Here is a 144,179-nt window from a genome sequence, read left to right as displayed (position 1 = left end):
ACTCCCAGGGCAACACAGTTATCCTTATGATGGTTGACTGGTTCTCAAAAATGTCCCATTGTATTCCATTTAAGAAGTTGCCCACTTCTAAGGAACTGGCTTCCATTTTTGCTCGGGAGATCTTTCACTTACATGGGCTACCCAAGATGATTGTCTTGGACAGGGATAGTCAGTTCGTGTCCCGGTTCTGGTGAGCTTGGTGCCAAGTCCTCACCCACGTCCTCCCATAGGTTCTGTGGGCGCATACAGTACCTGGTATATTGGAAAGGGTACGGTCCAGAGGAACACTCTTGGGTCTCATCCTCGGATGTACATGCCCCTGTCCTCCTCCGTGATTTCCATAGACGTTTTTCCCTCAAGCCTGGTGGTCCTCCGAGGGGGAGGGGTCATTGAGGAGGGGGTACTGTCAGGGCTGGGCTCAGCCCTTCCTTCCTCTGAGCCGCTCAGCTGTCGGCTAATTTCCAGCTCCTATCTCTCCACAGTGACTCACCTGTTGATGATATCCTGCTTGTCAGTCCTGCCTACTTAAGCCCAGATGATCTCTGCCTTCACCTTGGTCAACATCACAGAGACTGCGTTCCTGTTAAAGCCTTGCTTGACTGACATTCCTTCTGGCTCCAGATCCTGCTTGCTGTGCCACTATGCTGATCTCTGGCCTCCTGACTTTCTGGCTTGTCTGACTATGCGTTCCGGTTACCGAACTTTGGCTATGTTTTGACTACAATTTTTCTATTTACTTTTATTATTTTTTTTTTCTTTGCCACTTCAGCGAAATTTATTCTAAGAGACGTTGTTTCAACTTTGGAACTCAAAATCTATCCCATCTCTTTTTATTCACATCATTGTGGCCAATATTTAACTTATCTTTATTCATTCCAAAAAACTTCTGAGTTGAGAGAAAATAAAAGCAACAATTCCTCCAACCAAGCAAATACTATAAACAATGATGATACAGTTTACAGTGGCATCTATAAACATCCCTTTCTCTTCCCCCACCCCCCTCAACCCTCCCCTCCCCCCCAACACCCCCTCCACCTCCACCCTCCCCTCCTCCCAAATACACACCACCTATTCAACCTAATACTCTTATACCTATCTATCCCATTCATGCTCCAGCCATAACTTCCATACACTCTTATATTCCTTTAAACTACCTCTCCTTCTATAGCAGAATTCCTCCTTGATGATCGTATCCTTGACCTCCCTTCTCCATTCTCCTATCGTTGGGGGATCTTTTGCCTGCCACTTCCGTGCTATAATTTTCCTGCCCTGGAACAAGCATCTTATAATTGCAGTCTGAGTATCTTTCAACATATCGTTCTTCTCAAATAGACTCAGAAGGCAGGTTCGAGCCTCCATTGCCAATGAAGATCCAAATATTGTGTTAATTTCCTCCACTAGATTTTCCCAGTACCTATATAGCTTGGGGCATCGCCAAAACATATGTATCAAATCACCTCTCCCATCCCCGCAACGCTGACATTTCGCATCCTGCCTCTTTCCAAACCTAAATAATTTTACTGGTGTATAATAAAGTCTGTAAATCAAATACAAATGAGAGACCCCTTGCGATGGTGACAGAGATACCCTTGGTCCCAATGCTAGATTAAACTTCCATTGTTCCTCCGTTATTATACCAATCTCTTCCCCCCATTTAATTCTCCTCCTGGATTCCACCTCCCCTTCCTGCCTCGCCTTGGTTATACTCCTGTATATTTCTGAGATCAACCCTCTAGATTCCATGCTATTCACCAATTTCCTTAACACAGGCATCTCACACCACTCTATCTCCTTGCCCTTAAATTGTACCTCCAGGGCGTGCTTCACCTGCAGATAGCCAAAAAACATGATTTCAACCTCCCTGCCCTATACATTTGCATCAGGCAGGGGATACCCTTCCTATCCCATTCTTCTATTTTCCCCATCACGCTAAGCTCCTTCAGGTTTTTATTGTTCCATAGCGGAGAGAACTCAGAGAACCCCGAGTATCTCAATACCGTTTTTACCATCTTCCAACATCTGATCATTAACTAGGTTGTGGGGAAGCTATGTCCAAAGGATTCGGCCTCCACTGCCTCCACCTCTGAATCATAGCTAATATTGCTAATCCATATTCTATTTCTTCCTACCCTTTCTTCAGACACATTGCTGCCTCTCATAAACTGCATTTGGGCTGCTAAAAAATAGCTCCAGGGGTCTGGTAGTGCCAGGCCTCCCACCTCTCTCGGCCTCCGCAGCGCCCTCAGGCCTATCCTTGCCACTCCATTTTTCCAAATCAATTCCCTGAACAGGCTATCCAACTTCCTGAACCAGTGCCTTGGAATCCAGACAGGAGAATTATGTAAAATAAATAGGATTTGTGGCATCCATATCATTTTAATAAGATTGCATCTGCCGGCGACCGAGAGAGGAAGACCACCCCACACCCGGCACTTCTGTTTTAATTTTACCATTAATGGTACCACGTTACCTGTTTTATACTGCCCTGGATCTTTAGTTACATTTACCCCCAAGTATTTCATTTGATTTACGATTTTTATAGAGTTCACCTGTCTTGGGAGAGGATTTACCAGGGGGTCTATCGGTAATAGAGCTGATTTTTCCCAATTAATCTTTAAACCCGAGAAATGCCCAAATTATTTAATTAGTTTCATGGCTGCTAGCAAGGATGCTTGTGTATCTTCCAAAAATAACAGGATATCATCCGCATACATTGTGATTTTCTCCTCTGCACCCCTACTTTTGAAACCTTGGATTTCTTGTGACTTTCTCAGAGCGGTTGCCAAAGGTTCCAGTGCGAGGGCGAAGAGCAGGGGCGACACCATTGACCCTGACTCTGGCTTTCGGTCTGTCATATAGATGCCTCAGCCAGTTCACAAAATTAGGGCCGAATTTAAACTCTGCCAGTACCTTCCACAGATAGTGCCACTCAAGGCTATCAAATGCCATAACTGAGTCTACGCTGCTGTAAGCTCCCTGTGCTATTTTATCCTTGGGACCTCGCAAATTATGCGCCCCAGCTCCTTCCTGTGCTGTGGCCTCCTCTGACCCTTTCTTCCTGGTCATCTTGTCCCCCCTCAACTCTTGGGGTTTCAGGGAAAAAGGGTTATACCAATTTTTCAGTCTCTACCAGATTCTTTTCTTCCCAAATAATATATAGTGGTATATTAATTTACTGCCTCAGGAAAACCGCCTCCAAAGATCACAATAACCCCTGGAATGAAAGTGCTGGGGGCAGTATGCTCCCCTTCCCTCTCACAGCGTCCTCTTCAAACTTTAAATATGCCCCCTCCTGTACATCAAGGCCGGAACTCACCACGAGATGTCACTACGGGGGGTTCCCCAGATTCTCCTTTTACAGGGGTGACACGGATGGGTTACCTTAAGGTACACAATGCGCGGTGTACCTGGATGATCTTTCTTCTTTCCCCCTGTCATCCGATCCACTGCTCTGACCAGCAGCGTTCACCTGTTTGCAGACCTGCTACACAGATAGCCAGTACGAGCACTCTGCTAGAGCATCCGGTGCGGTGTAAACTCCCGTCTCCGGGATAGCCACGGCGGCGGCGCCAGCCCGATCTTTGAGCCGGCTGCTCGCTACTTGTCTCCCCCACCTTCCGGCCGTCACAGGCTTAGGGCAAGCCACTACGGCATCTAAGCTTCCAGCATGGGCGGCAGACGGCGGGCGTCAGGAGGAGCAGCTGGGTCTGAGTTCTCAACGCCCTCCCCTTCCCCTCAGCCTCCAGTCACGCCCATCCCCACTTTTATTATTAAACAAGTGTGATTTAACTGTACTTCTGTCTCGGTCTGATTCATGGTTTCTGATACTTTCCTATTTCTATTTCTGGACGAACCTTTCCCCAGCCTGCACCCTTACTAGTCAGCAGCATCCAACTCCTCTGACCTTGTCAATGTGGGGGCCGCTAAGCATAAATCTTTTTCAAGACCACTGTTCTGCTTGGTGCAAGTGCACTAGAAAAGGTTTATAGTTTAGGTCCTTTAATAGGGACGTATTGGTCAGGAGATATATTTCTAAAAAGGAAAAAGCATTTGAGACCCAATGTGTAAGCCTAATAATTGGGAACTATCAACTTTTAGTATATAAAATGAAGCTGCACTAAATTGAGAAAATTGTAAGCTATATTTCCCACATGGAACGGAAAGGGTTAGAGACCATATGAATGACATCATCTGTGAATAGGATAATTTTATGGTTAATACCATGTGCTACAATATTAGTTATATGTGGATTAGGCCTTATTTGTTCTGCTCTCATGCACTTATATGTAAATACAAACTATTTTGTTTTAATATTAGCACATATTGATAAAATGATTTACGTTATGCTGATCTATTTCACAAGTGCCTCTAATTATTACTGATAAAACTTTACATTTCCTTTGAGTCCAGTGATGGGATTGTACAAGCCAATAATCACAACATTTCAACAGGATAGTTGTAAATTCAATAGCCCTCTCACTGAGAAATTGAGTAGGATTCTGTAAAATGATTGCTTTATTGGACCAATGACATCAATTAACAGTTTTTTATGTCCTTTGTATATTCTCTCTGCCGTACTGTATTGACTATATCCAGCAGTGAAGGACTTTCTATCACCTTCTCAGAGGCAGTCTTCAATTGTAAATTCAAAAGTTGCCCTCTGGCTGCTTCTTGCACCTACTGTTTGTACAAATGTTTGCCAATACAATATAAATTGTGTACAGTGAACTTTACATCCTTACCATTATTAGTGGCTAATATAAGACAAAATCAAAAGTTTTTGTATGGGTAAAGAACATCATGTATTTATTAACTGGCTTTTTTAAATATCTAAAATGTTTATTTAAACTTGGCCAAGTTTCTATTATTAATACTATGTGCTATAATTTTTAGCTTTACTTTTGCAAACTATTCTAACAATACTAAAAGTGTATTACATTTTTTTTAACTTCAATCTCTCTAGAAGTGCTATTTAAGTTACTTTTGTAGGTTCCTCAGTTTAATATTTATTCACAAAGGGTATCAGTAGTAAACGACAATGTGCTCAATTTTCAGGGTTATAACCACTCTTCATATTTCTGGCTTTAAGTTTTAGCATTTAAGGTTCCAATGAAATGCTCCCAAATGACCCAAAAGGATCAGCATAATCCCACTACATCACATGATCTGAAGGTTTACAGGGGAACGGAGTGTTTAGAGAGTGTGAAAAGGCTTTTCACATCCAACCACTGCATTCATCTATAATCCTTTCCTCACTTGTGCTGCGGTCTGCGTAACCAAATTCTTGAGCTGCTGAGGCTTTTACTTTTATTTTTTGCACTGAACCTTCTATGCTAAGATCAGAAGTTGAGGGTGGTTAGTAGTATGTTTTCAATAGTTAATAACTTCCCCCCCAACGACATCTTATGACGTTGTCGATTTTAGGTGGGGATAATTGAATGATGCCTGCAGTTACAGGCATCATTCAGAAATCTTCTTTTAGAGCTGGCGAATCCCTGCACTGTAAGAACAATCATAGCAGCTCTTCAGCTGCTTGATCGTTCTTACAGGCAGCAGGAGGGAACGTCCCCCCCCTCCTGCCGCCCTCCGGTGCTTCCCCCGGCTTGCATGTACAATCAGCGAGAGGGAGAAGGAATTGGTCCATGCCGGAAGTTTACCATAGAAAATCCGGTGGGCCAGATGGCCCCCTGACATCTCTATGATCTTTTGGAGGCCGGGCGCAATGTTATGACGTCACACCCAGCCTCTGTATTTGAAAAAATGCTGCTGCCTCAGCTGGGAAGCCAGGATCGAGGCGAGATGTGGGGACTTATTGACCCCAGATCTCGCTGAAAAGAGGACCTGTCACACATTATTCCTATTACAAGTGAAGTTTACATTCCTTGTAATAGGAATAAAAGGGTTAAAAAAAAAAGTAAAAAGAAAGTGTCGAAATAGAAAAATAAAAGTAAAATAAATAACAATAAAACATTTTTAAGCACCCCTGTCCCCACGTGCTCGAGCGTAGAAGCAAGCGTATATGTAGGTCGCGCCCACCTATGTAAACAACATTTAAACCACACGTGTGCGGTATTGCCGGGAATGTTAAAGCAAGATCGATAGTTCTAGCACTAGACCTCCTCTGTAACTCTAAACAGGTAACCTGTAAAAATTTTTAAAGCGTCACCTATGGGGATTTTTAAGTACCAAAGTTTGGCGCCATTCCACGAGTGTGCGCAATTTCAAAGCGTGACATGTTAGGTATCTATTTACTCAGTGTAACATCATCTTTCACATTATGCAAAAAAATTGGGCTAACTTTACTTTTGTTTTGTTTTTTACTTTTGTTTTCATGAAACCGTTTTTTTCCCCAAAAAAATTGCGTTTGAAAGATTACTGCGCAAATACCGTGTCAGATAAAAAGGTATAATGACCATCATTTTATTCATTAGGGTCTCGGCTAAAAAACATATATTATAATTGGGGGTTCTGAGTAATTTTCTAGCACAAAAATTATGATTTACACATGTAGGAGCGAAGTGGTAGTAGCCATCATCTACTGAATATCCAATGAGAAGACTATTATGTGATGTCTGTCCTGGAAGCTGTGAAAGAGCGGATAATACCCACCAAGGATACCCGAGGGGCCGGTAGTAATGGAGGACCACCCCCCCACACAAGAAAGAGAAGGGCCAATAGGCAGGGAATCCACATAAAAAGTGTGCAAAGAAAAAAAGGTGCTAGAAAAAATTTAAAAACATACCCATAAATATAAGGTAAAGATAAACAAAAAAAAAAGGGGGAAGAAAGGGGGAGGGGGTTACTTGTGATTAAAAATGGTGTTAATGAATCTATATCTCATATAAATGTGCAAAAGGGGATAAAAACCCTATATACATAAAGTGAAATAAAGTAAAACAAAATAGGATAAAATAAAAGTGTAATTCTAATGACAGCTCCATAATCAAGGCCAAAAATCCAATAAAGGAGGAGCCCATGCTGGGTCAGCAGAAAAATAGGTGAAGGAAACTTTGGAACAAAATAACAAAAAAAACCTGAACACTTATGCCCCGTACACACGATCGGACATTGATCAGACATTCCGACAACAAAATCCATGGATTTTTTCCGACGGATGTTGGCTCAAACTTGTTTTGCGTACACACGGTCGCACAAAGTTGTCGGAATTTCAGATTGTCAAGAACGCAGTGACGTACACCACGTACGACGAGACTAGAAAAGGCCAGTTCAGAACCAAGCGCGGCACCCTTTGGGCTCCTTTTGCTAATCTCGTGTTAGTAAAAGTTTGGTGAGAGACGATTTGCGCTTTTTCAGACTCGTGGTTTTCAGATCGCTTTCTGCTGTTTAGTTTGTGCTTGTGGGTTTGTATCTGCTCTTCAGTGTGTGCAGCGAGTACCATTGACTTGTCATTGTGTTCTTGTTCGTTTGTTACTGTTTTTCAGGTCGCTCTTCACAGGCCTTGCAGTTCTTCAGTGTGTTCTGTTACTTTGTTCTGAGCAGCCGACCGTTTTCTAGCCATGTTGCGTATACGTACTCCTCGTAGAGTTTGTGCTGTGCGGGGGCTTGGTGTTGGGGTCCTGACCTTGACACAAGTCCAGTCCATGAACAGGGTGGGGAGGAGTTCATGGACCAAGAATTGGTTGCTTCAGCGTGACCAGTTCTGTCATATGCCTTTGTTCCATGAGATCCGTGAGAATAATCTTGATGATTTCAGGAACTTTCTCCGGATGAGGGACCCCGTATTTCACCGTTTGTTGGCTTTGCTGACCCCTTATATTAGTAGGCAGGATACCTGCATGAGGCAAGCCATCACTCCGGAGCAGAGGCTCGTTGCCACCCTGCGGTACTTAGCAATGGGGAGAAGTCTGCAGGACTTGAAGTTCTTGACAGGCATCTCCCCCCAGGCTCTGGGGATCATTATTCCAGAGGCCTGTTCTGCCATCATACAGGTCCTGCAGAAGGAGTATATTAAGGTAAGATTTTTATCCTTTAATATCACATTTTATTGTATATAATGTTTGATAATATATTGTATTTCTTTCCTCATTCCCTAATTACCATGATTGTAATATCCTGTGAATGTCCCCTTTGTCCTCATGCATGCTGGATTTTTATGTAATTATTATTTTGCTCCTTCATACATATTTGCCTTCACTTACCTCCCCAGCATGCTCTCCTGGCCCTATATTCACCTCATGTAGTCACTTAACAATGTATTTTGTCAGCTCCATAGTAGTGCTTTACCCCAAACACCCCCTAAAATTTAAGGAAATGTGATTGGTGCTTAAAATTCATGCCGAGTTCCAGAGGCTTTTTTTTGTGATCCCCAAATCATTTGGAACCCTCCCCCCCCAACTGCTAAGTCAGCTGATACCAATTCTCTATCTATCCTCAATCATCTATCTGCTGACTTTGCCAAACCCATACACACTATACCCATCTCTTTTGTGGTCAGATGTATGGATGAATTCCCCAAAGCATGTAGTGCAAGGGCCTGCCTGTATGCTTTCAAATGGTTAAAGTTTTTGTATACTATTATTATATTGCTAGCTAATAGCAGAATGTCCAAATGTGCTAAAATGTGTACAGTGTGTATTTATATCTTTGTATTATGACACTTCTTACCTGTCCAGTGGGCTGCCAATAGTGTAACTAAGGAGGGGCTGGCCAAAGTAATACCCATTATTTAGGAATTTATCTCTCAATGAAGTGGAGAGGGTTACCTGTCCCAGAGTCCCCCCCCCCTACAATGTTAGAAATGGCCCAGGAGAGGGGGAGGGGGAATTTGATAGTTGGACCTTATACTTTGGTTTTTAAAAATTTCCTCTAATAAATGTTATCTTGATGTTGGCCAACAATGTTTGTGTCTAATCTGCTTTCCCTGTTTATGTGCACAAAGACTAATTTTTTTTTTTGGTTTTGACTCCACAGTTTCCTTCCACGCCACAGGAATGGCAGACTGTGGCCTCCCACTTTGCCCAGCGGTGGGACTTTCCTAACTGCGGAGGGGCAATTGATGGGAAACACATCCACATCATCCCACCACCCAACTTGGGGTCGTACTATTATAATTATAAGGGGTTCAATAGTATTGTGATGTTGGCGGTGGTGTCGGCTACTTATGAATTTGAGTATGTGGACGTGGGGAAGAATGGCCGGATGTCCGATGGTGGAGTCATCACCCAGACGGAGTTCTACAGGCGTCTCCAGAATGGCAGCTTGGACTTGCCACCTCCAGAAGACAATGTGGAAGGACTCCCATTCGTCTTCATTGCGGATGAAGCTTTTGCGCTGGGGGACCATCTTATGCGGCCATTCCCTATGAGGACCCTCACCCCGGACCAGAGGGTTTTTAATTACCGGCTGGCCAGAGCCAGAAGAGTGGTGGAGAACACATTTGGAATCATGGCCAGCCGGTTCTGCCTATTTCTTACACCCATACATATGGCGGAGTACAAACTGAATCACATCATCCTGACGTGCTGTTTTCTACACAACTTTTTACGGCAACATTCTGCCAACTATGCTGGCTCAGTTGGGCCTGAGGCCGGAATTCAACATGAATCAACCCTGACGGCGCTTGAAAGTGGCCATCCTGGCTTGCCCCCCCTGAGTGCCCGTGATGTCCGGCTAAGATACCTTGAATTCTTTGCGGGTAGGGGGGCTATCAATATGCCAGAAAATGTGTAAAACCTTTTTAAAATAAAAAAACAAAAAATGAACTCAAATCTTTGGTGACATTTACTGCTTGTGTTTGTTTTAGCTGATCCTGACAGAAATGTGGTGAGCCCTGAAAATGGCGTGATTGTGTAACCTTACAAAGCACTGTTGGGTGTTATTTACTAAAGGCAAAGACACTTTGCACTACAAGTGCACTTGAAACTGCACTTGTAGTGCAAAGTGGATTTGCCCTTAGGAAATAACACCCTTAGAGCACCCCAAACGTGTTGTAGTGTTGAGACAATAATCCACACATTCTTGCTTAACAATCTTTTTAATACCAGCACAATCACATGTGCATTTAGAAAAGGTTTTTAAAACAGACCAACATATTTGTTGTATAACAATTTTTGGGGGTCACATTAGAAAAAATAGAAATATCCATTTAAGATAAAACAGGCATGTTTAAAACCAACAAGAAAGACACAAATCTTGAACTTACAAAGTTCACATTTGGTAGAACTTGAAGGCAATATCAGACATGAGTATTTAGAAACTGTGTTTGATATTGCATTCAGATGGGGTGAAGTCACCCCAGGAAAAGCCAAATTTTGAAGATGCACACAAATAGCTGAATGTCAACATGTGCTAGCTGCCATCATGGGGGATCAAGGGACGTGTTTTGGGGGAGCAACCCCTTCCTCTCAGCTACTTTATTATTGAGGAAGGGGTTGCACCCCCCAAACGCGTCCATTGATCTCCCGTGATGGCAGATAGCACATGTTGACACACTGTGTGCCTCTTCAAAATTTGGCTTTTCTCCAATTTGACAAAGATAGAAACCAAAAAAAACATCTATTATAAATATGCCGGCATCCATCTCTTACCTGAGCCTGTGGTCGCAGACACTCACCTGTTGTGGTGCCAATTTCCACCACGTCTTCCTCCTCCTGCTCTGTTTGTCTTGGGTGGATTTCCCCTTCTTCCAGAGGTGGGGGGTCTCTGGTCTCCTCAGATGAGGGGTGTACTCCGAGTCTTTTCTCCCCTATGTAAAAAAAAAATGGTATACTTAGCACACAGATATTTGATGGCAGAACTATAAATATGAAACATTGTTTGGAAATGGGGTACAATTTTTTGGGGGGGCAAGATGTAGCATTTTTCTTGTCCTTTGTCAAGCTTGAATACTTTACCTGTCTTGTACAAGCTTCACAGATGGAGACACCCCTATAGTATACACTGGAGCACCTGTGTGGGCCCCCTAATAAAAAGTGTGTTCTTGTGTCCCACACTAGTGCTCCAGCGTCCAGATGTCTAAACAGCTGCTGAGTGTCCTCTCCTTACACAGAATCTAGTTTGCATTTCATTCTAGTAACAACTACACAACTAAATTATTTTCAGACAAGTAGGCCCTAAAAAATGTGGGCAAATGCATATGGCCAAAACAATGGTGTTTTATAGGCCGAAAGAAAAATGTTTGATACGAACGAATAATGTGCCCATGAACATGAATGTTGACATTTTAAACTGGATAACAGTTAAGAAAAGCACATGGAGCAGCACGAACGTAATAAACACAAAAAGACTAGGAACACAGCACAACTACTTACTTTTTTGCAGAACTCTCCGGATCTTTCTGTACTGCTCGTGCTCTCTTAATTTCAGTTCCGACCACCCCTTCCTGAGCTGATCTTTCGATCGACGTACCCTGAAATTTCGGTGCAGACTTTTGACCACTTTCGCCAAGATCTTGGCCTTTCGGACATTGGGGTTGGGGTAAGGTCCATACTTTCCATCATAGTCGGCCTTCTTCAGGATGTCCACCATCTCCCCAAAGGACATATTTGATGCCTTAAATCGTCTCCTTCTTGATCGGGACGTTTCTGCCTCCGGGCTTTCCTCCTCTTCCTCCTCGTTGGTGTAAATATCAGACACCTGCTCTGACTCCGCCATGTGCTCTTCCCCACTGCGCCGAACGAGCAGGGGTGGGGAATAGACTAGAAAGAACGTCAGGGGCGGGCGGAGTTTCACGCATGCGCAGTGTCTATAAAGCGTAACACGCGTGCGTAGTACGTACGATCTATGAGTGGAGGAAGGAGTACCGGAGGCGCCAATCGTGATAACGAAGGTAAGATTTAACATTGGGCCTATACTGCTTCTAGATTGAGGCCTGTATTTGCACAAGTTTAGAAGACTTTAGGCTGACATTAGGGTTTGTCTTGTGTTGTGTCTTGCAGTGAAAATGGATATCTTGAAAGATAAGGACTTTATGGCAATCTTCATTGATATGTTCAGGGAGCTGCCCTGTCTATAGGAGATAAACCAACCTGATTATAAGAACCAAACAAAGAGGAAGGCAGCGCTGGATAATTTGTTGGAATTTGTGAAGATGGTGATCCCCACGGCAGACATCACCTATTTGAAGCTCCTAATTGGTGGCCTGAGCACTTATCCAAGGGACCACAAGAAGGTCCAGGATTCCCAGAGATCAGGAGCTGCAGATGACATTTATCTCCCCAGGCTGTGCTACTATGACAGGCTGCATTTTCTGGCAGGTAAGACTGAACCCAGGCTAGCACTCTCCAGTCTTCCTTCCAGGCTTCCTTCCCCCCCAGCTGAAGCCCAACCTGGGCCTTCCAGGCAGCAACATGTGTAGGAGCCCAGCTTGAGCCAGGTATAGCATTCCTCTAAATTTTTCTGGTTGTCCCATCAATGATGTTAACTAGGTGTTAGTTTGGAGTACTAATTTATGATTATGATTGATGATGCAAAAACTACAACCATGTCCCTTTTTCATACACAGGGAAGTCTCAGCCAGGAGGTGGCCAGGCCAAGCAGGCTGCCTGATATCCAGGTCCCTCCCCTACACCTTCAAAGACAAAGTGGCAGGAAGATGAGTAACCTGGAGGAGACTGCCATAGGCCTCTTTTGGAAGGCTACAGAGGCCCTGAGAAGCCCCCACAGTGTGGAGGAGGACTTTGCTGGCCTAACTGCATGCAAAATGCTGCAGATGGAGGAGGGCCAACGACTCCTGTGTGAGTCCTTAATTTTGGAAGCTCTCAATAAGGGGTTGAGGGGACAAAAACTCCTCCGCCTCCTTCAGGTCCTACTCCTCCTCCTGCCACATCTCCAACACCAGAGCCACAGCTGGGAAGGAAGCGTGGAAAGAAGACCAGAGAGTGATGACCCTGGGTCCAGTCTGGTCTGGCAAAAGATGCAGTCTCTTGTATGACCACAGTCTGGGGACACAGATGTCATCTGCTGCTTTCCGGATCTCTGGGACTACTGGACCAGACTGCACTCCCTTAGATATGGACTCCTCAGGCCACCAATTTTGCAGGAAAAGATTTGATGTCTGCCCTGGGGGTCCAAGGCTTCGCCAATTTCTGATGTTTCTCCAGCGTTGCCTCCCTCTTTGGTTCTGAGCCCTTAATAAAGGATTTTTTGTTTCAATTATACTCGCCTATGTGTGTTTTCTTTAAAAAAGGACAGTTTGTTTGTGAGGAGGCAGGTACATTTCAAAAATACAATGTGAAATTAAAAAGGGACACCAGCACCAAGCAACCTTCTTGAGATTAAATAATACAAGATAATAATGGTGTTGTGGTGACTTCACACACAAAACACACACAAAAATATTATGGAGTAAAACTAAAAATAAAATCAAACAAAGATCAGCCTTGAAAAAAATACAAACCCAAAAAAACAAAAAAAACAGCATTGAAAAAAAATAAATAAATAAAACAACAAAAAAGAAATTTTGTCAGATGTGACAAATCAAAATATATTGAGGGAATCACAATAAATAATATAGAAAGAAGTTTGTGAGAAGTCTGTGTGAATATGAGCAGCAAAACTACTTCATTCTTCTCACATTATAAAGAAGAAGAGAGTGCGCTGTATTAAACTATCTCAAACATTGCAGCCTGACGAAAGTGCTGTATCCATTCCGAACGCTAAGTTTACCAGACCGAGCTGTTCCGTCTCGGAATTTCTTCTGAGCATGCGTGGCACTTTGTGCGTCGGAACTGGCCACACACGGTCGGAATTGACGCGATCGGATTTTGTTGTCGGAAAATGTTATAGCCTGCTCTCAAACTTTGTGTGTCGGAAAATCCGATGGAAAAAGTCCGATAGAGCCCACACACGGTCGGAATTTCCAACAACACGCTCCGATCGCACATTTTCCGGGGCATTATAATAACTGTGGCAGCCAAATAATAACTTACTTGGATGGTACACTGAGAACCCCACAACTCAGGAGGAAAATGTTGTAGTGTAGCCTGCCACGCTCCAAGAAGAGAGAGAGGAACAACTTCCCCACCAGCCACCCTAAAGAGTCCCGGTGGGGCCAAAGTGCCGCCCCCACTGTCATGTAACTCTAGGCATATCCTTCTTACCCTCCAGATCTCCTCTCAACCAGCCCACACTACACATGCTAACGTGCTGTCTTTTGTCTTGGGAAATCCACCAATAACAGAGATAGTGGGCCAAACAAGGAACTCCTTAGGAAACTTATACTTTAAAGCAAAACTTTTTTTTTTACTCTTTTAGACAGAGTGATGAGTGGAAAGAACCACTGTTAGATTTTTATTGTGGTCTGTGTCTTGATTAGTAGTAGTAATAGTATTAGCAGAGCCTGATGTAGACCCTGGGGGGCCTGGGGAACTTCAGGTTCAGGGGGGCGGTTATGTACAGAATTGCTTTACATTCTCAATGACACTCACATTTTCTTAAAATGCATGTCACAATGTCATTCTAAGGTCACACATGCCCACACACACAGTCATAGTGCTCTATGTGTGGTTTGCTTAAGCTGCCAAAACAATAAAACATACCAGTCCAGAGTTTTACATATAATTTTACAAAATACATTTAATACATTTTTTAAATATTATTTTATTATTATTATTTCAGTTACTTATATAGCGCCGTCAATTTACGCAGCGCTTTACATATACATTGTGTAACAAGCCCCTGCTCGCTCGATTCCACTCTCCTGACACTGCTCTGCTGCTATTGAATCAGATTGCATATCGCAACGTCTGATGGTTCGGTCATCTGATGCTCCGGGATTCGAACTACAGCTATGTGCTGTTCTAATCCAGTTGTGATAGCTCAGAACAAACACCAGGCAGGCTGTATGTAAGTTCAAACAGGAATCTCACCTTTATTGGATGCACACAACACAATTTTATACACAGCAGTTTGAACACCCCGCCCCCAAAAACCACTTTCCTATTGGTCAATACTAAAGTACACTTTAGTCTTCAATTAGGTCCTCTTGGCAATGCAAATGAGGACTTGAAACAGGGTCAGCAGGGATTGGTCCGATAGCTTGAATAGGAGGACTGATATGTGTAATGACACAGAGAAGCCCCAGGGGGTAATTAAAGTACATAAACAAATGGTCAAACACAGAACAATACCTTCCTTCCAGACCATGGAGCCGTCTGGAGGGGGTTAGCCTTAAGACAGGGCAGAAGACCCCCCACTGTGTAATAGAATCAAAGGAGAAATACTTCAGTATTCCAAGCTTCATGACAATTCAGTATTCCAAGGTTCATGACAATACTCCCCCCTGGGAAACAGTCCAACAGCCACAGTGGGACCACGAACGGGTCAACTCGAGGATGTTGGAAAAGTAGTCTTAAGGTTCCAGGTCCGTCTGCCGGGATAACCCATCCGCATTCCCGTTTTGAGGCCCTGGCCGATATTGTATGGTGAAATTGTACGGTTGCAAAGCCAGACTCCACCTTAGTAATCGTTCGTTCTCTCCCGCCCGGTTAAGCCATATCAGGGATTGTGGTCCGTCATGACGGTAAAAGAGCATCCATACACGTAGGGCTGCAATTTTTTTAAAGCCCAGACTAAGGCCAAACACTCTTTTTCCACGGCAGCATATCCAACTTCACGGGGTAACAACTTGCGGCTGAGATACGCCACGGGTGCTCTTTCCATCATTGCCAACTTGACTTAGTATGGCTCCCGGTCTGAACATGAAGGCATCTGTATGAATGACAAAGCATTTGTTAGGATCGGGTGCCGCCAGTATGGGAGCTTGCGTTAGGGTGGTTTTTAACTGATGAAATGCTGTCTCGCACTCCGGGGGACCACAGGACCTGTCTAGGGAGAGTCTTTTTGGTCAGGTCCGTCAGGGGTTTGGCTATGTCACTATAGTGGGGTACAAACTTCCTGTAGTACCCTGCTGTCCCTAAAAATGCAAGTACCTGGGTCTTGGTTCTGGGAACTGGCCAGTTTAGGACAGCCTCAATTTTTGCAGGTTCTGGCCTCTGCTTCCCACATCCCACTCTATGTCCCAGATATTGCACCTCAGACATCCCAATATTACATTTGTCTGGCTTCAGGGTCAGGTTAGCGGCTCGGATCCTATCTAGCACTATTCCCAGGTGTCTAAGATGTTCCTCCCATGTCTGGTTATAGATTGCGATGTCATCAAGATATGCGCATGCAAAATCTTGCAGACCATCGAGGAGTTCATCTATCATCATCAGATAATGTCCCTGAGCTATTTTGTCCAGCAATTCGTCCACTCAGGGCATAGGGTAGGCATCTGTCACAATACAGTCATTCAGTCGCCTATCGTCCACACAAAATCGGGTCGTGCCATCCCGTTTTGGGACTAATACTACAGGGGAAGCACAGAGGCTTGCTGATGGTTCGATCACCCCTAACTCGAGCATCTCCCTAATCTCCGCTCTCATCCCTTCTTGCACTGCTCCGGGAATCTTATAGGCTGGTTGTCTCAGGGGCTTCTGCCCGGGGGTCTCTACCTTGTGCACAACTATGTGAGTGTACCCAGGGAGTAAAGAGAACATCTCCTGCCGGTCCTGGAGTAATTCTCTGACCAGTTATCGTTCTTGGGATCCTAATCTATCTCCTAGCCGTATATCTTCCACACCCCTGGAACAGTTACTGATTTTGGGAAGCTCCAGCATCGGTAGATATTCAGAGTCCCCGGTGGCAGGAGAGCATATGGCGGCTACAGCTTCAGGCCTCTCATGATAGGCCTTCATCATATTAATGTGGAACGTCCTTTTAATTTTTGTGTCTGCACAGCTGGCAACCACGTAGGTGGTATCGCACAGCTGTTTTACCACCTGATAGGGGCCCTGCCAGGAGGCCTGTAATTTATTTTGCTTCAGGGGTTTTAGTACCAGGACTTTCTGTCCGATATAAAAGGTGCGATTCCACGCAGACCGATCATACCAAACCTTCTGCTGACTCTGGGCCGATTGCATATTCTCATGGACTAGATCGGTAAGCCATAGGCGCTCCCTGAGTTCCAAGACATAACTAAGGATGGGGGGGCCTTCTGGATCCTCTACCCCCTCCCACTGAGCCCTCATTAAGTCTAAGGACCCCTAACCCTTTGGCCATACAACAGCGCAAATGGGGAAAACCCCGTGGACTCTTGGGGTACCTCTCTATAGGCGAACAGTAGATGGGGAAGATATTTCTCCCAATCCTTCCTACTCTCCACAAAGGCCCGAAGCAACTGCTTCAGGGTCCTGTTAAATCTCTCACACAGCCCTTTAGTCTGAGGGTTTTGTAGGGGGCGCTCTGGAGGGGTTTAATCCTACAGAGACGCCAGAGCTGCTGCGTCAGCTCGGCTGTGAACTGGGTACCCTGATCGGACAATATCTCCTGGGGAAACCCTACCCTAGTGAATACCCGCAGTAAGGCATCTGCTACTGTATCAGCCTGGATATTGGATAAGGGAAGGGCCTCCGGGTAGCGGGTGGCGTAATCCACCACCGTAAGAATATACTTCTTCCCAGTGGCACTGGGGCGGGCCAGTGGGCCTATAATATCTACCGCTATGCGGCTAATGGGTTCTCTAATGATCGGCAGGGGTTGCAGCGAGGCTTTTGGGTGATCCCCTGTCTTCCCTACTTTCTGACAAGTCTCACAGGTCTGGCAGTATTCTCGCACCTCAGCATGTAACCTGGGCCAGAAGAACGCATGAGACAACCGACTCCGGGTCTTGGCTATCCCTTCCTTAAATGGTTTGAACGCCCGAAAGGGCAACTTACGGAAAGGCACTGTATCTTTAGGTGTTGTCTCCGATTGCCGTATTTCCGCCATTCTCCGCTCATGTTGCCGCTCTAGTTCTCTCTCTTGTCGCTCATCCTGCAGCTGGATGTCTCTAATGGCATTCTGTATGGCGGTCTCTGATGGGTTAGCACCATATAATGCCAAGCGCTCTCGAACTCGTTGCTGAAACAAGTCTTTTTTTTTTTTTCTTTAATAATTAGAATAGATACTACACTTGTGTAGTATCTGAAACAAGTCTTCAACTGACCGGGGTCCCGCATCACCATCCCTCTGATCCATCTTGGCTAGCTCACTGATCAGGGTGGCCTTGTTTTTTGTCCCACCGGTCCCTCCACAGCTCTCAAGTAAGTCTTTCAGCATGGCTCTCCTGCAGGCTGCATAGCTGGTCATTCACTGTGGTGGTTTGGAGTGTCCCAGTAACTGGAGAGCAAATCCCACTGCTGTCAACCAATGTAACGAGCCCCTGCTCACTCGATTCCACTCTCCCGACACTCCTCTGCGGCTATTGAATTAGATTGCAGATCGCAACGTCGATGGTTCGGTCATCCGATGCTCCGGGATTTGAACTACAGCTATGTGCTGTTCTAATCCAGTTGTAATAGCTCAGAACAAACACCAGGCAGGCTGTATGTAAGTTCAAACAGGAATCTCACCTTTATTGGATGCACACAACACAATTTTATACACAGCAGTTTGAACACCCCGCCCCCAACAACCACTTTCCTATTGGTCAATACTAAAGTACACTTTAGTCTTCAGGGTCAGCAGGGATTGGTCTGATAGCTTGAATAGGAGGACTGATATGTGTAATGACACAGAGAAGCCCCAGGGGGTAATTAAAGTACATAAACAAATGGTCAAACACAGAACAATGCCTTCCTTCCAGACCACGGAGCCGTCTGGAGGGGGTTAGCCTTAAGACAGGGCAGAAGACCCCCCACTGTGTAATAGAATCAAAGGAGAAATACTTCAGTATTCCAAGCTTCATGACAATCCAGTATTCCAAGGTTCATGACACATTGTACATTCACATCAGTCCCTACCCTCAAGAAGCTTACAATCTAAGGTCCCTAACTCGCATTCATACATACTAGGGACAATTTAGACAGGATCCAATTAACCTATCAGCATGTCTTTGGAGTGTGGGCACAGGGAGAACATGTAAACTCCAGGCAGGTAGTGTCGTGGTTGGGATTCGAACAAGCAACCCTTCTTACTGCTAGGTGAAAGTGCTATCCACTACACCACTGTGCGGCCCCATTTTATTATTATTTATTAAAAAAAAAAAAATATATATATATATATATATATATATATATATATATATATATATATATATATATATATTAAAAAAAAAATATATATATATATATATATATATATATTTATATATATATATTGCATTCTTTTATATCATTTTTGTATAGAGGGGGCTCAAGCCAAGGCTCAAACTAAGCTTTTCTTTCAGTCTAGTCCACAGAACTATAGAGCAGCTTTTTCTCTCTTACATGGCGGTTTTCTGAGTAGTATTGAACTGCATCAGGTTAGTATTGTTCAGAAGTATGCTGTCACCTAGTGGAGGTTTTGGGCCACTACAGTTTGTGATTTTGGTTTATCCCTGTGTCCTTCCTCCTATTTTTTGCTAGTTAGTTCAGTTTTAGCTAGCCCCCCCCATTTCTTCTATGCTCACTCTGTCTTTATTAGTACTTTGCAGAGACAGGGCTAAGGAAAGTCATTGTCTTCTTACACCTTAAAAGAATGGTAAAATATCCTCTGTACTGTGATTAGCTGACAGTTTGGACCTCCGATAGTACTAAAACAGTACCTTCAGAGTGCCCCCTTACATCCTCCTGCGTGCTCCCTTGGGATCAGTGACAGTTGTGGTGGTGGGAGGGGGGGTGGAATCAGTGGCGGTGATGGGGGGATGGGATCAGTGGCGGTGGTGAGATCAATGGAGGTGGTGGGGGGGGAGGGGTGGGATCATTTGCGGTGGTTGTGGATGGAATCAGTGGCAGAGGGATGGTGGTGGGGGGGTGGGATCAGTGGCAGAAGAATGGAATCAGTGGTAGAGGGATAATGGTGGGGGGATGGGATCAGTGGCATAGGGATGGTGGAATAGATGGGATCAGTGGTAGAGGGATGGTGGGATGCATGGGATAAGGAGCAGAGGGATGGTGGAATGGATGGGATCAGGAAAAGAGAGGTGTTGGGATGGATGGGATCGGTGGCAGAGGGATGGTGGGATGGATGGGATCAGTGGCAGAGGGATGGTGGGATGGATGGGATCAGGTGCAGAGAGATGGTGGTATAGATGGGATCAGGGGCAGAGGGATGTGGGATGGATGAGATCAGGAGCAGAGGAATGGTGGGGGGTGGGATCAGGAGCAGAGGGATGGTGGAATGGATGGGATCAGGGGCAGAGGAATGGTGGGATGAATGGGATCAGGGGCAGAGGGATGGTGGGATGGATGGGATTGGGGCAGAGGGATGAATGGGATCAGGGGCAGTGGGATGATGAAATGGATGGGATCAGGGACAGAGGGATGGTGGGATGGATGGGATCAGGAGCAGAGGGATGGTGGGATGGATGGGATCAGGAGCAGATGGATGCTGGGGGATGGGATCAGGGACAGAGGGATGGTGGGAAGGATGGGATCAGGAGCAGAGGGATGGTGGGGGGATGGGATCAGGGGCAGAGGGATGGTGGGGGGTGGGATGGTGACGCTGGCACTCACCTTCGCTCAGTGTCAGTCGATCCCCCTCCTTGCTCAGTGCTCTCAGTCTGGACTCACAGTGCCTCCAGTCAGGCCCGTCGCGACACGACAAGCAAAACAAGCAATTGCTTTGGGCCCTGAGCTGGCCTGGGGCCCCAGCCACCCCGCTGGCCACCGCTTCCTATAAGCTGCAGCCTGCAGCATGGCCGAGCTCCTCTTCCTTCCTCCTGCAGTTTGCGCGGTACAGGACTCAGGAGATTCGGTTACCTGTTCCTGGCCGGACTGACAGGAAGTGCACACACTGAGTGCTCACTTCCTTGCAGTCCAGCCGGCTGGGAACAGAAAACTGAATCTCCTGCTGCGCGGTACGCGGTAGCTAGGGAGGGGGGTTAAAAAGAACATGGGGGGGAGTAGTAAGGGGGGAGGTAGTCATCAAGACCCATTTAGTAATAAAAATATGGTAGCTTGCTGACCATAATAAAAACAATTTTAAGTATGTTGGATTTAGTTATTGTGCACTTTTTAAATGTATATTTGATTTTATGGTACAGTTGTATTTTTTTGCAAATGTTCAATTGTTGAAAATGTTCAAATTTTATGCATAGTATATGCAACAGCAGTATTTGCACTGTAATTATTTATTTATACAAAGTGTTAGTGAACTTAAACTGTATCGTTATGCTGTGATTCCTGTAGGCTTTGCGTGCGTGCGTGCGTGCGGTGGGGGTGGGGTTGGGGGGGCCTCCATTTCCATTTTGCTTGGGGCCCCCAAATTCCTTCAAACAGCCCTTCCTCCAGTAACGCCTCTCCCAGCATGGGGCCACTGCCTGCACATCTCCTCACACAGGGGAGAGCTCCTCCCCCTTCACTCCACTGGCCAGTCAGCTGATCAGCTGACTTTCTCCTCCACTCCCCTCCTTCCCAACATGGATCTGCTTGGAGTAATGGGTGGAGCACTGTGCCAGTAACATAACAGTGAGTGCCGGCACTCCCCTCCCTCCATACAGTGAACCACTATGTCCAGGACTTAATGTCCTGATCATTGCCTAGAAGTGGTGGCAGGCGAGCGGGTCCCCCCACAATGGCAGAACACCAGGGCCAAGTCACAAGTGTGACTGCTGCGACCCTGGTAAATCCGCCACTTGTAAGTCATGAAGCAGCGCTATATCAGTGTTGTTAATCTTACGACCAATTGACTTAATTTTACACATTAACATCCATGGACTGTTAGACACTTTAGGTAGGGAAGTGGGCTGACGTGACTGCTACTACTATTCATTTTTTAAAAGTAATTTATTTTAGGGACAGTTTATGAAATTTCGCTATGTGCAAACTATCTGATACATCTTTCTATCTGATACATAGTATACCCCCTAATTTTTTTTAAACAACACTTTGACTGTACCCCATTTGTATGCTGTGTAAACCCACATTGCGTCTTCCCCATCACATGCAGTTTACATAGGTATTTAATCCCCCTTGCGTTACATCAAGTGCCTTCTTACGCACTGTTTTTTAGTCAGTGGTTTCTGAGATTTTTTTTCAAACAATGCATTTTTATTACAAGCATATTTTTGTTCCAACCAATACTTTTTGACAGCTCAGATATAAATGTCCGACTCACTGCTATAAATATGCACCAAAGCAGAGCCTGCTTCTCTGAAGGGAAAATGATTTCTTTTGAAGAAGCACATTTTTATTTGAATCAACCGATTCCTGAACTAATATAAATATACATCCGTACTTTCTGTATAAATGATGGATATTTTATTCCACGAATCTCCCTGATTTGGATTTATTCCCCGTGACGTGTGGAATGTCAGTTGAACTCAATTTGGTGACAATAAACTTTTTTTTGTTTGATTAACTCAGTTCATTTGAGTATCGTTAAAGGAGAATGAGAATTCCTCTGATCCACAAACATTAATTACAAAATTAAAAGACAAATACAAATCTACGTACTTCCATCTATATATTTTGTGTGTGTGTGTGTGTGTATTTTATTCTCCTATACACAATTGCTTGAATACTATACAGCACATGTTTATCCGGTAAAAATTGGTCACAGTTTCCTAAATATCCGATACTAAAAAACAAATGACAAAAGTGAAAACATATATAGATATATATAGCTATATCTATAGATATATATATATATCATGTGTGTATATATATATATATATATATATATATATATATATATATATATATATATATATATATATATATATATATATATATATATATATACTGTATTATTTAAATATGTCAATTTAGATAAAAGCATCAAATCTACTTATAAAGATGGCAGTCTAATAAAAATGGGGAGAAAAAAAAGGTTTCTGAGGTTGCCATATAACATAACTGGCCATTTACAAATAACGTATACATTTATATATCAGAATACTGCAGGGAAGCCCACATAAGCATATTGCAATACCTCACTGAATAGCTGGATGCTTTGAAAACAATAATTACACTGAAAATATGTCCACAGCTCTGTTAGTGAGTAATTGTGTGCTAAATTGAAACTGTTAATACAATCTCTTCTGCACCATTGCTCCTAATGTACTGGGGATGTTTATCTCCTTTTCGACAACAGGCTCTGTACCAGCTCTGTGGATGCCGTTGGGTCCTGAGCAATTTTGGTGGATTGAATCAATATGCATGTAGACACCCCAAGCTTTAAACTCCACTGGGAGAGAAATGTACTTAGGCACATGGTAGGCTCCAGAGAGTGCTGATATACTAACTGTACATATTGATGCTTGCTTTCAGGTGACAAAATATCTCATGCATGTATGAAAGATTTGTGTATGTTTCCTGTACAAGATTGGACAAAATAGCTTATAGGAATACAAACAAATAATTATGGACTGTGCTTACCAATTTATTCCTGGTGGTGTTGTGAAGGTATGGTATGAAGGAATTTATTTGTACAGTAAAGCAGTGCTATTAGTGAATGTACAAGTCTGCATAATACATTTTTTATATGATATAATATACAGCAATATATTTTTTTTTCAAAAAAGTAAACTTTTATTATGAAAAAGTTGAGTCCCTGGTAAGTGACTGTTCTCAGGCTAAGAGGTGTGGGAAAATGATGTCAGTGGTTTGCTGCAGGCAAAAGCAACCATTTCCTATTTGGTACCCAGATCACTTTTTCATTTTTTAGCAAGTCACAAGGAGAGACACAGCAGAAAGGGGCTGTGTGAAATAAGATGTGTATAAGCAGTAAAGAACTCTGGTCTGGTCCCACCCCCCTCTGGCGCCTTATTTTTTGTGCATGTGCAGATGCACTCACGGGGCTCGCCCGGCCTTCAAGTCCAGGAATGGCCTGTTGACTTGTTCACATGTGAGTTTTTTTTTGCGTATGCGCATAGACAGGAAAGGTTTCGGACTTTCCTGTTGCCAGTTTTTGTGCGTGCATGGGAAACCCTGCACATGCACAGAGGACCCGGATACCTGGTGCATGCACAGATGTGCCACAGGTCTTTCTCATTACCTGAGCTCTGCGGCACATCTGCAGACGTGCAGGCGTCTTGGAGAACGTCTCGCCTAGGCAGCAAAAGCAGAAGTGCTTTGCAGCACAAATAAAATGTATCAAAAAATATATATATATCCACTGCTAAAATAGGGAGAGGGGAGGAACGCAGGGCAGCCCAAGATGTAAATTATGGTGAAGGTTCGCATAGAGGAGCACTTGAAATTACTTTTGTGCTTTAGAGAACCCCTGGCAATGATTACTATAGCTACATCTCAGGGTATATTAGAGTTGGGTCCGAGTGAATATGGCAGTCTGGGTAAACCGTGGTGTAGCCTGACAGTATAGCCTCCGCCATGTTATCAGGCCCCATAGTTGTCAGATGTTCTGCTATACTTTTGGTATAAATATAACACTTAAACACAATTTTACCACTTCACAAATGTTACAGTTGTATGTACAGAATTGCCAGGCCAAAATATTTAAAATGTATTAGCGAAAAATAAATGGGAACCTGTAAAACGATGGTAGCTTTTCATTATGCTGCTGAGTTGCAACAATCAGTTTTATCTTAGTTTTGAAGTAAACGCATCTTAAAAATGGCAGTGACAGGAGGGTTAGGCTGAAAAAAGATAAAAAAAATAATAAAATAAAAACAGGGCTCCTAGGCAGCAAAAGATATCAGGATACTAAAATAAGCAGCAGCTGCTTGCAATAGATTGCTTGCAGAATGCATTAAATGGGAATCTTTGGCTGCCCAGTCAGACTGTCTGCAGAACAGTTATTAATCACCCATGTCACAATCCCTAATCCTATTCAATGGAAAAGAAAGGTGAGAGCCCACAGCCCCCGTCCAATGCAATTAGCATTGATTGTGCAGAGTGCAGAGCTCCGCTTTGACAGAGACGAGTTAACAGAGTCTCTAGGAGAAATAACCCCTTTCTCAGACACTGTTGCAAGAACATATGCCCCATGGTGTACAAGGCAAGAGGGCATTACCATACTAAAAGCCAGTTCTGCCAACACAGACTGCTCTTGTCTTCAGCTGAACTAAGATGGGTCACATATGCTAGCTGTTGGCAAAGAGCAACATTCTTACTGAGCTAACATAACTTTTTATGGTTCTTAAGAGCCGTTTCAAAGAAAAGCAAGCTCCCTATATAATCCCCATGTTCCAAAGTTCCAAAGCCCCTTGTGGCAGCTCGCTATTGTTTGCAATGCTTGGGGAACTGCAATCCAAATATCAAAATTTAATGATACCCATAGAGAACTATTATATTTTATGGACATGCCATGATAGCTCATGTCTCTAGCAGGTAGAGTCGCAGGTGAAATCTGAAACTAGAGCTCCTGGTTCTGGTAAGAACAAGTGAAAAAGTGAAATGCATTCTCATTGAGTGTATGTTTTTAGTTATTTAGCAGCGTTTAAAGTGGTTATAAACCTTTGTTTTTTTTTTAAAGTATATAACAAACATGCCTTTACTATACTTACCTGCTCTTTGCAATAGTTTTTACACAAAGCAGCCCCAAACCTCTTCTTCTGGGGTCCCCTGCCAGTGCTCCAGGCCCCTTGTCTTTTTCAGGTGCCCCCAGGGAAAGCCGCTTTCCCTGGGGGCACCTGTGCAGGGTCACTCCCAAGTCCTGCTGCGTCAATTGACACAGACAATGGGACTCGACCCCGCCTCCCGCTCCAGTGTCACAAGATTTAATTGACAGCAGTGGGAGCCAATGATACCTGCTGCTTTCAATCTGTCTAATGAGGAGAGAGACAGCAGCTGGAGCCGCTGAGCTTGTGCACATCGCTGAATCAGATTGGGCTCAGGAAAGAAAAAGGGGGGTCTGGGGGGGAGTTGCAGTACACAAGGTTTTTCACCTTAATGCATAGAATGGTGAAAAACCTTAAGACTTTAGAACCACTTTAAAGCAGAGTTCCGCCGAAAAAAAAATTTCAAGTCATCAGCTACAAATACTGCAGCTGCTGACTTTTAGAATATGTAGACTTACCTGTCCAGGGCGCCCGCAAGTCGCCTGATAAGGGAATCAGGCGGCTTGCGGCTTCACAGCCTGGTTCCATACTGGGCATGCGCAAGTCACGCTGCATGTCCTGACTAGTCCCTGCTTTCTTCTGGGACCCGTGTGTCTCCCAGAAGACAGCGGGGGGGACAGAGGAGGGGCCGGACATGGCGTAGATCACCAAAGATTCTGCGGCGATCTATCGCCGGAAGTGGGAGCAAATACTTGTATTAGAACCGGATAAGCGTAAGTTCAATTTTTGGGTGGAACTACGTTTTAAGAATAACAATCTAATTTTTACATTTGTGTGATTACATTATATAATAGATAGTTGAAGATTAGCCACTAGAGGGTGCACTCAGTGGCTCAATGTAATTACTTTCTCTCTCTCTGACTCAACAACTGTTAAAGCGTAACTCCACTTTTGTTGAAAAAAAAACATTCCCTTCTGGGTGACATATGTACATTGCAAGGATTATAACAACCTTTGTTGTAGATTCCTACCTTTTGTTATTCAGAAGAAATCCATGTGTGTTTGTCTGTGCCTCTGTGCTAAATGGGTCTAATGGGAGTGGTTTCATAATTATTTGTCAGCTGTGCAGCTGCAGAGCACTAATGAGGAAATCTGCTGGGCCTGCATCCCTTTAGACGTGTTACTATTAAAGATGTCTCTCCAAAAATGACATTTTTGTTGCAGGGGATGCCTGAAATCTGACTTGTATATTAGGCAGACTTCTGGGAAAATTGGTGAGCCAATCACACAAGCAGTAAATTATGTTTCTGGGAAGTGGTCAGTACATATTCTGTGTACAGAACAACTCCATGTAGCCATATTGCATTGCATTTTCAGAAAATTACAGCGGCTGCAGATTGAAAAGGAAAGGTAATTTTTAATAACATTCAATTACTATATGACTTGTGGCACAATTATATGTGCTATATTATTTATTCTTTTCTTATTGTTTTTTTCCCCCACGAAAGTGGAGTTACCCTTTAAGAGAAGGTATCAGTTACACATGTAGTGCCCTATTTTGAATAAGTTGGCTGACTCATTGAACTGCATTGTGAAAGGTGGCAGTACTCTACCTACCCTGGACCTGGTTACTCTTAGCTACTTATAGAATACTTGGATCTGAGCACCAGAGGGGATACCCTACCCCTTTCTTCCCCACCCTCCTCTCCTGTCAGCCCTCATCTTTTGTCTTTCCCCCCTCCCTGCTCCTTCTCTTTATTTATAGCCTAGAATCTAGACTAACCTCAGTACAGGATATCCTGACTAGGATAGTTGTCTGGGCAGGGTATATGTCAAGGTTTCCCAGTCTGGTTCCATGGTGACAACTGATGTATGCTTATGTAGGGTAACATTCTTGTTCTTTAAAAAAATAAAAAGCTTGCAATAGAAAAGTATCAGTACATGAAAAACCACTGTATAAAGCAGGAACCAGGATCTGCATAGGTAATCAGCAAATATAGTTACCCCTATCCACATAAATAAAATATGATATACATGCAAACTAACACATATACTAACTTCCTTCTTGTTTATCTAAAAAATACTAATAATGCTACAGATTCCCTTCCATGCAGATTATTATTATTATTATTATACAGGATTTATATAGCACCAACAGTTTGCGCAGCGTTTTACAACCTGAGGGAAGACAGTACAAATACAATACAATTCAATACAGGAAGAATAAGAGGGCCCTACACGTTAGAGCTTACAATCTAAAAGGGAGGGTCAAATGATACAAAAGGTAATAACTGTGGGCGATGGGCTGATGAAGAAAATCAAAGTACAGTTGTTAGGTAAAGACAGAATAGGCTTCTCTGAAGAGGAGGGTTTTCAGGGATCGTCTAAAAGCAAACAGAGTAGATGATAATCGGACAGATTTAGGTAAGGACTTCCATAGGATTGGAGAGGCTCTGGAGAAGTCCTGAAGGCGCGCATGGGAGGAGGTGACAAGGGAGCTAGAAAGCAGGAGGTCTTGGGAGGAATGAAGAGAACAATTAGGTTGGTATTTAGAGACTAGGTTATGGATGGCTTTGTAAGCTGTTGTTAGAATTTTGAATTTAATTTGTTGGGTGAGCGGAAACCAATGGAGGGATTGACAGAGAGGAGTAGCAGATACAGAGCGATTGGTAAGGTTAATAAGCCTGGCAGCAGCGTTCATGATGGATTGAAGGGGGGATAGACTATGTAGAGCAGGGATCCTCAAATTACGGCCCTCCAGCTGTTGCGGAACTACACATCCCATGAGGCATTGTAAAACTCTGACATTCACAGACATGGCTAGGCATGATGGGAATTGTAGTTCTTGAACAACTGGAGGGCCATAGTTTGAAGACCCTTGATGTAGAGGTACAGTAAGCCAATAAGGAGGGAGTTGCAGTAGTCAAGGCGAGAGACAACCAGGGAGTGAATTAGGAGCTTTGTGGTGTCATTGATTAGAAAGGGGCTTATTTTGGAGATGTTGCGGAGGTTGAAGCGGCAAGATTTGGACAGTGATTGGATGTGTTGCCTAAAAGGATAGATCAGAGTCCAGGATTACACCTAGAACCTTGGCATGCGGGGATGGGCTGATAGTTGTGCCATCGATCTTGACAGAGAGATCGGGGCAGAGGCACATGGGGGAGGAATAATGATGAGCTCGGTTTTGGATAGATTGAGTTTGAGGAAGTGGTGTGACATCCAGACTGATATGTCTGTTAATAAATTGATACGCAGTGGTGGCTGGTGCTCAAAATTTTTTGGGGGATGCAAACGAACTGAAAAATTCAGAAAAATACTGAAACAAAAACATCCAATGCAGGCCTCACTGTGCCATCATATGCAGCCACTGTGCCCATCATATATAACCACTGTGCCCATCAAATGCAGCCACTGTGCCCATCAAATGCAGCCACTGTGCCCATCAAATGCAGCCACTGTGCCCATCATATGCAGCCACTGTGCCCATCAAATGCAGCCACTGTGCCCATCATATGCAGCCACTGTGCCCATCATATGCAGTCAACTGTGCCTATCATATGCAGCCACTGTGCCTATCATATGCAGCCAACTGTGCCCATCAAATGCAGCCACTGTACCCCATCATATTCAGCCTGTGCCAATCATATGCAGCCAACTGTGCCCAGCAAATGCAGCCACTGTGCCCATCATTTACAGCCACTGTGCCCATCATATACAGCCACTGTGCTCATCATATGCAGCTAACTGTGCCCATCATATACAGCCAACTGTGCCCATCATATACAGCCACTCTGCTCATCATATGCAGCCAACTGTGCCCAGCAAATGCAGCCACTGTGCCCATCATATACAGCCACTGTGCCCATCATATACAGCCAACTGTTCCTCATCATAAGCAGCCACTGTGACACCCGCCCGTTGTCTGCCCAGCACTTACCCTATAGTGGTGGCGGGTCAGGCAGCGGCGGCCATGTACCCATTATACATAGAGGGGGTGGAGAGAGGGGGCGGCGCCCGTGCGCCCTTAATGGACGAACCGCCACTGGTGATATGTAAAATCACATAAATATCCATTGTTAAAGGATAAGTTCACATTTTATTAAAAAAATAATAAATGCACCAATTTTTACAGGTAAAAAAATTTACACTTATTATATTTTTACACTGCAGCCTGTAAGGTATTGCACCCATGATCAGCAGATTGTGGGTGCAATGCCAAGCTCCTTCAGACTCTCAGTCAGCTGTCTGCTTGTACCTCCTGTATGGGCAGTCAGTTACCGAATTACAGGAAGATTCAATAAACTCTGAGAACGCTCACCATTGTCCTCGTAGTTCATTGTGAACTAAAAGCTGTGTGCCATGGTGGATGAGGGTAGTTGTCAGTGGCGGCTCCGGCTATCCGTCCGCCGCCCCCCCATCCCCGGTAGCTCGATCATTCCCCCATCAAGGTCACAGGCTTCCTCCAGGTGGCATGCGGCGGGCCTCTGTGTCTTCTCCTTCCTCGGCTTCATGGTGGCGTGGCTTTCCCTGCTTCTACTCCCTCCTCCTCTTCCTGAGACGGGATTGGCTGGGAGGAGAAGGAAGACAACAGTGAATATTAATTTTCTATTGTCATACAAATGGGTGGGCTCGGGGCGCAGTTCTCTGCACCCTGAGCCCACCCTTTTTTGAAGCCAATTAGAGCCTCTGGCTCTAATCATGTGCTTCTATAAACAAAAAAAAACCCCAACTGGAATCCAATGCGTTCCAGCTCAACCAGGTTTTCCAAAACTCAGTTGCGATTTATAACATTAAGTTTTCTCTGTTTGATGAAATCATTTAGATTCATGTAAGATTTAGAATGGTTGTAAACATCTGGCATGAAAAATGAACAAAGCATATCCTTCTACGTTGCCTCAATCCAATGCATAGAGTGTGATTTCTGTCTGTAGTCTGGTTCCTCTGCTATCTGCTATTTCTGACAGGCTGTGCCAACTCCAATTGATCAGGCCAGCAAGGCAGGGGAGCTCCAGCACACATCCTGTGATTTACAGCCTTAACTGTGCATGTTTTCGTACAGGATTGTATAGAGGGGGTGTGTCCTTCCCTCTGCTCAGGTCTCAGATTACAATCAGCTCTCTTCTCTGATGTCAGATCCCCGCCCCCTGCCTTCGTTAAAGAGGGAATTCAGTAATTTTTTTCATCTTTCCATCTATTAAATCTTCTGCCCTTGTTGTTTTAACTTTGGATAGTAAAACCTTTTTTTATTCTGCCAGTAAATACCTTATACAGCCCACTTCCTGTTTCTTGTCTGGTAAAAAGCCTAGGCTTGTGACATCATGCACATCTCTCTCTCGTGAGAGTTTGCCAGGAAGGGAGGGGGATGCGTCATAAGAGGGCCAATGAGAGCTGCAGAGCTGGAGGTGTGCCTCTGTGTGTCTGTGTGAATCCAGGAAGTGAACAGGCAGCAGCTTCAGCTGCCTACGGTTAAAATGGATGCAGCCAGACTCAGTGGAGGGAGATTTTAGCAGCATATTTGGCAAGTACAGAATCACAGTATGTATAAAATAATATGCAAAGTGGTTGGGGGGAAGCTTCAGAATGGCAAAGATGTTTTTAATACAAAATATGTGAGCAGACTGCAGTTCCTCTTTAAGCTCAGACAAGCTGTGTAAATTCTACAATTTAAATGGATGTAGGAAGATTTGTTTCATCCCTGTGTATGACCTGGGTATATGTAAGTGTTAAACTGCTTTAACGCTTGGTATGAGCTTTTTACAAAATTGTAGCAATACCTTTAAGGACACTTGCACATAGAGAAATATGGAGGCTGTTATTGCTGACCTTCATTTAAAAAACCTAGTTGTCTGGCAGTCATTGGCTTTAATACATTCTCAGTCACTGATCAAGTGCAAGTATGCAGCCAATAAAGTCAAGAATACTGCTGTGTATTCCAGTTTTGGGTCAATGATTCAGAAAATGTAAATATAAAAAAATTAGTGTGACAGCCAGGCAACTAGCATTTTCACAGGAAGGTTAGCAAATGAAAGACTGCAATTTCTGCAGTACAGGTATCCTATGATCCCTACTTATGTTAATTGTGTACATGTGGGTTTTTTGCTCTCCACTATTTACAGATATATTATTAACATGTCACACATGCTGGATTTTCTGCACTCCATCATTTTCATGTATAATGTTCGTATTAAAGTCTGGATGCTGGATGATACTTTCTGTCACAAAAATAATACATGTGTGATGTCGGCACATCCAAATATTTAACAACATACAGTACATTGTTTTATTTTGACATTAAAACTATGTAATACAAAAATCACACACATAAATGTACAAATAACAACAGTTTCTTCCCTAAATGTGGCTGCTGTACAATGTACTTGAAAAAGTATCCTGCTCTCTTTGTATTGCTTTCTTTGTGTGATCCTGCCAGTCCCTCTGCTTTCCTATTTTAAAAAAACTGACCACACTAGGCATGAGAGCACAGCTTGGTCAGTTTTTCTTAACTGTGTTGGGATCTCAACCTGCTCTCCTCCAATGATCAGACTTGTGCTTACATACCCCCACCCTCCTCGCACAGTCGTTTATGGGGAAGCTAAGTGCACTGCTGTTTCTCCTTCCTCATCTCTCTTAGCTCCTTATGCAGCTGAGAACAGAATATACATCATCACTTACAAAAAAGAGAAAAAAGGTATTTTTTTATGGCTTTTTTTTGTATGCACAAATGTTTAGCCTTTTATTTCTGTTTTAAACTGAATGGGTTGTTTTACAAGGTGAGGGTTCACATTCTCATAACTATACAACCTACAACTAAGCTCCCCTGGTTATGAATTTTTACACAAATAACAGCCTTGATGTTATCTATTATCACTTACCATGTTTAGGGGTTGATCTCAATTTTTCAGATTTTTTTTCTGAGGGGCACACAACTTTTTAATCAGCCTTTCTCAACCTCTTTAATATGAAGGAACCCTTGAAATAACATTCCAGGCTCAGGGGACCCCTCCTAATAACTACTATGTCTACAGCTCACAGTACATTAACATGGTGGTTGCTGGGAAGAATTTTGTGGGCATTCAGAATAATCCAACATTGCAGATAATTAAAAAGATAATTGATGTTAGTGGTTACTTATCTGAGAGGCAGGAACTTCCATTGCTCAAGGAACCCTTGGCAACCTCTGGAGAAACCCTGGTTGGGAAAGACTGGTTTAACCATTTTACTACCAGGCCATAGCCGAAAGACAGGGCTCTCTTGTTCTGGGAGGGCGCCATGGACGTACTCCCAGAACACGCCTCCCGTGTGCCCCTGTGGTGCCCATCAGTGCCACCTCATCAGTGCAGGCTCATCAGTGTCCAGCAGTGCCCATCAGTGCAGCCCCATCAGTGCACATCAGTACAGCCTCACCAGTGCCCATCAGTGCAGCCTCATCAGTGCCCATGAGTGCAGCCCAGTTTTGCCAACCATCAGTATTTTTACTGGCAGCCAGTAAAAAACAGGCAATTTTCTCCTGCCAGTAAATGCCAGGAAAAGTAAAAGGTTGCCAGTAAAATATATGGCTGTGACGATTGGCTTGATCCGGAGCTGGCTGAGACCATCCAAGTGCCTGTTACAGTGTGATTGGGCGGCTCTGGTGGAGACGGTGCCTGAGCATGTCGTGTGATGTCATAGTGCAATGGAGCCAAGCAGAGCGGCCAGAGCCTCGTGTGCGGGTCTGCGGTATGGGAGCAAGGCATACTGGGACAGGGACCTTCAGTGCTGTTTAGACTGGAGGGACCACTTGGCTTGGAGAGAGACTGTGACTCAGGAGGGGACATGTCAGTGAGGTCTCATCATCATCTGTGCTGCTGCACACTGGTGTCAGTGTCATTGTGAGAGTCAATTTCAAATGTGTGTGCCACCCATTCTAATTTCTTGCCCTCCTGAGGATTGTTCCTGAGCTACTTACTTACTATATCGAAAATAAAATAAGAATTATATTTTTTGCCTTATTATCCACCTTAAATCATATTACTAATTGCATATTATACTTGTTTGTAGCCTAAACACTGTAATTTGCAATTAAAACTGTAATTTTATAACTTTTGGAAATGCCAGTAAAAACTTGGCTGTGCCAGTAAATTTTGGGTGTTGTGTCAGTAAATTTCAATCTGGTAGGTTGACAACACTGGTGCAGACTCATCAGCGCACATCAGTGAAGAATAAAAATTACTTATTTGCTAAATTTTAAAACGGAAACTATGAAAACTTTTTTTTTTCAATATTTTCAGTCTTTTTTCATTTGTTTAGAAAAAAATACAAAACCCATTGGTGATTAAATACCACCAAAAGAAAGCCCTATCTGTCTCAAAAAAATGATAAAAATGTCATATGGGTACAGTGTTACATGACCGCGCAAATGTCATTCAAAGTGTGACAGCTCTGAAAGCTGTAATTTGGCCTGGGCAGGAAAGTGCCCTGTATTGAAGTGGTTAAGGCTCCGTTTACATCTAGGCGTCCCAGGTCACGGGCATGTATTGTGTACATTATATATTTTTAATGCAATTTTTGGGTTGAATGTTCTAAATAAAAATAAGCTACCTATAGGGCCACATGATATTATTATAAAGCATTTTCTATGTGCCATGGCTATAGAAGAGGAGATACTTGTCAATTGTCAACCAATCAATGGCTCCATCTGAGCACATCTGTTGATCACAGCCATTTGATCTTCCTGCTGCGACTCTGTTCTGAGACCCGGAGCAGGAGTGACCCTAGAGCGGTGGTGCATGAGTGTAAATTTAGGTCTGGAGTAGGATTAGATCTTTAATTTTTTAATGATTAATGTAAACTTTATTCATACACTCCCTGGTTTCGCAGTTGCTCTAAAAATGTTTTCATCAACTATCATTGTGAGCAATCAAAACATAGAGTTAATTATCCTTATGAAGATCATAACAGTTTTTTTTTACGTGCACACTCGTTGTTAAAGAGGTCTAAGAGATCGAATGATCTCTAAACAACATACTAAACAACTCAGTAAATGGGAAATTTGTAACACACTGTGGAAATGGAGCCATATAAATCTTTAATAGTAATAATTGGTTTTAAAAAAAACAGCAACATTGGGCTCTGTTCAACATTCACCTTGTCCTAATTACTCCCTCAGCCACTGAGTAAGTAGGTTTTGTAATTGACTAAGAGATCAATATATCTTTAAATTGTGTTTAAATCTTTCTTTTAAGCTTATGTTTTGTCAGTAACAGAAAGAAAACAAAGCAAAAAAATATATATATTCTTGAAAAAAAAATGTATGCACCGCATGAAACATAAAATTATTTAATCCATAAAACATAGCATACTGCTGTGAGAGAAAACAAGTGAACTGCAAAATCCCCACCAATATATTTTTAAAATTTAAATAATAAAGATTATTGAAAAAAACACCCTCTTTTTTGACTGTATATTGTAATGTGCTTTTTTCACGCATTTATTTGTGCACAGAAAAAGCTAGCTGAAATGCCCTTTGCCTTGGTGCGTAACTGTGTACATACTGAAGAGCTCATAGTGAAAAAATGACCACCAACCATATTAGCTACAAACTATATTAGTTTAAGCTTTTCTAATTTCTTCAAAAATACTTTTAGGTAATAGTGGTAATGGGACCATCATTTATGAAACTGGATCAGATCCAGGTTTTATTAATTTCCCAGATGTTCTTCACGCTAAAACAATTTTCACAATTCTCTCTTTCTGGTTAAAATTGGGGATGAGTGAATGTGAGTTTGGTTCACGTTGCATTCTTTATAGTAAAGTTTTAAATATCAACTCTGACCCTCATTAAAGTCTATAAGGGGGAGGGGGGACAATAGAGGGGTTGTTGGAAGGGCATTGGGACAATACCAAAGGAAGCTACCACTCAAAGCCTACAATATGCCTATCTCTAAGGCTGTAGGTGCTAGCTGATGGAGTTTGTCAATGCTCCCCTTGTGAAATAAACAAACAAGCCAGCAACACTCCAATGACTTTAGCCAACTTTATTTGCCCAGGACAGAACCACAAGGAAGTCCACTCAGATCATTCATCGCTATGCTATGTTTCACCCAAGAAGGGCTTAATCATAGGGATTACACCCTTCTTGGGTAAAACATGTTAAAATTAAGCTTAGTCTGGGCAGACTTCCTTGTGATTTTGTCCTGGAACAATAAAGTTGTGTGAAAACTTATGCCAGAGGAGTGCAAAAGACATGTGGAGCTGGGAGCTGCCACAGGGAGCATGTACCAATGCAAAAATACATTTTACAAATAGCATTCAGTGGGTAAGGAGTCCTCCTTTTTAGGCGACTTTGAGGCTGACAAGGGAAAAACTTCATTGCTTTCAATCAAATACCTGGGAGATGTGTTGTTAGAACAGGATAGAACAGGAAGATTCTCACAAACAGCATCAATGACACTATATTTTGGCATACTGTATATTGGAACCCCACATTCCAGAGATGAAGCAATTTTTATCCTGAAATAGAAATTAGAATGCAATATCTCAGAGACAATAACCACACATAGAGTATGAGGCATTTTTTTATCATAAAATCTAAATTAAATGCACAGTATTTAAGCAGTTTTACTAGGCTAGAGAAAGCAACAAAGCAAGTTTTGCCATGAAATAAGAATTAGACAGTAGGGTGACGAATGCAAAGTAAACGCTCGCTATATTACCATGAATACCTGGCAATAACACATTGAGCCTCACACTGCACAAAGATTTTCCAGCTTGCGAGACTACAATCTAGGTGTTTAACAGACTAATGCCCTGTACACACGGTCGGACATTGATCGGACATTCGGACAACAAAATCCATGAATTTTTTCCGACGGATGTTGGCTCAAACTTGTCTTGCATACACATGGTCACACAAAGTTGTCGGAAAATCCGATCGTTCTAAACGCGGTGACGTAAAACACGTACGTCGGGACTATAAACGGGGCAGTAGCCAATAGCTTTCGTCTCTTAATTTATTCTGAGCATGTGTGGCACTTTGTCCGTCGGATTTGTGCACACACGATCAGAATTTCCGACAACGGATTTTGTTGTCGGAAAATTTTATAGCCTGCTCTCAAACTTTGTGTGTCAGAAATTCCTATGGAAAATGTGTGATGGAGCCCACACATGGTTGGAATTTCAGACAACAAGGTCCTATCACACATTTTCCGTCGGAAAATCCGACCGTGTGTACGGGGCATAAGAGTGACCAACACTAGGCTTAGTTTTAATTTTGCAGTTAACCTGTTACACACCAAACAGCTTCCACTACGTTTTTTGTTGGTACACCAATCATTAACAATATCTGTAGCACCAGACATGTCAATAATACACAATATCATGCAAAACAGAGATATCAGAGATTACAATGTAATAGTGTGTAGTAGAGATTATTTCGTTTCTGCTTAGGACATTTGAGATAATTTTAATGATTTTAAAATATCAATATCAAAATATTTACATAAAGAGGTATTGCCAAGGAAAATGTTTGAAGAGTTGGTAATGGTGGCAGGCCAGATGAGGTGACAGGAGCAGGTAATACGGGCAGGCCAGATGAGGTTACAGGAGCTGGTAATGATGGCAGGCCAGATGAGGTGACAGGAGCTGGCAATGGTGGCAGGCCAGATGAAGTTACAGGAGCTGGTTATGGTGGAAGGCCAGCAGCAGTAACCTGATGTGGCCTCACATTCTTCTGGCCTACCATAGGACATCCTGGAAGTCAGAAAACCCTAACTAGGGACTGTTACACCATCTGGTTCATGCAGGACACGTGTGTGAGTTTTCCCTGTCACACATGACCTTGCCTGACACAAGATGACATGGGGTCAACCAACATTTGCCTGCCCCTGAAGAGATCCCAGAATCTTTGGCTCAGTGTAGCTTATATTCCCTTGTCATACCAGCTGCAAAAGTTTACCTGGGCTTTTGCATAGGCACTGGGTTGCTTGGAGGTACTGGTGCAGCATTGCAGCTTCAGAAGTTTGTCCAATCCTGCATCCTTCTCAGCCACCAGCAAATTAACCCAGTGGATCATAAAGTAGATTAACATTCCTACCATTGCTCCTGGATCATGTACCTGTAGTCATAGAGACCCAGCTGCTGTGTGGTCTAGTGACACAGAGATGTTACTTTCCACGTGCTGGGCAGGTGGAAGGATGGTTTTCTGGGTAGAAAAATGGTGCCTGGGTACCTAACACTGTGTCATAGAACAGGCCATTATCTCTTGGAATGGGGCTGCTTTCTTATCAGGCCTAAAAACATAGGAATTTAGGAAATTAGATTAGTATTATTAACTTGTATAATGTGTACTCTTACTACAGTGTGGGGCCACCACCATACCTGACATAAAGGTGCCGGATGCTGTTATGCTACATTTGAAATGTGATTTTAATTCTTTTTTGATTGTGCATCAATAAGAATTGTATAAACCTTCTAAATATTCAGTGTTGTGCCTATAACATTGCGGTCCAACGTTTGTTTCTTCAATTGATTCGGTTGGAATTTCAATGAACTCCAAAATTTCTAAATTTCTCTGTAAGCTAACAGTGCTACGGGTATGGAATATACAATATATGTGAAATACGTGAGAGTTAAAGAAAGAGAGGTGGCATAAGTTCTAGTTCATAGTTAATCTTGGAAGAATCTGGCTTGCAATTTCACTTTCATCCCATAAGAAAGTCCATTTGAGAATGACATTTCTGTTCCTGAAGCCAGGGGCACACAGCAATACTCCATATGTACACTGGGCTACTTTCCAGATCATTTTTCATATACAGCTCAGTACTGTTTATCCATCGCGTGGACAGGCTCTGGACTTTTTTTGTCCTTAATACGTCCTATCTTAACAATGGATAGAAAGAGCTGAACTCTATTTTTCAGCCCCTTTTCATTCATTTGCTTCTGAAACAGGATAATAGAATCTGAGCTTTAGTTCACTACAGTCCATTGTTAGGACAGAGGTAATGCCAGTAATGGCCTCGTTTTGATCCAAGTCCCTAAGAATTCTTTACACAAAAGCTTACCTAAAGCAGAAACTTTTGGCTCAGTCCTGAAACCCTTTCATTCATGGTTCAAATGTTGTGTGTTCTTGAACAACAGAAGTTTAACGTAAAACAGCTGTCTTGCTCATTGTGCTATGACACACTGAGATAACAAATGAGTCTCAGGATACATGCAAAAAAGGCAAACAATGTGATAGTTCTTTCATTAAAAACACAAACCAAATCCAGATCATCGGAATATGTCATCTTCAAACGTCTTGTCTGCTAAAAATCCTACACAAATTCCGCTGCAAGCTCCGCATTTGTCAGCTATATACCTTTTCTATTTTGGCCCTCTGGGGACATGAGGGTTAAATGGCGGAAAGGCCTCTTAGTGCAGCACAGTTGCTGTAAGGAGAAGCTCTACAGGGCAATGCGTGTTGGAGGAATGTGCAGTGACTTGATTGCTGTGATTTAGACGTGTTCTGCATGCCTCAGTTCATCATGATTACATTAACCTTTTCCAGGAGTTTCACATTAGGCAGTCTGAAGACCTTAAAAAATGAGGATGTATTTTTGAACTTCCTTTGTTTGGCTAAAAAGAGAAGGAACTTAAAAACTCAATTACACAGCTCAGCTTTCACTGCCCCGGGGTAGGTTTTAACTCTTCTATTGCATGAACGTCTAAAACCGTTTAACCCATCAAGCAGGACCTAGGTGGTATCACTTTTTATAACTGAGAACAACTAAATGTTATTCTATAAATTTAAATGATAAATATAATACATTTGAGGAGTCATTTTAAGTGCACACAAGCCTAAATTACAATTATAGACAAATGCTGGGATTTAAGTGCACACAAGCCTAAATTACAATTATAGACAAATGCTGGGATTTAAGTGCACACAAGCCTAAATTACAATTATAGACAAATGTGGGATTTCTGCATTTTGTTCCCAGCTTTGCCCAATAATAGTGGTTATGACGGGTTCTTAGTGCTACTACTAGGTTTACTTCACATTCACATTATTGACAAGCAGCTGGTTTTGCTAAACTCTCTTGCTGCATTTGACATATGGAAGTGATGGGTACTTCCGTTGTTTTATGTTAGTCCTATTGATATACAGCAAGGAGTCAGTCCACTGACACTGATTCAAATTTGAAATAGCAGATCGGGATGGTTATAGCCATTAATTCATAAATGTCCTATTGGGTGACATAATACACGTTGTAGTGGACAGGAACAATAGGACGCTTTGGACAGCAGAAATGCTGGTACACTGTAACGGCAGTACAGTCTCTGGACAGAAACACAGTCTGTAGAACAGTAGAACTGCTGTCAGCCCACAGCAGCAGAATTCATTGCAGATTTTGCAAACAAGCAGACAGTCTTTGAAAAGGTAGCCTGCAGCAGCAGCACATCCAGAAATCAGTATTGAAGTTTAGGGGTCTCAGCAGGCTTACTACACAGTCATGTAGTCTTGGTAAAGCACACCTCCAGGTCTCTGACTCTTTCTATCATAGCAGCTCTCTCCTCCTCATGCAAGACATTTGCAACTTTGCCAACCACAGGACACAGCACAGCAGCAACAGCACTGAGCTCCAGATACTTTCATCCCAGGCACATAGCAATGATTACGGCAGAAGCAGCTCCCACTTATGTGCCCCAGTTTCTAATCACATTTCCTTGGACACACACAACTGCCTCTGCAGCAAAGTGGGTCACTTCTGCACACTTCCCCAGCTCCCTGTCAGGGGATAAACTGGAGAATATTAGCTCATAGACCTGGCAGATTTGCCAATATCCAGCATGCCCGCTTGTGCAGAAATGTGCACGCTTGCGCATGCTGCGTGCGATAGATTCTGGTGCCCCCTGGCCTTTATTAGGATGACAGATACCCTAAGACCTTGCTGACTCATCTTCAGCTCCCTGTTCCCCATGTTCCTGTGCACTTATGCTTCTGGATTTCCTGTTACCAACCCAGCTCACTTCTGGACCTACCCTTGTTTCTCTCCCGGCTCTGACGTCAGTCAGCTTACTCCATGGATCTATTCCTGTCTGCCACTTGTGTATGACCTCAGCTAGCCCCTGACTACACTCCTGATCTCTCCTCTGCTGACTACGGTGTTCTGAACCTGGCACTCAGTCCTGGTCTCATCTCTTGTCTTGCCCTGCCTGATGTGACCTGCTTGTTGTGATCTGCCTACTGCTACTCTCCTGCTGTGTTGTGCCTGCATGATCCAGTATCCTCCCCAGGACCAGCTGCCCTCTTTATCTGGTTCCCATCTGCAAAGGTCTCACTGCTACAGCACTGCTTATCTTCAGTACAGCTGATAACCCCTGCTTCTTTGGGCTCAGCATCCCCTGTCACCATTCTCAGAGGTGTTGTGCACTCAGCCGCAAGGAGAGCCCTCTCATCATTTCTGCCTCAAGACCAGGTATGTGACACTGCCAGCATTTCCCCTGGTCCCCAGAGACTCTTCCTGAAACCCATGAGGGTCCCCTATCCTTCTCCCTTTGGTCAATGGGGCTTAGCACAACCAGCAGCTAATCAGAAGCCAACCTGGCCTAGGTAGCCAATCAGAAGTTCTCTTACCCCAGGACTGCTATCGGCAGGTCTTCTTTAGCTGTAGCAACAGCCAGTCATGGTACAGTCCAACCTCCTCTCTCCCTGGAGCTGTGCATCATAAGAAAGGGGAAAAAAATAATGCCCTTGATGCTATTTATTTTCAGCATTGCTGGGCAGGATTTAAAGTGCCCAGCCCAGTGCTACATACATATTCTTCTGAATAATGTCAACATGTCCTTCTCGTAGCCACCATTATGAATGTTACAATGCCACATTTTTAGTTTTTTGGCACAACACTTATTGCTATAGGTGTACTCACTGGCTCTCTAACAGAGTTTGACATGTAGGTTTATGTTTTCTGGTAGGGGGGAGGGTGGAAGGTCACTGACACAATGCAACGCAGACTGGTAAACCAGGCAAATATCACTTTCAGGACTAGGGATTGTTGTGGATCTTTACCAGAAGATTAACTGACCACTTATTGGTCTCCAAACATTTACTGACCCCCTTTTGGCCCCAACATTTTATTGATGCATTGGAAAGTCCAATAAACTCTTGGGGTCAATACTGACCACTTTGGGTAGCCTTGGTTTAGATCAAGGGGCAATCCAAATTTTACTTTGGGGCTCACACAAAACCGTTGTTGATAGCAGATAGAGCTGCACTTGTCTTGAAAAAGGAGCCTAAAACAATCAGGATGTGCCAATGCCAGTTGAAAATAGGGCATTTTAATTACTAAAAATGTTTCAAATACAGTAAGTTTATCCAAAATGAGAAATGCAGTCTAGATAAAAGCTATTTTATATGGCATATCTTCTAGATTGTAAGCTCTAATGAGCTGGGCCCTCTGATTCCTCCTGTATTAAATTATATTGTAACTGTACTGTCTGCCCTAACGTTGTAAAGCGCTGAACAATCTGTTGGCGCTATATAAATCCTGTATAATAATACCTACTTTACTATTTGTTTAAAGCAACACACGACTTTCAATGAATAACTACATCTACTGATGCATATTGCCTACTGGACCTCATTTGGTTTAACAAAGCTGCCTGCCTCTATACGAGCAGCTTTCCACACACTGCTCATGCAAGATCCTTCAATGCTGCCATCCTTGATTTTATAGGGTGAGTGGTTTCCTGAGTATCAAGATTGTTCTTCCTAATCACCACACCTGTGTAAACTACATACATATAGTATACTATACTACAGCCCTGAAAATTTCCACTCGCCTACTCACATTTTGCGAGTGAAAAATTATTGCTGGCAAATGTGGGGCTGCCTTGGAGGGGGGGGGGAGCACTGTCGGCAGGCAGGGTTGAATAGGAGTCCTTCTCCCAGCGATCGCCCAGGGAAAGTGAGAGTCGGCCGGATCATCAGAGAGCATGGAACATCACTGTAACAGCTTTAATTTTAGTTGCTGAGTGTTCCTCGCACTCGCCATCACATACAGCCCTGCCTCCTGGTCCGTTTACTTTAATAAAAAGAACACCGGTCCAATGCCGGGACGTGTGATGTATATCAAAGTACCCGGGCCAGGAGGTGGGGCTGTATGTGACGGCAAGCGCGGGGAACACTCAGCAATTCAAATGAAAGCTGTTACAACGATGTTCCCCGCTCTGTGATGATCTGGCCGGCAATCCTCTTCCTCTCCTCTCTCTTCCCCTGCACAGATCAAGTGGCATTGATGGGCACAGGTGAGGTTGCATTGTTGGGCACAGGTGAGGCTGCATTGTTGGGCACAGGTGAGGCTGCATGGACGGACACAGGTGAGGCTGCATTGATGGAAAGAGGTGAGCTTGCATTGTTGGGCACAGGAGAGGCTGCATTGATGGACAATGGGAGGCTGCATTGTTGGGGACAGGAGAGGCTGCATTGTTGGGCACAGGAGAGGCTACATTGTTGGGCACAGGTGAGGCTGCATTGATGGGCACAGGTGTGGCTGCATTATTGTGCACAGGTGAGGCTGCATTGTTCAGCACAGGTGATGCTGCATTGATGGGAACAGGTGAAGCTGCATTGATGAGCAGTGAGGCTGTATTGATGGACACAGGTGAAGCTGCATTGATGAGCACAGGTGAGGCTGCATTGTTGGGCACAGGTGAGGCTGAATTGTTGAGTACAGGTGAGGCTGCACTGATGAGCACTGATAAAGTTGCTGTTAATATTTATTTTAGTAACTTAATTCTGCATAAAACATTTAAGTGTCATTTCATGAGATAATTTATGAGGGCGTGTTTAAGGGCAGAATTAGGGGCGGGGCAGGGTAGGGGTTGGGTGGGGCAACTGGTGTTGAGTAACCCTTAAGGCCTGGCTAGTATCTCAGGACTTGAAATTTTGAGCCCTGCTATACTACCATACTACAGATTGAAGACTTTAAAGTGGAGCTCCACCCAAAAGGGGAAGCTTTGCTTGTTCGCACCCTCCCCACCACCCACTGCCACATTTGACATTTTTGGGGGCGAGGGGGAAGCGGGTACCTGGTTCTGACAGATACCCCTCTGCCTAGTGGGACACACACAGGTCCCAGAAAATGGTGGAACCATTCACAAAGCGCAGGGAGACTCACGGTTTCCCTTAGTGAAGATGCTGGCGCGTGTCTCCGAAGCCAATTGAAGAATCGCTGGATCCCAGGACAGTTGTATTAAAAGTCAACAGCTACAGTATTTGTAGCTGTTTGATCCCTTTTTTTGGGGGGGGGGCTCCAGCTTCCTTTTAATACATGAAGTGCCATAATTGTGGCTTCACTTGAGTACTAAGTACAAGCAGAAAGGCATTAACACTTCCTCAGAAATGTATGTAAATAAGCATCCCATAAGGAGAAAGGACATCATAGGAATGCTTTTTTTTCTGAGCAGTCCTGCAAAGTAATGTCATTCAGTGCTCATAGTAAAAGTTTTGTGATAGGGAAACTCAGTAATGTTAAAGCACAAGAAAATATAGAAGGGGAACCTTTGCCATCTTCTTTATCCTTTTCTTTGCAGTGGGCTCCCAACTGTCCCTGATTTTGAGGGACTGTCCCTGATTTGAAAAAAAGTCCCTCTGTCCCTCTTTCCTCCTCTTTTGTCACTCATTTTGGTCTGATCGATATAGTTCTAAATAACATGCACTTTTTCTCTTTCAAAAAGTGTTCCCCAGTGCTAAACCTTTCATCCAATTTCTAAATTGCTGCATTTGTAAATTTCAAAAGCCAGTATAAAAGAATAGTAGTGGTAAAAAAAAGCACTTGGGGGTCTGACTAATCTTTTTTTTTTTTTTTGTATAATTTCCCTGTAAGGGGGCGGCGTGTCGGGGGGTCCTATGCCTACAGTACATATTTTTACTAATAGGTGTCTCTCGTTCCAATCTCAAAAAGTTGGGAGGAATGAGATTGTGCTGCCTGTTAGAGGGTCAGAGGTGCCTTTGTCATCTAGACCGAACCATTTGAAAGATTTAGGAAGGATATTTATGGGTTGAATTAGGATGTTTAAACCTATTATGCAAAAAATCACCTTATATAAAGTGAGAAGCAATTTCTTTGCTTAACATCTATCCATTTGAATGTTTCATGTGGAATGTAAACTCAAATCCCATCATTATTGTCATCCATATGCATTGAATAATATTTGTTTTGTTCAATGCACAAGAAGTAAATCAATTGCGGAAGGTTTGATCATGCATGTGAGTTGGCCTAGACAGCCCATTTGCTATAGATAGCCAGTTCATGAAGACCTCTCATATGAAAGAATGCCCATCTTTTAGCGTAACAGAAGAGAGCTAGCCTATAGTCTGAGTGAAACTTTTATTAGCATACAACAATAAAGATTATTATTACTCTGGTTCTCCCCTTTTGTCCTCTGTAATGTAAAAGGAAACTAAGGGCCTCTTGTCAAGTCCATCCAAGCCAGGATTTTCCAAGGGATCTGATTAATTATATAAGCCAGTCAAAACAAATAGTTTGCACTCTGCAGACACACAGGTCAGTCCCAGGAATAATGCAACCAAGGAGGGTGTGGGTGCTTTTCTTCATTTTGATGGAAAGGTTAAAGTTCATCTGACTGCTCCAGAGAGACCTTAGAAATGGAGACAGTTAAAAGGATATTCTTGAAATAGCTGGAATTGCTCATTTTTTCCATTATCAGTGTCCAGGATAAATATCAGGAGACATTGTAAAAACCATGTGGTAATACAAAGGTTTCACTCTAAAAATAGCAGGACTGTTTTTTTACTTATGTAGCGCCACCCCCGAAGGAGCCGCTTGGTAATTTTGGGTTCTCTGTTCTGCGCCTCAACTCCAAGAACAGCCTCAGCCCCTTAGGCACACCTGGCTGAACAATACCACTGCAAGCACAAATGACAACACAGGTGAGCTATAACTTTCGTCATGGCTGCGGGGTATTGCCAATTGCCAATAAACAAGCACACACCTGTCTTGTGGTAAATATTCTTACTCTATTAATACAGATTAACATAATAAATCAATTTAATCAAAATTTCACACAACAGACACATTTAAACATAGGCTGCTAAACAGGGCAAAAAAAAAAACTATACCCAAATAGAAATGAAAGAAATATGGTTTTATATCATTAGCCAGAACACAGCAAGGATGAATATAATCCTATACTGTGTTTTAAGTGCACGCAAATGCATAAACAAGGGTATAGCACCCCTTTAACTAGCAAATGGCCAAGATATTGGGATAACTATGGTTAGGGGTAATCTTCACTAGCTAAACCGTTGGAGCTCGTTGGCGTGCGTCACGGCCAGCAGTAAGGCCTGCAGGCAGTATTAGGGTAGAAGGTTAGGCAGTTACTAATGGCTCAGTCTATAGCAGCGATAACACATAATGAGCACAAGGCCCTCTCACCAGACCCAGCAATAATGATCCCTCTGGCGAGATGTGCGCTTACTCTTTGTTGCCTGGGCAAATCCAGTCTAGTGCAGCACATTGGTACCCCGACATTGGTTCAGTCTCTCTCCCTCTGGTGGTGTGGGTCTCTCTCCACTTTTGGGTGCAAACTGTGGTACAGCAAAGGGGTTTCTCCCCTGCTTCAGGAGCCCAGGCTGGCACAACTCCAGGGGCTTTTGTGGCTTGAGCTCTCTTGTCTGGAATGGTGCTGGGCTGCCTGGTTGTCCCTCATGGATGCACAGTTCTCCTTTCACACTCCTTCACAGCCCTGGGTATCACGTCCTGAAAAAAAACTTTTCACTTCCCTGTGTCATCTGTGTCTCTTCATGTTCAGGAAGGAAAGGTCAGCATTTCCCTATCTCCATCTTGTAGCCAAAAGGAGAAACTGCATAACAAATAGTCTTACATTATAATCTATTCTTGACAGAATGCCTGTTAAACTTATCATAGTAATAGCTGTAATAATATTATATCAGGAAGGAGAATCACGGATGGCTGAGGCATTCTTGGACATCGCTGGACAGAGAGGGACCTCAGGTAAGTATAAGGGGGTGCTGGGGCAGCTGCTGCACACAGAATGCTATTTATCTTAATTAGGGATGAGCCGAACACCCCCCAGTTTGGTTCGCAGCAGAACAGGCGAGCAGGCAAACAATTTGTTCAAACACACGAACACCGTTAAAGTCTATGGGACACGAACATGAAAAATCAAAAGTGCTAATTTTAAAGGCTTACATGCAAGTTATTGTCATAAAAAAGTGTTTGGGGACCCGGGTCCTGTCCCAGGGGACATGTATCAATGCAAAAAAAAGTTTTAAAAACGGCCGTTTTTTCAGGAGCAGTTATTTTAATAATGCTTAACGTGAAACAATAAAAGTGAAATATTACTTTAAATTTCGTACCTGGGGGGTGTCTATAGTATGCCTGTAAAGTGGCACATGTTTCCCGTGTTTAGAACAGTCCAAGAGCAAAATGTCATTTCTAAAGGAAAAAAAGTCATTTAAAAGTACTCGCGGCTATAATGAATTGTCGGTCCGGCAATACACATAAAAGTCATTGAAAAAAACGGCATGGGATTCCCCCACAGACCATTACCAGGCCCTTTGGGTCTGGTATGAATATTAAGGGGAACCCCAAACCTAAATTTAAAAAAAAATTGCGTGGGGGTCCCCCCAAATTCCATACCAGGCCCTTCAGGTCTGGTATGGATTTTAAGGGGAACCCCGCGCCAAAATTACGAAAAAAATGGCTTGGGGGTCCCCCCAAAAATCCATACCAGACCCTTATCCGAGCACGCAACATGGCCGCAGGAAAAGAGGGGGGACAAGAGATGGTTGTGGGGGTCTGCGGGTGGGGGGGGCTTATCAGAATCTGGAAGCCCCCTTTAACAAGGGGACCTCCAGATCCTGGCCTCCTCCCCATGTGAAATGGTAACAGGGTACAAATGTACCCCTAGCATTTCACAAAAAAAGTGTGAAAATGGTAAAAATTACATGACACGGCTTGGGGACAAGTCCTTTACTTAAAAATAAAAAAATAAACATGTCCCATGAAGTCTTCTTCTCTTGCTCCGCCGATGGACCGAAAAAGAAAAAAAAAAGGCGACTAACCTGCCTCCATGAGGGGCACCCGCCGTAATGACCGTCCTCTCAGGCGACAGCTCTTTTATAACTGAGGGCGGGGCCAGTCTGTGACATTGCCAGGTGACCCCGCCCCCCTCTGACGCACAGGGACATTCCTGCACGTTTTTTTTTCTTTTTTGGTCTATCGGCAGAGCAAGAGAAGATGAAGAAGACTTTGTGGGACAGTTTTATTTTTTTATTTTTTAATAAAGGACTTGTCCCCAAGCCGTGTCATGTAATTTTTACCATTTTCACACTTATTTTGTGAAATGCTAGGGGTGCATTTGTATCCCCTTACAATTTCATACAGGGGGGAGGCCAGGATCTGGGCATCCCCTTGTTAAAGGGGGCTTCCAGATACCGATAAGCCCCCCGCCCCCAGACCCCCATAACCACCAGGCAAGGGTTGTGGGGATGAGGCCCCTGTCCCCATCAACATGGGGACACGGTGCTTTGGCTACCCCAAAGCACCCACCCCATGTTGAGGGCATGTGGCCTGGTATGATTCAGGAGGGGGGGCGCTCTCTCGTCCCCCCTCTTTTCCTGCGGCCTGCCAGGTTGCGTGCTCGGATAAGGGTCTGGTATGGATTTTTGAAGGGACCCCCATGCCACTTTCTTTTTAATTTTGGCGTAGGGTTCCCCTTAAAATCCATACCACACCTAAAAGGTTTAGTATGGATTTTGAGGGGGACCCCCACACCACTTTTTTTTTAAATTTTGACGCAGGGGTTCCCCTTAATATCCATACCAGACCTGAAGGGCCTGGTATGGAATTTGGGGGGAGCCCCATGCAATTTTTTTTTTTAATTTTGGTTTCAGGGTTCCCCTTAATATTCATACCAGACCCAAAGGGCCTGGTAATGTTCTGTGGGGGAATCCCATGCCGTTTTTTTTCAATGACTTTTATGTGTATTGCCGAGACCGACAATTCATTATAGCCGTACTTTTAAATGACTTTTTTTTCCTTTAGAAATGTAATTTTGTGCAGGGACTGTTGTAAACACGGGAAACATGCGCCACTTTACAGGCATACTATAGACACCCTCCAGGTACGAAATTTAAAGGAATATTTCACTTTTATTGTTTCACTTTAAGCATTATTAAAATCACTGCTCCCGAAAAAACTTCCATTTTTAAAACTTTTTTTTGCATTGATACATGTCCCCTGGGGCAGGACCCAGGTCCCCAAACATTTTTTATGACAATACCATGCATATAAGCCTTTAAAATTAGCACTTTTGATTTCTCCCATAGACTTTTAAAGGGTGTTCCGCGGCTTTCGAATTTGCCGCGAACACCCCAAATTGTTCGCTATTCGGCAAACAGGCGAACTTACGTTCAACTCAAACATCGGACTCATTCCTAATCTTAATGCATAGAATGCATTAGGATAAAAAACCTTCTGCCTTTACAACTCCTTTAAAACCCTTAACATAGCCAAGCTAAGGTAGATGTAAACTTCAATTGGATAAAATTGCTTACTACAGCACAGTGCATCATATATTTTTTCATAAAATGCTATTTTTATGCATTTTTGCATTTCAGGGCTGCTGATTTCCTTCTTCCTCTTTCAATGATTTTCTGTCTACAGCTACTCGCTCCAACCTCAGCTGCACATCATGCTGTGGACCAACTTCCTAATAATGGCAATAATTGGCCAATGTGTGTTGGCACGGCTGCTTGTACTCTCCTTCTGGGGTGAATGTGACAGGGTGACAATGTCAGAAAACAATAGGGTGACTGAAACTTGGCATTGTCACCTTATAAAAGCAAATGCCTGCATAAGGACTTTCATGGCAAGATCACCAGGTAGGTGGTTTAAAATAAAAAAAAATATGTTGAGTATGTATTCTTAAAGTATAACTAAAGGCAAAACATGTTTCAAAATGTTGGATAGAGGGGAGCTGGATTAGAACACTTGTCAGTTTTTATTGCTGTCTGTACTTCTGTTAGAGAGTTTCACTCTCTCTATGTGTCCTGTTTACCATTATCATTGAAAGTGAAAGTAAAAAGAGAAAATCCCAAATTTTGGGTTGCCCCCAGAAAAGTGATAGAGGGGAAACCTTCCAGTGGGGACAATAGTTCTGGTTTATCTGGAGGTCCCCAAGAGACTCCCTTCATGTCAGGGCTGGGCTGAGCCCTTCCTTCTCTGAGCTGGCCGCTCAGCTGTCAGCTAATTGCTAGCTCCTATCTCTCCACAGGTACTCAGCTGTTGATGATATCCTGCTCGTCAGTCCTGCCTACTTATGCCGTCCAGCCCAGAGGATCTCTGCCTTCACCTTAGTCAACATCGCAGAGACGCTCTCCTGCATTCCTGGTAAAAGACTTGCTTGGCTGACATTCCTTCTGGCTCCAGATCCTGCTTGCTGTTTTACTATGCTCATCTCCAGCTCTCTGATGTTTGGCTTGTCTGACTATCCGTTCCAGTTCCTGAACTCTGGCTATGTTCTGACTACGTTTGTTCTATTTACTTTTATTATTAAACAAGTGTGATTTAACTGTACTTTTCGGTCTGATTTCATGGTTTCTGACACTTCATTTGCAGGGATTTCCTCTCACTTCCTGTTTTGGTTATGGAAAAGGAAGTGAAGGTAAGTATCCCAAATGGGAAAAAGAGAGCAAATGTAGACATTACATGGCTTATAACCCTCCCTTACTCTATCCAAAATGAAAAAAAAAAGTTTTGCTTATGGTTCTACTTTAACTCAAAAAGTACCTTCTATTGCTCTCAGCTTCCTCCAAATCTCGAAATTCCTTTATTTTTACTACTGTGATCCTGCTTCCTCTAAGAGGGTGGCTACATTCCTTCTCCATAGTCTTACTGTATGTAGGAAGGTAGCCAACCGTCCTTTTTCACCCACGAGATGAACTAGTACGTACAATAGGATTTATCGTGTGCAACAAGTTTGCAAGCTCACAGAAGACATTGCAAGGAGGTGGAAAAGAACAGCAAGAAACAATTTCATAAAAAATAAATTACAGGGCAATTAAGTAGTGGTGTACATGGTTAGGTAGTAATATGTATGGATTCTTTTTGTTGAGTAAGGATATCTTTTAATGTCACCTTAAAAAGAGGAAAAGAGATTTAATCTCCAAATACGTAAGGGTTTCTTCACATTGTGAGCTGTGAAAATGTGGAATAGACTCCCTCAAGAGCTGGTTCTGTCCAGCTCAGTAGATTGCTTTGAAAAGGGTCTGGATTCTTACTTAAATGTATATAATATAACTGGATACTAACATTTATAGGTAAAGTGGATCCATGGAATATCCGATTGCCTCTCAGGGGGTCAGGAAGGAAATTTTTTCCCCCGCTGGAGCAATTTGGATCATGCTTTGCTGGATTTTTTGTCCTCTGGATCAACTATCGGTATGGGATTGTGTATATAGGATTGTAAATTTTATTTTTTCTTTCCCTTTTATGGTTGAACTGGATGGACTTGTGCCTTTTTTCATTTAGACTAACTATGTAAAAAAATTTGCAGATAGAAAAAGGACATAAAAAACTTTTCCAAGAACATGTTAAACTTTTCTGAGATTTTAGAGATTGGGTTTGCATAATAGAGATTGAGTGTTAGTATTATAATCATACACGGTAATATCATACTGCTTCACATGATGACAGAGCAGTGTGTGGTGATAATCAGCTCACCTCTCATTTCAAGGTCTTTGGATTTATGAACATCTGTATTAATAAAGCAGGAGGTTGTTCGGAGGAATTAGAGTACAGTGAGAAAATGAGGAAGGCCATAGAGTGCAGAGCCAGTATAGGAATGAACAGGGTATAGGAGAACTGTGTTTGTTATAAGTGTTGTTGTGAGTCACAGCCTTCTAGATTAACTCCTCCGGTGACCTTGCAGAACAGTGCCTGGGGCACAGCAATGTCTCACCAGTCTCCGAGTGCCGCTGTAACATACTGTCTCTGCGGCGGAAATGTTTTTTAATAGGTTTTGTGGGAAAGGCCTGGCCTGCCTTCCCATCTGTACCTTCTGCTGGTTGCAGCCTGAAACAGCCCTTGATGCCACACAACATTACGTTGAATTATTTAGACTGGTAAATCTTTCTGCTCTGCACATCTTTAGTCCATCTGTTAAGCCAGAGCCTGATTTTTTTTTTCCTTTATATTCATGGAGTCATCTGCTTAGAGGCACTATTTTGCCTTCTTTATTCATGATTTCTGGTGACTGCATGACTTAAAGGTGCCCCCTCAATTATTCATAATTCCTCTCTGACTAGGACAAGGACACTGACCGGTGAGGCTCTCGTTTAGGTATCCTGTCTTAATGTTTTACAGTGTGTCAGCTGTTTCTCGGTTTGACACAAGTTACTTTGGCAGACAAGATTAACACCGGCTCAGACCTGGCAGTTAAATTGACACTTAAGAGTGAGCAAAATAGCACATGGACAGAGATTAATAAATACTAACATATTGTGTTTGACAAGTCATTTCTAACTTCTGCTATACTCCACATAACATTTTCTATCCGTAGATGAATCCCGCTCACCTAACCAGACTTATTTCTCTGCAAACCATTTTTTTGTAGTGCCACTCATTGCTTTTTACAAGTCTCTCCTAAAACCCTACTCATTGTTAATTGGCTCATGTGACCTGTCTTGCAGCTCATTAAAACTCAGACTTTCACTATAGATATCTGCTGCCCATACCACTGTATAAGTGGAAAATTTCAGAGCCACAGAGAAAAGCTATTACCTTTTTTTCTACCTAAATCCAGTTACATGGAGGTAAATTAAGGATCATTAGTGACAACTATTTTTTGCATATAAGGAGTCAGGTGAGGAATACACAGATGCCCATGTGTCTTCTATGTGGTTTGGTTGTGTAAAGTCCCAGGTGATTATCCAATGTAACCTCTACATACACCCTGGGTTACATTAGGTCATCTGGGGTGACTGGTTGGACTATATGAAGGTAAACCTCACTTTAGAGATACACTAACATTATTAGAAAAGGAGTGATAATGTGTAATTTACTTTATTTATACTATATTTTATAGTTCCTGTTGGAATGGCATGGTGCATCTAGCCTTCCTATGTCCCCTGCAGTTCCCCCAAGGTGGTTCGGGATACCTGCAAAGTGTACCACACATGTACACACAATGATGTAAATAATGTAGCTACATTCTGTAAATGCAAATTAAGTTTGGGTATTGGTTTATGGAGTAATATCATTAAAGGAGAAGCACAGCCAAAGCTCGTTTGGCTGAACTTCTCCTGTGGATCACAGGAGTGCAGCTCGTTCTGCACTCCTGTGACCCGTTTTCAGCTAAAGCCAGCTGTCGGCTGACATCGCGGAGCTGGTCCAGCCTTGGGAAAGATTGCCACCATATAGTCTGGATCTGCCCACATACCTGGACCGGCGGCCCAGCTCAGCCTCTCAGCGAGCCGCTGGAAGCCTGCGCTGGCCACTCCTGCCCCCTCCACAGCCCAGCTCTCCAGTGAGCGCTGGAGGGGCAGAGCAGACAACTGAGACTCGCTACACTTGAGTTGTTTTCTTGGAGAGTGGCATTCTTTCTCCTGTATTGTCATGTGTGTGCTTCAAGCCAGGATGGGCTCTTCCTACGCCGGCACCCGGCACCAGTGTGAGTCACCAGAGAATCGTGGGGATGAGAACTTGGAGTGGCACCTGAAGCTTGTCTGGTTTATGGTCCCAATTTGCTGTTTGTCATAATTGTGTATGTAAATCCAAAATCTATTTTGTCAGTATGTTTGCATAGCACCCAACTGTCCCTAATTTCAAGGGACTGTCCCTGATTTGGAACAAAGTCCCTCTGTCCCTCTTTCCTCCTCATTTGTCCCTCATTTTGGTCTGATCTATATCATTGTATATAAAATGCACTATTTATCTTTGAAAAAGTGTTTCCCAGTGCTAAACCTTTCATTCAATTTCTATATTGCTGCATTTGTAAATTTCAAAAGCCAATATAAAAGAAATAGTAGTGGTAAAAAAAAAAAACACTTGTGGGTTTAACTATTTTTTTTTAAATATAATTCTCCTTTGGGGGGCATGGCAGGGTGTGTATCCTATGCCTGCATACTTTTGCTAATAGGTGTCCCTCGTTCCTATCTCCAAAACTTGGGAGGTATGTGTTTGGCCTCATGCTTCGCTATGCAGTAACAAGCACTTACTGTTGCTGAAAATGCTAAAGCTGACCTTATACTGATAGATTTTTATATTCCAAAAATCTCATCGGTAAGTTCAATAATGCCTAGAGAGACTTGACGAATGTTGTCCAAAAGTAGCTGCTTCTTTGTAATTTTATTTTCTTTTATTCTTTTTATATCTTCTTTTATTTTTTTTTCTGTTTGCTTATATTATATATATTTTGAAATGAAAATGAAAACTGCATACACTGTTTTAAATTTGTTCATTTAAGAAACATTTTCCATCCTAATCCCATAAATTTTACTGTCACTATGATTTTTTAAAAAGTGTCAATTTAACGGAACTAACAATTGGAAAAAAAAAAATTGTTCAAAATAAGAAAATTCTTAAATTAAATTCTATTGTATGGACAGATTTTACCACTGCCTCACAATTAAAGTGTAACTAAAGGCAATACTTTTTTTTTAGTTTTGAATAGAGTGGAGAGGGATTACAATACCCAGGGGCGGGCTGGGTCAGGGGGCAGGGATGCAATTGCCCCCCCGCGCTGTGCTGATTCCCTGTAAAAAGGCCGATGGGCTGCCAGCTGGGAACTGCGCATGTGCAGTTCCACAGTTGACCGAGTGTTACTGCTTGGACGACCCTGGAGGGAGGCTGGCAGGGCTGGATAACAGCCCAGAAGCGTGCAGGAATGTTCATGCTATGAACGGACATCTGTCTTCTCACAGTGCTGTCCCATGCTTCTGAGCTGACAGTCTATGTCCATTCCATTCAGAGCACAGCCGAATGAAAGAGGGTGGATCCGCTCTGCCTCCTCCAGCCCCCTCTCTCACTGTGCCTGCCCACACTCTGGGTAGCCCCTGTGCTGCGTCTGTGAATAGGACATGTGGGCGGGAACGTTTAAACTGAGAGCAGACGGTTTTCTGTATGGGACGCTCTGGAAGCTGATGACTGAGCCTCCTGCTGGGTCCTTCTTCCAAGTGAGTGAGCTGTGACCGGCCTCTCCCCCCTCTCTCCCTTCCTGCTCTCTCCCAAATTCCCCCCCCCCTCTCTGCAGCTAAGGAGGTTTCTTTCAGCATCCTGTACAGTACCTGGTCCTATGCATTGCTCCCAATTGTCCCTGATTTCGAGGGACTGTCCCTGATTTTGAACAAAGTCCCTCTGTCCCTCGTTCCTCCTCATTTGTCCCTCATTTTTGGTCTGATCTATATATTTGTATATAAAATGCACTTTTTTTCTTCCAAAAGGTGTTTCCGAGTGCTAAAACTTTCATCCAATTTCTAAATTGCTGCATTTGTAAATGTCAAAGGCCAGTATAAAGGAATAGTAGTTAATAGTAGTTAAATTCTTTTGTTTAATTCTGCTTTAGGGGGGCGTGGCAGGGGGTGTGTCCCAGTAGTGTATTTAGGTTTTGTGCTGCCCTAGGCCTGACTAAACTCGTGACCCCCTAATTTAAATATGACCCACCCCTTCCTGTCAAGGCCACACCCCTTGCTATTTAAGACCCGCCCTGAAATTTTTGTGCGGGGACACTAGTTCTGAGGGCCTGGGGGGGCATGGATTCCCTTAATTTGCATAGATTTGCATAGATTTCCTCTCACTTCCTGTTTGGCTATGGGGCAGCAAGTGAAGGGAAATGTCTGCAATGGGACAGGGATGGTAAAAAATAAATTGAAAAAAAAAATTGAAAAAGAAAATTGAAAAAATATATATAAATTGACAGGGGTTATAACCCTCTCTTACCCTATCCAAAATGGAAAAAAAAAATCTTGCCTATAGTTCTACTTTAAGCACAAATTTCTGATAATTTTATGGAGAGGACTAAGAAGATATAAACATGCCAATGGTGCAGCAGAAAACATATAGCCCAGTGAGGAAGGTTTGTGGTCCAGGATGAGAGGAAAGTCAAAATTAGAAGCAGCGACTTTTATTAGTTTGCACATTTTTGCTGCATTTTCTGAAAGTGCACAAAAACGGCTGAATGCTGCATCTTTGGTTCACCATAAAAAAAAAACTGCAGCAAAAACGCACAACCTAAAAGAAGCTTATGGGACTGTGGATAAGGAAAACTGTGTACATAAGAACACCAGTGTGTGCCCAAAGGCTTGTACACACTTGCAGCAGGCACTGCCACTCCGCTGAAAAGTAATCCATGCTCAGGTCACTTTTGCTCATGCTCAGCGGCTCCAACCGGAGCTGTCCATTTTTTTTTTTGTTCAACTCGCTGGGTTGAGTGAAAAAAACAAAACAACGGTGTGTACAAGGCTTTACTATGTTGATACAGGAATCAAGCAATTTTCTTGAGGAGTGGTTTCTCTGTGCGGACAATTCGGAGCGGTGCCTCTCTCTGTCAGTGGCGGCTGGTGCTCAAACAAACTGAAAAATACTGAAAAAAAAACCATCAATTGCAGCCACTGTGCCCATCAATTGCAACCACTGTGCCCTCAAATGCAGCCACTGTGCCACCAATTGCAGCCACTGTGCCCATCAAATGCAGCCACTGTGCCCATCAAATGCAGTCATTGTGCCATCAATTGCAGCCTAACTGTGCCCATTAATTGCAGCCTCACTGTGCCATCAATTGCAGCCTCACTGTGCAATCAATTTCAGCCTCACTGTGCCATCAATTGCAGCCTCACTGTGGCCATCAAATGTAGCCACTGTGACCACCAGGTGGCATTTAACCAGCACCCCCCCACCCGCTCGCTGTCTGACTGGCACTTACCCCATCTTGCTGGCGGGTCAGGCAGTGGGTGACGGCAGTGAGCAGTGGGACAGGCAGTGGCTCCTATGTCCTCCATGCTTCCTCTATGCTTTTCCTCCTGCTAGACGTCCAATAGGAGCACCTGTCCTTTTAGCCAATCAGTTGACGGGTATCAGACCCGCGCTTCCTGATTGGTGAAAAGGCGTTTTAATTTGCCTTTCTAACACACCTGGGTGGGCACCAAGCACAAAGTCCACCCTATTTTGAAGGCTATTAGAGCCTCTGGCTTTAGTCAGGTGCTTAAAAAAAAAAAAAAAAAAAGAAAAAAAGCACCCCCGCTGCTGTACTACTGTAATTCAGGCCCCTGGCATACTAAAAGGGGCCGGACGGTTATCCGTTAAGCATATAGGGGGTGGACTGGAGAGAGGGGATGGCGCCCGGGCACCCCCTAATGGACGGGCCGCCCCTGCTGTCTGTGCAGGGAAATGTGGAGCGGTATCTCTCGCTGTGCAGGGAAATGTGGAGCGGTGTCTCTCTCTGTGTGGGGAAATGTGGAGCGGTCTCTCTCTTTGTGTAGGGAAATGTGGAGTGATGTCTCTCTCTGCATAGGGAAATGTGGAGCGGTGTCTCTCTCTCTGTGCAGAGAAATGTGGAGAAGTGTCTCTCTCTGTGCAGGGAAATGTGGAGCGATGTCTCTCTCTGTGTAGGGAAATGTGGAGCGGTGTCTCTCTCTGTGCAGGGAAATGTGGAGCGTGGTATCTCTCTGTGCAGGGAAATGTGGAGCGGTGTCTCTCTCTGTGCAGGGAAATGTGGAGCGGGTTCTCTCTCTGTGCAAGGAAATGTGGAGCGGTGTCTCTCACTGTGCAGGGAAATGTGGAGCGGTGTCTCTTGCTGTGCAGGGAAATGTATAGCGTTGTCTCTCGCTGTGCAGGGAAATGTGGAGCGAGGTCTCTCTCTGTGCAGGGAAATGTGCAGCAGTGTCTCTCGCTGTGCAGGGAAATGTGGAGTGGTGTCTCTCGCTGTGCAGGGAAATGTGGAGCGGTGTCTCTCGCTGTGCATGGAAATGTGAAGTGATGTCTCTCTCTGTGCAGGGAAATGTGGAGCGAGGTCTCTCTCTGTGCAGAGAAATGTGGAGCGGTGTCTGTCTCTGTGCAGGAAAATGTGGAGCGGTGTCTCTCGCTGTGCAGAGAAATGTGGAGCAGTGTCTCTCGCTGTGCCGGGTAATGTGGAGTGGTGTCTCTATCTGTGTGGCATAGCTTTACTTACAGAATGACCCGGCCTTCCAAGATGTGTTTGTTCCACTGCTGGCCTCTATCGTCTGCAGTGGTTGCTAGGATTGCCTGGCATCTAGCAACCAGTGATGTCCCGGTCCAGAGGAGGAAAGGAAGCTTGAAGCCCCAGCATTCAGAGCGGAGGAAGATCTCCCGCCTCCTCCACGCCCATTACTGTTTGGCTCCACTCATCTCCTCCCTCCATCTTCTCCTGTGCTGCGGCATGCTCCTCGAAGCCTGCCTGAGGGAAGGGAATTGTCACTGACTGACTGTGCCAGAAGCACCTCTCCAGAGTCAAGCTGCCTGAGGTGAGGTCCGGAGCAGTGAATGAATTAGAACGTATGTGTAATGTGAAGAATGTGTGTCATGGGAGCATAAGCTGGCAGCAGAGGAGGAGATCACATCCTTAAATCTCAGCCAGGGTTCATGCTGGGACTTGCAGTCCTTTACTTTTGAGGATGTGACACACCAAAATTGAAGGGCTACAGGTCCCAGCATTAACCCCCCAGAGCTCAGGATGTGTCACACACCCCTGCCCCCTCCCCCCCGCCAACTAGTGAAGGACTACAAGTCCCACTGTCCCAGCTTAAACCCCTCAGAGTTGAGGATGTTTCCTCCAAGCCCTTCAACTAGTGAAGGACTACAGGTCCCAGCATGAACCCCTCAGAGCCGAGTAGGGATGAGCCGAACACCCCCCGGTTTGGTTCGCACCAAAACCTGCGAACGGACCGAAAATTTGCACGAACGTTAGAGCCACATTGAAGTCTATGGGACTCGAACGTTCGAAATCAAAAGTGCTAATTTTAAAGGCTAATTTGCATGGTATTGTCCTAAAAAGGGTTTGGGGACCCGGGTCCTACCCCAGGGGACATGTATCAATGCAAAAAAAGTTTTAAAAACGGACGTTTTTTTTGGGAGCAGTGATTTTAATGATGCTTAAAGTGAAAAAAAAAAAAAAGTGAAATATTCCTTTAAATATCGTACCTGGGGGATGTCTATAGTATGCCTGTAAAGTGGCGCGTGTTTCCCGTGCTTAGAACAGTCCCTGCACAAAATGTCATTTTTAAAGTAATAAAAGTCATTTAAAACTGCTTACGGCTTTAATGTAATGTCCGGTCCCGGTAATATGGATGAAAATCAGTGAGACAAAAGGCATGGGTACCCCCCCAGTCCATTACCAGGCCCTTTGGGTCTTGTATGGATATTAAGGGGAACCCAGCACCCAAATTTAAAAAAGGAAAGGCGTGGGGCCCCAGACCCTCTGAACAGCAGTATACAGGCAGTGTAAACAAGACAGGGACTGTAGGTTTGCTGTTAAGTAGAATCTTTGTTTGTAATTTTGAACTGGTACATTTTTAAAGTGTAGCTCCAGCCAAAAAATCTATTTTTAAGCTTTTTGGAAAGCATAGGGAAGGGTTATCACCCCTGTGACATTTGTTTTGCTGTCTGTGCTCCTCTTCAGAAGATTTCACCTCACTTTCTGTCCCAATGACAAATGTTTTTTGACAATTTGGGGTTTTTAGTGAAACAAGGATTGGTGTTCAAGCAGCAGTGGAAAGGAGACACGTTTTTCCCATATTAACTCTTACAGGAGAGAATTTCCCTTCCTAGGGGTTGATTTCATCTTACTTCCTGTTGTCTCCTTCGTTTGCAAGTAGGAGTCGTTTGTAAGTTGGATGTTTGAAAGTAGGGGCCTGCCTTATATACTCTGCAGAAATTGGGGCCTTAGGTGTTGGTGTTGCCACTACATTGTAAGCCCTCACAGTTACTCTTGGTAGGCGCAGGAACGGGCTCTGCTGTGAAATATTCAGGGCTTTTTTTCTCAGAGATTAGGTGCAGGAACTCCCCCTTTTGGGAGTTACCCATTGTCTTAGCTCCTACCTACCTCTAAGCACCAGTCCTTGGTTCCACCCCCTACCCACCTCCCAGCACTGCCCCTTTTAGAGAATACAGAACCAAGTAACATTTGTGGTACTAAGTAATTTGTATGGAATTTGTTATTGATAACAAGAAAAGCAGTAAAATAGACCCCCCACAGCCAACAACAATAGACCCACCAGCAACAATAGACCCCCCCACAACAATGGACCACCTACAACAAAATACCACCCAGCAACAATAGACCCTCTAGCAGTCAGCTATAGACTGCTCCCTCAAAGTAGATCCCTCCCAGCGACAACTAACCCCCCAGCAACATAAGACCCACCCCAGCAACAATAGATACCCCACCAGCAACAATAGACTTCCCCAGCAGCAATCAACCCTTCTGCAGGAATAGATCCCCTCCAGCAACAATAGATCCACCAGCAGCCAGCATCAATAGACACTGTAGCACAACCCAGCACTCCTTACCATTACATCAGTGGTGGAGGTGCCGGAACTGCCCTGCCCTGGAAATATTAGATCAAGAATTGTAACTACATGCCCCTGTTGAACAGGATCAGAAAAATTGGGCCTTTGCTGGTGGTGGTGCTGGTGCCACAACACTGTAAGTCCTCACAGTTCCTCTTGGTGGGCGCAGAAACGGGCCCTGCTGTGAAATATTAGATCAAGAATTGTAATTACATGCACCTGTTGAACAGGGGCAGAAAAATTGGGCCTTTGGTGGTGGTGGTGCTGGTGCCACAACAAATCCTCACAGTTATGCCCTGTACACAATAGGATTTTACGACAACAAAATCCATCCGATGAATGTTGGCTCAAACTTGTCTTGCATACACACGGTCACACAAAGTTGTCAGAAAATCTGATCGTCATGAATGCGGTGACGTAAAACACGTACGTCGGGACTATAAACGGGGCAGTAGCCAATAGCTTTCCTCTCCTTATTTATTCTGAGCATGCATGGCACTTTGTGCATCGGATTTGTGTACACACGATCGGAATTTCCGACAACAGATTTTGTCGTCGGAAAATTTTATAGCAAGCTCTCAAACGTTGTGTGTCGGATAATTCCTATGGAAAATGTGTGATGGAGCCTACACACGGTCGGAATTTCCGACAACAAGGTCCTATCACACATTTTCCATTGGAAAATCCTATCATGTGTATAGGGCATTAGTCTTGGTGGGCGCAGAAACGGGCCCTGCTGTGAAATATTAGATAAAGAATTGTAATTACATGTCCCTGTTGAACACGGGCAGAAAAATTGGGCCTTAGGCACTGGTGCCACAACACTGCAACCCCTCACAGATACTCTAGTTGGAGCGCAGGAACGAGCCCTGCTGCAAAGTATTGCATCAAAAATTGTAATTACACGCCCCTGTTTAACAGGGGCTGAAAAATTGGGCCTTAGCCACTGGTGACGGCACCTAGAACCAAAAATATTCTTACAAGCTATCAGCATAATCATTGAGGAGGAAGAGGATAGTCACTCAGCATAACAGGATAGTCACTCAGCATCAGCATAGGCAGTCTTCAAGAGATCTGACATTTAAAAAAAAAATATTCGGTTACATCAGCATCAGGTGCTTGGTAGCTGGTGGTGATCCAAGACTGATTCATTTTTATGAAGGTCAGTCGATTGACCGAGTCGGTGGACAGGCGCACCCTGTGATCGGTTACAAAACCTCCAGCAGCACTGAATGTGCGTTCCGAAAGAACGCTGGATGCAGGACAGGCCAGTAGCTCAATTGCATACTGTGCAAGCTCTGGCCAGTGATCCATCCTCAAGACCCAGTAACCCCGAGGATTTTCAGTGGGAAAGGTGTCCAAGTCAGATATTGCCCCTAGGTATTCCTGCACCATGTAAAACAGACGCTGGCGATGGTTGCTGGAATCGATCATACCTTGGGGCTGCGGACTAAAAAATTGTCTGAATGCATCGGTCAGACGGCCACCTTCTCCACCGCTGCTTCTATGACTGACCGAAGCCTCAGCAACACGTTGTCCAGGAACAGGAGTTTGTAATCTCCCAGTCTCTGGGAATGCGTTGCACAGACCTTTCTGCAAGGCCTCCCGAAGATGTTTCATCCTCTGCTCCCTCTGCTGCAAGATAAGGTCCACAACCTTACCCTTGTAACGTGGATCAAGGAGAGTTGCCAGCCAGTATTGATCCCTCTCCTTGATACCACGAATACGAGGATCCTTCTGCAGGCTTTGCAGGATCAGGGAGACCATGCAGCGTAGGTTTGCTGAGGCATTCCGTCCGGAGTCCTCTGGGTCACTAAGGACGACATGATCCGCAGCCACCTCCTCCCAGCCACGTACAAGTCCATGGGTTTCTTGGGACTGTAAATGATCCCTTAAAGACTGATGCTGATGCTGAGTGCCGGGCTCCACCTTCATGCTGACACAATCCTCCTCTTCCTCCTCCTCCTCCTCGTCCTCTTCCTGTGTAATCGGCGGGCATGCAGGAACACTGTCTGGATAAAAGGGGCCTTGAGAGCTAAGGAAGTCCTCCTCTTCCTGCCTCTGTTCTGCCTCAAGTGCCCTGTCCATTATTCTACGCAGCGTGTGCTCCAACAGGTGGACAAGGGGGACAGTGTCACTGATGCATGCACTGTCACTGCTTACCATCCGCGTGGCCTCCTCAAATGGTGACAGGACAGTGCATGCATCCCTGATCATGGCCCACTGGCGTGGGGAAAAAAAACAAGCTCCCCTGACCCTGTCCTGGTGCCATAGTCGCACAGGTACTCATTGACGGCCCTCTGCTGCATGTGCAGTCGCTGCAGCTTGGCCAACGTTGAGTTCCACCTGGTGGGCATGTCACAGATTAGGCGGTTCTTGGGCAGGTTAAATTCCTTTTGGAGGTCAGCCAGCCGAGCACTGGCATTATATGACCTGCGGAAATGCACACAGACTTTCCTGGCCTGCCTCAGGACATCCTGTAAGCCCGGGTACCTGCCCAAGAACTGCTGCACCACCAAGTTAAGGACATGAGCCAAACAGGGCACATGGGTCATTTGTCCCTGTCGGAGGGCGGAGAGGAGGTTGGTGCCATTGTTGCAAACCACCAAACCTTAAGCTGGCGTGGCGTCAACCACCTCTGAACCTGCCCCTACAGAGCCTATGGTACTGTACTAATAGGATCAGAAGAACACCACTATTTTTCTTCAGGTAGCTTTAGGTGCACACTGTGCAGAGAACGAACTACACTAACTTGTAAATACTACAGTTGCCTGTGGTACTTTACTAATAGGATCAGAAGAACACCACTAATTTTCTTCAGGTAGCTTTAGGTGCACACTGTGCAGAGGACACAGTACACTAACTGTAAATACTGTAGCTGCCTGCCTGTGGTATTAATAGGAGCAGAACAACAGCAATTGTCTCCAGGTAGCTTTAGGTGCACACTGTGCAGAGGATGCACTACACTAACTTTAAATGCTGTAGCTGCCTGCCTGTGGTATTAATAGGATCAGAAGAACACCACTAATTTTCTTCAGGTAACTTTAGGTGCACACTGTGCAGAGGACGCACTACACTAACTTGTAAATACTACAGCTGCCTGCGGTACTGTACTAATAGGATCAGAAGAACACCACTAATTTTCTTAAGGTAACTTTAGGTGCACACTGTGCAGAGGACGCACTACACTAACTTGTAAATACTACAGCTGCCTGCGGTACTGTACTAATAGGATCAGAAGAACACCACTAATTTTCTTCAGGTAGCTTTAGGTGCACACTGTGCAGAGGACACACTACACTAACTTGTAAATACTGCAACTGCCTGCGGTGCTGTATTAATAGGATCAGAAGAACACCACTAATTTTGTTTAGGTAGCTTTAGGTGCACACTGTGCAGAGGACGCACTAAACTAACTTGTAAATACTGCAGCTGCCTGCGGTAATGTACTAATAGGATCAGAAGAAGACCACTAATTTTCTTCAGGTAGCTTTATGTGCACACTGTGCAGAGGACGCACTACACTAACTTTAAATACTACAGCTGCCTGTGGTACTGTACTAATAGGATTAGAAGAACACCACTAATTTTCTTCAGGTAGCTTTAGGTGCACACTGTGCAGAGGACGCACAACACTAACTTGTAAATACTGCAGCTGCCTGCGGTACTGTACTAATAGGATCAGAAGAACACTAATTTTCTTCAGGTAGCTTTAGGTGCACACTGTGCAGAGGACACACTACACTAACTGTAAATACTATAGCTAATAGGACTAATAGGATCAGAAGAACACCAGCAATTTTCTTCAGGTAACTGTAAATACTGTAAAAACACCTGCCTGCCTGTCAATAGTAGGAAGAGAATAACAGGAATGGATCTAGCTAAACTGAATACAGTGTATATATATATATATATATATATATATATATATATATACCGTATTTATCGGCGTATAACACGCGCCGGCGTATAACACGCACCCCAAGTTTAGGAGGGAATTTTAAGGAAAAAAACTTTTAGGAGGGAAGTTTAAGGAAAAAAAACTTACATTTAAATGCCCATCAATGCAGCCTCATCAGTGTTCATCTGCAGCCTTTCCCCAGTGTCCAGTGCAGCCTTGTCAGTGCAGCTTTGCCCCAGTGCAGCCTTGTCAGTGCAGCTTTGCCCCAGTGCAGCCTTGTCAGTGCAGCCTTGTCCCCAGTGCAGCCTTGGCCCCAGTGCAGCCTTGCCCCAGTGCAGCCTTGTCCCCAGTGCAGCTTTGCCCCAGTGCAGCCTTGTCAGTGCAGCTTTGCCCCAGTGCAGCCTTGTCCCCAGTGCAGCTTTTCCCCAGTGCAGCCTTGTCCCCAGTGCAGCTTTGCCCCAGTGCAGCCTTGTCCCCAGTGCAGCTTTGCCCCAGTGCAGCTTTGCCGCAGTGCAGCTTTGCCCCAGTGCAGCCTTGTCCCCAGTGCAGCCTTGTCCCCAGTGCAGCTTTGCCCCAGTTCAGCTTTGCCCCAGTGCAGCCTTGTCCCCAGTGGTCCGTGCAGCCTTGTCGCCGCCGACATACAAACGTTTAGTTTGTATTTTTAAACATGGCGCCGCGGAGTTCGGAGGGACTCGGGGGCGCTCGTTCAGCTGACTGGGACATAGTGACTGGGCGGAGCCGAGATACACATATCCGAGGGTTCTCGGCTATTCTCGGCGCCGTTCACAGTCATGCCCAGTCCCTATGATTGACATAACACAGGTCCAATGGCGGGACTGGGCGTGACTGTGAACGGCGCCGAGAAAAGCCGAGATCCCTCGGCTATGTGTATCTCGGCTCCGCCCAGTCACTGTGTCCTCGGCAGCGCTCGTTCAGCTGAACGAGCGCCCCCGAGTCCCTCCGAACTCCGCGGCGCCATCTTTAAAAATACAAGCTATGTGAATGTCGGCGGCGATCGCGGCGATCGCTCCGACACATCACAAAATAGCGGGGATCGGCGTATAACACGCACCCACGATTTCCCCCTTATTTTAAGGGGAAAAAAGTGCGTGTTATACGCCGATAAATACGGTATATATATATACACACAATACACTGTAAGTGCAGCTAACTGACTCGCCTGCCTACTCTATCTAACTTAAATCAAATGACACTGTCTCTCTGTCTATCTATCTCTCTCTCAACGCCGGAACACACTACACAGGGCCGCCATGCAGGCAGCCTTATATAGTGTGGGGCATGTATTAAACCCCCTGAGCCATAATTGGCCAAAGCCACCCTGGCTTTGGCCAATTACGGCTCTCTGTACAGACGGCGCTGTGATTGGCCGAGCATGCGGGTCATAGCGCATGCTTTGGCCAATCATCAGCCAGCAATGCACTGCGATTCCGCAGCAAATTGTGGGCCGTGATGCGCCACTCTAATTTGGCAAGAATGGCCCATATCCTTCGCAGTCGGCGAACGACCGAACAGGCAATGTATTCGATTCGAACACGAAGCTCATCCCTAGAGCTGAGGATGCGTCACCCCCTCCAACTAGTGAAGGACTACAGGGCACAGCATGAACTTGTGGGATCTAAGGGGACACATCCTTAGATCTCAGGGGTTCATGCTGGGCTTGTAGCCTGTCACTAGTTGGGGGGGGTCACATCCTTAGATCCCACGGGGTCCTCAGCTCTGGAGTCACATTGTCCTCCCTGCCCCCCCCCACCTTTGTGATCATGGAAAACCTTAGACTGTTTTCCCGATCCATAACTTTGCCACCACCGGTTCTATGGCCCACTTGACTGGACTTGCCCCCCCAGGCCTAAGGCTGCCAGCCCTCCCCTGACAACACCTGTCAGTTTTTATTGCTGTCTGTGCCCCCCGTTAGGGAGAATCACCCTCTTTTTTTATCATTATTATGAAAAGTGAAAGTAAAAGAAAATCCCAAATGTAGGATTGACATCAGAACACTAATAGAGGGTAAATCTTCCCATGGGGACACTAGTTCTGGTGACCCTGGTGACACAGCAGGATTCCATCTCTTTCCACTTCCTGTTTTTTTTATGGAACAGAAAGTGAAGGGAAATCTCCCCAATAGGACACAGATGGCAAAAAAATAAAAAAAAAAGACAGGGGTTATATACCCTCCCTTACTCCCTATCCAAATGAAAAAAATAAAGTTTTGCCTTTAGTTAATGTGTTTTAATCTATTGCACTTTTGTCTTGAATAAAAAACAATGGGAAAAAAAGAATTGTCACATTTTTTCCAGTATGGCTACTCCTGCTTTTATCCAGCAGTGATGTCTAATTTGATCTTCTTGAACCTGTTTATGTTTGCTTTGAGATGATGGACCTCTTATGAGTATGGCTTGTGATATGTACAGTGCCTTGAAAAAGTATTCACACCCCTTGAAACTTTCCACATTTTCTCATGTTATAACCAAACACGTAAATGTATTTTATTGGAATTTGATAGACCAACACAAAGTGGCACATAATTGTGAAGTGGAAGGAAAATGATAAATGGTTTTCAAAATGTTTTACAAATAAATATCTGAAAAGCATGGCGTGCATTTGTATTCAGCCCCCTTTACTCTGATACCCCTAACTAAAATCAAATGGAACCAATTGCTTTCAGAAGTCACCTAATTAGTAAATAGAGTGCACTTGTGTATAATTTAATCTCAGTATAAATACAGCTGTTCTGTGAAGCCCTCAGAGGCTTGTTAGAAAACCTTAGTGAACAATCAGCATCATGAAGGCCAAGGAATACACCAGACAGGCCAGGGATACATTTGTGGAGAAGTTTAAAGCTGGGTTACATAGATACATATAGTTCCTGTTCATTTTCAAGCCCTCAAAGTGAACAATTTAATATTGTTCTATTATAACCCATGTGTCTACTTTATAGCTGCAATAAGAGATTACACTAGATATTGAGTAGATATACAAGATTCTACTCAACTATTGGATGCAATTTTTGCTATTTTTGACACTTTATCCATTGTTATGTTAAACAAATTGTTGGTACTTTTTATTGTTATATGTGGCTTTTCGTTTCTCCCTTCCCTTGTTGGCCATGTCCAGGCACTCTCCCTCAGCGATCCTGGCTTCTTTCCAATACTATGCAGCTGCCCAGCGCAAAACCCTAGTGTGCAGCATGTTGGAGCGCTAGGGACCAGCTAGGGGGTGCTGTCCTCCTTCCTAGTCCTGGTACGTCACTGCTGGCCTGTTACTTGCGCTCTGCGTGATGCTTTCTCACCATCTGGCCATTGCGCAGGCGCGTGTCGGGCTCATGCGCAGTGGCGTTCTGCAGCCGGTCTGGATTATGTCATCCACGGCGCCTGCCTGATTGGTTGATTACGGGCGGGATATACACACTTGTACACTGGCAGGATTACGGGCCGGACATACACACTTATATATGGCTACATTCACCGTTGTGTCATTGCAGTGGCGGTTGGTGTTTCTGAGGAGCTCCCATCTAAGGTATTTTACACTGCAGCCGTTCAATGACCATTTTCACCTCTTGGTTGAACATTATCTCCATAACAGGCTTCTTCTTTTCCTGTTCTCAGATCATCCAGCACTCTGCTCGTTTTGGGGGGCCATCTGCTTCCTGGCTATAGATGGTATCTTAACTGCTGGCATTAACTATTACAAAGCGAATACTTTGTTAGTGTTCCTTGTCATTATATATCTTATTTTACCTTTGATTCTGTCAACCAATATCCATCCCTCCATCTGTAGCTGCTGGCTTTCTTTGAAACCTGTGAGTTTTGAGGTGCTACATATCTGCTTTGGATATGTTCCCTTAGTGTCACCCTATAAGTATCATATACACTTATTATCCCCTGATTTGTTTATGCTATTGTCTGTTATAGATTTTGTATACCTAAGTACACTTCTTGATGGGATTACTCGATTCCTCAGCAGCTGCCTTGCATTTTGTTTGTTTTTAGCTGCAAGTTTATATTATCTACTACATAGTATATTGTTTACTTTATTGACTGAATACTCATGATATCTTCATGCATATATGTCCCTTCTATAGCTATTACATTTGACATGACCAGGTTATGTATATATAGGGGGTCATGGAAGGGAATTCCACAACCTTGCCTCAGTGCTCACAACCTTTCTTAATAACTAATATCCTCCAGTCCCTTTATTAGCTTTGTTGCCCTTCTCTGTACTCGCTCCATTTGAAGTACATCCTTCCTGAGGACTGGTGCCCAGAACTGGACAGCATACTCCAGGTGAGGCCGGACCAGAGTCTTGTAGAGTTGGGGAATTATCACTTTATCACTTGAGTTAATCCCCTTTTTAATACATGCCAATATTCCATTTGCTTGTTAGCAGCAGCTTGGCATTGAATGCCATCGCTGAGCTTATCATCTACTAGGACCCCCAGGTCCTTTTCCATCCTTGATTCCCCCAGAGGTTCTCCCCCTCCCAGTGTGTAGATTGCATTCATATTTTTGCCACCCAATTGCATTTTATTTACATTTTTCCACATTAAACCTCATTTGCCATGTAGTTGCCCACCCCATTAATTTGTTCAGATCTTCTTGCAAGGTTTCCACATCCTGCAGAGAAGTTATTGCCCTGCTTAGCTTACTATCGTCCGCGAATACAGAGATTGAACTGTTTACCCCATCCTCCAGGTCGTTGATGAACAAATTAAATTGGATTGGTCCCAGCACAGAACCCTGGGGGACCCCACTTTCCATCCCTGACCATTCTGAGTACTCCCCATTTATCACCACCCTCTGAACTCGCCCTTGTAGCCAGTTTTCAATCCATGTACTCACCCTATGGTCCATGGCAATGGACCTTACTTTGTACAGTAAACGTTTAAGGGGAACTGTGTCAAATGCTTTTGCAAAATCCAGATATACCACGTCTACAGGCCTTCCTTTATCTAGATGGGAGATCACCTCCTCATAAAAGGTTAATAGATTAGTTTGGCAAGAACGTTTCTTCATGATTACTACTACTAAGGATACCGTTTCCATTACTAAAATCTTGTATATAGTCCTTTATAATCCCCTCCAAGAGCTTGCATACTATTCATGTTAGGCTAACTGGTCTGTAATTCCCAGGGATGTATTTTGGCCTTTTTCTAAATATTGGTACTACATTGTTTTTTTTCCAATCAGCTGGTACCATTCCAGTCAGTAGACTGTCAGTAAAAATTAGGAATAATGGTCTGGCAATTACTTGACTGAGTTCCCTAAGGACCCTTGGATGCAAGCCATCTTAGACTTATTAATGTTAAGCTTTCCAAGTCTATTTCTAATTCTGTCCTCTATTAGCTATGAGAGTGCTTCCTGTGGTGTGTCATGAGGATAAACACTGCAGTTTTTGTTACTGAAGCCCCCTGATTCCCTCGTGAAGACTGAGGAGAAGAATAAATTCAATACCTTCGCCATCTCCCCATCCTTTGTAACCAGATTTCCTTCCTCATTCTTTATGGGGCCAATATGGTCTGTCCTCTCTCTTTTACTGTTTATATACTTAAAGAATTTCTTGATTTTTTTTTTTTTGCTCTGCTCCGCTGTGTCTTTCGTGTTTTATCTTAGCCGCCCGAATTGCAGCCTTACATTTCTTGTTGCATTCTTTGTAAAGTCTGAATGCTGATGATGATCCCTCAGCCTTGTATTTTTTGAAGGCCTTCTCCTTTGCTTTTGTATGCATTCCTACATTGGAGTTAAGCCATCCAGGACTTTTGTTCGCTCTTTTAAATTTATTTCCCAATGGGATGCACTGGCTAATGCCCTTATTTAATATGCTCCTAAAGCAAACCCATCCCATCTCTCCTCCGTGTTCTTTGTTTCTAAGATTTTATCCCATTTTATATCTTCTAGCAAAGTTCGTAGTTTATGGAAGTTGGCTCTTTTGAAATTCAGTGTCTTTGTATTCCCCTTATGTTTCCAATTTGTGTGATTTATACTGAAGCTAATTGACCTGTGATCGCTGTTTCTTAAATTGCCCTTATCCGTGATCAGATCTGTATTATTGGTAATCAGTAGGTCTAGTAACGCTTTGTTTCTAGTTGGTGCATCTACCATCTAACCCATGAAATTGTCCTGCAAGACATTTAGGAACTGGCGAGCCTTATGCCCCGTACACACGGTCGGACTTTGTTCGGACATTCCGACAACAAAATCCTAGGATTTTTTACGACGGATGTTGGCTCAAACTTGTCTTGCATACACACGGTCACACAAAGTTGTCGGAAAATCCGATCGTTCTAAACACGGTGACGTAAAACACGTATGTCGGGACTATAAACGGGGCAGTGGCCAATAGCTTTCATCTCTTTATTTATTCTGAGCATGCGTGGCACTTTGTCCGTCGGATTTGTGTACACACGATCGGAATTTTGTTGTCGGAAAATTTTATAGCCTGCTCTCAAACTTTGTGTGTCGGAAAATCCGATGGAAAATGTGTGATGGAGCCTACACACGGTCGGAATTTCCGACAACAAGGTCCTATCACACATTTTCCGTCGGAAAATCCGACCGTGTGTATGGGGCATTAGACGAATGCATGGTTCCTTCCGCCCAGTCTATGTCTGGATAATTAAAATCCCCCATTATGACGACACTTCCCATCCTTGCTGCTAATCCAAATTGTGATAGGAGGTCCATCTCCCCCTCCTCCCTCAGGTTAGGGGGCCTATAGCATACTCCCAGTATTATTTTCCCCTTATTTTATCCCTTTGGAGCTCTTCCCATAAGGATTCCACCTCTTCCCTAGCTTCCTTAGTGATCTCAGCTCTCACATTCACTTGTACATTATTCTTGATATACAGGCATACCCCTCCCCCTTTTTTACCTTCCCTATACCTGCGATAAAGGGAATACCCATAAATCCTCCTCGTACAACAGTATCTCCAGCTCTTCCATCTTGTCTGCCAGGCTCCTGGCATTGGTGAACATACCGCATAGTTTAGAGCGGTCGCATCCTCTTATTGAGTGTTTTGAGATTGCAAATAGGTCTTGTAACTATACTTAATTTGGGTTTATGTGTTTTAGTCAACCTACCACTAATGCCCCCCAATACTACCCTATTTTTTTTTTAGGTTATAAAAAAATATCCCACGCTTTGAACATATCACAGAGCACTGTTCAATCCATCATCTGAAAATATAAAGAGTATGGCACAACTGCAAACCTACCAAGACATGTTCACCCACCTAAACTGACAGGCCGGGCAAGGAGAGCATTAATCAGAGAATCAGTCAAGAGGCTTATGGTAACTCTGGAAGAGCTGCAGAGATCCACAGCTCAGGTGGAAGAATCTGTCCACAGGACAACTATTAGTCTTGCACTCCACAAATCTGGCCTTTATGGAACAGTGGCAAGAAGATAGCCCTTGTTGAAAGAAAGTCATAAGAAAACCCATTTGCAGTTTGCGAGAAGCCATGTGGGGGACACAGCAAACATGTGGAACAAGGTGCTCTGGTCATATGAGACCAAAATTGAACTTTTTGGCCTAAAAGAAAACGCTGTGTGTGGCGGAAAACTAACATTGCACATCACCCTGAACACACCATCCCCACCGTGAAAGATGGCGGTGGCAGCACCATGTTGTGGGGATGCTTTTCTTCAGCAGGGACAGGGAAGCTGGTCAGAGTTGATGGGAAGATGGATGAAGCCAAATACAGGGCAATCTTAGAAGAAAACCTGTTAGAGTCTGCAAAAGACTTGAGACTGGGGCGGAGGTTCACCTTCCAGCAGAAAAAAGACCCTAAACATACAGCCAAAGCTACAATGGAATGGTTTAGAACAAAGCATTTTCATGTGTTAGAATGGCCCAGTCAAAGTCCAGACCTAAATCCAATTGAGAATCTGTGGCAAGACTTGAAAATTACTGTTCACAGACGCTCTCCATCCAATCTGACAGAGCTTGAGCTATTTTGCAAAGAAGAATGGGCAAACATTTCACTCTCTATATGTGCAAAGCTGGTGGAGGACATACCCAAAAAGACTTGCAGCTGTAATTGCAGCGAAAGGTGGTTCTACAAAGTATTGACTCAGGGGGGCTCAATACAAATGCACGCCACACTTTTCACATATTTATTTGTAAAAAAATTGGAAAACCATTCAGCAATTTCCTTTCACTTTATTTTATGTGCCACTTTGTGTTGGTCTGTTACATAAAATCCCAATAAAATACATTTACGTTTTTGGTTGTACATAATAAAAGAAAAAGAATTGCGCTCAGTGCATAAAAAAAGGAAAAGATTTTAAAAATAAAAAATTGTGAAGAAGGTCCTGCTGCTGTGCACTATAACCCTGATATGAGGGCACATAGAACAAATGTAAATTGATAGAAAGTGCAGCGCTGGATTTATGACAAAAACATATGTGAATAGATCAATTATTCAATCAATTAATTAAATTAACAAATCACAGTAAATGATTTCCAATCAATGATAAGAAATTAACAGTAATTAAGTGCTCAAAAAATATTAAGTGTTAAGAAAAGCAATAAATCAATGAAGTCCAAAAATGTGATGTGTAAAAATTCAATACAGGATCCGGGATCAGTTTTCCACGTACAGTGCTGCCCACCACCTAATGGTAAAAATGGAGGCTTACCAAAAAGCCTGTGACCGCCCTTACTCAGGGGGGTCAAAACATGCTTAGTAGAAGTGGATCATCACGGGAATACTCCAGGACACACTGCTGGGAAAAGACATCAGCCTCCTGCTTGGATGACCAGCTGGCGAAGTGTTTTACAAGGTGCTGTTCCAGGATAGTTTTTCATAGAGCAGTCAGGTAGTGCTTCCACACCCTAATGCAGAATCAGTGGGAGCCCCGAGTTTGTCACCCGCCACACCGCCCGCCACCAGATGCAGATTGTCACTTGACACGTCACCTGCCACCAGACGCAGACCGTCACTTGCTACGTCACATAAAAGTATCTTGCAAGCTGCACACAGAGTGGATGTGGATCACCAATCAAGCAGTCAGCCTACACAAGGGATGAGAAGACCACTGTGGGGATAAGCTCTGACCTGCCATATGGTGGTGTATAACCAGCAGTGTCTTCAGCTCTCACACCTGCCAATTTACATACGTTTTTGGTTGTAACATGACAATATGTGGAAAATTGCAAGGGGTATGAATACTATTTCAAGGCACTGTATCTTGTTTGTGGTAATAAAGAGCAACATTTATAGGAATATGGGGATACTATTCCAAAAGTGTATAAAGCTACAAAGATATCAGTGGGAAAATGAAGTGGGACAAAGCAACTTACATAAAATAATGTCACAGAAAGAAGGCTTCTTAGCAAGTCAGATTAACTGTGTCCTCTTCCACTTTTCTCAACTTTAAGACGCATATCAAGTTTCAGGATCCTCTTGTTTCAGATTTGATCAAGGCAGACATAGAGGTTTTAACTCATGCCAACTTTTACCAAACCTAGAAAAATACATTTTGGTCAGACTTTCACTTTAACCACTTAAGCCACGGACCATTTGGCTGGCCAAAGACCAGAGCTTTTTTTGCGATTCGGCACTGCGTCGCTTTAACTGACAATTGCGCAGTCATGCAATGTGGCACCCATACAAAATTGATGTCCTTTTTTCCCCACAAATAGAGCTTTCTTTTGGTGGTATTTGATCACCTCTGCAGTTTTTATTTTTTGCGCTATAAACAAAAAAGAGCGACAATTTCGAAAAAAAAAACGCAATTTTTTAACTTTTTGCTATAATAAATGTCCCCAAAAAATATATAAAAAAACATTTTTTTTCCTTAGTTTAGGCCGATACGTATTCCTCTACATATTTTTGATAAAAAAAAAAATCGCAATAAGCATTTATTGATTGGTTTGCGCAAAAGTTATAACGTCTACAAAATATGGGATAGTTTTATGGCATTTTTATTAATAATTTTTTATTTTACTAATAATGGCAGCGATCAGCGATTTTTATCATGACTGCGACATTATGGTGGACAGGTCGGACACTTTTGGCGCTATTTTGGGACCATTCACATTTATACATCGATCAGTGCGATTAAAAATGAATTGATTACTGTGTAAATGTGACTGGCAGTGAAGGAGTTAATCACTAGGGGGCGCTGCAGGGGTAACTGTGGGGGGGAGGGGCTACATGTGACACGACACTGATCACTGCTCCCGATCACAGGGAGCTGTGATCAGTGTCAGTGTCACAAGGCAGAACGGGGAAATGCTTGTTTACATCAGCATTTCCCCGTTCTTCCTCTCCGTGAGACAATCATGGGTATCCCCACAGACACCGAGTCCGCGGGACCCGCGATCACACTCACGGAGTTCGCAGCAGGTGGCAAATTTAAAGGGACATACCTGTACGGCCATTTGCCTGTCCGTGCCATTCTGCTGACGTAAATGTTCGTGCGGCGCTCGGCAAGCGGTTAAAGAATACATTAATACACAGCTGGAACAAAATGTGTTTTAATACCTGACTGGAGTTCAGGTTCAAAACTACAGTTTTTAATTCTAGCATTTTAAATGAGAGCATATTTTCTATGTAGTTGTCATTTTTACATATACCTAGTGAAGTTACTTACCTCAGGTGATACACAGAGATGAAACACATCCTCCTACATAAGTTGTATTTGTTTATCTATAGTCTTCTCTCCTCTACATCCAAAGTGCAGAAATTATACAGCTTGTCTGAGTTTCCAGAAAGCAGGATGCAGGGAGCTGACGTCACATCTGCAGAGTGCAGTGAGGCAGGCTGGGAGCCTCTTATTTACAGGCTGTGTGCTGGGGCTCCTTCTCCTGTCACCTTTTTTTGTGTGTGTCAGGAAAGCTTGTCAGAAGTGAATCAGTGCTCTGGATTGAGACAAGAACAAACTAAAGATGGATATGTTTTGTTCATATTTTATGTCTGAGGATTACAACCACTTTAAGTTATTTGTAATCTATAGGAAGAGAGGCTCTCACAAATTATCTTTAGGTGACTGCAGATAGAAGGGTGAGGAGGACCATTTTAGTAAAGTTCCACTAACTGCAGCAAAGTCTAGCATTAATAAGCAAATCCAGTACTTTCAAGGGTGTCTGGAAGGCTGCTTGCCACTCCTATGTCTAATAAATGTCTTCCAGATACAGTCCATCCTATAATGGCTGCCCTTGCAGTATTGTGGTGGAAGAGATGCGGGCCACTCTGGCCGAGCTGGATAATGGTTGTTGAGGGGTATGCCACACTTTCTCCTTCCCCTGTGTCAAACTCCATCCACAGTCAGGTCCCTACACTCCTGGTGGTCTGTGTGTGTCTCCATCACCCTAATGTGGCAGACTCTCTGTCTCATGCAGTCTCTCTCTTTCTTGGCTTGTGTCTCAGCAGGCTCCCCCTCTCTCTCTCGACTCATGTCTCCATTGGGATTTACATATCTTCCATGCACAATACTCCCCTTCTCCTTGTCTTTAAGGCCACTCTCCTCTAGCTCTGGTGCTTGGGGATAAAGTCATCGTCACCTATGCAGCCCACCAGAATGCTTCTTTCCTTCTGCTGCCTCCAAGTTGCAGCATGGTTGTGAAGATTATGCCTGGGCCACATAGCTTAAAGGGGCTACAGGCCAGAGCTACACACTCCCCTACTAAAAAACTTTGGTCCTCAAAAAGCAGTTTTGTAGTTAAAAAAATTATTTAACTCAACAATTGCATCAAGCCAGGAAAATGTTATTAACATAAAGTGTAGGCAATGGAACATTCCACAAATGGGTGTCAGGTTTACTTGGGGTTAAAGCGGTGTTCCAGCCGGGGAGAAAAAAAAAATAAAAGTCAGCAAATACTATAGCTGCTGACTTTTAATATAAGGACACTTACCCATCCAGGAAGCCCGCAACATCAGCACCCCAGCCGATTTTTGGATCGGCTCTCAGGTGCTGCCGCCACCATTTGTGGTAAGGGAAACCGGCAAGGAAGCCTTTCAGCTTCACAGTAGGTTCCCTACTGTGCATGCGCAAAGTGCGCTGTGCTTTCTAACTAGCCCAGTCGCAGAGGAAGGAGGAGGGGGCCGAACTTCTGAGGAACAGCACCACGGCACAGTCTCCTGGAAGTTGGGATGGGTACCTGTCAAAAACAGGTACCCCCCCGAAAGGAAGAAAGGGGGAGGAAGCAGATCAGCGTAGCTTCCACTTTTGGGTAGAACTCAGCTTTAAATGACTGCCTGTATTATAACTTGTGGGCAAAGTGGCCTCCCATCATAATGTGTTGGATAAAGTGTAGGGGATGGAATGATGGCTTGTTGCACTTGTGCATCAGTGATCCTGAATACAGTGGTGATGTCTTCATCAGAACTATTTCCTCTTAAGTCATATGTCAATCTCATGGGAGGCTGAATCTGTCGCTTGACTCTTTGCAACAATAGGATCAGACTATCACCGCCACCCTATCCTTGGATATTTGTACCAGTCATCTTCATCTTCTTCAGGAAGGGGTTGTTGCTACCAAGTCACTGGAGTTCACCTAGAAAGGGGTGAACAAGTCAGGGACTCCCGAATTGGAGTAGGTACACATATTTTGCTGTTTTCAAATGTCAGAGGCAGTTTGAGCTTTCTGGTAGGCAGGTCTGTTGAAATAGTCTTTGTAGGATGTACCTGTTGTTCCCATGACAGAAATACCAAAGGCAAAATCTGCTTGCAGTTGAGCTTTTCTTCCGAATATAAGCATGTAAAGTGAATACACTGTCACATCATGCTTCTTCTGTTGTATACATAGACCACTGCTGATATGTGTTTACTCACATACTGTTTCATTTTAGATGTAAGCATCGCTGGAACGATCTTGTCCAGGTGGCAATGGCTTTCAACTTATTGGGATCAGTGGTCATTCCTACATGTCCCAGGAAAGTGATTAACAACCATAGAGCTGATACTTCTCAGTTTCACCTCATTTTCAGGAACTCACGTCAACTCTTTCTCAAAGTATTGTGTATGTTCTCCTAAAGACAATAAGGTTGCTGGATACACCAATGCTATTTTTCAAGTTCGTATCACCCACTGTATGGTCCACCACCTGCTGAAAAGTTGCAGGAGCTCTGATCATGCCTTGGCGCATTCTTTCACATTCATAGAACACTACTTGGTATATGAAGACAGTCTTCTCTTTATCTTTGGGGTGCATATGGATCTGGTATTATCCACATCCAAGTTCCAGGATGCTAAATCACTAATCAAACCAATAATCTGGAGTACTTCATCTGTTAAAAGTACAGTAGTCAATACAAATTATAATAGAGCCATTTTATTAATGGAAAATGTGGGTCTGAAACTCTCGAATTACTCCAGTTCTCTTGAGTTCTAAAATGTGCTCTCTTAAATATTCTAGCAGAATTCAAGGGAACTCTCTCTAAAGGCTTTGTGTTCTTGTAGGTGTATTGAATTCTGAGCATTTTTTGCACCCTCCATCTCAAAAGCTGGGCTTTCCACCTCAAAAGCAGATGGAAGGATATCCTGGGGATATTGGTGCTAATGCGCCAGAGACGGAGGAGACTTTGCTTGTTCTTGCTCTCAATGCCCCACCTGCAGAATTGCTGCCCACCCACCCCCACCCAATTTTACTAACATCTTTTCACACCACCCTGCTTCTCATCACCACTCTTTCACTACCACATTCTGTATGCATATGTCCCTCGCTCTCCATATCAAGCATGCACATCCTGGTCATCCCCTCCACCACCTCACCAGACCCAATTCTTCTTCTACTGTTCTCATCACTGTACCTGACTCCCACTCTCCCCTTATACTGCTTTCACCACTGCTCCTGCACATCACCACCTGCTTTTGCCATTGCACCTGCACATCACCCACTTGCTCTCACCACCACACCTGCATGTCACTCGCCTGCTCTCATCACCATGCATACAAGTCACCCACCTGCTCTCACCACAATGCTTGCATGTCAACAACCTGCTTTCACTACCCCACGTAACTAACATTCTTTTTTACTGTCGCACCCCAACACTCATGTATTCCTCCCCGGCTGGATATTTCTACCTGACACTGACCTCCATCCCTAATGGGACACTTCACCCCCTGCTCTCCTGCACTTCTCCCTGTTCAGATGCTTCATCCCACACTGACATTGAAATTTTCCATGTAACTGTTTCACCTACACCATTACATTTGACATTATTTTCTAATATCGTTTTACCCTGCCTGTTCTGGAACAGGCACACTTTTGCTAGTCATTACTATTACAAATATATCAGAGAATATTTCTACTAAATAGACAACTTTTAAGTTGAAAGTGTAGTTATCTGAGTGCTCTCCTGACACTGCGAAGAGTATCTCTGCATGTTGTTCATAAAGCAGAACTGCTTTTGCATGTGACATTAGTCTGGGTGCCAAGCTAGGCTTATACTTGGCAGCATAAGAATCTCCTGTGGATCAGTCTAGTTGCTTAGGATAATATTTCATATGTAAATTCTACTCCTTTCCAATGAAGTCAATGGGTCTCTGCTATTCTCTTATAGCCCCTGGCTCCTAAAATGAGCAGATGTGTTTGTCCCTTATGCTAAAATGTGAAGCTGAAAACTTAAAGTGAGAGCCAAGGCTATCAGTCATTCTTGTGATGTACTGTATGGCGTGAGCTTGCTGCATCTCAGTTGCCTGCATATGACAATTACTCAACCACACAGGCCTCCAAACATCTATGACATGCTATCTACAATTTCATTATTAGTCCCATGCTAATAGTTTATGATTAGTCTCAATGGTTTATTAACCCAACTACTATTTAACAAACCTGTTTAATACGCAGTAAATAACCTTATTGTGCTTTACACAACTGAAACATTCTTAAACAGTATATAAAGAGCAAATCCTTTCAACAAAAATCTTTCAATGGACCTCTCATGTTTTCCTGGAGACATTGGCACTTTTCAGAAACTCAGTTTAGAATCCAGGAGGCTGCAGCTGAATCAAGAATATGCATTCATTATTTTATCATGAGATATGTGCTGTAAATAGTTGAATGGTTTTGCCAAAATATATCCTATTATGCATACTAGCACATGACACTGCTTTGCAGGTTTAAAAAAGTTTTTCCCATACCGCGGGTGAACGCGCTGCCCTTGTGATCTGCTTGTGGGTGCAAATGAATTGTTAATGGTACCATGAGCGCTTGCACTACTTTTTCCACATTTCAGTGCGATTTGCAGCCCATGCTGTAAAATGGACCGCACAGGAATGTGAACTGCTTGTTACATTTGTTTACAAATAAAGACCATCATCAACAATTATAAAAACTGTACTGCAATAATTTGTATCTGTATAAAAAGTTCAGTGCTAAACATAAGCATATCATTTACACATAACTTCAAAACCATCCACATGTACAAAAAACATAACCGAAAAGTGCAAACAAAAGAATAAAGTCCCAAGTGTCCATGCAAAAAAGTTATATATATATCATAAATCCCCAAAAAATGTGTCCATCAATAATATTCCTCCAACGTGTCCAGAACACAAAGAACCTTCACACTATATGTGAACACCTTATATGTACATAAAATACCTTACAAGATGGCTTGTGACCATATATAGGGAAATGGTCATATAGCACTGAGCACATACAGCCACCTTATTTCCAAGAGTCTTCCAATCAGACATTCCAACTCAGATGGCACATAAAGGGAGAAGGCTCTCATAGTGTAGTAAAAAACTATTTTGCAAATGTATTAAAATCAATTGTGCACTCACATCACTAAATGACAAGGAGATAGTACAGCACTATATCAATACTATCCGATCAGCCTCTTGGAAATAAGACGGCTGTATGCTCTAAGCACTATATGACTATTTCCCTATATATGGCCACATGACTTCTGGTTAGGGTTTTTCATGTACACATAAAGGTGTTCACATGGTGTGTGAAGGTACTTTGCATTCTGGACACGTTGGAAGAATATCATTGATGGAAACAATCTTTTGGGATTTATGTCCCATGCACACTTGGGAGTTTATTCTTTTGTTTGCACTTTTCAGTTATGGTTTTTGTACATATGGATTTTCTTGAGGTTATGTGTTAATTTTTGTAAATGTTTAGCGTTGCACTTTTTATAAACATATGTAGCACACTCTAGCTAGTGTTCTAGTGTAAATAAGTTAGTTGTTAGAGTAGACAAATTGGCTTGGCTGAATCTGGGTCAGGGTTTAGTGACTCAGGGAGGATGGATGACTTATCTGGCAGCTCTCTCTGGCACTTCCCCTTGGTCTAGAAATTGGTAGAATTTTTCAGAACTGGAGGATGGGAGTAAGGAGGTGCTGCTGTGCATATTTTTAAGGACCCTGGCCAATCCCCATGAAATGGGCTGGTAGGGGGCAGACTCACCTCATAAATAGACATGAGTCATGCCAGAAGGGGCAATTGGGTGAAAGATGAAGATGGAGTGCTGAGGAGGCTGTTGGAGGCCCTCGCAAGGATCCCCCTAGTCTGGGGGGTGACCTCGGGTTTGGGGCTCGAGTGCTTGAAGGATCCCCCACAGCACATGAAGGAAACCCTTCCTGGAGGCACGGGAGCAAGTGAGAGGACAGCAGGAGCAGGTCAGCATGTCCAGAAGATCTCCTGAGAAGTCAGCCAGGTGGGCTTTTGAGTGTTCAGTCTGGGAGGACTGTGGAGAGAGTGTCAATCTGGGAGGCCTGTGGAGAAGTTAGCCAGGAGGGCTAGTGAAAGAGGCAGCTGCAGCCAGGCGGGTTGGCAGTGCTGGGATCAGTGACCATAGAGATGAAGTTCTGGGAAAGTGTGAGCTGTTTCCCCCCTGAGGCTGCGAGTCACTGCCTGAAATTAACCTTTGCTACCCACATGCAACAAGGTGACAAAGTTGTGTTTTTGCAAGCAAGTGTATGCTGGAGGAAGATGAGGAGCTATACAGTATTCCTCAATAAAACAAACAAAACAAAGTCACAGACTGTTCTCTGACTCTGAGTGCTGTGGAAATTTGGTGTGCCTGGCTGTGCAGGGTGGGGGAACCCATTCTACTTGCAGCTCCTTAGGGGGTGCGCTACACATATTTCTTGGATTTGGTATCACGGATCTTAGTGCTGGCCTGCTTTTATGGATATTTCTAAGCACAGAGTTTCCCATTGAATGTAATATAATTTGTATACCAAAATATAAATTTGACTACATTGCCAGATAAGAATGGAAATAGGTTACTGAAGGTAGAAATAGAACTACAAAGAGAAACCCAATATACAAATGCCAGTCCGATGTGTTTTAAAAGTCTATTTTTTAATGACAAAGGCACGCTAGATTATCCTAGGTGTTCAGGAGAAATGATAAATGAACATTAGTTTGGTATTGTTCAAGCCTCACAGGCTCTAAGGCCATGGTAAATGTTAACCAAATGTCAAAAGCCTCATATGGCACACATGCATAGGGCACAGTAGGCTTAGTGGTCCCAGGCAGAAGACAGGCTTACAAAAAAATCAGACATAAAATCAATAACATATTAAAAGAAAAATGACAGTATGCTAATAATCTTTTAGCATGATGATAAAGGGTTCTTGTAGAAAGTGTACTGGAATTTTAACACCAAAAGGCTCATCAAAGCTGGAAAAACAAAATTAAAATTAGACTTTTTTTATGATGATATTAATTTATAGACTTTAAAATTTGCCTGGAAACTATATTAGATCTTGAAGTTGTTCTAAAGGCTGAAGGTTTTTTACCTCATGCATTCTAAAACCTTCTGTGTGCAGCCCGCCCCCCCAATCCTTACCCGAGCTCTCTCTGATCCAGTGATGTTCAAGATAGCCTCAGCTGTCCTGAGACTCTACGTCCTCATTGACTCCCACTGCTGTCAATCACAGCCAGTGAGCCAAAGAGAGAGTGAGGGCAGGGTCGAGACGTGGCTCTATGTGTCTTATGGATGCATAGAGCAGTGGCTCGGGGCGAGCAGGCAGTGGTGCCCCCAGGACAAGCAGCTTTCTCTGGGGGCACTGCTCAAGAGGGAGGAGCCAGGGGTGCCGGTGGGGGACTGAAAAGAAAAGGATCGGAGCTGCTGTGTGTAAAACCACTGCACAGAGCAGGTAAGTATACCATGTTTGTTATTTAAAAAAAGCAAAAACAAAGCTTTAACACACTTTACCACAGCACCAAAAACTGGTTCTTGATTTCAGGCTGTGACACAAGAGAATGGACATAGGACTGACAGGAAAACTCTTCCCCCGAGATCAGTCACAACTCTGAGTATTATGAAAGCAAGATGATTTATTTTAGATGCACCGGTGCAAATGGATGACGCTTTACATGCTGAGAAGAAAAGCAGATGTCATACAGACACAGGATGTGTGACCTTTTTTATAAGTTGAACAGACAGAATCTTATTGGCTAAAAGTTCACTGGTGGCTCATGACGCATAACAGCTTTATTGCCAATCGCAACGTCTTTTTACAATCTATTCCCTTATATAGCAAAGCTTGTGGTTTTCTGGCATTAGGCAGTTAGTTGAAATAATAGACAAAAACAAGTTAAAGCAACGTGTCCTTAGAAGCCATTTTAAAAATCAGTCTCCATTTTAGATAAAATAGTCACACAATAAACATTAAAACTTTTCCAACAGGACCTCCTCAGTCTTCGGTGTAAAGGCCAATTTTTTATTAAGTAAAAAAGTATTAAATCTATATCGCTATCCAATTTTAACCTCCCAGAACACTTACTGCCTTGATAGGCTTTCTAATTATGCCATGACCACCGCTTCATGCCAGGCATCATTACATTCAAAAGCAGTTCAAACTAGACTCAGTGTGTAACTATCTATATCCCTTTTTATGGTCAAGATAGAAAAATTATAGATAATAGAATATCAGGCTAGCTTGAAAGGAAAGTCTGAAATAATACAGTGTACATACATACCTCATTCAATAATTTAATCAATGATGAGTCGCTTGTTTGTAGTCGCTCCTGCCTAAATTGTTCACCAAACAGCTTTGTGTGAGGCAACCTTTAGTTAACAAGCCTATTCACAACCACAACAATTTTGCAAACCCACAAATCTTTCTCTTTTTTTCCTATCCACCAATTTCATATAAAGGCAAAATGCATAGTACTATTAGAATCATAGCTCCCAACTGTTCCATATTTGGAGGGACTGACTGCCTTTATTTTGGAATAACTCTCTGCCCCACCTTCCTCCTTAGTTGTCACTTTTTCAGTATGATTTGCAGATCTTTATGAAGATTATATTATTTATGAACCAAAAATATTTGCCTTAAACCTTTCATTCAACATCTAAAGCAGCCATTCTCAACCAGGGTTCCATGGAACCCCAAAGTTTCTCCAGAGGTTGTTAAAGGTTTCTTGTGCGCATGGCTGAATGACCTCCCATATGATGGTGCCTGCATACAGTAATTCTGGTGCCAATGTAACTTCACAAAGCCAGCTGCATGACACAATGATCTTTTTTTGCAGTCTGTATAAGGATGACATTCTGATGGCCACTGAAAAAAGGGCATTTTTCTCATGGTCCCCAATGGGGTTTCCCAGGACATGGAAACTATTTTAAGGGTTTCTCTAAAGTAAAAATGTTGGGAAAAGCTGAATTTAATTATTGCATTTAAAATGGAGAGCCTTCGCGCTACTTTGATGTGTTCCAAAATTGTCTAAAATGCTAAATGATATGACTTAGAAAAATAGTAAAAAAGAACCACCACAAAAATGTGGTAAAATAATCAAAGTGCGTTATGTGCAATTAAGGTGCAATCCAATACAATAGGGGACTGTCTGCAGCAGGGTCTAATAGCGTTCACATCACGCGGGATCATTATTGATTTATGTAATTATTGCATTTGCCATTTAGAAATAGCAGTGTTAAGTATACATAGTGGCTCTTGTATGTTAAATTAATAATGTTTGGTGTAATAATTTTTTGGTCTTTGTAACTGAGGACATGGAGGGGTGTGTCCTCTGCTCAAATACTTTGTGCTAAAATGTGTCCCTCCTTCTCATCTTAGAAAGTTGTGAAGTATGAAGAATGCTTAATGAGACTAAAGCTGTGTACACTCGAGCGGAACGTGCGACAGAAAAAGTCAGACGGAATCTTTTCATCGTCTATTCCAATCGTGTGTGTGCCTCATCGGACTTTTTTTTCAAAAATTCTGATGGACCTAGGAATGGAAAATGTTCTAAATATTTCTGACTGAACCAATTCCTATCGGGAAAACCGCTTGTCTGTATGCTGTTCCGACGGACCAAATACAACGCTTGCTCTGAAGCAAGTACGAGACGGAAGCTATTGGCTACTGGCTACTGAACTTCCTTTTTCTATTCCCATCGAGCGTGCTGTACGTCACCGCGTTCTGGAAGGTCGGACTTTGGTCGGACTTTGGTTTGACCGCGTGTAGGCAAGACCGCTTGAATGGAATTCCGTCGGCGTTCTGTCAGAAAAACCTTCGGAGTTTATTACGATGGCAAAACCGGTCGTGTGTACGCGGCATAACGTGAATGGTAGTAGTTTTCAAATGACTCAATAACTCCAGAAAATCTAGAGAGAACCTTGGAGTATTTTAGATAAATAACGTTACTGCTTAGGTCTCCTTTTCCCTTGGAGTCCTCGTTGAAGTTGCATTCTCAGCAAACTTTGTTTCTCTAAAATTTTGTAACTCGACAATATCTTAATCCATAGGAAAGAGTTACCATGTGTTTTTTTCACCATACACATGGTTAGGGATCCTGATTCACAGGATGCCTACGTGTATAGTCAAATTCCACCCCTTTATTTTTTAGCGGACTGAGAGGCCAATTTAGAGACAACGTTTCTATCACATTCTGTTTAATTTAAGATCAGCAATAAGAAGCTACAGCAGGGAGGTTACCATGGGATCTTATGCCAGTAGATTTTGGCACCGGATACCCATTAGATGAATTACAAGCTCTGAGTCTATGTAAAATCACCAGATTTCACCTAAATCTGAAATCTCCTGGCAGTAATCTATTCAGTACATTTAAAACAAAAGAGCCCTTTATATTTTTTTTGTGCCACGCTCACTTTATTTCCAAAATTCTTCAACAACCCGAGTATAAAAAAATCTGTGCTGAAGTAAGAAGGAGATTTATGTGCGGACTTTCTTCCACATTGGCATGGGTTTTACATGATTAATGGAGGAAACATATGAGCTAAATGTAACGCATCATGTCCACAGTTATTATTTCTGTCCTGGCCACACCTCTCCTGTGTAGCACTCTGTGCAAAGTACTACAGATGGGGATTATTATGGAAGGTGATTGACAGCACCCTCTGTGCTTACAGAACACTGGACAGAGGCCAAATCAATTCAAGAGTTATGCATCAAATTATCTACTGCTACCCAAAATTTTGCATTTTAAAGGTTTCTAGAACTAACTCCCTTTAAGCCAGCAATGTCAATATAATATTCTTCTTGAGTATTATTCAATTGTAAGGTAACGTGCTTCATACATTCCTACCACGGGCACCATATTTTTGCATACATTGAATTTATTATGGAAAAACTAAAGTAAATGAAGCTGCTGGACATTGCTTTTTGAAGCAGAACTGTGACCACTGGGTGCAGCAAAGCATAAAAGTATATATTCCATGACAGTTTTTTTTAGTGTTTGGTACGTGTTTAGGAGTTCAGTTAAATTATTGTTAGAATCAAAGTTTCAAGTGTTTTAGTTTAGGCTTCTCTGTTTAGGGGGGTAAGGTTTTAGGTCTTGCGTAAAAAAGATGGGCTTATTTTAGCAGTTTGGTAGTCAAAAAATATTAGGACACGAGTTAAAGTGATTGTAAAGGATCACCTTGTAAAACAACCCAGTTTAAAATAGAAATGAAAGGCAAAACATTTTTGTATAGATAAAAAAAAACATTATAAATACAGTTTTGCCCTTGTTTTATAAATGATCACATTCCCTCTGTCCTCAGCTGCATAAGAGCTGGGGGGAGGAGAAGCAGCACACTGAACTTCCTAGTGAATGGCTGTGTCAGGACAAGTATGAACATTGGAGTAGCGTACACTTGTGTTCCCAGCATAGATAAGAGAACTGACCACGGTGTGCTCTTCTGCTTAGTGTGATGAGTTTTTAATAGGAAAGTAGAGGAACTGGGAGGATAACTTGGGATTTCACATAAAAGAAGCAATACAAAGAGAACAGGATACTTTCTCATACAAGTACATTGTACAGCAGGCACATATCAGGAATGTGAAATGTTGGTGTAACAAACACTTTTGGTTTAGTGCTGGGAGGAGGTTTAAGATTTAAAGTGTCGTTTTTTTCCAATAAAAATAATAAACATGTTATACTTACCTGCTCTGTTGCAGTGGATTTGCACAGAGCAGCCCGGATCCTCCCTTTTATTGGGTCTCTCTTTTATGATCCTGGCCCTTTCCCCCCTGTTCAGCGCTGCTTGCTCTGGGGGCAACTGAGCCGAGTCACAGCCCCCTGTGTCCAGTCAGACCCGGAGCCCCAACCCAGCCCTGCCCCTCTCACCCCTGATTGGCTAGGGGGAAATATGATGTGTGGTTGTTTTTCAGGGGTTGGGCTTGGCCCTTAGTTCCAGTGAAGGGAACTCTTAAAGTGTCAGCATACCAAGACATTTTGAACAATTTCATACTCCCAGCTTTGGGGGAACAGTTGCACAGAGTTTGCACAGAGTCCTGACCTTAACCCGATGGAACACCTTTGGGATGAATTAGAGTGGAGACTGCGAGCCAGGCCTTTTCGTCCAACATCAGTACCTGACCTCACAAATGCACTTCTGGAAGAATGGTCAAACATTCCCATAGACACACTCCTAAAACTTGTGGATAGCCTTCCCAGAAGAGTTGAAGCTGTTATAGCCGCAAAGGGTGAGCCAACTCAATATTGAACCCTACGGACTAAGACTGGGATGCCATTAAAGCTTATGTGCGTGTAAAGGCAGGCGTCCCAATACTTTTGAAAATATAGTGTATATATGTCAAGGGGTGCTGGGATGTGCTGTAGGGTCTATTGATGCTGGTTGCTGGGGGCTCTATTGTCACTGGGGGGATCTATTGTTGCTGGGGAGCTTTATTTCTGCTGATAGGGGGTCTATTGTTTCTGGGGGGTCAATTGTTGATGGGAGAAATTTCCTGTTGATGGAGAAGTCTATTGTTTCTGGCTACTGGAGAGTCTATTGATGCTGGATACTGGGAGATCTATTGTTGCTGGGGGTATTTTCTTGTGATGGGAACTATTGTTGCTGGGGGATATATTGTTTCTGGGAGGGATCTATTGTTGCTGGGGAGATTTATTGTTGCTGATGGGATCTATTGTTGATGTGAGAGAGTTACTGTTCAGGGAGGGGTCTATTGTTGATGGCTGTTGGAAAGTCTATTGATGCAGGATACTGGGAGATCTAATATTGCTGGGGTGGATCTATTGTTGCAGGGATGAATCTATTGTTGCCAGGGAGATCTGTTGTTGCTGAGGGGATCTATTGTTGCTAAGGAATTTATAGTTGCTGGGAGGGATCTATTGTTGCTGGGGAGATTTATTGTTGCCAAGGGGATCTATTGTTGCTGAGTGATCTATAGTTACTGGGGGATCGATAATTGCTAGGGAAATCTTTAGTTGCTGAGGGGATCTATTTTGCTGTGTGGATCTATTGTTGCTGGCTGCAGGGGACCTATTTTACTGCCTTTCATTAGCAAAATCCATAATACTTAGCACCAAAAAAATTATACTTTTCTGTGGGTGGATGGAACCAAGGTAAGGTGCTCAGAGGTGAGTAGGGGACAGAGACATGGGGTGACTCAGAAAGGGGGAGTACGTGAACCTACTCTCTCCAAAAAAAACAAACAAAAAAAAAAAAAAACGCCCTGATCATGGCACAAGTGAAAGTAGTTCTATTCAAAGGAAGGAAACTCTTTAGTTGCGACTGGAATCATTGTCCCCACTGAAATATTCACCCTTGATTCCTATTCCTGTGACAACTCGAGTATAAAAAATGTTTAATCCCACTGACAACTGTCATAAAGAAAAATGGAGAGGGTAAATCTCCAAAGCGGAAACACAGATAGCAATAAAAACCTGACAGAAATTCCAATCCTTCCCTATTTTATTTAAAATGGAAAGAACAATTGGGGTTTTAGATATACTTAGATATCTAAGAAATTATAAGGGTTGTTGCATGTTTTTCTTTGCAATGAGATGCACAGATCTTTAACTGCTCACAGTTAAAGCGTATGTTAACCCCAAAAAAATGGATCCTGCTCCTTTAAAGTATGTTATACAGTACAGTGCTTGTGCTGTGTCATTTGGACCCCTATAACACCTAAAAAACCTGGCTAATCCTGCCAGTTTCTCCCCTCTCCTATGTAAACTGACCACGATAATCATGGCTGCCGAGCCCTGACACCGTGATCAGTTTGCGTGTCTCCGTCATCCGCAGCTCTCCTGTCTCTCCTCTCTTGTGTCCTCCTCTCCCCTCCCCTCCCTGCCTGTCATCTCCTGTGCCAGGTCCGCACCCACCCCTCTGCCCCCCCTGCTGCTGCTTTAATAACAGGTTTTACTTTATATAATCTACTCTGTATCCCAATGATATGTCCCCCTGTGTGTGTGTTGTATATAAAAAAAGCTTTATACCTTACCTGGGAGCGCTAATTAACGGTCACGTGACGTGCCAGATCTCTCCAGCTCTCTCCTCTTCTCCTTCTCCTTCCCTCTAGACCAGGGGTCCTCAAACTACGGCCCGCGGGCCACATGTGGCCCGCCGAGGACATTTATCCGGCCCACCCCACCCAGGGCCGGATTCCTGACAGGCCAGGCTCGGGCCGGGGCCAGGTCGGCTCGGCTTCGGCAGGGAGCATATCCGCTCCGCTCAAGCTGCCTCCCCCACCCCAGTAATGGAGGGCTCCGTGTGCCGCGCTGCATGCTGGGAAGTGTAGTTTCCAGCACAGTCCCGCGCGGCGACAGGAGGCGCGAAGAGTGACAGCGAGAGCGGAGGCTTCAGGCAACAGCCTACTAACAAGTGAGGACCCCTGTCCATCCCACTGTCCCCCTGTCCACCCCGCTGTCCTCCTGTCCACCCCACTGTCCCCCTGTCCACCCACACTGTCCCCCTGTCCACCCCTCTGTCCCCCTGTCCATCCCTCTGTCCCACTGTCCCCCTGTCCACCCCACTGTCCCCCTGTCCACCCCACTGTCCCCCTGTCCACCCCTCTGTCCCCCTGTCCACCCCACTGTCCCCCTGTCCCCCCCTCTGTCCCCCTGTCCACCCCACTGTCCCCCTGTCCACCCCTCTGTCCCCCTGTCCACCCCACTGTCTCCCTGTCCCCCCCTCTGTCCACCCCTCTGTCCCCCTGTCCACCCCTCTGCCCCCCCCTCTGTCCACCCCCCTGTCCCCCTGTCCACCCCACTGTTCCCCCCTCTGTCCCCCCCTCTGTCCACCCCTCTGTCCACCCCTCTGTCCCCCTGTCCATCCCTCTGTCCCCCTGTCCATCCCTCTGTCCCCCTGTCCATCCCTCTGTCCCCCTGTCCATCCCTCTGTCCCCCTGTCCATCCCACTGTCCCCCTGACCACCCCTCTGTCCTCCTGTCCACCCCTCTGTCCATCCCACTGTCCCCCTGTCCACCCCCCTGTCCACCCCACTGTCCCCCTGTCCACCCCACTGTCCCCCCCTCTGTCCCCCTGTCCACCCCTCTGTCCCCCTGTCCACCCCTCTGTCTATCCCACTGTCCCCCTGTCCACCCCACTGTCCCCCCCTCTGTCCCTCTGTCCATCCCACTGTCCCCCTGTCCACCCCACTGTCCCCCTGTCCACCCCACTGTCCCCCTGTCCACCCCTCTGTCCCCCTGTCCCCCCCCTCTGTCCCCCTGTCCATCCCTCTGTCCCCCTGTCCATCCCTCTGTCCCCCTGTCCACCCCTCTGTCCCCCTGTCCACCCCACTGTCCCCCTGTCCACCCCACTGTCCCCCTGTCCACCCCTCTGTCCATCCCTCTGTCCCCCTGTCCATCCCTCTGTCCCCCTGTCCATCCCTCTGTCCCCCTGTCCACCCCACTGTCCCCCTGTCCACCCCACTGTCCCCCTGTCCACCCCACTGTCCCCCTGTCCACCCCTCTGTCCCCCTGTCCACCCCACTGTCTCCCTGTCCCCCCCCTGTCCACCCCTCTGTCCCCCTGTCCACCCCTCTGTCCCCCTGTCCACCCCCACTGTCCCCCCCCTCTGTCCCCCCCTCTGTCCACCCCTCTGTCCACCCCACTGTTCCCCCCTCTGTACCCCCCTCTGTCCCCCCCTCTGTCCACCCCTCTGTCCCCCTGTCCACCCCACTGTTCCCCCCTCTGTACCCCCCTCTGTCCACCCCTCTGTCCCCCTGTCCACCCCACTGTCCCCCTGTCCATCCCTCTGTCCCCCTGTCCATCCCTCTGTCCCCCTGTCCCCCTGTCCATCCCTCTGTCCCCCTGTCCATCCCACTGTCCCCCTGTCCACCCCTCTGTCCCCCTGTCCACCCCTCTGTCCATCCCACTGTCCCCCTGTCCACCCCACTGTCCCCCCATCTGTCCCCCTGTCCACCCCTCTGTCCCCCTATCCACCCCTCTGTCTATCCCACTGTCCCCCTGTCCACCCCACTGTCCCCCTGTCCACCCCACTGTCCCCCCCTTTGTCCCCCTGTCCATCCCACTGTCCCCCTGTCCACCCCACTGTCCCCCTGTCCACCCCACTGTCCCCCTGTCCACCCCACTGTCCCCCTGTCCCCCCCTCTGTCCCCCTGTCCCCCCCTCTGTCCCCCTGTCCATCCCTCTGTCCCCCTGTCCATCCCTCTGTCCCCCTGTCCACCCCACTGTCCCCCTGTCCACCCCTCTGTCCATCCCACTGTCCCCCTGTCCATCCCTCTGTCCCCCTGTCCATCCCTCTGTCCCCCTGTCCACCCCACTGTCCCCCTGTCCACCCCACTGTTCCCCTGTCCACCCCACTGTCCCCCTGTCCATCCCTCTGTCCCCCTGTCCATCCCTCTGTCCCCCTGTCCACCCCACTGTCCCCCTGTCCACCCCACTGTCCCCCTGTCCACCCCTCTGTCCATCCCACTGTCCCCCTGTCCATCCCTCTGTCCCCCTGTCCACCCCACTGTCCCCCTGTCCACCCCTCTGTCCCCCTGTCCATCCCACTGTCCCCCTGTCCATCCCCTCTGTCCCCCTGTCCACCCCTCTGTCCATCCCACTGTCCCCCTGTCCACCCCACTGTCCCCCTGTCCACCCCTCTGTCCATCCCACTGTCCCCCTGTCCATCCCTCTGTCCCCCTGTCCATCCCTCTGTCCCCCTGTTCACCCCTCTGTCCACCCCTCTGTCCCCCTGTCCACCCCTCTGTCCATCCCACTGTCCCCCTGTCCACCCCACTGCCCCCCCCTCTGTCCCCCTGGCCACCCCTCTGTCCATCCCACTGTCCCCCTGTCCATCCCTCTGTCCCCCTGTCCATCCCCTATATATATTATTATTTATTATTCATTCTTTTATTCTTTTGCACTACAAAAAAGATGTGTGCATAGGAATTTAGGAATTAGTTCATATTTTTTTTAAACTATAGTGCGGCCCCCCAACAGTCTGAGGGACCGTGAACTGGCCCCCTGTCTAAAACGTTTGAGGACCCCTGCTCTAGACTGACATCAGCAGGGGAATCTCAGTCCCTCCCGCTGCATCTGTCTGACGGGGAGAGATGTGGCGTGTCACACACACAGACACAGACACACACACACGGGGACATATCATTAGGAGACCGAGTGGATTATATAAAGTAAATAATGTGGGTTAGCAAACCCTTTAACTAAAACAAAGTTGTACCTTTTGAAATCTGGCCCTGAGCTTTACAGAGTTCAAGTTCTTCAGGAGAAAACAACAAAAGTGCAGTTACATAGAGTAAACAAGCCATTAGAGATTTCAGCACTGTAAAATCATGGCCTGGTTCAGTGATACAGGTTCCTGCTATTTTATTTGCCCAAAATCTATTGCTGTTCCTAATTGCCACACAGTACATTTACTCAGCACCCCATTTGATGTTAATGAAATACACACAATGCAGATAGGGTTCTGTTTTGGAATAGCCTGCACTCTGTGGGAAGCTATGATGTACACTGAAGGAAGAAAACAGGGCAAGGTCCATTTAGTTTCTTTTAGTTTCTGTGGAAACTTCATAAGCTACACCTAAATTAATATTTCACAATGTTCAATAGAATCCTGTCCAATTTCTGTATAGATTTGCATTCCTTGACCAAAAAAGCAATATGGAACTGTACATAAAAAAATGTGGGTACAAAGCTTTACATTTCCAGTTTAAACATGAGATTCCATTCTCAACATGCAGCTACCTTCCACTTGAGTCATGCACCTCCACTAGATGCAAGCTGAAATGTCGCTGTGTTTGCTCCAAGCATACAGCAAAAGAAGGTAAAGCAGCCACACACCGATGACATACAAAATGGTGAAGGTTTATTCCAGCAATAGAAACAAAGAAGAATGGTGGCAAATCAAGAGAATTTACTGAAAGTCCATAAAATCAAGCGAACATGACAAACATCAATCCAAAAATGGTGCTCAGTGGACGCGTTTCACACAGACGTGCTTACCCATGAGTAAGCACATCTGTGTGAAACGCCGTCCACAGATGTGTTTACTCATGGGTAAGCACGTCTGTGTGAAACGCGTCCACTGAGCACCTTTTTTGGATTGAGGTTTGTCATGTTCGCTTGATTTTATGGACTTTCAATAAATTCTCTTGATTTTACTTCCGTTCTTCATTGTTTCCATTGGATTTCCCTGGCTGCGGACCAGGAAGGCACCCGGATCTCTTCGGCAGCTCATCAGATCTTCACAGGTGGCTTTGAGCGGTGTGTTCCCAGCTCTTTCTCTCATTTATTCCAGCAATAGCCAAAGCCTTAGTCCTGCCCTGAGACCACCCACACTAACAAGATTCACAGCACTGGGCTTAGTCCTAGAGGTGTAGGACTAAGTCCAATGTGGTGAAATGCATCAGTGTGTGCAGTATTTGGCAGGGACTACGACTGTAGCTATTGCTATTGCTGTGTGTGGCTGATTTACCTTCTTTCGTGGCAAGATTCCATTCATTTTAAGACAGAAAGTTTTTTTTTTTTCAAGCTTGGAGTGTATCTGTATTCTGGTTATTCCATTATTTGTGGAACAATACTTCAAATGTTATTGGTACTTACTTAATCAAAGTGTCCTGCTGGGTTGCCCATTTCAAATAATTGGTAATTGATTAATAAAATGTGAACCTTCTTAGGGAACATAAAAATAATCAAATATTTCATATTCCAATTAACTTCATGATGGATGCCCAATGAAAATGAAAATGGAACATCAAAGACATCTATGATTTTCCTTATTTTATGGTCTTAACTCTCATCCAAAATTACATTTTTTTTGTGAAGATCTTCTTAAACAAAAGGCATGGATGAGCTCAGAAAAGGTTGATGAACTTGATTCCTGCCATCATGCACTGTACATGTGACAATACAGAGCTTAGTTCATGTCTCTACAACTAATGGAAGGCAAAGTTCGAGTCAGCAGCAGTCAGCCAAAAAAAGGCAGCTCGGCAGACGTGCAGATAGATCATCTGTTGTGAAGGCTGGTGTCAAAGATCATAAAAATCAAATAGAATATGGGAGCAGACAGGTGCTGATTGGAGCAGTCCCTTCACACTGTGTCCTGGAGCCTTGAGCTGGCCTGAGACACTGGAATTCTCCTACAACAGATGTTTTCATGATTATAAATGCTGTATAATTTATAATCTGCAATCTTCCTGTCGAGCAAACTTAGAGAAATCTGTTTATGGGAACTGGCTGATAGATCCCCTTTAGAGCGTACAAAATGAGGCGCATAACAGCACAGTCTGCAAGGCAAGAACTACTGAACTAATATACATGATATTTGTTCTGGCCAAAACGGTTATCCCAGATCAAATTTCACCTTTTATCTTTACAGCGCAGTGGCATTAAAACCAGAGTGGCATCTGGAGGGTTGGAGGGGCAGGAGATGTATGGTACTACCACACGAAGTGTATCTACACCTAAGAACACAAAAGTAATATATAGAGACATGCACAATGGAAACATTTGTTTTGTTTCGTTTGTTTGTTAAGTTTATCATATTCGTTATGTTAGAATGATTCGTTTTAGGAATGCGTTTCATATATTCAGATTCCTTTCATATATTCATTATTTTCAAAATGAATTTGAATTCAAAATGGAAACATATTGCAATAAATACAATAAGGTATAAAAGTGAAATAAGATGATGATTCCTAGGCTGCTGTATAGAATAGAAATGAATATAAAATAATAGAATAAAATAGAAATCAAGAGAAAAGAATAGAATATAATAAAAATGAATAGAATAGAAAAGAACAGAATATAACAGAATCTATTCTATTCCTTTATATTGTATTCCATTCTGTTTTATTATTTTCTATTCTATCTATACTATTCTTTTAGGTTCTATTCTATTTTTGTTTTTATCTATTCTATTCTTTTTAAGGCCTCATGCACACTGGACGTTTTTACAGCTGCTGGTTTTGGCTTCAGGCGTTTTTTTCTGCTGCCAATAATCTCCCCAGCATGTTATCCTATGTGTCCATGCACACATAGGCTGTTATCAGCAGTGTTTGGCAGGGGCGTTTTCTGTTTCTGGCTGGAAAACCCCCCAGAACTAGTGGATTTTGAGAGAAGTTTGTTAGCTATAAAAATGCTTTCACTCTGAAAAAAGCTGAAAAAAGCTGAAAAACACCAAAAAAAATGCTGAAAGACGCAGCTATTCTACATTTATCAGCGTTTTTGAGCCATAAACTAGGGTGGGAGTATAATTTTGCTAAAAAAAAAGCTAAAAAACAGCTAAATGCTGAAAAATGTTCCTGCAAAAACGCTGAAAAACTCATTCTACAGCTACAGCTTTCTACAGCTAACGCTACTGGCGTTTTTGTAACCTCCAGTGTGCATGAGGCCTTATTCTTTTCTGTTCTGTTCCATTCTATTTCTTTATTTTCTATTCTATTCTGTTCTATTCTATTCAATTTTTAGTAGGAATCATGATCTTATTTCACTTTTATACCTTACTGTATTTATTGTTTGTTTTCCATTTCAAATTCAAATCTGGATCATTTGTTTCATTATAAATTATTTCGGATTCATTGAAATTCAATACTATTGTGAGTCAGAAACTCTTAAACATTCAAATCTCAGAAAAAAAAAAAACATTTCTGACGAATTATGATTCGTAATGAATTTACAGGGTGGATAAAAATCAATGATTTAAAAAAAAAATTAGACTTTTTTGATTTAAATCAGATTTTTTAGTTTGTTATCAAATTTATTTTAATAAAATACTTTTGGAGTAAAAATCTATCTAAAGATAGTTTTCTATTCAAGATACATTAAAGCGAGGTTCCACTCAAATTTTAAACTTAATCTTACCCCCTTCAGTTAATTGCATAGATGTTCAAATGGCGCACAAAATTTTTTTTTATCGCTGTAATTACCTTTATATTGTACTTTATTGTGGCACTTCCTGTTTCTCCTCCCATGGGGAATAGGCATGTTTATTGCCTTTCCCCAGCGTCGCACTGTCTCCTGGGAGCTTAGTGTCAGGCTTCCCAAGATTCAGTGCGGAAACAATGATCATGCTTGTGAACAAGCTGTGAATGAACAGCATTCACCGCATCCCGGAAATCAATGCTTGTGGGCTTCACATGCCCACAAGCAAGATGGAAACAGCCAGCATCACATTTTTTAAGTTATTCTTCGGTACGAAAACAGACAGAGGTGGAAATATTACACCCAAACTGTGAGTATTATTTTGGGGTTAGCAAAGTGTCTCAATGACCTAAAAAAAAAAAAAAAAAAAAAAAAAAAAAAAGATTGGTCGCCGTACTCCCGCTTTAATAATTTAGTTTATTCATGAAATGGAGCTTAGTTATGTAGCATGAGGCTGTATATTCTGCAATATTGACATTTTTGGTAAACTCATTCAATGAATCCAAGCTCTGCAAGTTGAGATAACATGCACTGCATTGATGCATTCATACAATTTCACAGTAACCATGAGATAAAACAAAGTTCGGGAATATTCCTTTATCCCATTGTTTTGTAAATCTATGTACACTACAAACTGTATGATTGAATCTGTTCTGATATCGCTGTTTTACTAACCTGTCAGCTTATTATTATAAATTGGAAACCTTCATTTTGTTTGCAAATATTAAAGATTCTAACTACCAGCAAGAATAAGTCCTTACATTTAAAGAGCACCTGTCATTTCAGATCCATCATGGCAGTGCCTGTTAGCGGGCATCCAATCACCTGCTGCCGCCACGTCCCTCACCTTGTTGTGTCACTGCCGCATCACCAGCCGTCCCATTAAAGTGAATGGGACTGTTGGTGAGTCAACAGCGGGTAAGAGGAGGAGCCGCTGCGGGACAGAGATGACAGTTGCTCTTTAAAAATTGTGATTTAAGTATCTTAAAGTAACTCAAATCCACACTGTAACGAAACCAATGGCACATGTCTAGTAATACATTGCAGCCTACAGGTCCTTTGATGTGCTGGTTGCATTCATTGTCTTTTTGCAGGATTTAAGGCCTTTATTTTGGTCTCATGATCCTGCCAGTAACATACTTTCTGTCTTACAATGTGTACTGTATCTACAGTGACTTGAAATATTAGTCATACCCCTTCAATAATCCACATTTTGTCATGTTACAACCAAAAACGTAAATGTATTTTATTGGGATTTTATGTGATAGACCAACACAAAGTGGCACATAATTGTGAAGTGGAAGGAAAATGATAAATTATTTTCAACACTTTTTTGCAAATAAATATGTGAAAAGTGTGGTGTGCATTTGTATGCAGCCCCCTTTACTCTGATACCCCTAACTAATATCTAATGGAACCAATTGCCTTCAGAAGTCACCTAATTCATAAATAGAGTCCACCTGTGTGTAATTTAATCTCAGTATAAATAAAGCTGTTCTGTGAAGCCCTCAGAGTTTTGTCAGAGAACCTTAGTGAACAAACAGCATTATGAAGGCCAAGGAACACACCAGACAGATCAGGGATGAAGTTGTGGAGAAGTTTAAAACAGGGTTAGGTTCTGGTGAGGGAGGAGCCGGATGTGGGCGAGGTTAGGCTGCTAGGGATGTGAGACGGGAGCTCGGCGTCCCTCCAGCCGTGATGCGAACTAAGAGCTCACGGAGTGAATGCTAGCCTCCCACCCCCTCATCATGGAGCGCCGTGCGGTGCATGCGGCAATCGCCCCCTCCCTTCCCCCCTGCGTCCCTTCCAGCTCCTGAGCCCGGAGGTAAGGTGGAGGAGCGGTGTCCACAAGCAGCGGCCCCCTGAATAACAGCAGAATCAGCGCCGGCGTCAGCTGCAGCAACAAGTGATCACAGCGACTACAGCGGGGAGTATGGTCGGGTCCACCGCGCCATCCCCCTCCTGGAGATAAAGCAGCTAGTACACAGGAAGCAAGACTCACAAGCTGACGGGTGTCAGTGTGTCAGTGGAGGGGCTGCTGAATTTCATGCTGCAGGAACAGAAGATACCAACAGGCTGACAGCAAGTAAATGGGAATCTAAGCGCGGAAGGAAGCACCCAGGAGTCACAGGGAGGTAAAAGGAAAAAAAAAAAAAAAAAGGGGTGAAAAATTGTATAATTGGAGCCTGGAATAGGTAAGACTCTGTGAAGCACTTAATCAACAAGGAGGGTGAGTAAATCCCTTTTTATGACACATAAATGTATGGATATTCCTGTCTTTTCATTTCTTGCAGTCCGCTGCCTTAAAAGTGATATTATTAGCAATATAATGTGATGGGTCCCATATACCTTGTATACTAAAAATACAATAGTGCTTACTTTGAGTATCAGTGAATACTTGGACATACCTGGAAGAGGGGTGAGTGTGAAGGTAGGGGAGGTGGTGAGGGTGAATCTACAGGGATATTAGTACCCCCAGAGCCCCCCCAGAGCCCCTCGCCTCCGGCTACACCCGGGGATACATCCGGGGAGTGGGTTGCTAGATTTCATCCCCGAGCCCAGGATTGTGTTAATAAAGCATAATTAGCCCTGCAGTACACTCTCAGTCCGGGAATCCGGTCAGATGTGCAATAAACGTACAAACAGGAGGAAGGCTCCTAAAAGATATTGACCATATTCCTGAGTGATCAAAGGCAGAACAGATAAAACTAATAACAGGCAATTAGCTACACGGTCAACACCACGTGCGGGCAACCTATCACTTTCTGGGTCAGTATACATCATTAGCCTGTCCCTGCAGGGACCAGAAGAAACAGGGAGATGAGAGGCAAGTCAACAAGAGGGACTACGGCAAACCCTCCCAGGACTAGCTCGAGCCCTGGCACAATCAGGAGATACATGGTGAACGACGGTAGCAAGGAAAGCCCGAGCAAATCAATAGGGGCAACAGCGGCAACAGGCACAAAAAATAAGACACCTGATCGCGCAGGGAAAGCGGGAACAAGAAGACAAATGGCTGATGGGGATATAAGACCTCTAGGCAGTGATACAGGAGCAGAACTTGTAGTGGAGCCCCTGCAAGACAGGACACTTCCCACCAAGGAGGAAATAGCAGAAATGTTCGCCAGACTAGAGGTCTCAATCAAGGAGGAGATCAACATAGTGCATGAAAATATGAGCCACTTATTGAAAAGAGTGGAGGAAGTGGAATCCACAGTGGAAACACAAGGAGCAGAAATCCAAAAAATGAAGCTGCAGATGGAAGCAATGCAGGTTGAACAAAGAAATATCAAATATAGATTGGAGGACCAAGAAAATCGCAACAGAAGAAAGAACCTGCGGATTAGAGGCCTTCCGGAACCACAAGATGGAACAGAGAACCTCCCGCTCAAAATGGAAGAAATCTTTAATGATCTGATGAACCCAACGGAAGCTGGCCGAAAGCTCAAATTGGACAGGGTACACAGATTAAGAAAACCACCAGACATCAGGGGAGACTCACCACGAGACGTCATCGTGCGATTCCACAATTTCGCGGACAAGGAACAAATAACCTCCAACTTAAAGAGAAACCTCCAGGCTAAATACAAAGATACAAACCTGCAAATATTCCAAGACCTTGCAGCAGAGACCCTCAAGAGGAGAAGAATCCAGAAACCCCTCCTAGCAACCCTGAAAGCGCATGGAGTACAGTACTCCTGGGGCTTCCCAGCCTGCCTGATTGGACGCAAAGAAGGCCGAAAGGCCGTTCTTAGATTCCCGGAAGACACGCAAAAATTCTGCGAACACCTAGAAATACCTCTTGCAGAAATCCCGGGATGGTGGGAGAAAAATACCAAAAATGACCCAATAGGGGAAACACCCACCTGGAGACTGGTTGGAAACCTGCAGTGAACCTGTAGCAAATCAAATACGGAAAAAGGGAAGGAAGGAAAAAGAGAAAGGAAGGGAAAGGAAAAGAAAGAAAAAAAAAAAAAAAAAAAGAAAAAAGAAAAGGGAAAAGAGAGGAAACGGTGGTTCTAGGGAAGCGCCAGTACAGACATATAAGTTGTCTGGTTAGCAATGATGTAGTGTGATCACGGGGCTGGTGGGGGGGGTGGAGGGGGGGGACCGGGATGGGGGGGAGGTGAGAGGCACGAGGGAGGGAACCCCGGGACGGACAGCTCCCATACAACAAACTTATATCCCGCATCTTCGACCAAACCCCGCACCAAACTCAACCTCTGGGGGACAACCGGGGGGGCCGGGTGGTAGAGGAAGGCCACGGTTATACCTTTGGGCCGATTTTGGGCCCGCTGTACCCCCAAAGGGTTGGGGAAGGGGGGGAGGGAGGGCGGGTGGGAAAGGTGGGGTGTCTAGAGGGTGGGGGAGGTGAGGGCGATGGGGTGGGGGGGGATGGGGGAGGGGGGGAGCAAGAGAGAGCCCAGCGCAACCAACAACACTAGGAGCTTGTTTCTTGGAAAGTAAAATTCTATATAGGGGCAAGAGATGTCACCCAACTTAAAAATAATTTCTTATAATGTAAGGGGTCTGAGTGCCTGTATTAAACGAGCTAACATCCTGGGGGAATTGAAGTCTTTGAAGGCCGAGGTCGCTATGTTGCAGGAGACACACCTCAGTACCAAGAGGAATCAAATTATTTACTCCAGGGACTTTCCAGAGTGGTACTACAGTGACTCACCAATAAGAGGTGCTAGAGGAGTTGCCATAGGGTTCGCCAGGGATACGAGGTTCGAACTAGAGGAGAGATTGTCAGACCCGGAGGGGAGATATCTCTTCCTGAAAGGGAAAATTAACGGACGGAAGTATTCTCTGGCGAACATCTATGGGCCAAATAAAAACACCTACAGAACAGTCATGACCATACTGAGTAAATTCGAGACATTCAAGACGGGGAGAGCAATAGTGGGAGGAGACTTCAACCTATGCCTGGACCCAGAGAGGGACTGTATGTCCCGTGCGCGGGGGAGAGGGGGAGTGTGGCCAGGGAAACTAAAGAATAAACTACACCAGCTCCAGCTGGTAGATGTCTGGAGGATACAACAGGGAGACACCAGGGACTACACTTTCTACTCCCCCGTGCACGGGACATATTCAAGACTCGATTTTTTCTTGATAGAGCATAGGATGCTGGAAGAAACTGCAGGGGCCACCATTGGTAATATGACCTTCTCGGATCATGCACCTGTGAGTCTATTCCTAAGGGTAGGAGAAACCGTGATACAGAGCACAGGGTGGAGATTAAACAAAGACCTCTTAGCAGACAGCGATACCTTAAAGAGAATAAAGGAGGAATTAGAATGGTTCTTTAAAATCAATACTCCAGGGGAGGTAAATGAGGCTACAATTTGGAAAGCCCATAAAACTTATATTAGGGGGATCATTATGATGATAGGAGGGGAAAAAAATAAGAGATTGAAAAATCAAAGACTAGCCTTGACCAAAGAGATCCATAAATTAGAACAACAACATAAGGCATCAGGCGGGAGGGTGGTCTGGACGAACTTACTCAAAAAGAGGGAAGAGCTGAGGACAACCCTAGAGCAGGAAACACGTAAAATGTATTATCTGGTCAAAAAAGAGAGATACATGTATAGTAACAAACCCGGCAAACACCTGGCAAGGGCCCTAAAAAAGAAGAAAACAAATAACTATATAGAGAGCATCAGGACCAGTTCGGGGGAAATCAAACATAGAACGCAGGATATAGCTAGAGCCTTTCAAACGTTCTATGAGGCACTATATGCAATAAAAAAGGGTCACTCTCGGGAACAGGACAAACATAGGCACGAGGCCATCAAAACGTTCCTAAAAGAGGCAAAATTTAAAAAAATCACAGAAGAGGACAGCAACATGTTAGATGCCCCCTTGACCCTCCAGGAAATCAAAAGAGCGATTCAGGATATCCCAAACGGGAAAAGCCCAGGGCCTGATGGACTGACCGCCCTCTATTATAAAAAGCTGCAAGAACCACTACTTCCCATACTGTGCTCCTACATCAATGGGATCGGGGTAAGCTGGGAGATGAGAAAGGAAGCTTTAGAAGCAAACATTGCCATCATAAAGAAGGAGGGAAAGGATAGCACTTTGTGCTCTGGCTATAGACCCATCTCCCTTCTGAATATAGACACAAAGATCTACGCAAAGATCCTTGCAGATAGATTGAAAAGGGTCATAAAAGAGATGATCCACTCAGACCAAGTGGGATTTATACCAGGGAGGGAAGGGAAAGATAATAGCATTAAAACGCTAATGGTGACCCAGATAATGAAGGACAGAGGAGCCCCAGGTCTACTCCTGTCGATAGATGCTGAAAAAGCATTCGACAGGGTAGACTGGGGCTTTATGTGGAACACCTTGGAGGAGTTCGGGATTGGCGACAAAATGATTAAAAAGATCAAGGCACTATACACACACCCCACCGCAAGAGTCAAAATCAATGGTACCCTGTCTGGACCCATTGAAATGCAAAATGGTACCAGACAGGGATGCCCACTCTCCCCGCTGCTGTTCGTGCTGACGCTAGAACCGTTGCTGGCCAAGATCAGACTAAGCCCGGATATCAGCGGTATAAAAATTGGGGAAGATGAATATAAAATAGCAGCCTTCGCAGACGACGTTTTGTTGTTTGTCACACGTCCAAGGATCACCCTCCCCAACTTACTAGCGACCCTCAGAAATTACGGTCAATTATCAAACTTCCGGGTAAATGCGACCAAGTCGGAAATAATGGAAGTGGTAGAAGACAAAGGAGGAGATAAGGCCTATCAAAAGAGTCTACCTTTCAAATGGGGGGTAAGGGAATTGAATTACTTGGGAGTAAAAATAACATTAACAAGAGAAACAATGTTCCAAGCCAACTACATGACCCTCCTCAACGAAATCGGAGTAGAGCTAAATAGATTTCCGCGGAATCGACTGTCATGGGGTGGCAGAATAAACTTACTCAAAATGTCAATCCTTCCCAAAATCACATACAAATTTCAAATGCTACCACTGGCTGTCACACAGAGCTATTTGAATAAAATACACGCACTGTTTCTAAAATTTATTTGGAGGGGGAAGAAGCCGCGAGTAAAGTACGCACAATTAGTGAATGGCAAGAAGAGAGGGGGATGGGGAGCACCAGATATTAAAAAATATTACACAGCTGCGATTTTGTCACGTATCTTAGAATGGGTTAACAACAATATAGATAAACAATGGGTGAAAATAGAAAACACAAGGAGTGGAGTAGACTTGGGAAAAAATGTTTGGATACCACCACAATTTAGAAAATTAAATATAAAAATATTTGATATCACGAAACATGTTTTAAACACTTGGGATAAGATATACATTAGAGAGAAGTGGAAATATAACTCGCCGCTAGTCCCTCTTAGGGGCACAGATTATTTCCCGCCGGGGAGGGAAGACGTGGCTGGAAGATGGATCCTGAGCGATGACGTCCAGCTTAAGGACATCACCAGACAGGGAACATTGTGTACCTACCAGGAACTCAGGGCAAGAGACACTTGTTTTGCCATGGATAGCTGGAAATATAGGCAGCTCAAACATTTCGTAGAGTCCCTCCCGCAGCCAATAAGATCAATAGAAGACCTCTACCCACTTGAGAAAGTACTCATAAAGAAAAGTAGGAGGGGAGGAATGTCAAGGATCTATAAAACCCTGATAGAAATGGGAGAGACTGAGCGACCAGGATTTCTTGGGAAATGGGAGGAGGAGATAGGAAACAAGATTAGTGACAATGAGGCGAGGAGAATCCTGAGTAGAGCTAATGGCACATCAGTAAATTACAGGATTGCTGAAATGAACTTTAGAGTGTTGGCCAGAATGTATATCACCCCGGACTTAGCACATAAAATACAGGATGTGACGTCGCAGTTCTGCTGGAGAGGGTGCAGAGAAATAGGGACTGCTGCGCACATTTGGTGGGCGTGTCCGGAAATAAGAAAATTTTGGGAGGAGGTAAGGGAGATTACATACATGATTACCAACAAGAAAGTACCAGATGACCCCTGGGTGTGTCTGCATCACGGCAGCAATATACCTTCCAAAAACTACCGGAAAATCTTGCTGCCGCACCTCCTTAATGCAGCTAAGAGTCTCATCCCTAGGCACTGGAGGAACAGTAGGAGACCATCAATGCGGGAGTGGTTCGAAAACATAGACGAAATCTACCGCATGGAGTACTTGAGATATAGTGAAGGAATGGAGATGGAGGAATACGAGGAGACATGGAGAGACTGGGTTAGGTTCAAGGCCTCAAACCAGGCAGCTGAAGTATGGGAGGACAAGGCAGAAAACACACCCTAAATAAAATATACAAAACAAAGAAATAAGCTATGTACCTTGACAGGCTCTGGAAAAACCAGAAATAGTAGAAATGGATCAACAACAGTCTGAGGCTGCGCTGGGTCTCTCTCTCTCCCAAATAGGGGGGGAGTCTGGGGTGGGAGGGTGGGGAGGGAGGGATATAGTAGTATGATAATAAATAACCAGAAATGGCAGAGGGCAAACATTTTATAAGGCACTCATGGAATGAAAAACATATTCACATACGGAAAAACGCCACAATGATGTGTAAGTATTGAGGAATAAGCTTGACTGAAAAGTTGAAACAATATCCTCTCACGAATAGTACTTGGCTGATGTGGCAAAAAAGAAAAGAAGAAAGAAAAAAGAAAAAAAAAAAAAAACAGGGTTAGGTTCTAAAAAAATATCCCAAGCTTTGAACATCTCACGGAGCACTGTTCAATCCATCATCCGAAAATGGAAAGAGTATGGCACAACTGAAAACCTACATAGACATGGCCATCCACCTAAACTGACAGGCCGGGCAAGGAGAACAATAATAAAAGAAGCAGCCAAGAGGCCCATGGTAACTCTGGAGGAGCTGCAGAGATCCACAGCTCAGGTGGGAAAAGCTGTCCACAACAAAACCATTAGTTGCGCACTCCACAAATCTGGCCTTTATGGAAGAGTGGCAAGAAGAAAGTCATTGATGAAAGAAAGCCATAAGAAGTCCTGTTTGCAGTTTGCTGTGTCCCCCACATGGCATCTCGCAAACATGTGGAAGAAGGTGCTCTGGTCAGATGAGAACAAAATTGAACTTTTTTGGCCTAAAAACAAAACCTGAAATGTGTGGCAGAAAACTAACACTGCACATCACCTTGAACACACCATCTCCACTGTGAAACATGGTGGTGGCAGCATCATGTTGTGGGGATGCTTTTCTTCAGCAGGGAAAGGGAAGCTGGTCAGAGCTGATGAGAAGATGGATGGAGCCAAATACAGGGCAATTTTAGAAGAAAACCTGTTAGAGTCTGCAAATGACTTGAGACTGGGGCGGAGGTTCCCCTTCCAGCAGGACAACGGCCCCATAACATACAGCCAGAGCTATATGTAATGGGGTTTAGATCAAAGCATATTCATGTATTAGAATGGCCCAAAGTCCAGACCTAAAACTTGAAAATTGCTGTTCACAGACGCTCTCCATCCAATCTGACAGAGCTTGAGCTATTTTGCAAAGAAGGATGGGCAAAATTGTGACTCTCTAGATGTGCAAAGTGGGTAGAGACATCCCCAAAAAGACTTGCAGCTGTAATTGCAGCGAAAGGTGGTTCTACAAAGTATTGACTCAGGGGGGCTCAATACAAATGCACGCCACACTTTTCACATATTTATTTGTAAAACATTTTGAAAACAATTTATCATTTTCCTTCCACTTCACAATTATGTGCCACTTTGTGTTGGTCTATCACATAAAATCCGAATAAGAAACATTTACGTTTTTGGTTGTAACATTACAAAATGTGGAAAATTTCAAGGGGTATGAATACTTTTTTAAGGCACTGTATATAGGAGCAGCATTGTCAACCCGGGCTGCTCACTCCTGATTTGGACACAGAACATCTTCTCTCTTCATCACTACCACATAGGGGGAAGTATTCTTTACAAAGGTTACCTAGGCTTGAGATTTCAGATCTGCAGAGGCAGAGTGCACATGAAACTAGGCACTCACTTTTTTGCCTGCAGTGTTTTTCAACAGACAAAACATGGGAAAAATGTGTTTGTACTAGAGAGATGTACTGAGTATGTTTTTTTTTCCCCAGACATATACTTTAAGGTTAATTCATATTATCTCTAATGGATATTATATTCTCAACATGCAGAAAATAAATGATGACAAGGAACCATTTGAAAAGATGAGACACAAACAAGTGGCAGACTGAAGCTACGTATACATGCTTCAAAAATGCCACTTTTAATGGTGTTTGATTTTTTTTTAAAACCTGCCTTTAAATGCCCTCCATGTCAGCCTATGTGGCCATGCACACATAAGCATTTATAGATGTTTAGGGGCAGGAGCATTTAGAGACAGCAACAAGGAGGATCCCACATGCAATAATCATGACACTGTTTAGCCTTTGGGGAGCCCTTGATATAAAATAGAGTTTTTATATCATATTTTTTTAATCTTTATACATCTAAAGTTCACCTTTCCAAAAAAAAAATAAAAATGTATATTTTTTTGCAGGTAAAAAAATATGCATTTATTATTTATTTTTGCTAGGAGCCTGTAAAGCATTGCACCTGTGATCAGCAGATTGTGGGTGTAATGCCATGGTCCTGCAGACTGTCTGTGTAGCTGTCTGGCCATAAAACAGGTAGGCAGTTACACTCTAATGCCCCGTACACACGGTCGGATTTTCCGACGGAAAATGTGTTGATAGGACCTTGTTGTCGGAAATTCCGACCGTGTGTAGGCTCCATCACACATTTTCCATCGGGTTTTCTGACACACAAAGTTTGAGAGCAGGATATAAAATTTTCCGACAACAAAATCCGTTGTCGGAAATTCCGATCGTGTGTACACAAATCCGACGGACAAAGTGCCACGCATGCTCAGAATAAATAAAGAGATGAAAGCTATTGGCCACTGCCCCATTTATATAGTCCAGATGTACGTGTTTTACGTCACCGCGTTCAGAACGATCGGATTTTCCGACAACTTTGTGTGACCGTGTGTATGCAAGACAAGTTTGAGCCAACATCCGTCGGAAAAAATCCTAGGATTTTGTTGTCGGGATGTCCGAACAAAGTCCGACCGTGTGTACGGGGCATTACAGGAAGACTCAATGAACTACTAGAACACACAACGGTACCCTGGTAGTTCATTGAAAACTGCAAGCTTGACAGCCACAAAGGCTTTCGCATGGAATCGTAGGCAGTATACAAAACCTCCATGCAAACAATACACAACACCACTAAATTTGATTAACATAGGCCACAGTTTTGTTTATTGTTTTTATAACTTACAATTTTAAGACATGTCAAAATAAGCATAAATCAATTAACCCAAAACCATCAAATTTAAACCAATCAGCTCAGCCAATAGGACTCAAGCCACCATAGCATTAAAATTAAACTTGTTTTTACCTGTCCCCTTTTGTATTTAAAACAACAGGGACCTACCACATATACAGGTCGCAACGAGGGAGGGGTGTGTGGGGAGCTTCTTCAGTGGTTCCTCTCTGGAGACTGGCAAACACCCCATTGACAGCTCCATTTTTATAGGGCATCTTGGATTTCTGGAAGATTCTGAGGGGTCATATGACCTTAAATTGACCTATCCATAAAGATCTCCCAGATATTACAGAATTGAATATTTCAACTATCAAATTGTCCCTGTTGAAATTAATTAGGAGGGGGGGGCAAAAACTGACTACCCCCTTTTTCCTCTTATTCACAGAAAATTGTGAATAAATGATGTGGCCGTGTGGGCAGAGCCCTGCACCACTGTGTTTTTTTTAGATTGTGACAGGAAGAAGAGGGAGAAGATCCCTGGCTTGCTGTCAAAACGGGGGATCGGAGGGGGGGGGTGCGGGGGCTTGTGCATCTGTAACATGTTACAAAAGGTAAACGTATCCTTTAACACTTGAGTGTTCAGTCATTTCTTTGGCCAAAATAAATTAATATTCTGATCAATGGAATAAATCAATGCTCAAAAGCGTGATGCACCTAAATGCACCTAAACACAATTGTAATAACCGTACTACTATGGTTATGTGCCCAGACCTTTTTTCTCTAATCTCCCTATTGGCACATTTCTGTTATGGTTTACCATACTGATCAAATGTAAGGAGCAGGAGGCTGTGCCAGGGCACATCACCATGGTAGCTTAATTGCCTAATTGAATGACAGGGCAACAAGGATTTTGAGGTTCAGAAGAAAAAAATATTTTCTGTTCATGGGTGCACCTTATTGGTGAACCTTATATGTAGACTTATACGAAAAGTAGAATAGATGACATGGTTTAATTAATTTTGACTAAAGGATTACTTATGTCATGTGAGTGATTATCCATTTTGGTTAAACATAAAATACTGCATAAGCTTTCCTTTACCGGATCACACAGTATCCTATAAACGTTGTGGGCTGATAGCTTGTATGCTCATATGTCAACGTAATAGCACTTCAGGCAGTCAGTATCTAGCAAGCATAATTTAATTGCTGAGCTTGGCTGTTTGATATAATACTAAATAACATATTTATTAATGAAATGGCACACTATTCTGAGATTTGTGCTTTTGCTTTAATAAATACCCAAGCCAAATGCATTAATTTTTGAGAGCCCGGATTTTTACCTTGCATAATACATTGCATAATTTCTAGTGTACGGCAGCATATTTGCGCCTTGATTGAATTGAACTCAAAGTGTGATCTGAAAGGGAAGACAGGCAGAAGGGTCCCATATTTCTCCAGATTTGCAGTGTTAGTTTCACCTACTTATCTCCCAGCTCCACACACAGACTATGTGACTGTAATACAAAAGCAAAAGTCCACATTATGCAGTTTTATTATTAACATATTTACATAGCTCTGGTGTATTCTGGAGCATATAATTTCCCGGAGTCATACAGGGGAGTGCAAAAAGAAACACAGTAATAAAAATATCATATGATAAACATTATTTGTAGTGCTGGAGGCTTGCAATCTTCATACTAAAGGGCTGCCAAAGGTAAAACACAACATGCACAGAAAGACATTAAAAGGACCTATAAACCAGGAACGAAATGTAAAAAAAAAATACTAAAGCCATTCACAAAAATAGTATATCTGTAGAAAAACTACTTAAAGCAGAATTCCAATTAAAACAAATAATATATAATAAAAGATTAAAAAATATGTTTTTGTTGCAATAATCACCTTCAATCCAGAAATGTCCTCCAAAGTATTTTTTTTTCTGCAACAAAATTTCCTCCATCTTATGACAGTCAGCATCATTCAACCCACTTCCTTTGAGCCCAGGTTATCATGTATCTGCCTATGGCTGAACATTTAAGGAGAAGCAGCACAGTAATGAGCTCATCCCTCTGCTTTCTCCACCTGCCAGCATGCTTGTTGTCTGCATATAAACTCCTTGTGCTGCCTCTTTCCCTCCTACTCTAAGCTTTAATGTACAGGAGCTACAAGAGACTGACACTAGGTCTAATTCAATTACCTACACTGTTTGCATTAAAAAAATAAAAATAAATTATGCATTGACTCTATGGGGGGTTAATCTTGAAACTAAACTTTGCCCACTTTCAAGGCTGATATGCAAGGTATTGTCAAAAAAGGCCTATGCCATGGAGAACATGTACCAATGCTCAGGGGATGCCTTAAAGCTGCATGTAGTGTTATAGAACAATATGCTTTTCAGAAACAGTCACTGGAAATGCATATTTAACTATGTACTTGATTTTTTTAATTTTTACACTTAGCCTATGAGAATCTAGTAGACATTTCACAATTTAATTTTTTTGTTGGTCTTTACTTATGTTATTTTAATTAATTTATTTAATTTTCATTTATTTATAGTATTTTTGGTATTGACTTGGTGATTGGGCTGCACACAACAGAGGCCATGAATGTCTACAATAGTCATGGCACTGGAGGCATAGATGCAGGGGCGAGCCTACAGCCATATGTTGCTCACCCTTTCATAAACACAGGGGAAAGCGCATATAGCAACAACAAAATGAAGTCTAGAATCCTATTTTGTGTTCACTTCCTTAAATCTTCGGAATCAGGGTTTTTTCTTCACCCCCATCAGTGGCTCATCATGCAGGATGTAGTGAAGTGACTGACAAAGCCATTTTTCAATTGTTATTATTACTTTGCAAAACTCAATAAACATGTTGAACAAGAAAAAGAAAAGACCAGACGTTTTGGGCTTGATTTACTAAAGGCAAATAGACTGTGCACTTTGCAAGTGCAGTTGCACTCATTTTCCTCAGAGCTTAGTGAATGTGGTGAAGCGCTGCTGATTTCCATCATCCAATCATCTGCATGCAAAAATGTTTTTTTATTTTTACTTGCACCTGATTGGGTATTCTTTATCAAATGAAGATTCACCACATTCACTAAGCTATGGGGAAAAAAGTGCACAAACTATTTGCCCTTAGTAAATCAACCCCAAAATCGGTATACGGGTATGGGTATTGGTATGGGTATTACGGCGCACCTGGGGTGCGTATGTACAGTGTTTTGGGGGCAAAGAGATTTTACTTTTTTTATTTTTCTTTAAAAGGATGCAGTGAGGTGCTGCAAAAAAAGGCAGCCCTTGAACAAACTGTCATCAACAACTGCCCGATACACTCTAATCACCCCAAGCTAACAGTTATTAAAAGGAAGGGAAAAGATCCCTATTAATCCAAAAAAGTAGCTAGGGTGTTGCTAACTGAAGATATAGTTATCAAACAGCTGTTGCAGACAGATGTTGGTCCGTAATAGGATTTCAGGGTGTATAGATCTGTGACACAGGCAGGGCACATAGGAAAATGTACCCCAGTACAGAAATTAAAAGAACTCAAGCATAATCTGTTAACCACTTGCTGACCAGCCGCTGCAATTATACTACAACAGGGTGGCTCTATTGCCTGAATCGTCCCACCGGTACGGCGCTTCCTTTAATAGATAGAGTAGGCGCGTGCACGTGTGTGTGTCAGGGGAGTACAGTGTAATCGTCTGTTCCTAGTGATTAGGTGCTATAACTTTTGCGCAAACCAATCAACATACTCTTATTGCGTTTTTTTTCCAAAAATATGTAGCAGAATAGATATTGGCCTAAACTGATGAAGAAATTAGTTTTTTTACATTTTTTTTGGATAATTATTATAGCAAAAGTAAAAAATATTGTTATTTTTTTCAAAATTGTCAGTCTTTTTTTGTTTATAGCCCAAAAAAGGTGGTGATCAAATACTACCAAAAGAAAGCTCTATTTATGCGAAAAAAATGGCATCGATTTTGTTTCGGAACAGCGTCGCACGACCGCGCAATTGTCATTTAAAGCGACCCAGTGCCGTATTGCAAAAAATGGCCTGGTCATTAAGGGGGTAAATCCTTCCGGGCTGAAGTGGTTAAAGTAGAAGTAAGCCCAACAACTAAAATCTCATATAAGCTTCAACATAATATCACTGGGAATGCCTATTTTTATTTAAATCATTATCCTTCGTGAACATAACAGGCAATGATACTGATATAAATGTCCTTGTTCGGATACTATGGGGTTGATTTACTAAAGGTAAACAGACTGTGCAATTACACCCTGCAATGACATTTGCTCCAAAGCCTTAGTAAATGAGTTGAAGCTTCAATTTGCAAAGAATACCCAACTGCATGCAAGGAGCATTTTTGCTTGCACAAGATTGAATAATGGAAATCAGCAGAGCTTCCCTGCAATTATTAAGCTCTGGAGCAAATGCCTTTGCAGAGTACAACTGCGCATCAACCCCGTTTTTGTTATGGGGTGACAGTGTTCTGCTCCTGTCTCCCACAATTTGCTGCCTTGCCTCTGCTGACCCTGGCACATGTCCTCTGAAAGAAAACATTAAGCTTCTGTGCTGATGCACATTGCACAGACATATCCCACTATTTTCAAGATTGACAAAAAGGCCTGTGAAAAAAAAACACATACATACAGTCAGCAACAATTCAGAAATATGCCTTGTATAAAAACACATGCAACCTGTTATCACTGTAGAGTACAATATGTAGACAGAAACAGACTATAAGGAAATGTATAAACCCTTCTCTCTCTATCCCCAACCATTCTACATGGAAAACAGCATTTTTCTATGTACAGGACATCCAGTAAGGGTGTGCATCTACTTTAAGAGACTAGCCGGTGCTTACAAGCCCTACACCAATGTGGCCCTGTGCACTTTATCAGCATCAATTTCTATGCTTTTCCTATCACAGAGAAAATACATTTGTATGGCTGCTGAGGACCCATTCTTTTATAATGAGGAAACTGGCTTATCCAAAAGCCCCCTTATTGGGACTTTCTTGTCAAAAGAAGTTTATTGAGTATATAATGTTATAAAGATACATAAAGTAAATTTACAAGGATCTATAAAGTAAGCTCATTGTTTTACAGTAGGGTTTATATAGGTAAATATCATGAAATTTCAAATATTAAACATTGGGTTCACGTAAACCTAAATTAAAGATATATATAATTTCCTTAGTTACTTTTGTAGGTATTTAAATGATTTATACCTACTATACATATTGTTTCCAAGTAGAGTGTATATAGGTCAAATAAATTCTGATAATGAGCTTTAATCGTAAGGTGGAGAAAAGGAAAGAGAAAGAAGAAAAAGGGTTCAAAGGTAGAGGTATGGTCCACAAGGTTGTCCCGCTCGTCAGTTTATTATTCTTTTTAGTTCTCTTTGAAGCCTTAGAATGGGTGTCTCTGTAAGTCATTTAATCTGTTACCATGGCAACAGGACAGAGTCATTGAAGTTTGATAGGAACTGTTGTTTTATCCAAGGATGCCAAAGTTTTTCAAATTTTGGAATTTGATTTTGATCGATGGCTACCATCTTAGCATGGGACATTGTATTATTCATTCTGTGAATTGTTTCTGCTAGTACCAATGTAGGAGATTTCCATGCCTTGGCCACTGTTTGTTTTGCAGCCGTTATTAGTTGGATCATAAGTTTGAATTGAGAGAGTGTTAACCATTCCGGTTTTAGATTAAGTAAAGTTAAATATGGATCTGGTTGTATTATTTTTTTAAATATTTTAGATGCAATCACGAAGACTTCCTTCCAGAAGGTTTGGATTACTGGGCACGTCCACCATATGTGTAAATATGTGCCTATTTCTGGGCATCCTCGAAAACAAAGAGCTGAGGTATTAGGTGAATATTTTGCCACTCTAGCGGGTACAAGGTACCAGCGAGTTAGGACTTTATAATTTGTCTCCAGTGCTAAGATGTTGGGTGAAGATGACTTAGATGTGAGCCATATGTTAGACCAGTCCGTGTCTTCTAAAGTTCGTCCCAGGTCCTCCTCCCACCTCTGAACGTAAGAGGGTCTATTAAGATTTGCTACTCCATATAATTGATTATAAAGTGATGAAATTGTACCTTTAGCAAATGGATCTTTTTTTTACAGATTGATTCAAAAATGGATAATTGGGATAATGGTGTATCCCCCTTTAGGAATGGTGTATAGAAATTTTTGATTTGGAGATATCTAAATATCTCAGAGTTTGGTAGATCATATTTTTCTCTAAGCGATGGGAACGAAAGGAATGATTTAGATGCTATGAAGTCATTTAGTGTCTGAATGCCTGATGTTGTCCAAGCTTTAAAAGAATTTGGGTAGATCCATGCCGGATAAAAGGCCGGATTTCTGATAAAAGAAAGGAGAGCATTGTGTGGAGATTGTAACTGATATTTGGTTTTTAGTTTATCTCAGAGAGATAAGAAGTGTTTAGTTATGGGATTATGAATTTTAAAGCGGTCTTTAGGATCAAGCCATAATAAATTTGATATTAATAGAGGGTCATTTTCTGAAGCCTCTATAAATACCCATAATGGGATTTCCTGTTTTGCATGGTATTTGGACAGATTGGCCAAATGTGCTGCTCTGTAGTAGTTAGTAAAATTAGGGTATCCCAGGCCTCCTTTATTTTTGGGAAGATGTAGTGTGTGTATAGGTATACGTGGTTTAGAAGAGCCCCATATAAACGAAGTTGCTCTTTTTTGTACTATTCTCAAAAAATAGGAAGGAATTGGAATAGGGAGGACTCTGAATAGATAAAGCAATTTGGGTAGAATAGTCATTTTGATTGCATTAATCTTCCCTATCCAGGATAAAGGAAGTTGCGACCATTGTTTTATTAGATTTGTGATCTGTCTTAATACAGGAGGATAATTGGTTGAGAATAAGTCAGAATGAGATGCTGTTAAATGAATTCCAAGATATGGGATTGATTTTTCTGCCCATGTGAATGGGAGTGCAGCCCTAGCCGGGATCAATTCCATGTTTGTGAGTGAAATATTAAGCACTAGGCATTTCTTAGGATTAATCATAAGGCCGGATAGGGCTGCAAATCCATCAAGAGCTGGTATTAAGTTAGGACCAGAGACCTGTGGTGATGATAGAAAAAGTAATATATCGTCTGCAAATATACATAATTTGTAATACCTCCTACTTCAATGCCAGTTATAGTTTGGTTTGTTCTGATGTATTGGGCCATGGGTTCGAGTATAAGGGCAAATAATAAGGGAGATAATGGGCAACCCTGTCGGGTACCTCTTTCGATATTAAAGGCTTCAGATTTGTATCCAGCATATTTTATATAGGCTTTGGGTTTATTATATAATGCTTTGATCCATGTTAAAAAGTGGGGTCCAAAACCCCATTTTTGTAATGAATATTGCATATATTGCCAGGATACTGTGTCAAATGCCCTCTTAATATCGAGAGATAGAAAACATAAAGGGATTTTCCGTTTTTTAGCAATATGTGCCAATAACACTGCCCTGCGTATATTATCGCCTGCCTGTCTATTTGGCATGAAGCCTACTTGATCTCTATGTATTAATTTTCCTATAATGCTATTGAGGCGTTTTGCTATTATTTTTGCTAATAATTTAATATCGAGGTTTAACAGAGAGATAGGCCGATAATTCACCAGGAAGTATCATCAGAAAGGGGTTTTGGGATCATACAAACAATTGCCATTAGTGTTTCTTGCCGAAAAGAATGTCCATCTAGAAGTTTGTTAAAAGTTTCAGTGAGAATGGGAGAGAGTATTTCTGAGAATGTTTTATAGTATAAAGCCGAGTAGCCGTCTGGGCCTGGTCTTTTGTTAAGTTTTAGGTCTTTTATGGCGTTAGCAACTTCATCTATAGTTATAGGCTCATCCAAACTGCTTTTTTGATTCTGAGATAACTCAGGTAAGGTTATTTTTGAGAAGAAGGATTCAGCCTCTGTAGGATTAAATTCATTGTTTGTCTTGTATAAAGTTGCGAGATGTGAGTGAAATTTATGGACTATTTTAACTGGATTACAAGTGTAAACATTTTTTGATAATTTCAAACGTATTGGTTTGAAAGATTTGTTAGTTGAATTTAATGCCCGAGCCAAATATGTACCTGGTTTGTTTGTATTCATGTAGAAATTGTGTTTGGAGTGTTTGAGGGATTTATCAACTGACTCAGTGAGAAATAGATCGTATTCCAATCTAGATTTTTCCAGATGAGATTTTGTACTCTGAGATGGATTATCTTGAAATGATATGTAGGCTGCATTAAAATTGAGTTCTAGTTTTTTTGCTAGATTTTTGCGTTCCCGTTTAAATAGTGCCATTTGTCTTTGTATTGTACCACGCAAGACAGGCTTATGAGCTTCCCACAGTGTTATTGGGGAGATGTCTGTTGTATTATTAATTGATATGTATTCCTTTAAAGCTTGTTCAATGGCCATCTGATGTAGTGGGTGTTTGAGCATTATGTCCGGTAAGTACCACGTTGGGTCATGCGCTTTTGGTATGGCTGAGGCTATAGTAGTGTATACTGCATTATGGTCAGACCACGGAATCAGAATTATATCTGATGCAATCATTTCTGGTATCATTCCTATTGTTAGAAAAATATGATCTATTCTGGTGAAGGTTTGATGAGGGTGCGAGAAATAAGTGAATTTCTTTTTCATTGGGTTACTTTCTCTCCACGAATCTACCAGATTGTATTTGGAAAGAAGTTGAGAAAAAGGTAATCTAGAGGTTATTTTGGATGGTGTAAAAGGTGATTTATCTAGAAATGGGAGGAGGACCTGGTTCGAATCCCCACACATTATCACTGTTCCTATTTTGTGTGTATTAATCACTTGTAATATATGTGAGAGGAATGGTGTAGGTTGTTTGTTAGGAGCGTAGTAGGAAATCACCGTGATTGCTGTATCCATTATATAACCCATGAGTATCAGGTATCTACCTTCTGGGTCTTTAATTTCTGATGATAAGGTGAATGGTGTGGATCGGTGAAATGCAATTAGAGTTCCCCTTTGCTTGGTACAGGCAGAAGCCGTGTAAATTTGTTAATAAAAAGGAGAAATATATTTTGGAGTAGAATCTTTGGTGAAGTGTGTTTCTTGGAGGCATACTATGTGAGCCTTCTTGTTATAGAAAGTACGGAAGGCTTTGGTCCTTTTTTGAGGGACATTTATTCCCTGAACATTCAGGGAAAGTATATTCAGTGGTGCCATGGCAATAGATCAAATAGTTTTGACTTACTTTTTGTTATGCAGAGCTGACTGCGCAGATCAACCTGTGTGGACTGAAGAGATGAATAGATAGAAAAGAAACCAGTGAATTCTGGAGTAAAGAGTAAACAAAAAACATATGAGATTAGATGATACATTGTATAAATTATTTTTTGCAAGTAATCACAATTTACCCGTGAAAGAGAATAAATATCTCTCTCAGGGGAATAAGTGCCTTCGTCACACTCCCACATAATATGGTTGGGAGAATGAGGAGGGCTAATGGGGGTACACGGATCTTCCGCTTACAGGAGAGAAGTGCTATGTCAAAAGACATCAAAATGATGTTTCATTAATTGGAGTGCAGAATATAGTTTTTGTTGAAATTATTTATTCCAGGGCGGTTGTATATGGTTAGTCTTGCCCTAGGCTAAATAATTCAGTTAGAAAGGTACTGTTAATAACTTTGGTATTGATGAAGATAGTTTGAATTATTTGGGGATTTTAACCCTTTTAGAGTAAACAATTACATATTTTATTCATATGTAACTGTTTAGATATGTTAACTCATAAAATTGAGGTTGTATTGCTTCAGATTAGAATAAACAAAAACATAATTCTAGGAACTAGTTAGGTAATAATATATTTGTTTTAAGAAAAGAAAGAAAAAGCTTCCATTACTTCTGGATTATTGAACATATTTGTCCTAAAAAGTAATAAATATATTGTTATTACCTGATAATATATAACTGAACAAGAATTTCCTTATTTCACTTATATATTCTAAGGCTATATGAATCAGAAGTAATAAGAAATATAACTGGAATGTAACATGATCCCACACAGTGTGTGACTATCAGAATGCAGTTACATTCAGTTATAAATATAGGTTTTTTATAGAGAACCATCTCTTAGTATAATAAATGAAGAGATATCAGGAATTAGGATGTCAGTCCATTGAATCTTCTTGGTCCATGGATGATGTGGCATAACGGCCTCTTTTGTGAGAATGATGATTCCCATTTTGTTCTGAAATTTTCTGGGTGCTGCCTGAAGGTGAAGATGATGCCATTCTTCTGCGTGTGGGGGTGTTGCTGCTTGTGGGTTCTGTCAGATTTAATTTTAAAAGGGTTTGTTGTAGTTCATCTGCTGATCTGCTTCTGTAAATTGTACCTTGGTAGTTAAATCTGACTGAAAAGGGGAAGCCCCATTGATACATAATGTTGTGGCGTTGCAGTTCCATTAGTTGGGGTTTCATGGATCGTCTTTTAGTAATAGTAAGTTGGGATAGGTCAGCAAAAATTTGATAATTGTGTCCTTGAAAATTAAGTTCCTTTTTTTCTCTTGCAGCAATTAGTATTTGTTCTTTCATTCTGTAATAATGAAATTTTGTGATTATATCACGTGGGGGTCCATCTTTCTTTTTGGCTGTGAGGGCTCTGTGTACTCTGTCCAGTTCTAAATGTTCAATAGGGATATCTGGCTTTAGTTCTTGTAATAGAGCAGTAATAGTAGATTGCAGGTCTGTCACAGTTTCAGGTATTCCCCTTATGCGCAAGTTTGAACGTTTGGCTCTATTTTCGTAATCTTCGAGCTTAGTTTGAAGTATTAAAGTCTCTTTTTTTAATTGTTCCAATTCTGTTATATTTTCTTGGGTTGTAATTTCAATTTCATCCATTTTTATTTCTAAGGCTGCGGTGCGGTTTCCCAGCTCTCTTATTTCTTTGGTTAGGCTTTTTGTTATTTGGTCTGAGGTTTGTTTTAAAGCCTTATGAAGCATCTTTTCAAATTGTAATAATATTACTGGGGATGCTGAGGAGGCTTGTGGAGAAGTTTGTGAGAGGATTTGTTCTGTATCTGACTCAAATGGAGAGTCTTGCTGTGACATTTTCTGTCTGTGAGAGCGCCCTGATGCTGTATCTTGTGAGGTGACTGGAGCTGCTTCAGCTGCAGTGAGTGCCTGTGAGCTCTTTGTGAGGTGATTTTTATTTCTGCCACGGTTTCCTCCCAGTACCATATTTCCTGCCCAAACTTTCACAGTTTGTTCCCTGGGGTAAAAAGGTTCAAATGGATACCTTTTGAGCCTGCAGGCTGCGCTTTGTCCTTCTCTTCTCTCCTCAATGGTGTGGAGCTCTAACAATGCATGTCTGCTCCGCTAGGCTCCGCCTCCTGCCCCCCCCCCTTATTGGGACTTTCAAGCCAGCTGACTTAAGTTCAAAGGCCAGGCAGTACATGTATGTTTAGTTGGTTACTATGGCAGTGAAATCCTACATTAGTTTGGTGGGTGCACAAACCACAAATGAGCAGGGTTCACCATGAACCCACAGTAGACCCGAACATTGTCTCTTCTTATGGCAGGGTTGCTTTATTTAAAAATGACATACGTTTTTTTTTACATTGTGTTCCTACCTCCTGATCCTCCCTATTAGTGATATAACCCAATATCAAATCATCCATAGGGAGGACAGAAAGGTGAAGGAGCAAGCACCATTTTTTCAGATAACTTCAGATGCCAATCAGATGCCCCTATTCCTGGATCTACTTATCACACTGATGTGTCATTTTATTTTATGGTAATCTGTTTATACATTTTATATCGAAATGGAAGTTGAATTGCTCAGGTTTGTGACCAGTTTACTTTAATGGTGTCACCTATGTTTCCAAAGAAACATGTAATAGTAAAATTATTTCTAAAGAATAATTACATTAGGCATAAGATGTTTTCAGAGATACTAAAAGGAAATGTATCTTTCTTATCGGTGGGGGGGTTGTTTTTCCTGCCAAAGGATTCAAAATTACATCTGTCATTTCAAAGATCTACAGTTCTGCCACACAGCACAGCCAGGTTGACAACCTCACTTTTTTCTATAATAGTTAAGTGATACAAATTGGTCACTTCTTTGCCCCCAGCTTGTGATTGAACAATGAAGCAGGTGAGACGCCTCCTTTCTTCTCCTGCTACTGTATTCCTTGTCATCACCTGTAAAAGAGCATGACTGGCTCAGAGTACTGATGTTCTGTCATCTGAATTCTGCTTTACATCGATTATATAAAGCTGATATTAAAGCTAAAGTTTAGGTATACATATTTTTGCAGTTACACTGGTCCAGCTGAAAAAAAGAAATCTCTAATTTGGGACTTTCTTAAAGGCAACCAACATAAACAAATTATTGTTAAATGTATAATTTTATTATATGATAATAAAAAACTCCCATCCAGGGAACATTTTAAAAACAGTATAGTACATACAAAAAATGATACACAAAGCATATGGGCAGTGGTGATAGCCAGACTTGTAACAGCTGATAGATTGTAGTACAGCAATGTCAAAGAATGGGTAATGTATCCATCCAGCGTCCCATCCAACATTGTTTCGATTTATCTTCTTCAGGGATGTAAATCACCAGTCTGAGATCAGAGAATTGCTACCATAATACAAAATCTTTTTAACTACTTGCCTACTGGGCACTTAAACACTCCTCCTGCCCAGCTTTCAGTGCTCTCACACTTTGAATGACCATTACTCAGTCATCTAATACTGTACCCAAATTAATTTTTGTCCTTTTTTTCATACAAATGGAGCTTTCCATTGGTGGTATTTGATCACTTCTGGGTTTTTTATTTTTTGCTCTATAAATGAAAAAAAGACCGAAAATTTTGAAAACGCATTTTTCTAGTTTCTGTCATAAAATTTTGAAAATTATTAATTTTGCTTCATTAATTTTTGCCACAATTTATACTGTTACATATCTACAAATAACCCAAAATTAGTGGATATTATTTGGTCTGTGTGAAAGTTAGAGAGTCTACAAGCTGTGGTGCAAATCATAAAAAATTGATCACACCTGATGTACTGGTGGCCTATCTCATTACTTGCGACCCGAACAAGCCAGGAAAGTACAAATACCCCCCAAATGACCCCTTTTTTGAAAGTAGACATTCCAAGGTATTTAGTAAGATGCATGGTGAGGTTTTTGATGTTGTCATTTTTTCCCACAATTCTTTGCAAAATGAGGATTTTTTTTCCACAAAATTGTCAATGTAATAGGTTATTTCTCACACATGGCATGTGCAACCACAAATGACGCCCCAAAATACATTCTGCTACTCCTCCCGAGTATGGCAATACCACATGTGTGGGACTTTTTCACAGCCTAGCCACAGAGAGAGGCCCAACATGCAGGGAGCACCATAAGGTATTCTAAGGAGCATAAATTACACATCTAACTTGTTGACTACCTATTACACTTTTGAAGCCCTGGAACACCAGGACAATGACACGTGACACTGATGTGGCACTGATGACAGATGGCACTGATGACACGGGACACTGATGTGGCACTGATGACAGATGGCACTGATGGCACGTGACACTGATGACAGATGGCACTAATATGTGGCACTGATGACATGTGGCACTGATGACAGATGGCACTGATGACACATGTTGACTACCCGTAACTGGGTGACCCCACCCCTCTGACATCACGGGGAAAGCCATAGGGAAGTCCCTGTGTGTCAGAGGGGGCGGGGTCACGGGTGGTCCCACCCTCAGTTATATAAGAACTGTCAGAAGAACAGAAGCATCACACAGCGGGAATCTCCCATTGATGCGGATCGTCCGGAGAACAAAGCGGGGAAGAAGACGCCAGAGGAAGATGCGGACGAGAAGACTGAAGGAAGAAGCAGAGGATTGGAAGAAGAAGAGGAAGAAGCGGGGGAAGAACAAGATGGAGGAAGAAAACTGAATGAAGACCAGAAGAAGATGGAAGAAGAAGCGGGGAAAGAAGAAGACATTAATAAAGGAATTGTCAAAAGCCGTCTCTTGTCTTTTTTAACATTTTTTACACTATTTTTGTGAAATGGTAGGGGTACATTTGTATCCCATTTCCATATCACACGGGGGGGTGGGATCTAGGGGTCCCGTTGTTAAAGGGGGCTTCCAGATTCCGTTAGGCCCCCTGCCCACAAACCCTCACAACCACCCGGCAAAGGTTGTGGGGATGAGACCCTTGTCCCCATCAACATGGGAACATCCTCCCCATGTTGAGGGCATGTGGCCTGCTACAGTTCAGGAGGGGGGCCGCTCTCTCGTCCCCGCCACTTTTCCTGCGGCCTGCCAAGTTGCGTGCTCGGATAAGGATCTGGCATGGATTTTTAGGGAGACCCCCACACCATTTTTTTAAATTTTGGTGCAGGGATCACTCAACTGGAAGCTTCAGAATTGCCAGGAATGGGGGAAAAACCCCAATAGATGCCAGCAGGATCATCTCCGCTGTAATGCGCCAATCAGTGAACACACAATGTCAGGCAGACAGGCAGCTTACCAGACCCCAGGGAACCAGTTCAGTGCCAGGGGGAATCCACTTCCTGGAAACTCAGGAAGATGCTTGATGACAAGTGACATGACTTCCGGGGCGGGAGCAGTACAATGGTGTCCCCATGGACATGAATGGGCAAAGATAGATGTAAGAAAAAAAAAAAAAAACTTTTTTAAAAAGAAATTTTTTCAAAAATTAAATTCAAAAATTCAAAAAAATAACAAAAAATTCTCTGACAAAACTGGACCACTAGGAAATAGTACATTTCTAAAAAAAAAAAAAAAAAAAATGTAAATTTTTGATTGTGATGAATTTTGCACAACGATAATAATGATTCCCCAATATGTAACAATTAATGAAAAACACTGAGCCCTGGAGTACGTGAAAGCCAACCCTACAAAATAATTTTTTATAAAAGTTTGTTGCTATAGTAATTGGTAATCAATAGCAGCTAGTCGTTAAGAACAATGGTAGATTCAAGTAAAAATTTTAATAATATATAAATATGAAAATAAAGAAAAATGTAAAGATAAACATGTACACAAATACTTGGATGAAAAAGAAGAAATAAGAAACAAAAAAAAAACAGGACATGTTGGTATAATGAGCTCCTGGAAGGACACCCACATGAAAGCATAAACAGAATAAAAACAGAAGGGGAAAGAGGGGGGTCACATAAGTGTTTGAACACCCAACCCCACATTCAGGCTCCTAGGCAATAAGGCTCTTAAGCTATGTATCCAAAAGGTTTCTCTTCTACAAAGTCTTCGAAAGTGTCTGCCAGTATCGGCCAGTATCGGCATCCTCACCCATAACTTCCAAGCCAAGCAGCCTAAGATCAGATGGATTATGATCATGTTGATGCAAAAAATGTAATGGTAGTGACAAATTGCTCCAAGCAGAGTCCGTAAACCCAAAACTGTGGCCAACCAATGTTGGAGCAGATTATTTCACCAAAAGGGTAGCTTTAAGTGGGGTGTCCCCAACTGTGGAGCATGCCAATACATGTGACATAGGAAGAAGCAGGTTATAGGTAGTGATGGCCAAACCCATGCCATTCGGCAGTTCATCAATTGTGGTTCACAATTTATACTATATTGACTGATATGCCCCTGTGGCCTTCTTTACGTGGGCCTCACCATCTGGGCTTTATGCACACAGTTTGGGGAGCATAAAAGGAATATACTCAAAAGTGTCGACAACCATTCACTACCATTACATTTTTTGCATCAACATGATCATAATCCATCTGGTCTTAGGCTGCTTGGCTTGGAAGTTATGGGTGAGGATGCCGATACTGGCAGGCTCTTTTGAAGTCTTTGTAGAAGAGAAACCTTTTGGATATATCGCTTAGGAGCTTTATCGCCTAGGGGCCTGAATGTGGGGTTGGATGTTCAGACTCTTATGTGACCCCTGGTCCTCTTCTCCCTTCTGTTTTTATTTAGTTTTTGCCTTCATGTGGGTGTCCTTCCAGGAGCTCATTATACCAACATGTCCTGTTTCTTTGGTTTCTTATTTCTTCTTTTTCATCCAAGTATTTGTGTACATTTTTATCTTTATTTTCATATTCATATTTATATATTATTATTATTATTATTATTATTACTATTTTTACTTGAATCTACCATTATTCTTAACGACTAGCTGCTATTGATTACCAATTACTATAGCAACAAACTATTATCACATTTTTTTTGTAGGGTTGGCTTTCATGTACTCCAGGGCTCAGTGCTTTTCATTAATTGTTACACATTAGGGAATCATTATTCTTGTTGTGCAAAATTTATCGCAATAATTATTATTTTTTTTTTTAGAAATTTACTATTTCCTAGTGGTCCAGTTTTGTCAGAGAATTTGTTGTTATTTTTTGAATTTTTAAATAACATTTTTGAAAAAAATGTCTTTTTAAATAAGTTTTTTTTTCTTCCATCAATCTTTGCCCATTCATGTCCATGGGGACACCGTTGTACTGTTCCCGCCCCAGAAGTGATGTCACTTTTGTCATCAGGCATCTTCCTGAGTTTCCAGGAAATTGATTCCTCCTGGCACCGCCCCTTTGAGGGCATGGCTCTTTTTGACACACAATTTTAAATTTCACCATTCCCTATAAAAGCGCTTGCCTATGGTATACGAGACTAGCCTAGCTCTGAGGAAGGGGGTGCGCCCCCGAAAGGCGTTAACTGTACCCCCATGTTCTGTGCATGTCCATGCACTGTGTTTATGGCCTTTTGTCAGTTGCATTTTGTGAGTACCCACTTTTACACAAAAAATTCTTATTATTAAATTATCTTTGGTAATGCACTAGGTGTGTGGCCTTCCATTTCTGTTTTTCTTGTAGTTCCTTTTGGATTACCCCATCTGAGGAAGGCAGCATCCACCTAGCTTTGGGATACCATATATACTTTTCACACCACCATTGTTACTCTACACCTTGGAAGACCTATTAGCACTGGAAGTGACTGGGTTTTTTGTATATCACTATAGCAATGCTGTAGAGTGTCTCCTGATAATGCAGGCAATATTAGCCAGCTTCTGACAGGCTATATAACTACACTAATACCTACTGAAAACACCAAATGCATTTGAAATTGCACAATAGCTTTAAGACAAATGTAGGTACTATGAATAGTTGCATTAAAGAGAATATACAGAATGATTTTAATGAGTTAATTCTTGCATTTAATTGTGGTTCTTATATATGCTTGGAATTTAGCTTTAACCTTTTCTAGAGCTCCCTCCTCCAGCATTTGGCTACATACAGGATAAGCAGAATCATGGCTCTGTGGCTGGCTCAGCTATGCAAATCAACTCTTCAAAATGTCTCAGTCCCACACTTTGTCCCTAGCACATGTTTGCCCAAATTCCATTAATTCCACTGGGAAAGCCTGTCAACAGCTTGCCGAGCTGTATACGGGCTTTCCATTAAAGTGAATAGAGTTTGGCCCATGCATGCATCAGGAATGAGATGCAGAGCTGGAAAGACTGAACAGTTGTGTATAGCCATAGAGAACACAGGGGTTAATTAACTAAAACTGGAGAGTAAAAAATCTGGTGTAGATCTGCATAGAAATCAATAAGCTTCTAATGTCAGCTTGTCCAGTTAAGCTTTGACAAAAAAACAAAAAACTGGAAACTGATTGGCTACCATGCACAGCTGCACCATATTTTGCACTCTTCAGTTTTAATAAATCACCATTACATTAAAGATCACTCAGGCTAATTTTAAAAGTTTATATGCAAGTTATTGCCATAAAAAGTGTATGGGGACCCAAGTACTGCCCTAGGGGACATGTATCAATGCAAAAAAAAGTTTATTTAGGAGCAGTGATTTTAATAATGCTTAAGGTGAAACAATAAAAATGAAATATTCCTTTAAATATCGTGGAGGTCTCCTTAGTCTGCCTGTAAAGTTGAGCGGGGGTCACGCCCAAAAACCATACTAGACCCTTATCCGAGCATGCAGCCTGGAGGACAGGAGGGGGGCCTGGTATGGATTTTGGGGGGGCCCCATGCTGTTTTTTTTCTTAATTCTGTCATAGGGTTCACCTTAACCACTTCAATACACTGTATTATATACTCTGTACTATATACCATGCACTGTATTATATATACTACACTGACTGCACTATATACTCTGAACTGCAATATATATATTATACGGACTGCACTATATACTCTGCTGAAAAATTGTGCCTTGGGTGTTGGTGGTGCCAGAACACTGTAACCCCTCAGTTACTCTTGTTGGGCACAGGAATGGTCCCTGCTGTTAAAAATGATTTAAAAAAATTTAATTACATGCCCCAGTTAAACAGGTGCAGAAAAACTGGGCCTTGGGTGTTGGTGGTGCCCTAAACCAAAAATATTGTTGGAAGCTAGCATCATCAAGATTCAGGAATAAGATAGGCAGCATAGGCAGTCTTCAAGGGATCCCAGAGCCCCCAGCAAATTCAATCAGTTACATCAGCATCAGGGGCTTAATAGTTGCTGATTAGGGATGAGCTGAAATCTCCCGGTTCGATTCGCAGCAGAACATGCGAACAGGCAAAAAATTTTTTTAAACACCGTTAAAGGCTATGAGACACGAACATGAAAAATCAAAAGTGATCATTTTAAAGGCTTAAATGCAAGTTATTGCCATAAAAAGTGTTTGGGGACCCGGGTCCTGCCCCAGGGGACATGGATCAATGCAAAAAAAAGTTTTTAAAACTGCAGTTTTTTTGGGAGCTGTGATTTTAATAATGCTTAAAACAAAAAAAATTAAATATTCCTTTAACCAGTTCCAGATCAGCCTGCGGCAGGTTGGCCCAGCTGTACGACGTGTCGTAGCTATACGTCGCACGTGCCCCCTAGGTGGCCGCGACGATCAGATTTGCTTCAGAACCAATCAATCCCCAGGCCAATGGTTTCTGGCCTGGACCTGGTGATTAGTCCTGGTGAATGAAATCCTCCCCCTCCATGTGTAAGTGTAAACACAGCAGGGGAAGAGGAGAGAAGACATCTCAAAGTAAGTGTACCAACACTACACTGACACCAGTTCACGTAGGTACACTTGTCACCCCCCCCAATCGCCCCCCCCCAGTTAACCCCTTCACCCCCTGTCACTGTGTCACCCAGTGTAGTGTTCATATTTTTTTTTTATCACTGTACTGGTGTCATTAGTGACAAAAATCAGTGTTAGGGTACTTAGTGTAGGCCCAGATAGGTCTAGGGACCCCCCTAATAAAGGTTTAACCCCTTGATCACCCCGTCACCAGTGATCACTGTATTAGTGTCACGAGTAACGCTGGTTAGCTAGTTTTTTTTATAGCGTCAGGGCACCCGGCGTATATTACCTAAATAAAGGTTTACCCCCTGATCACCGGGCGGGTGATATAAGTTAGGTTTTAGTGTCAGATAGGGTCTGCGTCACCCCAGGCAGAGTCAGATTAGTGCCAGTAGCGCTAACACCCACGCACGATATATACCTCCCTTAGTAGTATAGTGTCTGAACGGAACCATATCTGATCTGATCTGATCAGATCTATACTAGAGTCCCCAGCAGTTTAGGGTTCCCAAAAACGCAGTGTTAGCGGGATCAGCCCAGATACCTGCTAGCACCTGCGTTTAGCCCCTCCACTGAGCCCAGCCCACCCAAGTGCAGTATCAATCGATCACTGTCACTTACAAAAACACTAAACGCATAATTGCAGCGTTTGCAGAGTCAGGCCAAATTTTTTTTGTAGCATTTGAAGCAGTCGCTGACAGTCAGGTGCTCTTTTTCCTGTGAGTCTCACTACTGTACCATTAAATTTAGAGACCGGAATGTCAAATCGAAGGTACAGTAGTGAAGAGGCCTACACGTTTCTGGGCATGACAGATAGTGAAGAGGAAGTCACTCATCTGTCAGATTCAGGCTCAGAATACGAACGGTAGACAGCAGAGGCACCCTGACAGATAGCTCTGATGACAGAGTAGTGATCCCTGCCAAGGTCAGGCATACCAAGGTCTGCTGTCGAGGTGCAAGAACCGCTGGGCTTACGTATGGAGCAGAGAGCCGCTCATCCTTCTGGTGAACTGGCAAGCACCAGCGGCCTAGTAAATCCTGGTCGTACAACCAGCACTGCAGTAACAACACTTGGTGATGTGGCGAGTCACATAAGTGCAGTTCAAGCTTGTGAGGTGGCTAGCATGAATACGTGTCCCGCAGCCACCAAGAAGAAGATAAACACAGGCCCGGCAAGCCCATCCAGTCATTTCACATATGTCATGGGCATATGTGAAATGACACCCCAAAATACATTCTGTTGTTTCTCCTGAGTACGGGGATACCAAATGTGTGAGACTTTTTGGGAGCCTAATCTCGTACAGTACCCCGAAAACCAATCACCGCCTTCAGGCTTTCTAAGGGTGTAAATTTTTGATTTCACTCCTCACTGCCTATCACAGTTTCGGAGGCCAGAAAATGTCCAGATAGCACAAAACCCCCCAAATAACCCCATTTTGGAAAGTAGACACCCCAAGCTATTTGCTGAGAGGCATGTTGAGTATTTTGCAGATCTCACTTTTTGTCACAAAGTTTTGAAAATTGGAAAAAGAAAAAAAAAATGTTTTCTCTTCTTTCTTAATTTTCAAAAACAAATGAGAGCTACAAAATACTCACCATGCCTCTTAGCTAATACCTTGGGGTGTCTACTTTCCAAAATTGGGTCATTTGGGGGGGGGGGGGGGTAATGTGCTATCTGGACATTTCAGGGCTTCCGTAACTGTAATAGGTAGTCACGGCTAGACTCCCAAAAAGTCTCACATGTGGTATCCCCATACTCAGGAGAAGCAGCAGAATGTATTTTGGGGTGTAATTCCCCATTTGACCATGGCATGTTTGAGCAATATATCATTTAGTGACAACTTTGTGCAAAAAAAAAAAAAAAAAGTTTGTAATTTGTAACTTGTGGCAAAATATAAAATATTCCATGGATTCAACATGCCTCTCTGCAAAAATGTCCTGAAATGTCCAGATAGCACAATACCCCACCAAATGACCCAATTTTGGAAAGTAGATACCCCAGGGTATTAGCTAAGAGGCATGGTGAGTATTTTGCAGCTCTCATTTGTTTTTGAAAATGAAGAAAGAAGAGAAAACATTTTTTTTTCTCTTTTCAATTTTCAAAACTTTGTGACAAAAAGCAAGATCTGCAAAATACTCACTATACATCTCAGCAAATAGCTTGGGGTGTCTACTTTCCAAAATTGGGTCTTTTGGGGGGGGGGGGTTGGTTTTCGGGGTCCTGTACGCGACTAGGCTCCCAAAAAGTCTCACACATGTTATATCCCTGTACTCAGGAGAAGCAGCAGAATGTATTTTGGGTGTAATTCCACATATAACCATGGCATGTGTGAGCAATATATCATTTAGTGACAACTTTGTGTATTTCTTTTTTTTTTGTCATTTTTCAATCACTTGTGACAAAAAAGTTAAATATTCAATGGGCTCAACAAGTCTCTGAGCAATTCCCTGGGGGTGTCTACTTTCCAAAATGGGGTCATTTGGGGGGGGGGGGGTTTGTACTGAACTTCTATTTTAGCACCTCTAGAAATGAGATAGGCAGTCATAAACTAAAAGCTGCGTAAATTCCAGAAAATGTACCATAGCTTGTAGATGCTTTAACTTTTGCGTAAACCAATAAATATACGCTTATTGACATTTTTTTTTACCAAAGACATATGGCTGAATACATTTTGGCCTAAATGTATGACTAAAATTGAGTTTATTGGATTTTTCTTATAACAAAAAGTAGAAAATATACTTTTGTTTCAAAATTTACGGTCTTTTTCTGTTTATATCGTAAAAAATAAAAATTGCAAAGGCAATCAAATACCATCAAAAGAAAGCTCTATTTCTGTGAAAAAAAAGGATGCACATTTTGTTTGGGTATAACATTGCAGGACTGCGTAATTACCAGTTAAAACAGCACAGTACCAAATTGTAAAAAGTGCTCTGGTCATTGAGCAGCCTAATCTTCCGGGGCTGAAGTGGTTAGATATCATGCCTGGTAGGTGTCCTTAGTATGCCTATAAAGTAGCGCATCTTTCCCATGTTTATAACAGTGCCACAGCAAAATGACATTTCTAAAGGAGAAAATTCAATAATTCAAAACTGCTCGCGGCTGTAATGTATTGTTGGATCCCAGCAATATAGATAAAAATACCAAAAGTAAAAAATGTTGTGGCTGTCGCCCCCAAAATCCATACCAGGCCCTTCAGGTCTGGTATGGATATTAAGGGGAACCCCGCACCCAATTTTTTAAAAAAATGGCGTGGCGGTCCCCCAGGCCCCCAGGCACTATATACTCTGAACAGCATATACAGTGCCTTGCAAAATATTCACCCTCCTTGGCTTTTTACCTATTTTGTTACAGCCTTTAGTTTTTTTTTTTCAAATATAAGTTTATTCAGGTGCAGGAAGGCCAAGGGCCAAGTAATACATTTTGGACATAAATATGCAACGAGGACGCAGCCTCAATCATATATGCAAATAACAGAATATTAATAGCAACGTCCAATACAGAGTCCTTCATAGAGCAGTAGAGAAAAAACAAAAGGGCTGTGGACATGTGAAGGAATACCACTCTGTTTTATTACTCATATCTAGTTGAGAGGCCCTTTTTTCCCCCGCCATTTTCCTTTTTCCAAGATAAAGTATCAATACAGTAGAGTTATAGAGAAAAAATTAAGTGAAAGGCAGAGAAAAGGAGATGAAGAGCAAGGGCAGAGAGAGAGGGAGATAAGGAGGTGGGACAGGTGGGGGAGGGAAGAGGGAAACACGGATTCGGCGACCCAGTATGTCCTGTGACTGTTACTATTGGTAGCCGTCTGCTGTATTTCCTGGGTCCGATAGAAGATCACGCCCCTCATCCGAAAATATAAATAACATCCATCTTGTCCAGGTCTTATCATACAGCTCTTTTTGATTGCGTGCTGTGAGGATGAGATCCTCCATTTTTCTAACTTCCTCCACTTTCCTAAGCCACATGCCCATACTTGGGGTCCTGGTCGTTTTCCATAGGAGTGGAATACACGCCTTTGCCGCATCTAAAAGATGACGGGTCAGGGATTTTTTGTATGCCTTTCTGGACATTGTGGTTGCGTGAAGCAGAAAGACAGCTGGGTCAGCTGAGACATGGCGTTCTGTGAACTTTTGTATGGTCTGTTGTATAGATCTCCAGAACTGTTCCAGCCTAGGGCAGGACCAGAACACATGAAGAATCGTACCCAATTCTTCGCCACATCTCCAGCAGAGACCTGATGAGGATGGGAAGAATTTCTGTAGCTTTGCAGGTGTGTTGTACCATCTGGTAAGTACTTTGTAGTTTGTTTCCTGTGTCTTAGTACATGTTGAAGACTTAAATGTAAAGTGTAAAATGTTCTGTTTTTGCTTTGATGTAAGGGTACACTGTAAGTCTCTTTCCCACGTTTCAAGCGCGGGTAGCTGGAAGTTATCTGGGGGGGTGTTTAACAGCTGGTATGTCAGTGACAACGAGTGGGGTAGATCACCCTCTTCCGTGCAGTACATTTCGTAGGTGGTCAACACTCGTTCAAATTGTTTCGGAGAAGGGAGAGATCTAAGGAAGTGGCTAAGTTGGTGAGCCCTCCAGAAATCTAAACGGAACGGGCCCTCCGGTCGCATAAGGTCCGTAGCAGAGACCCACTTACCATTTGTAATGAAGTGGGATGCTTGCGAAAGGCCCATGTTGCGTAGAGACCTAAAGATTGGATCGAGACACCCCGGGCTAAATTCAGGAGTGCCCAGTATTGGACGTAGTGGGGAAACCGATGGGTCGAGGTGTAGTCAAGCAAAGATCGATGCACAGGTACGTATGGTAACCCCTATTAAGGGGTGCCTCTTTACGTTTTCCGGAAAGGCGACGTGACACCAGGGGGCCCTGTTTAACGGTACTGGGCACTGGCTCTGTTCTAATTGTGTCCATAGCTTCGTGTTTTGGTGGCGGTTCCAATCGATAAGTCTAGTCAGGTGGGTTGCTTGATGATACCTGTGGAGGTCCGGAACTGCAAGACCTCCATATGTTTTAGGTAGGGTGAGTAGTCGTTTATTGAGTCTGGGCCTCTTATGTGCCCAAATAAAGTTAAAGAAAAGGGCACTAGCCTGGGTGAAATAATGCGAGGGTATATGGACCGGTAACGCCTGTAACAGGTACAGGAATTTTGGTAGAATGGACATTTTCAGGATGTTGCATCTACCAAACCAGGAGTGTAGACCTGTGTTCCAAGTGGAGAGAAGGGATCTGACCGAGTTTAGAAGTGGAGGGAAGTTTAGGCCAAATGTTTGGGATAATTTTGGGGGGATGTATGTACCGAGATATTTTAGAGCTGTGGTGGTCCACTTAAATTTAAAGTTATTCTGTAGGGCTAATAAATGATGTGGGGGGACCCCCACTCCCATTGCCTCCGATTTGCTAAAATTGATCTTCAGATTAGATATATTACCATAAGATTTAAATTCTTGGAGAAGGTTGAGCAGGGAGACTACTGGATTGGTGAGAGTAAACAGCATGTCATCTGCATATGCTGCGATTTTCTGCTGTGTCTCTCCCATAATTACACCCCTAATGTCTGGATGTGCACGTACAGTCCGCAGAAAAGGTTCCAACGACAGGGCGAACAGAAGCGGAGACAGGGGACATCCCTGGCGGGTTCCGTTCCGGATCGCAAATGGGGCTGACAGGATCCCATTAGCACGAACACGCGCCGAGGGATTGGAGTATAGTGATTCTATCCAAGTCAGCATCCTGCCTCCAAGACCTATATGTTTTAAGACCGAGGTCATATAACGCCAATCCACCCTGTCGAAGGCCTTCTCCGCGTCTGTGCTCAAAAAGATGCAAGGTGTCTTATGTTGGTTAACTACATGTAAGATGTTTAGGACTTTGGTCGTATTATCCCTGGCCTCTCTAGTTGGGATAAACCCAACTTGATCCAAGTGAATCAGTGACGGGAGATATGTTTGGATTCTAGTGGACAGTATTTTTGTAAAAATTTTTAAGTCTAAGTTTAGTAGCGAGATTGGCCTATAGCTACCGCACATCCCCGCATCTTTTCCCTCTTTTGGAATTACTGCAATATGTGCTAGCAGTGTGTCTCTGGGGATATGTGTACTTGAATCCAGTGAGTTAAAGAATTTGTGTATGTGGGCTCCCAGGGACGGTAGTAAGGATTTATAGTATAGAGCTGTAAAGCCATCCGGTCCCGGTGCCTTCCCTAGCTTCATGGCTTTAATTGCACTTTGAATTTCCTCCAGAGAGATGGGTTCATCCAGTAACTCACTGGCTTCAACAGGTAATTTGGGCATTCCAGATTTACACAAATAATCCTCTATGTGGGGTTGTGATGTGGGTGTCCGCTGTAAATCATATAGGGACGAGTAAAAGTCTTTGAATTCCGTAGCTATCTGCTGTGAAGACATTATGTGGGGGATATAATTTGCCAGTTGTTGTTCCCGGAGTGATTTGGCCAGTAATTCCCCACACTTGTTCCCTGACTCATAAGACACCCTTCTACATATTTGCATTGCAGCTTTCGCTCTAAATTGCATTAGCTCCGTGATTTTGTTGCGTAAGAGCAAAAGTTCCGCCTCCCCCTTAGATGTTTGGGCATGTTTGTGTCTTGCCTCCGCTAAGTGTAGGTCCTGTAGGAGAACTGTCAGTTGTTTTGAACATGCGTGCCCCATGTTTGATTAGGATGCCGCGGATCACCGCTTTGTGGGCCTCCCAAACAATACCAGGGTCGCTGTCAGGGGTATTGTTGTGTTTGAAATAGAATGCAGGAGGCTTTCATTTAATCTCCAGGTCTTTGGTCTGTCCGTAGTGTTGTCAGTCAGGGCGTACGTCAGGAGGACTGGAGCGTGTTCCGACGACGTGATAGAGCCTATCTTGGAGTCTCTAAGGGCGTGCAATTGGGCATGTGGTATCAGAAAGTAGTCGATCCTGGAATATTGTTTATAGGGGTTAGAGTAAAAGGTGTAGTCACGTTCGTTCGGATGTAGGAGCCGCCATACATCAATCAGCTGTGCCCTATGTAATGCTTTAGAAATCCTTTTCCTAGTCCTAGGAGTGATAGAGGAGGTCCCCGATGAGGTATCCTCAGAGGGGATAAGCGGGATATTCAAATCCCCCCCCACTATAAGATGACCTCTCGCAAATGTCATCAGGTCTTCTAACACTTTAACCAGAAAGTTGTCTTGTTGGGTGTTTGGTGCATAAATGTTTGCCAGGGTCACCGTGATACCCCCAATCTCCCCCCTGAGGAACAGATACCTCCCCCCTGGATCAAGCCTTGTATCCGCACATTTCCATGGTACTCTGTTGGAGATCAATATGGATACTCCGCGAGTTTTAGTAGATCCATTTGTGGCGTGATACACCACAGGGAAATGCCTACTCCGCAAGACAGGGAGACCGCCATCTCTGAAATGCGTTTCCTGAATTAGGGCTAGGTCAGTCTTATGGCGTTTTAGGTCTTGTAACAACATGCGGCGTTTTTCCGGCACGTTCAGACCCTTAGCGTTCAATGAGAGGACAGTCACCGAATCCATGTCTCCCTACGAAAAAAAAAAAAAAACCCGAAACCAGGGAAGAGGGAAGGTGGGGGGGTAGAGGTAAGTGAAGGTAGAAGATCAAAAGATGTAGAAACGGAGAACAGTATAGGAGGAAAGAGAATAATTAGAGACTAGGGAACACCAGTCTAATACAGAAATTATTTCTATGTAGGTAGCACACTAGTGCTAAGACGCTCTCTGGAACTAGTCCAGCAATCGAGCGCTGGCCTAATTAGGGTAGTGGAGAGAAATAGCCAGCAAGGAGTTCGCTGGCTACCCCTCTGCATCCCTTGGTAATGTGAAATTTGTCTACATTTATCTTATGACGGTCAAAATACAAATTAGAACGAAGGCACCAAATTCGGTTCTGTAAAAGTATGACATATATTATTATTGTGTAAACTATATGTATGTTTGTACCATTTATGTCTTACACTATTATAAGTTCCAGACAGCTCCCATTTTCTAACAAAGCAACATCAAAAACTGTGGCTTGCCTAGCAGTTAACTTAAACATTCTATCAAAGCTGCACCCATGTACAATATGGCTGTGTAAGGTGGGTCATTCAAAGAACACAGCTATGGAGACCGCTCCCAGATCAAAGCCCTCCCCCTCACATCCTTTCAAGCCAGGTCTTGTATTACCTCCCTCTCCAGTGTTATAACTTAAACATAGGATTCAGGTCTGATACCAGCCGAGATAAGCAAAAAGAGACTCAAATAGAGCCTTATACCTGAGGAGAGTGTCCCAATGTCCGGATGATCATGTTGGCACAATGCTTCTTTGCTGTTTCTCAGGCTTCCGTTTAGCTCTAGCAGGGAAAGTCTCGATTTATTCATCGTGTGAAGTGTGCACCAGTGGAGTATGTGCAGATTTCTCTGTCTAGAGCCGGATATCTGCATTATGCATGTATGTAACACTGAGAACCAAAGTTTCTCTATGAGATTTCTCTCTTGCCTCTCCCCTTTTCCTCTTGGATCGGTGGTGTCAAGTACATGTCAGAGGGCTTTGGGGTTTACACAGTCAGGGCCTCTGACCCGTGCGGTGTATCAATCACCATGTATGATCCAAGGGGTCTCGACCAGGGCGGGAGATCAGGTCGGAACGGAGCTGAACAACCCCCATCAAACTGAGTGTCAGCATACTGTAGGCAGGCAATATAACGGAAAAAACAACAACGAAAGATTTGCCAAACAAAGGAAGGGGACTCAGAACTCCCTTCTAAAGAACGAACACATGGGGCTGCCTGCACCGCCGCGGGGATCCATTATCATGGCTCCCTCCTCTCCTCTGCTGAGGGCGAGCGGTTCCTTCTGGGGGCCCTCTGCTGACGTGGCGGCAGCTGGTTTCGGCGGGGATCGTTGCCCGCCCGGTTCCCCGGATTTGGGACGAACGCCAGCCAATCTGGCACCGGGATCGGTTCCGCGGCTATGAATTCAAAAAAAGCTGGCAGCTCTAATGGGGTGCGCAGGTTAAAGAAAGTAGATCCCTTACGGAACGTAACTGCCAACGGGTATCCCCAGCGATACGTGCAGCCTTGTCGCTTGGCGAGCTCCAGAGCCGGCCTCAGCAATGCTCTCCTCTGAAGTGTTGCTCTGGATAGGTCAGGGAGGATTTTAATCATAGCACCTTCCCAATCCACCTCACCCTGATCCCATGCTTTCCCCAGAAGGAGTTCTTTCTGGGTGTAGCGATGGAGCCGACACAGAACATCTCTGGGTCTCTCCGGATCAGCCAGCCTGGGGCCAAGTGTTCTATGTACCCGATCTAGCTCCAGAAGTGGTGGAGCCGTGCCCAGGAGCTTGTGAAAGATGGCCGTGACCGTCGTTGCCAGGTCCTCTGCGGTTGTGGTTTCGGGGATACCCCGCAGCCGCAAATTATTGCGGCGGCTGCGGTCCTCCAAATCCTCCAAATGAAGTTGTAAGTCCACCGCCTTGGCTGCTTGTGTCTCATGCGATCTCTCTAGGGCTAAAACCCGCTGTGTAAGGGAGGATACCGACAGGTCAGTGGAGTCTACCTTGGCTGTAAGATCTTGAACTTCTGTCCTCAGCTCTTGCATATCTCGACTGTGCGCCTCTTCCAGTCTGAGGATGAGGGACTCCATGTCTGATCTAGAGGGCAAGACCTCGATATCCGCCTTGGTTGGTAGGGTTTGCAGAATGCTCCGGAGGTCCTCCGGAATGCCGCTGTGCCGCTGCGACGAGCTCGCCATGCCTGTCTGGAATATCTCCGGGATGTCAAACCCCGAGTCTGAGGTTGTGGAAGTGTGTGGTGTGACCGGTAAGTCCAGTTCGCTCATCCCGCTCTGGGTCAGACCACGAGGCGACGTAGCAATGGCGCCTGGAGATGTCCTCTGCTGCTCTTTAAAATATCGCTTAATACCACTCTGGGGGGTCAGGGAGCTGGAACCGCTGGCTGAAGAACGTGTCCTGTATCTTTTAGTAGATATCATGCCTTGGATTTGGTAACGAAAGACCGTCAAATAGAGGGATACCGAGGGGCTATGCCAGGAGCTCACATAAAATGCTTCCTCACTCGGCCATTGCTAAGCCACGCCCCCACAGCCTTTAGTTTAATATTTTTTTAATCTGAGTTATATGTGATGGATCAGAACACAATAGTCTAAGTTGGTGAAGTAAAATTAGAAAAATATATACATAAAACAATTTTTCAGAAATAAAAAACTGATAATTTGCATGTGCGTATATATTCACCCCCTTTGTTATGAAGCCCATAAAAGCTCTGGTACAACCAATTACTTTTAGAAGTCACATAATTAGTGAAATGATGTCCACCTGTGTGCAATCTAAGTGTCACATGATCTGTCATTACATATAAACACTTATTTCAAAGGCCCCAGAGGCTGCAACACTTAACCGCTTGCCGACCGCCCAACACAGATACACTGCGGCAGAATGGCACGGGCAGGCAAAATCAAATACCTGGTACGTGATCTGCCTCCCCCCCGATGCCCGAGGCGGTCGGCTTCATTAGGGGAGTGATCCAGGCTGAGGGGGAAGACCACTTATTCGTGGCCACCCCCTCGTGATCGCTCCCCACGAATGAGATTCTTCCTCTGCTGCTGTATAGTAAACAGCGGCAGAGGAAGTGATGTCATCTCTCCTCGGCTCAGTATTTTCCATTCCGGCGCCGAGGAGAGAAACATCTGAGTAGGTGCACCAACACTACATACACAGTAAAACACACCAGGCACACTTTTCACCCCCATCAACCCCCAATCCCCCCCCCCCCCCCCGTCACAGTGACACCAAGCAGTTTTTTTTTTCTGATTACTGGATTGGTGTCAGTTTGTGACAGTTAGAAGTGGTAGGGCAGTTAGGATTAGCCCCCCTTTAGGTCTAGGGTACCCCCTTAACAAAGTTTTAACCCCTTGATCACCCCCCATCGCCAGTGTCACTAAGAGATCATTTTTCTGATCACTGTGTTAGTGTCACTGGTGACGCTAGTTAGGGAGGTAAATATATAGGTTTGCCGTCAGCTTTTTATAGCATCAGGGACCCCCATATACTACCTAATAAAGGTTTTAACCCCTTGATTGCCCCCTACTTAACCCTTTCACCAGTGATCACCGTATAAGTGTTACGGGTGACGCTGGTTAGTTTATTTTTTATAGTGTCAGGGCACCCGCCGTTTATTACCTAATAAAGGTTTAGCCCCCTGATCACCCGGCGGTGATATAACTTAGGTTTTAGGGTCAGATAGGGTCTGCGTCGCCCCAGGCAGCGTCAGGTTAGCGCCAGTGCCGCTAACACCCACGCACGCACCATACACCTCCCTTAGTGGTATAGTATCTGAACGGATCAATATCTGATCCGATCAGATCTATACTAGCGTCCCCAGCAGTTTAGGGTTCCCAAAAACGCAGTGTTAGCGGGATCAGCCCAGATACCTGCTAGCACCTGCGTTTTGCCCCTCCGCCCAGTCCAGCCCACCCAAGTGCAGTATCGATCGATCACTGTCACTTACAAAACACTAAACGCATAACTGCAGCGTTCGCAGAGTCAGGCCTGATCCCTGCGATCGCTAACAGTTTTTTTGGTAGCGTTTTGGTGAACTGGCAAGCACCAGAGGCCTAGTACACCCCGGTCGTAGTCAAACCAGCACTGCAGTAACACTTGGTGACGTGGCGAGTTCCATAAGTGCAGTTCAAGCTGGTGAGGTGGCAAGCACAAGTAGTGTCCCGCTGCCACCAAGAAGAAGACAAACACAGGCCCGTCGTGCCCATAATGCCCTTCCTGCTGCATTTGCCAATCCTAATTGGGAGCCCACCACTTCTGCAGCACCCGGACTTCCCCCATTCACATCCCCAACCAAATGCAGTCGGCTGCATGAGAGGCATTTTCTTTATGTCCTCCCGAGTACCCCTACCCAACGAACCCCCCAAAAAAGATGTTGAGTCTGCAGCAAGCGCGGATATAGGCGTGACACCCGCTATTATTGTCCCTCCTGTCCTGACAATCCTGGTCTTTGCATTGGTGAATGTTTTGAACGCTACCATACACTAGTTGAGTATTAGCGTAGGGTACAGCATTGCACAGACTAGGCACACTTTCACAGGGTCTCCCAAGATGCCATTGCATTTTGAGAGACCCGAACCTGGAACCGGTTACAGTTATAAAAGTTAGTTACAAAAAAAAGTGTAAAAAACAAAAACAAAAAAAATATGATAAAAAAAACAAAAATAGTTGTCGTTTTATTGTTCTCTCTCTCTCTCTATTCTCTCTCTATTGTTCTGCTCTTTTTTTACTGTATTCTATTCTGCAATGTTTTATTGTTATTATGTTTTATCATGTTTGCTTTTCAGGTATGCAATTTTTTATACTTTATTGTTTACTGTGTTTTATTGTTAACCATTTTTTTGTTTTCAGGTGCGCCAATCAGCTGCAGTGCGGATTTATTTATCTTGACAGCAACAGCGTTTGCTCCCACGATATATAAAGCCGTGACTCCAGTGGAGTAGGCATGAGCTTCGAGTTTGAGTCGAACTCATGTTCGACTCGAACATCGGCTGTTCGCAAGTTCACCGAACAGCGAACAATTTGGGGTGTTCGCGGCAAATTCGAATGCCGCGGAACACCCTTTAAAAGTCTATGGGAGAAATCAAAAGTGCTAATTTTAAAGGCTTATATTCATGGTATTGTCATAAAAAGTGTTTGGGGACCTGGGTCCTGCCCCAGGGGACATGGATCAATGCAAAAAAAAAGTTTTAAAAACTGAAGTTTTTTCGGGAGCAGTGATTTTAATAATGCTTAAAGTGAAACAATAAAAGTGTAATATCCCTTTAAATTTTGTACCTGGGGGGTGTCTATAGTATGCCTGTAAAGGGACGCATGTTTCCTGTGTTTAGAACAGTCTGACAGCAAAATGACATTTCAAAGGAAAAAAAGTCATTTAAACTACTCGCGGCTATTAATGAATTGCCGGTCCGACAATACACATAAAAGTTCATTGATAAAAACGGCATGGGAATTCCCCACAGGGGAACCCCGAACCAAAATAAAAAAAAAAAAAATATGACGTGGGGGGGTCCCCCTAAATTCCATCATACCAGGCCCTTCAGGTCTGGTATGGATATTAAGGGGAACCCCGGCCAAAATTAAAAAAAAAAAAAAAATGGCGTGGGGTCCCCCTCAAAATCTATACCAGACCCTTCAGGTCTGGTATGGATTTTAAGGGGAACCCCCCACCAAAATTAAAAAAAGAAAAAAGGCATGGGGTCCCCTCAAAAATCCATACCAGACCTTTATCCGAGCACGCAACCTGGCAGGCCACAGGAAAAGAGGGGGGGACGAGAGAGCGCCCCCCCTCCTGAACCGTACCAGGCCACATGCCATCAACATTGGGAGGGTGCTTTGGGGTAGCCCCCCAAAACACCTTGTCCCCATGTTGATGAGGACAAGAGCCTCATCCCCACAACCCCGGCTGGTGGTTGTGGGGGTCTGCAGGCGGGGGGCTTATCGGAATCTGGAAGCTCCCTTTAACAAGGGGACCCCCAGATCCCGACCCTCCCCCCTGTGTGAAATGGTAAGGGGGTACAAAAGTACTCCTACCATTTCACTAAAAAACTGTCAAAAATGTTAAAAATGACAAGAGACAGTTTTTGACAATTCCTTTATTTAAATGCTTCTTCTTTCTTCTTTCTTCTATCCTCTATCTTCCTTCGGTTTCTTCCTCCATCTTGTTCTTCTGGTTCTTCCTCCGGTGTTCTCGTCCGGCATCTTCCTCCGCGGCGCCGGTGTCTTCTTCCCTTCTTCTCCTCGGGCCGCTGCGCATCCATGATGGCATGGAGGGAGGCTCTCGCTCTTCTCTTCATCTTCTTCTCTTCATCTTCTTTCGGGCCGCTCCGCATCCATGATGGCATGGAGGGAGGCTCCCACTGTGTGACGCTTCTCCTCTTCTGACGGTTCATAAATAATGGGGGGGCCACCCGGTGATCCCACCCCCCTCTGATGCATGGTGACTTGACGGGACTTCCCTGTGGCATTCCATGTGACGCCACAGGGAAGCCCCGTCAAGTCACCGTGCGTCAGAGGGGGGCGGGGTCACCGGGTGGCCCTGCCCCCCCGTTATTTAAGAACCGTCAGAAGAGGAGAAGCGTCACACAGCGGGAGCCTCCCTCCATGCCATCATGGATGCAGAGCAGCCCGAGGAAAAGAAGGGAGGAAGGCGCCGATGCTGCGGAGGAGATGCCGGACGAGAATATCAGGGGAAGAACCAGAAGAAGAAGAAGAAGATGGAGGAAGAAACTGAAGGAAGATAGAAGATAGAAGAAAGAAGAAGAAGCATTTAAATAAAGGAATTGTCAAAAACTGTCACTTGTAATTTTTAACATTTTTGACAGTTTTTTAGTGAAATGGTAGGGATACTTTTGTACCCCCTTACCATTTCACACAGGGGGGAGGGCCGGGATCTGGGGGTCCCCTTGTTAAAGGGGGCTTCCAGATTCTGATAAGCCCCCCACCCGCAGACCCCCACAACCACCGGCCAGGGTTGTGGGGATGAGGCCCTTGTCCTCATCAACATGGGGACAAGGTGTTTTGGGGGCTACCCCAAAGCACCCTCTCAATGTTGAGGGCATGTGGCCTGGTATGGTTCAGGAGGGGGGGCACTCTCTCGTCCCCCCTCTTTTCCTGCTGCCTGCCAGGTTGCGTGCTCGGATAAGGGTCTGGTATGGATTTTTAGGGGGACCCCACGCTGTTTTTTTTTTAAATTTTGGCGCGGGGTTCCCCTTAATATCCGTACCAGACCTGAAGGGCATGGTATGGAATTTAGGGGGACCCCCACGTCTTTTTTTATTAAATTTTGGTTCGGGGTTCCCCTGTGGGGAATTCCCATGTCGTTTTTATCAATGACCTTCTATGTGTATTGGACCGGCAATGCATTAATAGCCGCGAGTAGTTTTAAATGACTTTTTTTCCTTTGATATGTCATTTTGATGTCAGACTGTTCTAAACGCGGGAAACATGCGCCTCTTTACAGGCATACTATAGACACCCCCCAGGTATGAAATTTAAAGGGATTTTACACTTTTATCGTTTCACTTTAAGCATTATTAAAATCACTGCTCCCGAAAAAACGGCCGTTTTTAAAACTTTTTTTTGCATTGACCCATGTCCCCTGGGGCAGGACCCAGGTCCCCAAACACTTTTTATGACAATAACTTGCATATAAGCCTTTAAAATTAGCACTTTTTATTATTCATGTTCGTGTCCCATAGACTTTAACGGTGTTCGAACAAATTTTTTGCCTGTTCGCAAGTTCTGGTGCGAACTGAACAGGGGGGTGTTCGGCTCATCCCTACAGCGGAGGTGATATATGCCGAAGCATGGGGGCAGCAGGTGCGGAGGAGTGATTTGCTCCTAACTTTTGGGGCAGATGCCCCCATGCTTCGGCATATATAAATGGTGCATGTATGCCCATCATTAGAAGTGGGTGGATGAAGGGAGGTATTCTAATGCTGGGCATACCCACCAATCAATCTCTTTTTTTCGTTCAGCCCACAGGCTGCATGAAAAAAAAAAGATTACATTATATGCCCAACAAGGACCAGCAACGTACTGGTATGTTGCTGGACTTTGAGTCGTTATACCAGAATGATGCCTGCAGGTTTAGGTATCATCTTGGTATCATTCTTTTCAGCCAGCGGTTGCTTTCATGTAAAAGCAATCCTAGCAGCTAATTAGCCTCTAGACTGCTTTTACAAGCAGTGGGAGGGAATTTCCCCCCTCCCACCATCTTCCATGTTTTTCTCTGTCTCTCCTGTCCCAACAGGGAACCTGAGAATGCAGCCGGTGATTCCGCCAGCTGACCATAGAGCTGATCAGAGACCAGAATGGCTCCAATCATCTCTATGGCCTAAGAAACCGGAAGCAACGAGCATTTAATGACTTAGATTTCGCCGGATGTAAACAGCGCCATTGGGAAATTGGGAAAGCATTTTATAACACTGATCTTGGTGTGGTCAGATGCTTTGAGGGCAGAGGAGAGATCTAGGGTCTAATAGACCCCATTTTTTTCAAAAAAGAGTACCTGTCACTACCTATTGCTATCATAGGGGATATTTACATCCCTGACATAACAATAAAAATGATTAAAAAAAAAAAATGAAAGAAAATCAGTTTAAAAATAAGATAAAAAAGGAAAAAATAATAAAGAAAAAAAAAAAAAAAAAGCACCCCTGTCCCCCCCTGCTCTCGCACAAAGGCTAACGCAAGCGTTGGTCTGGCGTCAAATGTAAACAGCAATTGCACCATGCATGTGAGATATCACCGCAAAGGTCAGATCGAGGGCAGTAATTTTATCAGTAGACCTCCTCTGTAAATCTAAAGTGGTAACCTGTAAAGGCTTTTAAAAATGTATGTAGTTTGTCGCCACTGCAATATAGTGTGTTTTAGTGCATTAAAATTAAAAAAAAGTGTGTTTTTTCCCCAAAAAATACTTTTGAAAAATCGCTGCGCAAATACTGTTAAAAAAAAATGAAACACCCACCATTTTAATCTGTAGGGCCTTTGCTTTCAAAAATATATAATGTTTGGGGGTTCAAAGTAATTTTCTTGCAAAAAAAAAAAAAAATTTCATGTAAACAAATAGTGTCAGAAAGGGCTTTGTCTTCAAGTGGTTAGAAGAGTGGGTGATGTGTGACATAAGCTTCTAAATGTTGTGCATAAAATGCCAGGACAGTTCAACCCCCCCCCCAAATGACCCCATTTTGGAAAGTAGACACCCCAAGCTATTTGCTGAGAGGCATGTCAAGTCCGTGGAATATTTTATATTGTGACACAAGTTGAAAGAAAAAGACAAATTTTAGATTTTTGATGATATATTGCTCAAACATGCCATGGGAATATGTAAAATTACACCCCAAAATACATTCTGTTGCCATGGAATGCTCAGATGGCACAGCCCCCCCAAATTACCCCATTTTGGAAAGTAGACACCCCAAGCTATTTGCTGAGAGGTATGGTGTGTATTTTGCAGACCTCGCTTTTTGTCAAAAAGTTTTGAAAATTGAAAAAAGAAAAAAAAAAAATACATTTTTCTTTTCTTTCTTCATTTGCAAAAACAAATGAGAGCTGCAAAATACTCACCATGCCTCTCAGCAAATAGCTTGAGGTGTCTACTTTCCAAAATGGGGTAATTTGGGGTGGGTTTTGTGCCATCTTGGCATTTTATGGCCTTGGAAACTGATAGGTAGTGAGGAGTGAAATAAAAAATTTACGCCCTTAGAAATCCTGAAGGCGGTGCTTGGTTTTCGGGGCCCCGTACGCAGCTAGGCTCCCAAAAAGTCCCACACATGTGGTATTCCCATACTCAGGAGAAGCAGCAGAATGTATTTTGGGGTGTAATTCCACATATGCCCATGGCATGTTTGAGCAATATATAATTTAGTGACAATTTTGTGCAAAAAAAAAAAAGTTTGTAATTTTCCCGCAACTTGTGGCAAAATATAATATATTCTATGGACTCGACATGCCTCTCAGCAAATAGCTTGGGGTGTCTACTTTCCAAAATGGGGTAATTTGATTGGAGGTTTTAACTGTCCTGGCATTTTATGGCCTTCAAAACTTAGATAGTTGGTGAGGAGTGAAATAAAAAATTTACGCCCTTAGAAATCCTGAAGGCGGTGCTTGGCTTTCGGGGCCCCATATGCGGCTAGGCTCCCAAAAAGTCCCACACATGTGGTATTCCCATACTCAGGAGAAGCAGCTAAATGTATTTTGGGGTGCAATTCCACATTTGTCCATGGCCTGTGTGAGCAATATATCATTTAGTGACAACTTTTTGTAATTTTTTTTTGGTCTTTATTCAATCACTTGGGCCAAAAAAAAATTATATTCAATTGGCTCAACATGCCTCTCAGCAATTTCCTTGGGGTGTCTACTTTCCAAAATGGGGTCATTTGGGGGGGGGGTTGTACTGCCCTGCTATTTTAGCACCTTAAGAAATGAGATAGGCAATCATAAACTAAAAATGTGTAAATTCCAGAAAATGTACCCTAGTTTGTAGACGCTATAACTTTTTCGCAAACCAATAAATATACGCTTATTGACATTTTTTTTACCAAAGACATGTGGCTGAATACATTTTGGACTAAGTGTATGAATAAAATTGAGTTTATTGTATTTTTTTTATAACAAAAAGTAGAAAATATTGTTTTTTTTTCAAAATTTTCGGTCTTTTTCCGTTTATAGCGCAAAAAATAAAAAACGCAGAGGTGATCAAATAGCATCAAAAGAAAGCTCTATTTGTGGGAACAAAAGGACGCAAATTTTGTTTGGGTAAAGCATTGCATGACCGCGCAGTTAGCAGTTAAAGCGACACAGTGCAAAATTGTAAAA

Source organism: Aquarana catesbeiana, linkage group LG07 (assembly GCF_042186555.1).
Source record: "Aquarana catesbeiana isolate 2022-GZ linkage group LG07, ASM4218655v1, whole genome shotgun sequence".
NCBI lineage: Eukaryota > Metazoa > Chordata > Amphibia > Anura > Ranidae > Aquarana > Aquarana catesbeiana.
The sequence above is the reverse complement of the archived record's forward strand: the minus strand, read 5'-3'. Positions refer to the sequence as shown.